General features: G+C 41.8%; 3 protein-coding genes across 7 annotated transcripts in view; 1 reads left to right on the forward strand and 2 right to left on the reverse strand.

Annotated features, from left to right (window-relative positions):
• PPP1R3C (protein phosphatase 1 regulatory subunit 3C) overlaps positions 1-5219 on the reverse strand; it is a 6483-nt gene extending 1264 nt beyond the window's left edge. Inside the window, exons 1-2 of the mRNA XM_084632942.1 lie at positions 5060-5219; positions 1-2967 (exon numbers count right to left, since the gene is read on the reverse strand). The exon at positions 1-2967 is cut by the window's left edge and continues 1264 nt beyond it. Of these exons, the coding sequence (XP_084489068.1) occupies positions 2019-2967; positions 5060-5073 (963 nt within the window). The 5' untranslated portion in view covers positions 5074-5219 and the 3' untranslated portion in view covers positions 1-2018. The remainder of the gene's footprint in view (positions 2968-5059) is intronic.
• A 37325-nt stretch (positions 5220-42544) lies between these two features.
• TNKS2 (tankyrase 2) lies at positions 42545-112890 on the forward strand. Of its 5 annotated transcripts, XM_084635028.1 has the most exons (27): positions 42553-42824; positions 53745-53969; positions 54540-54635; positions 54989-55025; positions 55475-55550; positions 57014-57108; positions 59768-59834; positions 66941-67127; positions 67893-68014; positions 72415-72506; positions 72592-72670; positions 77198-77369; positions 78025-78104; positions 78604-78749; positions 80885-81050; positions 81432-81651; positions 90685-90794; positions 91789-91977; positions 92784-93036; positions 93753-93835; positions 94572-94692; positions 99207-99304; positions 100717-100791; positions 103054-103159; positions 107715-107901; positions 110005-110161; positions 110479-112890. In XM_084635028.1, exons 1-27 carry the CDS (start codon positions 42623-42625, stop codon positions 110539-110541), a joined length of 3504 nt encoding a protein of 1167 aa, XP_084491154.1. In that variant the 5' UTR covers positions 42553-42622; the 3' UTR covers positions 110542-112890. The 5 variants fall into 5 exon arrangements, with proteins under 5 accessions (XP_084491156.1, XP_084491153.1, XP_084491155.1 ...); XM_084635030.1 differs by lacking the exon at positions 110005-110161 and having other exon boundaries at positions 42545-42824; XM_084635027.1 differs by lacking the exon at positions 110479-112890 and having other exon boundaries at positions 42547-42824; positions 110005-110445.
• A 27112-nt stretch (positions 112891-140002) lies between these two features.
• Positions 140003-141947, reverse strand: FGFBP3 (fibroblast growth factor binding protein 3). The gene is made up of 2 exons (XM_084635224.1): positions 141846-141947; positions 140003-140896 (listed from the first exon to the last, which is right to left on the reverse strand). The coding sequence occupies exon 2, from the start codon at positions 140791-140793 to the stop codon at positions 140026-140028; it is 768 nt and encodes a 255-aa protein (XP_084491350.1). The 5' UTR covers positions 140794-140896; positions 141846-141947; the 3' UTR covers positions 140003-140025.
• Between the last annotated feature and the right edge of the window lie 2232 nt (positions 141948-144179).

Consider the following 144179-nt stretch of genomic DNA (forward strand, 5'->3'; position numbering starts at 1 on the left):
GAATATTACTGAAATATTTTAGGCCTTTCATTCACAATTAACTTTTTCGTTTAAATTCAGGTTGAAAATTGAAGTTTTCCATGGGATAAATGTTAATTTTTGACCAACTCTAGCAGTGCTCCCTTGCAGACCATAATGCTGATCCAGGTCTTCCTACCATTCACTCTCAATTGCCCTCTTAATCACATAAAGCAGGACAATGGGTCGTGAAAGAGGGTTTTGTTTTTGAAATCCCTCAGGAAAACAGTTTGATATATCAAAATATGTTTTATTCTTAAAATGGACCAGTTTACACAGTACAGTGATAGTTACAGTAGAAAAATATTTGGGTGGGAATGGAAGAGGCTAATTTCACCTTAAACGTTTACCTTTTTATTACAAAAATGCTCAGTATCTGAGTGAGTAATATGATTTGCATTTTCATGTCAACATCAGCTCAGTATACCAGACAAGTGAACACAGGTGTGTGTATTGTATATATTTAGAGTTGCTACATCCCATACATTCTTAGTATCTCCCACTTCATTCTCACAGGAAAAAGATTATCTTTACACTTTGATAGCTCAGGATGTGAAGCACAAAGTGCAAAAATACACTGGGTTTGCTGAAATACGTAAAATAAAAAAAAAAATACCAAACATTTTGACTTCACAGAAAATGACTGAGGTCTGAGACGAAGCATAGAAAACTGCTCCTATTTATGTGCAAGATATTTAACTATGACAAGTATTCTTTCTAGAGAAAACCAGTGGCAACCCTGCTCTTTTTAACAGATTAGCTTTCAAAAAGTGCAGTTATCTCAGCACCTTCAATATGAAGGACCTCAGTTGCCTAAGTTTACTTTACTGCTTTGGAAAACTATTTTTGAGGGGAAGTGTTACTGACTGCAATAGGGAACAAGATACCATAAGAGCCACGACAAACATTCATAAGAAAGATCAGATCAGCAGATGAGCCAACACATTTAACTCCTCACCTATAAATTAGGGCATTTTATAAGTTACATGATCTGTCTTCTAAATAATTTTTTCCAAGATAGGATTTTTGGCATCTTAGGGATTTTTAAAAGGCACATGGCTTCTTAAATGTACATAGAGCCAAATTCTGCCTGTGAAGTCAGTGGGGTTGCATGGGTATAAGTGAAGGCAGAACTTTGAGCTTATGGTACAAGATAGGCACCTCCCACAAGATTAAATATACATAAGCATATTTACAGAGTTCACCCCTCCCATCTATCATTACTCTGTCACTTATTTTCACATATGAAGTAGTTAGAACAAAAAGGCTGCAGTTTAAGCTAATTGCACTTTCTTTATTGATTAATTCATTGTTACCCCTTAAAAATTTCCCATGTGATTTTTGGAAGACCAGCTTCCAAAAGTTTTTGCGCTTTCCTAAAATATACAGGGCATCTTACCTCTTCCCCTTCTCTCACTTTTCTGTTATCCACCCAAAAAGATACTCCTTATTCATACCACAGAATCATAACCTTGCATTTTGTTTCCATGAGGATGTAGAGGGTTAAGACAAACCTCTGTCTCAGCAGCAATATCCCATCTCTACTACATACTGTGCCATGCACAAAATGAATTGTGGCTCTGTTCACTTAACGTCCCCCCACACAATTATCACAGCTTCCCAAAACTCCACCACACAATTGTACTTCCTCACAAGTGTCTCTTAACCCATGATTAAGGCTAGTGAATAGCAAAGAAAGTCATGTATACTTAACACAGACATGCTATTTCTACAGTAGGTAACCGACTGAGGGACTTGTTTTTCCATTTTGAAATGGACCCCTTTTTCTCCAAGGGTAAGATGTGGCTGAGAAGTTTAGAAGTTCTCAGATGGTCAATTGCTTTAACTCAACAAGTCCCAAAGTGCTAGTAAATTTGGATTTGTAAGAAGAGTCAGCAAAACTTTCTAGCAGGTTTTGGTGTACTGTACATGAAGCAGAGGCTGAAGACTAACACTGTTTAGTTATTGAAAGCAGGAATGCTCATGGGCTAGTAGTTCATTCACCAATATGGGGCTGAGTTTTCAATCCTACCCCAGCTTTGCCACTCAGGAAAGAAGCCATTTGACAGCCTCGGACTGCCAAGCTGCTCATACTCTGTTTCATGTATCTTCCTTGGAATCTTATGAACTGTGCAGTCTCTTTGAGTAGATGCTGGTGCTTGGACGCCATCAGGTTTCCATTCTGCATGGACAATCTTGTAGTTCTGACCCTCATTATTGTCCCAGAAGATGTGCTCACCACTTTGGTAAGAAATGCAGAACTCAATCTTCTTTTGAGTGGGAATGGCTGGAGGCAGCTCAATGGCAAATGAGAAAGTGTCACTGTCAGAGTCGCCATACACATTGTTCATATATATACAGTCAACATCAGTGTAGGTTTTCCACGTATCAAACGTAATTCGAACCTGAACCTTCTTCTCATAGCTCATGTTTTTCACTTTCACAGTCCCTGCCACAGCCCTTTCTTGGAGGGTGCAATTCTCAAGACAGATAAAGTTCTTCTGCAAGCGATTCCGGAAATCTAAGTAATCAGCTGAAGGCTGAGAGAAACCCAAAATCAAATTTTTCTCTTCATGTAGTTTTAAACCAGCAGTTATATCTTGAAGGTCTAACAAGTCAAACTGAAGATCCCACACTGGATGCTCCTGGATTTCAGAGAAAACATGGATTGCAGTCAGAGATAGCCCCTTTGAATCCGCAAACACAACTCGCTTCTTGGCTCGGCTTGGGGAGTGGTTCCATTCATTATTTCGACACTCAGAATCACGTTTCACGTTGAGACATGGTCTGAGAGGCTTGAATCTGTTAACAAAGTTTCTTCTTTGATAGTCATCAAGAGGGCTGAGAATTCTCTTCAGAGGTGGCGAATGGGCTAAGCAAATTCTCATGGCCACATCAACAGGCATCATGGAGCTGGGCAAAGGCCTTGGGTCCAAGATCTGTATCATTCTGAAATGTGATCAGGAAGATGGTAAGTTATAAGGTGTTTGCTCCATCAAATACACACTGGAAGAGAGTCTTCTGAAAAGCTGTGCACACTTGATTTCATTCATCATCTTAATTATTCATGGCTTGCTCTTTGCATACTCTTAAATAATGCAACCTAAATTACGATTATGACTTTCAATTACGGAAGCTGAGGAATAGCATGAAAAGTTATTCAACCATATTCGTAAATTCTGAATTGTTTTGATTCAGCCACATTCTCACCCAGCTGTTTGCTTTTCCATGAACACCTGTGCAAACAGGTTTTTATTCACACAAATCTTAGGGAAAGGTCTCATCTTCTTGCAAATGTACATGTGGCAATATGGATGAAGATTTTCATAAGGCAGCACAGGTATTAGCTATTCCTAGTGGAAGCGCTCATCTCATTTCAGAGACAAAGTGGGCGATGTAATCTCTTCTATTGGACCAACTTCTGTTGCTGAGAATGAAGCTTTTGAACCCCACTGAGCCCTTCTTCAGGTTTGAAAAGGGAACTCCCAGAGTCACAGCATAATGCAAAGTGGAACAGATTTTCCAGACCTGAAGAAGGGCTCTGCATGGTTTGAAAGCTTCTCTCTCTCACCAACAGAAATTGGTTCAATAAAAGATATTACCTCACCCATCTTTGTCTCTAATATCCTGGGACTTGACACAGCTACAACTACAGTGCACGCATCTCATTTCAGTCATACAGGCTCCAAGCCAAGACCCATAGATTCCTGCAAGTTCTCTCAATCAGGGAGCAGAGATAACACTGCATGAACTCATCATCACATAGTGCCAAATAAGTAAAAATGGATACGTTCACAGTGTTTGTTGAACACTTATAAAATGAATAATTTGTAACGTCAGTTAGTGGATAATTCAGACAAGAATGGTCAAACTACTAGATAAAAATTGTTCTCCAAGAGTAATTCACCCAGCTGCAGGTGTTAGAGGCATACCAATATCATGATTTTGGCTGCTTAATTTATGCAACAAGAACATGCTTCACCCCATCTGATTTCATTGTAGTAATCTAGTACAGTAGCCCTTAATAAAGGTATACTTTCCTAAAAGCATCTCTAAATCCATGTGTAAGTCTACTACAGGTCTGCATAAAAGCTACATGGCGTCTATTCATTTTTTTTTTAAATAAATCACCTTTCTACTGATGAAAGATTATTCACAATTACAGTATAAAAAGACATGGCTAGTTCAAACAAACTGTGTGTATATTATATATTTGTGGATTAGGGTTTCAAATGTAATACATCTGTGAAGACTGGCGTAGTTTGAATGAAGATAAAATTCTGTTGAGTCACAGGAAACAAATATTTGCTTTATCACTTTAAGAAAGGTTTCTACTTCTAAGTGCTCTCACTGGTATTGCAGAGCAGTACCAAAATATAGTGGGGGAAAAACCTTTTATGCAGACTCTGAGTCTCTTAATTCTGCCTGTTAAGGCAAGTGCAGGGGCAAGGGGGGGAATAAAAAGAGCCCTATTAGTCACTGAAGCCAAAGCAACATAAATTCAGCTTTTTCAACAGAACCAAAATAACACACACTGAAGTTTCAAAAACAACTTTCACTTATGGCTATTTTGAGAGAAACTCCTTGTGCTAGTTGTGCTTCTTTGAACTTTAGAGCACACTTACAGGGCATTAACAAACAGGCATGAGAACTAGGAAACTGACAAAAATCAGAAAGTCAGAAGTTAAGACCATTCTGGAGACATTAAATGTTAGCATTACAGATGCATGTTGACATTTTAAGTAATACAAAACAAGGGTAATGATATAAATCTTAATGTCTCAGATCCCTCCCAAAAAGCAAAATTCTGAGAAAATGGCTGATTTCACACACAGATGCATGCACTAGTTTAGGTAGTTCATAGACTCAAAAGTCAATTTAAGTACTATGTTAATCTGCACTAGTACACTAGCAAACACCCATATAATCCTTCTGCACTTGTAAGAGGGGCTTGTTATGCTCCACAGAAACTCCTAAAAATGCATTTTTTAGTATGAGGAGGAGTCCCTATCAGCAACGTTAACTCTTACAGAAGGCTTACCTGGTACAATGCATTAAATAGAGCAAACTAAGCCAGAAGAGAACAGCATGGAGAAGAAGCGGTGAAGGTTAATGAGATGCTTCTGGCTTGATTAAACCTTTGCACAATCTCCTCCCTTTCTTTCCTCCCCTCTGCACTAGCTGCTCTTTGCAGACTACCAGAGAACATAGTCTGCTGCCTGCTCCGACACCCAACCCTTTTCACGTAAAAGCCTCTGAGCAGCCAATCCCTTAGCAGCTAGCTCCTGCCAAGCCATCAGGGCAGTTACATGCTCATGTTACTGCATTTGTAAACTCGATAGACGTGTTGGCTGGAGACTGCCTTCTAGCGAAGGAAAAGTAAAGCATGAAACTATGATTTCAGAATCAGCTGGTTTTAGTGATAGAAACTAATATATTTTTAAGGTATCAGTCATGATAAGGAGATGTCTCTGCGTCCCTGATCTGTCACCTTAAGATCAGCACTGCAGAGAGAAAGTAACTTTCCATTCTAATAATTTTAATGAGAAAAATTTATTTTAAACTTAGTTTCATCTCCTTGGCAGGAAAAAATTGACTAAAGTCAACCCCTTGGATATTCAGTTATATAAAAGATATTAGATATTCAGATTCAAGATATTCAGTTATATAAAACAGTATAGTCCAGAGTATAGTAGCATAATTTATAAGTATTGTTGACTTTACAAGATTTCAACAAGTATTCTAACTTTGCCCAGGGGGGAAATGGAGGATCCGGGGTAGTTGTATGCATCTAAGCAAAGTCCTAGTCCTGCAATGGCATCTGAATAGGCAGACATGCACAGAGCCCCATTGAAATCAGTGGAGGGGTCTGCCCACATGAATGTCTTGCAGGATTGGACACAAATTTATTCACAAGAAGCTGTCTCATTGACCTCAGACATGAGTGCAGGACTGGGGCCATAATCTTTGTATCCCTGGAGGGAGAAGGTGTGTCAGAAAATCTAGGGCACTGTATTTATTTATTTTCTCCCAACAGCTGTTTTCTCCCAACATGTAAAAACCAGGTTCTCAATTAGGTTTACTTTTCTTTGGTTTCTAAAATATATCTAATTTACAGAGAAGAGAAAACAGCTGCTCTCCAAGCAACAAACCAGGCAAATATCAAGTCCATTCATTCCATGCTAATAGAAAATGCAAACTATGAGGCATATATTTTCATGTATATATCTATATCTATCTCTATATAATTTAACTTTGGGGTTTGCAAATACTGTCTAGTACTGTAGGATTGGGTGGGGGGCCTAATTATAAAATATGGAGACAAACTGACAAATTTTGCACATAAGAAGCACTTAATGATATTTTTGGTTACAAATATCCCTTGTCTCTTGTTTTGGCACAGTGCTGAGAGATTCCCATTTTGATGTTAGTTCACTGAGGCTGCATTAAAGTATAAACCTGAATCATTACTGAAGTGGCCACATAATTATAGGACTAAAATATACCTCTCTCCTTTTTCCCTTCGTGCCCCCTGCTGAGTGCAGAACTTCATCAACTCTCTGTTTCCTGAACTGTAATAGTTGATATAACTTATTGGTAAAGGTCTTTGCCCCTCCTCCCACTGCGCTTTCAGTTCACACTTAAATCTTTTTATTTAGCTGTGAGAAGAAAGTTTCAACTGATTGGTTCAGTGCAGAAGCTGAGCAGAGCACTCCTTGATTAGTGACAGTCACACCTGAAGTTTCTCTGCTCAAGGAGAGCCTTATTGTGAATACCTGGGGACTAACAAACTTGGAGAAGCCTGTTTGCCAATATTCTAAGTCTAAACTCTGGTTTAGCATCTCATTGTAATTCGGGGAGCAAAGAAAGGGATAGCAGCAGGGTTACAGCCTCAGTGGAATGGATTTTCAAACTGAAAGGCTTTCAGGTAAGGGGGTTAAAATGGATTTTTCAAATGGCCTGTGTTTCCAAGCAGCAGGGAAGGGAAGCATGCTGCGTTTGTAATATGGGTTTTCAAAATGAAATAGATATTGTTTAATCATGACTATTTTTTCAGTCACTGTTGGCATGATCTTACATACTTAGAACAAAAATAATACGCAACCTAAACTATAAAAAGTCAACTTTTGCACTAGCTGTCACCCATGATTTGTTGCAGGAGACAAATCTATATGTAGCTGAACATATATATCCCCATACACAATGTAAGACTCTCTACACCTCTTTGCCAGTTAGAAAAAGTACTTCTGCACTTTAAACAATTCTGTAATTTAATTAGTTTTTATTTTCACACACAGTTCTATGTTCTGTCTGTGTGCTATAGGACCTATAAAGCTGCTTGAGTTACATTTATTACATAGGGGTCAGAAGTGTCCTTTCTTTATGCTAGAAAAAGGTGGAAAAGGGGGCAAAAAAATTCTCCATTATGTACACATTGCGGGGAAGGGAGTCACTCCACTAATACATGCTCTTCTTGCTGGCACCAACGATTTAGGCCAAGGTCAGCAGGATTATATAAGAGCAGCCAGACTGAGTCAGACTAAAGGTCTATCTAGCCCAGTATCCTGCCCTCCAACAGTGGCCAATGCCAGGTGCACCAGAGGGAATGAACAGAACAGGTAATCATCAAGTGCCATGCAAGAGTCTACATCTAGTGTGCAATAGTTACAAAGCTGTTAACAGGCTGCAGCATGCTGCCATCTGCAGAGTACAGATTTCCCAAAGGCAATTCATATGGGAGTTACTACTTCTTGTGGGCTAGGTTGTGGTTTTCACAGGTCAGTGTAGGTGTTCCAGCTGTCCATTGATTTCACTAGCCATGTTCATGCTGGCTCAGTCTCTCCACAAGATGACTCTCACTGCACCAGAGGATGTGACTTGAAGTCTGTGAACTGTAAATGGTGGTAGTTTAGGGTTCCCAATTTTGGTTAGATGTATTCCTGGAGGTTTCATCACATGATATAATATTTAATTAAAGATTAATCTTTAATTCCTGGGGACTCCAGGACAATCCTGGAGGGTTGGCAACCCTAGGGGGTACTTGGGGGCGTATGTTTTACCCTTGCATAGATTTATCCACAGATAGGTAGCATGTGGCCCTACTTCTTACATAAAACCAAGTGGGCCTAAGATGATGAATCAGTAGATTTTACAAGCCTTTTGGTCCAACCACATTAGTTGATTGTTTTTTGTTTGTGATCTAGCAGAATGAAAGGCATTAACGGAGTGTATATAAGAGCTTGTAAAATAGTAATGCATAAGAGTGTGACAGTATGTGAAGGGGAGGTGTAAAAATGGATTCTCTGTTTTGGACACAAGCCATCTAAAAGTAGAGAGAAGCTAAATTAAAGGGGAGAGGAGGGAAGCCTTGCTTTTTTTTGGAATTATTTTGATCTACTTGACTTTCTGTTGAGATGTTGCACGCAACGATCAATACTGTGTTTTTGTACATTTCAGAATTCATGTGCCAATAAGATTTGGATTTCTGAGCTAAGGTCCTTCGTGAATGACATGCTTGTTCATGCCAGTACTTGAAGGTATCTGTCACACAGGCAAGGATATTGTGAAGCACTAATCTATGATACAAATTAGGCTTTTCGGAATGGAGTCTGTTTTTCACTAGAGCCATAGGTATTCAAGGAGACCTTCTCCCAAGTATATTACTTTCCAACCTCCTTCCCTTTTTTGCTCTCTTTCTCTCTCACTTACTTTTCCATGTGACTGAAGCAGCTGCCCAGCTCCTACTCAAGTACAGATGATGGTTCTCCAAGTTGCCATTGAAAGTACTCGAGAACAATGCAGAATTCACATGAAGTTGAGAACTTTTGGGTGCAAAATATTTCTCATTCTTTTGAGTAACAGCCTGAAGATCCTTCAGCCCTAACCTCTTTCATGATAGCATTAACCAAGCCACAGGATTCTCTGAATGTGATTAAACAGAATCAGGAATTATGTTGGCACTTAACAACTGTCATGCATTTACACATGAAATAAATTCGTATCTCAGATCAGTATCCCATGGATAAATGTCTGTTGCTGCCCACTGGCAGTCTCAGTAAAGTGAATCTGTATGGAATTTGAGTTATTCTTTCACCCCTACAAGAAGGCTCTTCAGGTTGCAGTATGGCAAACTAATAGGGTGTGTAAAGTAGCCAGGCAGATTGCACTGCCAGTGTTCATGTTCTGTTTTATAAATAGAGAACTCTAGTTTCCTGTGGTTTCCATTTGGCATCTTTCACTTTAAAGAGACATCATCAACTTAAAAAATTCTGTTTGAATTTTTTTACCTAATACCACTGTAGCTGAAAGACTAGCGAGAAAATATTTTTTTAAAAAAATTTTTGTATGTGACAGTACTTTGTACATGGTCAGTTAGTTTTCCATTTGGTTGTGTGGGTCTTCCACACAAGAAGATGGGAGAGAAAAACAGTTCTATAGAAATAGACAAATGTGACTGTAAACCCCTACCCGCCCCCCAAATTGTCAGGTGTTGTACCTGAAACTAATTATTACCTTTTAAAGAAAACTGACCAGATTTCACTTTCTCTTCCCCTTAAAAACACACACACAATATATATGGCAGGTTTCAGAGTAGCAGCCGTGTTAGTGTGTATTCTCAAAAAGAAAAGGAGTACTTGTGGCACCTTAGAAACTAACAAATTTATTTGAGCATAAGCTTTCATGAGCTACAGCTCGCTTCATCGGATGCATTCAGTGGAAAATACAGTGGGGAGATTTATATACATAGAGAACATGAACCCCCACTGTTCCTCAGATGTTCTTGTCAACTGCTGGAAATGGCCCACCTTGATTATCACTACAAAAAGTTAGTGTGTCCCCCCCCCCGTGCCCCCTCCCCCCCCCCCCCCCACCGGCTCTCCTGCTGGTAATAGCTCACCTTAAGTGATCACTCTCTTTACAGTGTGTATAGTAACACCCATTGTTTCATGTTGTTTTAAGAAAAGGAGTACTTGTGGCACCTTAGAGACTAACCAATTTATTTGAGCATAAGCTTTCGTGAGCTACAGCTCACTTCTTCGGATGCATTCAGTGGAAAATACAGTGAGGAGATTTATATACACACAGAACATGAAAAAATGGGTGTTATCATACACACTGTAAGGAGAGTGATCACTTAAGATGAGCTATTACCAGCAGGAGAGCGGGGAGAGGAGGGGGGGAGAAAATCAAGGTGGGTCATTTCCAGCAGTTAACAGGAACGTCTGAGGAGCAGTGGGGGGTGGGAAATAAACGTAGGGAAATAGTTTTACTTTGTGTAATGACACATCCACTCCCAGTCTCTATTCAAGCCTAAGTTAATTGTATCCTGAAGGACGACCCATCACCCTCACAAATCTTGGGAGACAGGCCAGTCCTTGCCTACAGACAGCCCCCCCAACTTGAAGCAACCACACAACAGAACCACTAACCCAGGAATCTATCCTTGCAACAAAGCTCGTTGCCAACTGTGTCCACATATCTATTCAGGGGACACCATCATAGGGCCTAATCACATCAGCCACACTATCAGAGGCTCGTTCACCTGCACATCTACCAATGTGATATATGCCATCATGTGCCAGCAATGCCCCTCTGCCATGTACATAGGTCAAACTGGACAGTCTCTCCATAAAAGAATAAATGGACACAAATCAGATGTCAAGAATTATAACATTCATAAACCAGTCAGAGAACACTTCAATCTCTCTGGTCACTCGATCTCAGACCTAAAGGTCGCAATATTAAAACAGGTTTCAGAGTAGCAGCCGTGTTAGTCTGTATTCGCAAAAAGAAAAGGAGTACTTGTGGCACCTTAGAGACTAACCAATTTATTTGAGCATAAGCTTTCGTGAGCTACAGCTTACTTCATCGGCTGTAGCTCACGAAAGCTTATGCTTAGGTAAATTGGTTAGTCTCTAATATTAAAACAAAAAGACTTCAAAAACAGACTCCAACAAGAGACTGCTGAACTGGAATTAATTTGCAAACTGGATACAATTAACTTAAGCTTGAATAGAGACTGGGAGTGGATGTGTCATTACACAAAGTAAAACTATTTCCCCACGTTTATTTCCCCCTCCCCCCACCTCCCACTGCTCCTCCAACGTTCCTGTTAACTGCTGAAAATGGCCCACCTTGATTATCACTATAAAGGTTTTCTTCTCCCCCCCCCCACCCCGCTCTCCTGCTGGTAATAGCTCATCTTAAGTGATCACTCTCCTTACAGTGTGTATGGTAACACCCATTGTTTCATGTTCTCTGTGTATATAAATCTCCCCACTGTATTTTCCACTGAATGCATCCGATGAAGTGAGCTGTAGCTCACGAAAGCTTATGCTCAAATAAATTGGTTAGTTTCTAAGGTGCCACAAGTACTCTTTTTCTTTTTACAATATATATATTATGCTGAGGTTGTGATTATAGTTACAGTTGACCTGCAGTACATGATAAATTTTCTTACAGTTTCCAGCCTAGATTCTCCATAAGCATGCAGGACATGGATTAATTTTTCAGTGAGTTTATAAAGCATGCTTTGTCACAAGTCTCCAAATCACCTTTGGGCTCCTCTGGACAAAGACAAAATTATATCGTTCTAACTCCACAAAGAATCCTTTTATAGGCAGGTAACACCACGGGTCTTGCTGTCTCCAGCCTTTCAAAACTAACCAACTCTTTTTTTAAACAGCAGTATTTGAAGCAGATTATAAATGTTAGCATTTTTCAGGTCAGCTAATAGACACCTAATGGTTTGTTTGTTTGTTTCTGTCTCCAGTAATTTTGCTGCAGGGGTAGAATGAAAGAGCTACTTTCTTTAACCTGTGTTTCTAGACTAAAGTAATTCACAAGCTTTCAGGGTTCTTTATTTGGCTTTATTGCTTTTAGATTGTTGCTGCAAGGCATGCTTCTCTGTCCCTATAGCTATAGGATGAGGGAAGGGAGATGTGTTGAGAGTACTGAGACGCCTCTGACAGCTAATCAGAGTCATTTGAGCAAAGATAAGCCATCCATTTTCTCAGAACAAATTCAAGCCACAACCACCTTATAGTTGGGGGTTGGGGGAGGGGTAAGAAAAATTGTAAATCCCCAACTTGCTTCCCATTCACTGAAAGCACTGCTGCTGTTTGCACAATGGGAGATTAATATAGTGCATGTTGGAGTAATAGCTATTAATTAACAGGAAAAGTCCAAACTTCCCAAAGCACACTCCGCTACCCCAGGCCCCAAAATCAGGCCTAGCTTCCTCTAGATCCTTTTGGAGCAAAAGGGTCTTTTCTGCCAGAGTTAACCAAAGGGATTTGTCAATGAATTATGACCCCATACTCAGTGAACGGTCAATTTGTTCTTATGCAAGTCTTACAAAATATGCTACAATATTCTATGGCATTAGTCCCAGAACTACTGCTCACAGTATAGGGTGGTTACTGTAGAATCTAAAAGCATTTTTGTTAGAGCTAGTCAGGAGTTTTCTGCTGAAATATTTTCCTTGTAAAATTCTCATTTTTCTAAACGGTCTATGGAAAAAGCTTGGTTTGATGAATCTCCTGATTTGGACTTTTTTTAAAAAAAATAAAAGTTTCAAAATTGTCAAAGCATCTCATTTCAACTCTTTTTAAACAAATAGTTTTGGAATTTTCATTGTTGAGGGTTTTTTTTACTTTTTGTTTTGAAATTTTGGTTTAATTTATATTTAGGATTTACAAAATTTAAAGGTCAAAATCAAAATTAAACATTTCAAAAGCACTTTTACTGTATCTGAAATTTTTTTTTCAGATTATTGGTTTGCAGAAATCATTGAAATTCCAACATTTGTCTCTCTTTGGGATGGGGAAAAAATTCAAAATCTCAAAAACAATTTCCTGCTCCACTCTAATTTCTTTGTGAGAATCGGCCCAATCAGACTGCAACAACTGAATACTCTCATTCCTCAAGAGAATCTGGAAATGCCAAGCTAAGCGTTCAGTGATTCCCACTGATTCCCAAACATGGTATCAGTGGGCTACTGTGATTCCAGAACTGTGAATATAATGCTTCCTATTCATAGATTCTGAGGCCAGAAGGGACCATTGTGATCATCCAGTCTGACCTGTATAACACAGGCCACAGAACTCCCCCAGAATAGTTCTTATCCTATAATAACCCATGTGAAAACAGTACGCCTGAACCACCTGAAATATAGAATGCTAGACTCTAAGCAGCGACAAACTAGGGGCCCAATCCTGCTTCCACTGAAGTCAGTGGCAAAAGTTACATTGACTGCAAGTCGCGCAAGTTAAAGGCCCTAACACTACATAGAATGTAATTTAAATTGTGTAAGCAAGAAATTGATTAAAGAATATTTAATCAGACTGGTGTGTGGTAGATCAGCCAATGTTTGTACAATGCTTTGGAAATGTAAAAGGCAAGATAAGTGTTTAGGTTTTAGTGCTTATTTTTTAACTTTTTTATTAAAAGTCTATGACAAAGAAGAAAAAATAAAGATCATATGAAAAAATTGGAAAGTATGTGTTATGCACTCAAAGTTTATGCAATGTGATTATATTAAATCCAGAGTATTTTGAGCAAGAGTCCCTTAAACAACTTTTATACAAGACATGTCTTTTTTTTAAATGTTATGTCACTAGTTTGGTTCTATGTAGTACAATCACTGGCAGGGGCAAAAAGAAAAATACAGTTACAAAAATAAACCATCAATGTAGCTTATACATAGTTGCTACTTGGATGATGGAGGAGAAAGGAAAATAGAGTAAGATAAGAAAGAACAAGAGTGTATGTATTCACTGTTACATTAGCCTGGACTATAAAGGAATGGTTCACAAAAGCACAGAAGACAAGACCTGCATGGGCTTGCGTATATCGGTCAGTTTGCTGAGAGGCAGATATGGCCCTCAGGGGCATTGGAAGGATTGAGGTGTTTCAATTTCTTAGGATACTAGAGGGGTTTGGTTTTTTGTGGGGAGGGGTTGGATCCGCCCCCCCAATGTTCACAAAAGTTGAACCATGAGGCTATGTAGCCCACATAATTGTCCCCAAGGCAAACAATTCATGCAATCAGATATGATTGTATTGCCATATTTATACAATCCATTTCTATCACCTCGCTTCTTACTCTACACCAGTAACAACAGGGAGGAAAAAAATCTGACGATAGCTTGCCCTGTAGTTACTCTAAGAGAAACAGTCATAGTTCTCCTTTTGTGTAGTTTTGGTAAGATTAAGTATGTATACAAATGATTATTTGCCAGCAGAGTAATGTTGGCTTAGTGGACACTCCCACCACCTATGTGTAAAGGGTTCTAATTCTTTGCAATCTGTCTGCCAAAAGGGTGACGTCTTTATTTATATGGGAACAGTTCCTGACAGCCTTGCAAGAATGGTGCAGTTTTGTCAAGATGATGTAGCATTCGCACAAGGCTCATGTCTGAGTACTGCTATGTTGACTGAGCATTTGGGTGAATATTTCTGTATCTGATCACAGCCTGAGCCATTCAGGTCTGCACTGATCTCAGTATTCCATGTAATGTGACTGCTCACCCCGGCAGAGTTTTAAGAGGCCTTCCTAGAGTCTGAATAATGCTCCTTTTCTTATTCCATCACCAAACATACACAGTCCATTACTATATTTTAGGTTCTCTTACAAGGTCCTTTTTGTTTTGTGTATCATAGAGGAAGGATTTGAGCTCGGAAGTAGTACAGTGGAATTCTCTGTCCACATTTCTTTCCTGGATTTGCTACATTGCAAAGAAAGCTCCCCTACGGGATAGATCTAAGATGAACGAACCCCTTCTCCTCCAGATTTAGTCTAGTTTCTAATAGCTTGAACCTTAAAATAGGGGTTTACTAGACCTTGGTATGTTTACACTTTAGTTTCCTGCATATGTGTCTCTCCCCCATCAAAATTCTCTAGGGTCATGATTGCTATATAGCATAGCTTTCAGATTTGCTAGTAAGAATGAAGCTTCTCTTAAGTCCTAGTCCTATAACAGAAGCATTCTTGTTTTACCAAGTGGCAGAAAGGGAGCTAGAGAGGGCGTCTGAGCATAGGAAAGTTGCTCCTAGGGCTATTGCCTGAGTAACACATTTGTAATGGTTTGGTTTCTCAGTTATCCTTGGGTGTCGCTTCCCAAAGAGTAGAGCGATCATTGTCAGAGTTTGCCCCTCATATTTAATAAAAGCAACACTATGGTACTGACTAATGCAAACGTCCTCTGCCTGACCTTCTAGACTTTTGCCTTAGTATCTGCTCCCCATGTCTGCCTTACCTCCCCCACACACTCCCTTTCAATCCTCCAAAATGCTGCTGCAAAAATAACTTTATTTTGCCTGTTGCTTCTGTGATATGCAGCCTCCCTTTGCCTTCCACACTACACTTTAAGAGCCCTGTTCTTTTCTGGAAGGCCTTGTGTCTTCTGCACAGCCTAGCTCCTGCCTACTTCACTGCTTTCATCTCTTTCTACTATCCTTTTTGGTTTGCTCAAGCTACATGACTGCTCATCCCCTTCAATTCTCATCTCTGTGCCTTCTTCCATGAAGTCCTGTGACTGGATGCCCTTCCCGGAGCTGGTCCACCATGCCCTCACCTTCTCTTCTTAAGGCCATCCTTAAACCTCAATTTACCCACAAAGCCTATTACCTTATTAATCTCTGCTAAAACCACCAGGACTTTTTATTACTGCTCTACATCTAAATCACTTTGTTAGGGAGAAGTGTGCATCCAAACTGGCAATTTCACCTTCACGCTGTGTAACCCTTCTGCCCGTCAGAGTTGGCAGCAACAAGGGCCGGGTTCAATATCTAGGGGATCCATTCCAATAGCACAATGCAAACCGGCTCGAGCCCCCGCCCAGTGACCTGGGACAAATATATACCACTCCCACTGGGTGCCTCCAAGAGGCAGTACTTCCCCTCTCGCAAGCACATAGTCTGAGTGTAACAAAAAGCCTTTTAATAATAGAGAGAAACAATGTGGCATTATGTGGGGAAACACCACCAACAGGATTCATAACACAACCCATGAGCAAAAAACCCACCCCAAGCAAATTGGGGCATACCCTTTCCCTTTGGTTCTTGAGTCCAGCAACCCCAAATCACCCAAAGTCCCAAAAGTCCAATGACCCAAAAGTCTCTGTCCCTGGTCAGGGCAGCCCCAGAGTTCAAAAGTTTATCTACAGAGCTTTTACCTCCCAACCTGGGTGGAGATAGGGGCAGAGGTAAGAGGCACCTTACATGATCTGAAGCTGACCGCCCCACAGCTCCATAGGCCTTCGCTCGGCTCCGCCAGCCGCCCCACAAACTGCTTCGCTCAGCTCCACGGCCCACACGCAGCTCCCGCCGTCCCACGAACTGCTCCGCGTCCCACCAGCCGCTCCTGCTGTCTTATGAACTGCTCCACCAGCCTGTCCACAAGGCACTCCAGCCATCCCGCAAACTGCTCCACAATATATCTTCAGGCTCCCCCACTACTTAATACAACGCTCAGTGATTTCAGCTCTTAGTCAGTTCAGCTCTTTGGTGAATTCAGCTTGTAATAGGGGAGCCTCAGTGCTATTAGCCCAAAGTGAGCTCAGCAGCCTGTAACTAGATTTCTAATGAAATCAAAATTAGCTCTGATATTCCACAGTGGAGAGAGGAGGAAGTGCAATTAACATGTAAGGCCCTCACCAAGGGGCCCATGCCACCAAGTATCAATACTTGTCCCCAGCCTCTCTCAATTCAGAGTTTTGGAACCCATGACCCTTGCCTAGCGAGTGTTACTTAGTTGACGGCGAGTCCCTTCATCATAACAAAAGGCCAAGTACAGTTCCAAGCACAGTTCCCATAATCAGGGTAATAACAATTTATTCGTCCTGCCCCAATAACAGAGACACTGGGGATCCCACAGCAGTCAAAGTGACCACTTGGGCAGCTTCGGCCTCATTCTAGGCGGGGTGGGTGTGCCTATGCAAATGAGATCGTCCCCTGAAGTTCTTTTCCACAACTTGCCACATCTCACCACCAGATGTCAGGGTGGAGCTCATCCTGACACTGCTTACAACTGTTAGAAGAGCTCAATTTAAAATCCATTAAAAATGGAATTTGAAAGAAAAAATGGCAGCTGCCCTTTAGCCATGCTGCCCTAATACCACAGCAGCAAAAACTTTATTCAAACTAGTTATGATTGTGTAAGTGCCAAACTCACCCACATAGATTCCTTACTATCCACATATCACAGTAACCCAGTGGTAAAGATGGTTCCCTTAAACTGTCATCTCTTTGCTTTTAAGGATCTATCTGACAGACTGTGCACCTCCAACATATAAAGAAACACAGTACATTCACCAAATTCATCTGACACACCCCGACACAAAACCCTCATTTTGATCTCGGTAACACTGATTGATATTTACAATAAACCTATGTGCCCTGCTTAAGTGTATGATGAGTTTTTGTTTGCAGAGAAAGCATGAGACTGGAGTTATGTGTTTTGAGTTAGTGTGAGTTAGATGAAGAGGATGGTACTGAATACACTGGAAGTGGAAGAGACCTCCAGTCTTATTCCCAGGTAAGAAAAAGAACAGCTTATCTCAGACTACTCATAGTGATACTGCATAGGAAAAGGAATGAATTCTAGATGTATTAGTAGTCAGCACTATATAAACAATGTTTCCATTATGTGCTGCACAAAGATTCATTTGGTTTCTTTCTATTGTAGTAATATTAATAATTAATTCATAATCGTCCTCTGAATATCCCACATTTAACTTCTGCTAAAGTTGCATTAGAATGCACCAGTAGCTAAATGTCTCCGGTCTCATTAAGGGCAAAGGAATCAAGGAGGAAATTCTTCAACCTGGGGTTAAACTTTTTGTCTCTATGTGACAAAATTCTATGTGAGCCTGACTGGAACAAGTACAAGACTGCAGAGCTTCTCTTTAGGGTCATGCCAACTATAACTTAGTAGGAGAAAACTGACAGAACTACACAGTTTAGAGACCTGGGGAATCTTCCAAGAGGTGAGGGGAAATGGGTATCCTCTGAGCTCTTTTGTGACCTGAGGCCCCCTCTCTTTATCTCCCAAGTCACTCCTGACTACCTTCAGTCACGTGTTCTCCCATTATTCCAGCACAGGAAGGCTGGACAAGACCCTCCCCTCCCTTATACTGTTTCACTAGAAAGCCTCTGCAGTAGTCCCTGATCCCCTGCCAACCAGGAGCAAGCAAGACTCAAGGCACTGTGCTTCAAAAAAAATTTTATGCAAAACTTCCCTTTCTCCAAGCACTCACTTCCCTTTTTATTATTTGCTGTCTTTTGCCTGGCCCACACTTTTTCTAGTGGCCTATTTTTATTTTTTTGTGTTCTTAGTATATATTAGTTTGTAATCTCCTTGGAGCACTGGCCATGTCATTTTATTCACCTGTAGAGCACCAGACACATCGACTGAATAGTGTTAAATAAGTAATAAAATATGAGACCTTGATCCTCATCTGGCATAGCTCCGGTGACCTCAGTAGAACCATGATGATTTATACCAGCTGAGAATCTGGTCTAAAGTGTATCTGGTTTCCACAACTGCAAGATTTTCAGCTTTGTCCGACTTGCATTTTTTTCTCCAGTACAGCTATTATATGTATGTGTTTAACTGAATCCATCTGTAAGGTCCCACTGGCACTATAAACTCTAGCCTAATCAGAAACCCACTTCAGGTCTGTTCTATCTTGCAGCGAGGATGAGACTGAATCACATTTTAAACATGAACCTGAGTCAGACTATAGCCCTGGGAAGGTCCAGGAATTAGCATGATTTGGAAACACATTTAAAACATGGTTTGCTCCACTTTACACTGCTTTTCCCTCATCCACAGAGCCAGTTATCTCGTCATAGAAGGCAAGTAGATTAGTCAGTCATGACTTGCCCTTGGTGAATCCATGCTGACTGTTCCTGATCACTTTCCTCTCCTCTAAGTGCTTCAGAATTGATTCCTTGAGGACCTGCTCCATGATTTTTCCAGGGATTGAGGTGAAGCTGACTGGCCTGTAGTTCCCAGGATCCTCCTTCTTCCCTTTTTTAAAGATTGGCACTACATTAGCCTTTTTCCAGTCATCCGGGACTTGCCCCGTTCGCCACGAGTTTTCAAAGATAATGGCCAATGGCTCTGCAATCACAGCCACCAGTTCCTTTAGCACTCTCGGATGCAACTCATCCGGCCCCATGGACTTGTGCACGTCCAGCTTTTCTAAATAGTCCTGAACCACTTCTTTCTCCACAGAGGGCTGGTCACCTCCTCCCAATGTTGTGCTGCCCAGTGCAGTAGCCTGGGAGCTGACCTTGTTCGTGAAGACAGAGGCAAAAAAAGCATTGAGTACATTAGCTTTTTCCACATCCTCCGTCACTAGGTTGCCTCCCTCATTCAGTAAGGGGCCCACACTTTCCTTGACTTTCTTCTTGTTGCTAACATACATGAAGAAACCATTCTTGTTACTCTTAACATCTCTTGCTAGCTGCAACTCCAAGTGTGATTGGGCCTTCCTGATTTCACTCCTGCATGCCTGAGCATTATTTTTATACTCGTCCTTGGTCATTTGTCCAACCTTCCACTTCTCGTAAGCTGCTTTTTTGTGTTTAAGATCAGCAAGGATTTCACTGTTAAACCAAGCTGGTCGCCTGCCATATTTACTATTCTTTCTACACATCGGGATGGTTTGTTCCTGTAACCTCAATAAAGATTCTTTAAAATACAGCCAGCTCTCCTGGACTCCTTTTCCCCTCATGTTGTTCTCCCAGGGGATCCTGCCCATCAGTTCCCTGAGGGAGTCAAAAGAAAAGGAGTACTTGTGGCACCTTAGAGACTAACCAGTTTATTTGAGCATAAGCTTTCGTGAGCTACAGCTCACTTCATCGGTGAGCTGTAGCTCACGAAAGCTTATGCTCAAATAAACTGGTTAGTCTCTAAGGTGCCACAAGTACTCCTTTTCTTTTTGTGAATACAGACTAACACGGCTGTTACTCTGAAACCTGAGGGAGTCAAAGTCTGCTTTTCTGAAGTCCAGGGTCTGTATTCTGCTGCTCTCCTTTCTTCCTTGTGTCAGGATCCTGAACTCGTCCATCTCATGGTCACTGCCTCCCAGGTTCCCCTCCACTTTTGCTTCCCCTACTAATTCTTCCCGGTTTGTGAGCAGCAGGTCAAGAAGAGCTCTGCCCCTAGTTTACCAGGGTATCTTTCATTTGGCATTTTTTAAAAGCATGTTCTTTCCCATGAGCATAGCAACACAATTCTCTCTAAGAAGCAAGCCCAGTATGGCTAGCAGCCATATATCCAACAAAATATTCCCTTCATCATTGCAATTCCATGAAAACTGTCAGACACTCACAGATTTTTTTTATTTAGAGTTGCTAAGAGTTCAAGTGCTAATATTAAGTATTTGTTCAAGTCCCTTGCAAAAAATCACAGCACAAAGTAGAATCTGCATGTAGTAATATGAGGTAGTTTCTTGGCTGCATTTTTAATGTCAGCTGTTATAAAAATTTAGACATCATGTTCTCTGAGCATCAAGGTCTCTTGCTGTTTTAAGCTGTTGGAAATAGTAGCACATGTTGACACAACGTGTACAGTGTGTTTGTGCTATCTTCTGGTTAGTCAACATCAGTTTTTCTCTCACTGATTTGTGAGTAGAAGGCTGGGTTTACAGCCGGATTGTGTTTTAAGATATGAACAGATTTCCTGGCACCAGTGGGGGGAAAAAAAAATACGGTTTGGCAATACTCACAAGTAACCATGTTCCTGGATTCTTTACATAAATCCCCTCCTATATAGCTGTGTACAAGTTACTATCAGGCTACTACAGAATGGAAGCATGGGCATTCTGTCTGGGAAATATGAAGTCGCCCAAGCATGTATGCTAGTACTGAGGTCAGTTAGTTCCAGAAGCATAAATTTAAATTAGGACAGAATTTGAACCACTGTGGAATTTTGCCTAAAGAAAAATAACCAGTAATTAAACTATCTTTGAAGTGATCTTGAAAGTATCTAAACAAAGTATGTTGGCAAGCTAACTAAAAGGCACCAGGCAATTTCAAATAATAAACAAACACAAAGTGGGATTCATTGCTGGTTTCTCTAAAACAGTGGCTCTCAAACTTTTGTACTGGTGACCCCTTTCGTACAAAAAGCCTCTGAGTGCGACCCCTCCTTATAAATTGAAAACACTTTTTACATATTTAACACCATTATAAATGCTGGAGGCAAAGCGGTGTTTGGGGTGAAGGCTGACAGCTCACGCCCACCCATGTAAGAACCTTGTAACCCCCTGAGGGGTCCCAACCCCTAATTTGAGAACCCCTGCTCTAAAAGCTATTTCTACGCTAAATAAAACTTTCTTATTTCAAATATCCATGTGGGTCTTAGGGCTTGTCTTCACTGCTGTGTTAGCTCATGGTTTAACTCAAGTGTTACCCCTAACCTAACTCCTGTCCACACACAAAAATCTCTACCTTGAGTGTGGTGGTGCTTTAAACTTGAAATAGCTGGCCTGTCAGGGATTATGGGTTAACGCTCAAGCGCTGCTGATGCTCAAGCTAGTAAGTACAGCTGTAGCTCAAGTGTTACTTATCAGTGTGGCTGCTTTCCCTTGAGCTAGGCTAATTCAAAAGGAGATAACTAGCCAGTAGAAAACTCAAGTCAACTCTGCAGTGTGACTACCTAGCCTTCATGACATACTTTCCTATTGCTGTTGTCAGCTCTATAAATAGCATCAATATTTTGAAAGAGCTGGTTGGGTCCACTTTTATGTTTCTTTTCTTACTGTTTTGAAGTGTGAAATCTTGCTGCCATGGAGGAATAAGCAGTTCCTCTATACAGAAGCTTAAATATGCCTTTGATGTGTTCTATGAGCTCAGCATCAAAGTACATTTTAGACTGAAATATAAGTAAAATAATACTGAGTGATTATTAGTTAAAGGGAATCTGTAATGACATTTGTTTCTTTACTCCTCCATGATTTCTGCCAAGGCAAAACTATCTCTGATAGCAGTAAATCTGCCTGAAAAAGGAGCACAGCAGTCAAGCCAAATGTAATCTCATGTCCTTAGGGACCCACAGCTGGCTGCCACAGCCAGCTAAGGGCCTGACCCAGCAGAGCACTTAAGCACCTGGCTGTTCTTTAAGGACACAAGTAGCTCCCTTGTCTTCACTATGGCTACTCATGTGCTAAAGTGCTTTGCTGGCAATTCAGTACCTTGTTAGAGAGCTTATTCCTTCACTCTCCGACTTTCCTGGTCCTTCTCACATGAACAGATAGCAACAATTCCCAGAGTCCAAAGGTGCAAACAATTCAATGTTTATTGGGGTGAACTTCCAGCAAGCTTAAATCCAAGTTCCTTTTTCCTTATTTTTAAATCCCAATTTACTTCCTGTTTTCTCCTAATTTATATAGTAATATTCTCAGCTATACCTTAACCAATCATTTTACTGAAATATACCTAACCAATCCTAACATATTGTAACAGGATTAGCTAACCAATTATATCCCACCACCTTAATTTTTATATCCTTAATTTTTATATTTTTAACCAATTATATCCCACCACCTTAGTTTACACCCAGCAAAATTAATTATACAGCAGACAGAAATAATCACAGAACCAGACAGAGACCATGCAAATAAACAATAACAAAGTGAAGGAGTACTTGTGGCACCTTAGAGACTAACAAATTTATTTGAGCATAAGCTTTCGTGAGCTAAAGCTCACTTCATCGGATGCATGCAGTAGAAAATACAGTGGGGAGATTTTATATACACAGAGAACATGAAACAATGGGTGTTACCATATACACTGTAACGAGAGTGATCACTTAAGGTGAGCTATTACCAGCAGGAGAGCAGGGAGGGGGAACCTTTTGTAGTGATAATCAAGGTGGGCCATTTCCAGCAGTTGACAAGAATGTCTGAGGAACAGTGGGGGGCGGAATAAACAAGGGGAAATAATTTTACTTGGTGTAATGACCCATCCACTCCCAGTCTCTATTCAAGCCTAAGTTAATTGTATCCAGTTTGCAAATTAATTCCAATTCAGCAGGTTGGAGTTTGGAGTCTGTTTTTGAAGTTTTTCTGTTGAAGAATTGCAACTTTTAGGTCTGTAATCAAGTGACCAAAGAGATTGAAGTGTTCTCCGACTGGTTTTTGAATGTTATAATTCTTGATGTCTGATTTGTGTCCATTTATTCTTTTACGTAAACTACAGTAGTTTGGAATGTGAGGATGTGACCATACGTTTCCCAGCTTATGGCTGCTCCCACTGCTTAGCCAAAGGCCTTAGCTTAAGAACAGGGCCTCACACTGTTACAGTGAGAGAGGGCCGTTACACAAGCAAACAGTTATTTTGATTCTTTCTTTTATACCTCTATAACCAGCTAAATGATAAACATAAACCTACATTCTTAAAGTATAGGCCTTTACAGACAGACCTGAATATCTATATCCTAACACACATCTCCTAGCTAGACTATGCCATAAAATAAAGCAGCTTTCCCCTGGTGGGAGCTTGGGTATTGCCACTTGCCCTCACCTGGAGTTAATGTCATTGCTCTCACAGGTGCTGAGAGCTGCAATTTGCACCACCTGAGCAAAAGGAGGTGACTCTGACTCCTAGTTTATGAGACTGCTGCCCCGCTGTAATGCTTGAGTAGCTGCTGAGCATTAGGAGAGTATAGAACAATTTTACTTTAGTTCCAAGTTTCTCTTGCTCAGAGATATTTTGACAATTTTACATAAATTAGAAATTCTTAGGAGCTTCTGATGTTTTTCTGCATACTCTTCTGTGATCATTGCTTCCCAGATAAAAATGAAAATTGCATGGGGAGAGTTCCCTCTGCTACACAAAGCTTGACGTTTGCGCAATTCAACAGCTGCTGAAGTCAATGGAATTCTTTAGAATCACTTCATTAAATTGTAAAGTGGGTAAAATGCCAATTTGTATAAAATTTAGGGCTGTCGATGAATTAGTTAACTCATGCAATTAACTCACAAAAAGTAATTGTGATTAATCGTAGTTTTAATCTCACTGTTAAACAATAGAATACCAATTGAAAATTATTAAATATTTTGGATATTTTTCTACATTTTCATATATATTGTGTTGTAATTGAAATCAAATTGTATATTTTTCCTCTGTAAAAATGATAAACAAAAAAAATAGTATTTTTCAATTCACCTCATACAAGTACTGTAGTGCAATCTTTTTGTTGTGAAAGTGAAACTTACAAATGTAGATTTTTTTTTGTTACATAACTGCACTCAAAAACAAAACAATGTAAAACTTCAGAGCCAACAAGGCCACTCAGTCCTTCTTTATGTTCAGCCAATCGCTAAGACAAACAAGTTTGTTTACATTTACAGGAGATAATGCTGCCCTCTTCTTATTTATAGTGTCACCCAAGTGAGAAGAGGCATTTGCTTGGCACTTCTGTAGCTGGCATTGCAAGATATTTATGTGTCATATATGCTAAACATTTGTATGCCCCTGCATGCATCAGCCACCATTCCAGAGGTTAATTAAATTTGTGACTGAACCCCTTGTGGGGAAAATTGTATGTCACCTGCTGTGTTTTACCCACATTCCGCCATATATTTCATGTTATAGAACTCTCGGATGATGACCCAGTACATGTTCATTTTAAGAACACTTTCACTGCAGATTTCACAAAATGCAAAGAAGGTATCAATGTGAGATTTCTAAAGATAGCTACAGCGCTTGACCCAAGGTTTAAGAATCGGAAGCGCCTTCCAAAATCTGAGAGGGATGAGGTGTGGAGCATGCTTTCAGAAGACTTAAAAGAGCAACACTCCAATGTAGAACTACAAAACCCAAACCACCAAAAAAGAAAATCATCCTTCTGCTGGTGGCATCTGACTCAGATCATATAAATGAACATGCGTTGGTCTGCACTGCTTTGGATTGTTATTGAGCAGAAGCCGTCAGCAGCATGGACGCATGTCCTGTGGAATGGTGGTTGAAGCATGAAGGGACATATGAATCTTTAGCACATCTGGCAAGTAAATATCTTGCGATGCCAGCTACAACAGTGCCATGAGAACGCCTGTTCTCAATTTCAGGTGACATTGTAAACCAGAAGCGGGCAGCATTATCTCCTGCAAATGTAAACAAACTTGTTTATCTGAGCGATTGGTTGAACAAGAAGTAGGACTGATTGGAGTTGCAGACTCTAAAATTGTACATTGTTTTATTTTTGAATGCAGGTTTTTTTGAATGTAATTCTACATTCGTAAGTTCAACTTTCATGATAAAGAGATTGCACTACAGTACTTGTATGAGGTGAATTGAAAAACACAATTTCTTTTGTTTTTTTTACAGTGCAAATACTTGTAATAAAAAATAAATATAAAGTGAGCACTGTACACTTTGTATTCTGTGTTGTAATTGAAATCAATATATTTGAAAATGTAGAAAACATCCAAAATATTTAAATAAATTGTATTATTGTTCATAGATTCATAGATATTTAGGTCAGAAGGGACCATTATGATCACCTAGTCTGACCTCCTGCACAACGCAGGCCACAGAATTTCACTCACCACTCCAAAATCACAATTTTTTAAATCGCTTGACAGTCCTAAAATTATTACTGAATATAATTAAAATGAGATATTACTAAAGGAAAAGGAAGTCCCCATCTTGTCTGTGTGCTACTATAGTTTGATCATAAAGTGTTTTGTGCCACTGAATTAATGAATTAGGTAGGGACTTTCCCAGTTGTTCCAAGGTAAATTCAATCATTTATTACAAAAATGTTTTTGATTATATAAAATTAGTTTCATTAATAGCAATGTTAATGTGCTTTTCCACATCATTATTTTCCAGTAATGGAATTTACCTTGGAATAAATATGAATGTCTCCAACAATTGTCATGTACTAGTCTGCTGATTAGAAATTCTTGATAGGGTGACCAGATAGCAAGTGTGAAAAATCGGGACGGTGCAGGGAATCATAGGCACCTATATTAGACAAAGACCCAAAATCTGTGGACTGTCTCTATAAAATCGGGACATCTGGTCACCCTACTTCTTGATCGCAAACTATGTGTCACATGCTGCTTGCCTCCTAGTACATGTTGTAGAGAGTATTCTAACGTACCCAAAAAGCCCTTGCACCTGGGTGGTGCAGAAAGCAGCAACTCCATTGAATTTTCCCTCTAGACAATGTGGAAAGTATGACCAATAAAATTACTCATGAATTACAGTAACCAGCACTAGACTGCACAGAGTCAATCAGGACAAAAGATGTTCTGGTGTTACAAACTTTGTGGGGAGGTGTCAATCTCTCTCTCTCTCGCTCTCTTTTTGGACTTGAAGATATCAGCGTGGTATTGTCAGTTATATAAACTGTTGGTATAATCTGGCAGAGAGTGACAAAATGGCTCTCAATTTTAACTCTTGGGGTTTTGTAGAAGAATATCCTCTCCTCCCATGGTTTACCTGAACCCTCCCCCCCCCCCTTTTTTTTTTTACTCTTGTCAGATTCTAAAAGAATTATAGTTTATTGTATTTGAAATCCTGCCCCTTTTTTCTGTGTACTACTTGGGTTTCTTTTAATTTTCCTGTGGTGTCAAGGCCAGGTCTGGCTTATGGCTTATACACTAGTGAAATCACAAGCATTTTCTCAGGAAATTAAATGGAGTTTGTAAAAGGAATATGTTGGCTCTCTACGACTAATTCTTATAATAATTTATAATTCTTATAATTCTCTATATATTCTGATTAGAATTGACTGAACCGGTTTACCCATCCCGCCCCACATCTCCTGTCTACAGCTCCTCCTCATTCATACTCATGACCTCCAGTTAGTTCCTTCCAGGGTGAATTTTGAATTTGAATTTAGTTAAACATTCGAGTTTTTTAAAATTAGGTTTGTTTTTGTTAAAAATTTTTTTTAACTAAAATAGTTAAATGAAATATTTAAAAAAAAATTAAATAGACTATGTCAGCCAGGTCACCATGAGAAACTTAAAATATTGGCTTTTGCAGCTAACTCAGTCGTCTTAATCTTCATTTTCCTGTTTGTTCATAATCTGGGAAAGAAAAACAAGCTTTCTTGCTTTTTCAGGTCCCAAACAATTTCTCAATTTGGAATGAATTAGTCCAAATGAAGAAAATATTCTTTCTACATCGGCAGAAGAAGCTACTGCTGTTAAAAGTGAGATTATCACTTCAACAGTCTCTGAATCCAAGTGCTTAAGTGACTTCCACCAGTTCACTGGTGTGACTTTCTTTAAAACATCATCAGCAAACATATATTTCTTGAATGGTTCACCCTCAAGAAAGACCTCAAGACTTCTGGAATATGCTGCTCAAACAGTTTGACTTTTGTTTCTACTGCCTGTCCCTACCTTCTCACATTTATCTCCAGACTTTTTGTTTGTCCAGATCTATTCCGTCCCCACAATCTTCTATTCATTGAACTTTTTGAAACTTTGCACTTCTAGCGAGAGGTAAGGGATTGACTCTGTGTACACAAATTTGCAGAGGGACAATAGGGTTGAAGTCTGTTATTTCTCAACTCTATATATTTATTTATTTTAAAACATTTTTGCTGTTAACAAGCATGTTATCTCTGGAGACACAAATCCACAGTTTGAGAACCGCAAAACGAAGCATCTCTGGTGGTATCTTCTAAACTGAGCACTGAGTCCCATTGGGTAGATAGAAAGATTAACCTAAATAATCTATACAGCAGCCCCTGAACCATAAGATTGGGTCCCTAATCCATGAACTATTGAAACTCATTTACAAATATTTTCTTAAACATTACATGAATATGTTGTCTCATAGTATAGAATTAGAATTTATAATCCCTATTCCATTATGAGATATCTTTGAGCTATAATGTATCTTAATTAAAACTATCTTTAGATAGGTTTTTTTCCTCAAAAAGAATTTTATCAAAAAAATCTGATTTTTTTTATTGTTTTAAAAAGAATCATTGATTTTATCCACCCGGGTTCCTTCCCTCCCTATGTCTTCTAATAAACTATCCAGGCCTCTCCCTTTCTGTGATAACTCTCTGACAAGCAGGTACTCCTACCTTTGATCCATCCCATTGTGTAAGATGCAATAATACTGGCACTGGTTTTGCTGGGCCCCTCCATTAAGATCTTATAGAACTGTAGAATATTAGAGTTGGAAGAGACCTCAGAAGGTCATCTAGTCCAATCCCCTACTCAAAGCAGGACCAACACCAAGTAAATAGTCCCAGCCAGGGCTTTGTCAAGCCGGGCCTTAAAAACCTCTGAGGATGGAGATTCTACCACCTCCTTAGGTAACCCATTCCAGTGCTTCACCACCCTCCTACTGAAAGAGTGTTTCCTAATATTCAGCCTAGACCTCCCGCACTGCACCTTGAGACGATTGCTTCTTGTTCTGTCATCTGCCACCACTACGGTGACCAGATGTCCCAATTTTGTAGGGACAGTCACGATTTGGGGGTCTTTTTCTTATATAGGCTCCTATTACCCCCCCGTCCCAGTTTTTCACATTTGCTATCTGGTCACCCTAGCCATCACTGAGAATAGCCTAGCTCCATCCTCTTTGGAACCTCCCTTCAGGTAGTTGAAGGCTGCTATCAAACCCCATCCCTCTTCTCTTCTGCAGACTAAATAAGCCCAGTTCCCTCAGCCTCTCCTCGTAGGTCATGTGCCCCAGTCCCCTTATCATTTTCATTGCCCTCCGCTGGACTCTCTCCAATTTGTCCACATCCCTTCTGAAGTAGGGGACCAAAACTGGATGCAATACTCCAGTCGTGGCTTCACCAGTGCCGAATAGAAGAGAATAATCACTTCCCTCGATCTGCTGGCAATGCTCTTACTAATACAGCCCAATATGCCGTTGGCCTTCTTGGCAACAAGGGCACACTGCTGACTCATATCCAGCTTCTTGTCCACTGTAATCCCCAGTTCCTTTTCTGCAGAACTGCTGCTTAGCCAGTCGGTCCCCAGCCTGTAGCAGTGCATGGGATTCTTCCTTGCTAAGTGCAGGACTCTGCACTTGTCCTTGTTGAACCTAATTAGATTTCTTTTGGCCCAATCCTCCAATATGTCGGGTCACTCTGGATCCCATCCCTACCCTCCAGCATATCTACCTTTCCCCCGCAGCTTAGTGTCATCTGCAAACTTGCTGAGAGTGCAATTCATCCCATCATCCAGATCATTAATAAAGATGTTGAAAAAAACCGGCCCCAGGACTGACCACAGGGGCACTCCACTTGATATCGCCTGCCAACTAGACATTGAGCCATTGATCACTACCCAATGAGCCCAACAATCTAGTCAGCTTTCTATCAATCTTATAGTCCATTCATCCAATCCATACTTCTTTAATGTTGGCAAGAATACTGTGGGAGACCATATCAAAAGCTTTGCTAATGTCAAGATATATCACATCCACCGCTTTCCCTGTATCCACAGAGCCAGTTATCTCATCATAGAAGGCAATGAGGTTAGTCAGGCATGACTTGCCCCTGGTGAATCCATACTGACTGTTCCTGATCACCTTTCTCTCCTCCAAGTGCTTCAAAATGGATCCTTGAGAACCTGTTCCATGATTTTGCCAGGGACTGAAGTGAGGCTGACCGATCTGTAGTTCCCCGAGTTGTCTTTCTTCGCTTTTTTAAATATGAGCAGTGTATTTGCCTTTTTCCAATCGTCCGGGACCTCCCCCGATCGCCACGAGTTTTCAAAGATAATGGCCAATGGCTCTGCAATCACATCAGCCAACTCCCTCAGAACCCTTAGATGCATTAGATCTGGACCCATGGACTTGCGCATGTCCAGATTTTCTAAATAGAATCATAAAATCATAGAATATCAGGGTTGGAAGGGACCTCAGGACCTCATCTAGTCCAACCCCCTGCTCAAAGTAGGACTAATCCCCAACTAAATCATCCCAGCCAGGGCTTTGTCAAGCCTGACCTTAAAAACTTCTATGGAAGGAAATTCCACCACCTCCCTAGGTAACGCATTCCAGTGTTTCACCACCCTCCTAGTGAAAAAGTTTTTCCTAATGTCCAACCTAAACCTCCCCCACTGCAACTTGAGACCATTACTCCTCGTTCTGTCATCTGCTACCACTGAGAACAGTCTAGATCCATCCTCTTTGGAACGCCCTTTCAGGTAGTTGAAAGCAGCTATCAAATCCCCCCTCATTCTTCTCCTCTGCGGACTAAACAACCCCAGTTCCCTCAGCCTCTCCTCATAGGTCATGTGTTCCAGTCCCCTAATCATTTTTGTTGCCCTCCGCTGGACTCTCTCCAATTTTTCCACATCCTTCTTGTAGTGTGGGGCCCAAAACTGGACAAGGTACTCCAGATCAGGCCTCACCAATGTTGAATAGAGGGGAACGATCACGTCCCTCGATCTGCTGGCAATGCCCCTACTTATACATCCCAAAATGCCATTGGCCTTCTTAGCAACAAGGGCACACTGTTGACTCATATCCAGCTTCTCATCCACTGTCACCCCTAGGTCCTTTTCTGCAGAACTGCTGCCTAGCCATTCGGTCCCTAGTCTGTAGCGGTGCATTGGATTCTTCCATCTTAAGGGCAGGACTCTGCACTTGTCCTTGTTGAACCTCATCAGATTTCTTTTGGCCCAATCCTCTAATTTGTCTATGTCCCTCTGTATCCTAACCCTAGCCTCCAGCGTATCTACCTCTCCTCCCAGTTTAGTGTCATCTGCAAACTTGCTGAGGGTGCAATCCACACCATCCTCCAGATCATTAATGAAGATATTGAACAAAACCGGCCCGAAGACCGATCCCTGGGGCACTCCACTTGATACCGACTGCCAGCTAGACATGGAGCCATTGATCACTACCTGTTGAGCCTGACAATCTAGCCAGCTTTCTATCCACCTTATAGTCCATTCATCCAGCCCATTCTTCTTGAACTTGCTGGCAAGAATATTGTGGGAGACTGTGTCAAGATCTTTGTTGAAGTCAAGGAACAACACGTCCACTGCTTTCCCCTCATCCGTAGAGCCAGTTATCTCGTCATAGAAGGCAAGTAGATTAGTCAGGCATGACTTGCCCTTGGTGAATCCATGCTGACTGTTCCTGATCACTTTCCTCTCCTCTAAGTGCTTCAGAATTTATTCCTTGAGGACTTGCTCCATGATTTTTCCAGGGACTGAGGTGAGGCTGACTGGCCTGTAGTTCCCAGGATCCTCCTTCTTCCCTTTTTTTAAAGATGGGCACTACATAGTCCTTAACCTGTTCTTTCACCACTGAGGGCTGCTCACCTCCTCCCCATACTGTGTTGCCCAGTGCAGCAGTTTGGGAGTTGATCTTTTCTGTGAAGACCGAGGCAAAAAAAGCATTGAGTATTTCAGCTTTTTCCACATCATCTGTCATTATTGCCTCCCCCATTCAGTAAGGGTCCCACACTTTCCCTGACCACCTTCTTGTTGCTAACATACCTGTAGAAACCCTTCGTTACCCTTCACATCCCTTGCTAGCTGCAACTCCAATTGTGCCTTGGCCTTTCTGATTACATCCCTGCATGCTCTAGCAATATTTTTATACTCCTTCCTAGTCATCTGTCCAAATTTCCACTTCTTGTAAGCTTCCTTTTTGAGTTTAAGCTCACCAAAGATTTCACTGTTAAGGCAAGCTGGTTGCCTGCCATATTTGCTATTCTTTCTGCACATCGGGATGGTTTGTTCCTGTGCAATCAATAAGGCTTCTTTAAAATACAGCCAGCTCTCCTGGACTCCTTTCCCCCTGATATTAGCCTCGTCTACCTCATCCTTCTGATCCGGTGGTCTATAGCACACGGCCACCACAACATCACCCTTGTTGCTCTCACCTCTAAACTTAACCCAACGATTCTCAACAGGCTTTTCTCCAGTTTCATACTGGAGCTCTGAGCAGTCATACCGCTCTCTTACATACAATGCAACTTCTCTACCTTTCTTCCCCGACCTGTCCTTCCTGAACAGTTTATACCCATTCATGACAGTTCTGCAGTCATGTGAACTGCCCCACCAAGTTTCTGTTATTCTAATCACATCATAGTTCCTTGATTGTGCAAGGACTTCCAATTCTTCCTGCGTTTCCCAGGCTTCTTGCATTCATGTACATGCACCTAAGATAACTAGCCGATTGCCCTACTTTCTCAGTATGAATCAGGAGGCTTCCCATCTTGTACCCTCCACCTTGTATTTCCTCCGAGTATCTCAATTCCCCACTTACCTCTGGGCTTAGGTCACCATCCCCCGGTAAACCTAGTTTAAAGTCCTCCTCACTAGGTTAGCAATCCTGCCTGTAAAGATGCTCTTCCCTCTCTTCGTTGGGTGGATCCCATCTCTTCCTAGCAATCCTTCTTCCTGGAACAACATCATTCCTAATACATTTCTAGGGCTTTCCTGGCCAGATTATGTCACAAGTCTTTGAAAAGGGAAATCCCAATGTGTGAAATTTAAATGGAGGAGCTGGTTTAATGCCCAGCGGATATAACAACAGATCTATGGGATTCTGTTACAGGAAGGACCAACAAAAGGGCCTATCAAGAAGAGGGTTAAAGCAGGTACCCATAGTACCAGAACTCCACCCCACTGTAAAGGTTTGGTATTCAGTTCAAAGAAGACCTGAAGAGGTGTTTGTTCAACCTATTCTTAAAACCCTCCAATGATGGGAATTCCACCACCTCCTTTCGTAACCTATCCCAGTACTTTGCTATCCTTATAGTTAGAAAGTTTTTCCTAATACCTCACCAAAATCTCCCTTGCTGCAGATTAAGCTGATTACTTCTTGTCCTACTTCTGGTGGAAATGGAGAACAATTGATCGGCATCCTCTTTATAACAGCGCTTACCATATTTGACGACTATTATCAGGTGGCCCCTCAGTATCCATAATCATGTGCTATGTTTGCTTTTTATTATTTTTCTTTTTTTAAAGAATTTCATTTGTCACAGATCCACAGGATCAGTGCTCCACCCCCAGCTTTGGTACAGTCTCTTCCAGGAACCTCTTCAATGTGCCAGGCCCTCAAGGGGTCTTACTCTTCCTTCAGGGAAGGACACATGGCCTCCCTGCTTCCTGAGAGTGAACCTCTGGGGCCATTAGCACTCTTGCTTCACACCATGATCTCTGTTCAGTGAGTCCAACTGAGACAGACTTTTGGCAGAGACTTGTACACTCTTCTGGAATTAATGCACGTAAACAAGTATTTACTGTGACACTTAAACAGCATTTTCAAAACAGTAGGGTTTTAGTCAACTGGAACATAGCACAGGAAGGCCTTAGGTTACACAGAAAAATAAAGGTTAAAGCATAGTCCATTCTGGTCAGTCCAGAGCCGCCCCTGCTCCCCCTCCCCCCACCCCAGCCAAGCTGCAGTGAACTCCATTTTCAGGCTCTATGTGTCTCTCTGAGACTGATCTCCTTAGTCAGTTTCCAGGTGAGAGAGCTCTCAGCTTCCTCCAGAAGCCAACACTTATCCCCCACCCAGCTCTTTGTTCTTGAGCTGGGGTCTCAGCTTGGCTTTCCTGCTGGGAGTGTGGATCCATGAGTCACTGGAGCTTCCATAATCTTGCTGGACCCCTGGTTGATCCGGGGCGCTTTCATCCAGTTCCTTAATGACTCTCTTAATTCCACCCAGACGGGGAGGTGAAACACACACACACACACTTTAATTGATTTGTCTCGTTAACATTGGTAAGGCAACCCCCATCTTTTCATGTGCTCTGTGTGTGTGTGTGTGTGTGTGTATATCTCTCTCTCTGCCTACTGTATTTTCCACTACATGCATCTGATGAAGTGGGTTTTAGCCCATGAAAGTTTATGCCCAAATAAATTTTTGTCTCTAAGGTGCCACAAGTACTCCTCGTTCTTTTTACATACATCTATGTCTCTTAGCTTTTCCTGAGAGCAAACTTTAATCCTTTCCCCCCGCTGCAACATCTAAGAAAAAGTGAGGCACACATAAGAGTCATAAAAATATTACAAATCAGTACATCATTTATCTGTTTTAAATGTGTTGCATTTCTATTTCACTGAAAGTCCCCTTGTTCTGGTATTGTAATAAATTGTAATTTGAACATCTGATTTACTGTCTTTATACCATTCATTAGTCTATATGCATCGTGTCCCACCCCTTTATTTGTCTTTGTTTTTTATACAGGTGTTATAGCATCCTCATCACTGTAGTACCTGAGCATCTTCCAGAAGTGAATAAAGTAACATGAATAACATCTGTCATGTGTGGCTCATTCTTTCAGTATAACTGAGACCAGGTCATTGTCTGCCAGGATGGGAAGGAGTTTCCTAGCCAACCAGAGATGTAGAAAGCTTTCATCACAGACACTGCTATGTGAGAGCTAGGTGTCAGTGAGGAATCCAGGAGCACTCCTAAACAGACCTAATTTCCTCTCTAAACAGACCTGATCTTTTCAATCTCTCCTGGTACTGAAGTTTTTCTGTGTCTCTAATAATTTTTGTCATCTGTCTCTAGACTCTTATTTTTGCTATATGAAAGCAGAACTGTATTCCACATGATGGTGCACCCTTTGTTTACGCAATGGCATTATAATATTTTCAGTATTATTTTCTAGCCTATTTGAACAACCTAAATAATTTTGAGTTATCTGCAGATTGGACACCTGCTCATCCCCTTTTCCAAGTAACTCATAAATATTTTAAACAATACTAACACTTAACAACACTAGCATATTAACCCCACTGATAACCTTTTTCCATGTTGAAAATTGACCATTTATTCTGACTCTTTGTTTTCTATCTTAGTCAATTTCTATTGGCTTCAGAGAGACCGGACTTCCATGTTCTGAAGGATTCCTGTTTGATTCCAGTAATCTCTTGAACCTTGCTTCTTGCTTTCTTTTTGTTTTGGGGTTTGCATACCTTTTGTCACTCACTTATGGTAAGAGTTCGGAATGAAATTTTTGAAACTTTTTTTACTGAAAAATGAGATTCAGGTTGACTGAAACGTTTTGCAAATTCATGTTGATTTTAGTGAATTGTTTCTGTTGAAACAAAAAAGAAAAATGGAAAAACTTTGGAACTGTGTGATGCATTCTTTCTCTCTTGAATAGTCATTGGGCCAGAAAAGAAGAGTGAGAATTACTATATAGCCCAGGGTTTGGGGCTGTCATCTGGAAGAGGGACACCCAGGTTCCAGTCCCTAGTCCAATGAGTATTTTATTTATTTATTTATTTATACAAAATGAAACAGCTTCAGCAGGAGAGATCAAGGGCATATCTACATGGCAGCTGGGAGTATGTTTCCCAGCAGGAGAAGAGAGAGAGGGCTTGTCTACACTACCAAGTTTTGTTGACAAAACTTATGTCCACACCTAGAAGTCAACAAAACAAAAATTGCCAAAGGGTGTTCACACTTGCTCCCTCTGTCAACAGATCATGTCAACATTGGGGACACCATCATCGACAGGGTGAGCAATGCACCATGGGTATGTATCCCACAGTGCAGTGTTGTGGGAAGGAAGAGCTGATCGCTGCGCATCTTGGGATTCTCTCCGAGTTCTCCCACAGCCCCCTCAGCTGCTGAGAGTAGCATCATGAGTAGCTATGTGAGCTCTCCATGCTGAGGAATGGCAAAGCAGCACAACTGCCTTTGTCCCAAAAGGCAGTTTTTGGCAACAAAATTTGGTAGTGTAGACAAGGCCAGAGACGCGATAGCTCTGCTCAAGCTAACATGCTAAAAATAACAGTTTGGCTCTGGCCTCCCAAGGTCAGATGGGTTTGTACTCAGATGACTAGCTTGAGCCACCATGGCCACAGAACTACTTTTAGCATGTGTCTGGGAAGCACGCTCCCAGTTGCAGTGTAGACATATGCTGAGAGACATTGGCCCAGAATAGCCAATAGCCTGGTGCATAGGGCACTTGCCTGGGAGCTGGGAAAGCCCTGGATTCAAGTATCTGCTCCAAAGCAAATATTCAAACCTGTGTTTTACACATGCCAAGTAAGCCTCCTAAACACTGGGCTACTGGTTGTAAGGGGCCGCAACCTCCTCCTTCAGTTTATTAATCTAAGCCTTCATTTCCTTTGCTTTGGTAAAAAATGCCCAAAATGAAAATATTTAGTTTCAGGTCGAACAAAACATTTTTGTTCAACCCAACCCATTTTTTTAATATATATTTCAGAACTGCCAACAACCAAATATAGCCTCCAGCATGTTGAGTATATGGATTTTAGCATGTTTTTGCTTTTGATTTTAAGACTTTTTTGACTAGTATCCTTTAGTCTTCTTTTTCCCCTTTTTATCAAGATCAGCCTTTCTAAAATTTAGTGTCCAGTGCTAATTTTGGGTCTGGTCCCTCTCCCAAGGATGTTGAACTTCATTATATTGGTTCACTATTACTTGGTACCAACACTATAGTTACTACTTTAGCCAACTCTTGTGTGTTACCTCAGAACTAAATCAAGAACCATCTCCCTCTTTGTGTGATTTAGAACGAGCTGTTCCAAGAAGCCATCATTTAAATTATTGAGAAATTGCCTTTCTAAACTTTGTCCCAAATTGACACTTAGCCAGTTTATGCATGAGTAAATGAAGTTACATGTTACTACTATTTTTATTAGACAATAGTTGCCTCTCTGATCTTCCCTGACACTGGGTAATCAGTGTCCCTTTCCTGATCAGGAGGTTAATAGTAAAATTCTTCTAAAATATTGGTACTCATATAACTTTATGAATCCATTCAGATTGTCTCTATAGCCCTCTCTCCTCAGACTTTTTCTCTCACTAGATTCCATGGAATCCTTTAAGCATAGCGCTACTCTCACATCTCTATGATCTGTTCTGTATAATTTATAAGCCAAGTACCCAACTGATTTATTTTTTCATTCCTACGTGTTTCAGAAATGCCTCTTATGCCAAGCTTCTCTTCCATTGTAGGCATTCTAGTTTGCTGTTTTTGCTTTCTGTCTTCTTGCACCGGTTTACCAATATCTACAATTTTGGGGCCAGGTTCTCTTTTTTTCATTCTGATCCCTTTATGCTGCTGAAGGCACAAAAGTGGTGAAATCTGATCAACTGAGAGTTTTGCTGGTACTCGGCATAGAACCTGCACTGCTGACCTAAAGCGGGCATAGCTCTGATGCCACCTTTCCTCCCTGTCCTGGCTCCAGTTTAGGGGGAATGCAAGGACACGAAGGGGCATGGACAGAGCACTGCTGTATTCTAGCTATTCTCAGTTGCACAGGCTGTTCTGAACTGTCCTGTGACATGGGCCAAAGAATCCAGGACCTGTAAATGGCCCCTGTGCCAAGTAGTTCTCAGCCAAGATTCTGGCCCTTTATTTTTAGCTTGGGCTTATTTTTATTTTACTCTTTTTCCTTAACTCTGGCTCTGGCACCCTTTTACTCTTCAGGAATGTAGGTCTTTGATCTCAATCTGTCCCTCCTCCCATCCTATTGAGTACTGGATACAGAATTCTGTTTTATCACTAACATTTCTAGCAGATGTCTTTGCTTGACTTTAAACAATCCTCAGCAACTCTTGGCTTTCTGTCAGTGAATAGTTTGGATAATTCTCCAAACTCTTGCCAATTTTCAGTACCAGTAGTCTGTGTTTCCGGTGTGGCTTAAGTGGAGCTCACGTCTTTGATAAAAGCTCTCCCTTCTCCAGAAAGTTCTGCAGTACCTAAAAACACCTTTCTCTTTACCCCCATGCTTTGAATCCCTGAAGCTTCCCCTGTCCATTTGGCCCTGTGTGTAGAACTGGAATAATTTCAGAGAAAGCTATCACACAGAGGCCCTGGACCTAAAGCTTTTTTTTAGTAATCTCAATTTATCTTTCATGACCAGTCTTTTGCCTTTCTGTATCATTAGTGTCATAGCCACAGGCTCCTCCCATCTCTGCCTAGAAGTTTATCTAGATGTATTATATGATCTCTCACCTGTATATCTGAGAGGTAAATCACTTAATGGTTTTCATGGTCACCACATATATAGCTATCAATATTCTAACTATTTGAATTTCCTGTCACCATAGCTTCTCTACCTCTCACAACTATATCCCTTCTGGAATAACCACCTTCGTATACAACTGGTCCAAACTCCCTTGTGCTCACTCTTAGTGCTTAACTCTGTCTGTCAGGTTTCTGAGCTCTAAATATTCTATAATTTCTTCATTACTCCACAGCCTCTGGTACTAATGTTGTTCCATTACACCCCCATCTGCTGATCACACAAAGATAGCAAATAAAAAACAAATATCAACTAGATAAAAGTGGTTGGCAGGAATTAAGAAGAAGGGAACAACTGGCTGCCTGTATGAGATTATCAGATGTCCTCTTTGATGTATCAAATGATCTGATTAAAAAACCCCTGAAGCTTTAAAAATATCTATGTTTGTACGCTCACGTTAACATACAATCTGTACTGCCCTTCTCTCTCATTGATAGTCAGCCTCTCCTACAACTTATGGGAAAAAAATAACTCAGACTGTCAATGACTCTGTTTTATAATAAATAGTTAACTAAAAGTCTACTCCCTTAGTTTTCCTTATAAGTACTTTTGTTTGTTTTATGGGCTAGATTCTCCATGCTCTGCTCCAGCACAGTAGTCAGAAATGTTAACTTTGAATTTTTGACTGGAAAGCACATTTCACAATGTCCAGATCTTGAGTACCAACCAAGAGAGTTGCTCTTCTGAGTCTTACCATAGGAAATCCTAAAGCAAGTGCATTTTAATAATTATTCTTTTGAAATGAAAAATACTGGTTGACACTTTGAGATTTTTAATAGCAACATTACAGCTGTCACTGCTTCTACCAGCACTACAAGTCATTATGGGGACTAATTGGAAAGATTTGGGAAATTCATTGGGAATTAAAAGGGATAATAGTTGAAAACCCTCAAGCTAACTGACTGCCAAGCAGATTGACATTAAAGATATCCCTGCATATGAATTCCCACATGCACAACCTTTATTTTCACAAGGAAATAGGAAATGTATTGTTTTCCCTTTTATAAATCAGGCTTGCACAAGCAGTTTTCATCTTGTATTTTTCTGCCCTCTAGTGACAAACCAAACTTTTTTTTTTTTAAATCTATAGACACTTTAAAGATGTCACTGTATTTTCTGAGGCTATCTCAAGCCACTAACTTTACTTACTAATATGCTACAGTGTGTATTAGTTGCTATTTTATAGTTTGTGATGTAACTAATAAATGGTGACCAGAAATGTGGCTCCATTTTTTCTGAATTCAGCTGCCCTACAATATACTGGAGAAAATTACTGAACTTTAAAGAAAAGGAGTACTTGGGGCACCTTAGAGACTAACAAATTTATTTGAGCATAAGCTTGAAGTGAGCTGTAGCTCACGGAAGCTTATGCTCAAATAAATGTGTTAATCTCTAAGGTGCCCCAAGTACTCCTTTTCCTTTTGCGGATACAGTCTAACATGGCTGCTACTCTGAAACCTGAACTTTAAAGATGACCTTCACATAAAATATACTAATGAATAAACTGAAGGTATTCTGATGTGGTGTAATGCCCCCAACAGCAAGATTGAGGGAGCTATTAAAGGACTGATCCACCTTCAACTCTCACTGACCTCAGAAGGAGCTGAGGATGTGCAGCACCTTGCCGGAATGCTTAGCACTTTGAAGAATCAAGTTCTTAGCACAAAAACATTTTAACCATTTTCCCCCCCTTTCCAGTTCAGGCCCTGCAAGTCCACAGGGTCCTGTGAGCCATAGGTCAGTTCCATGATCTAGCTGAAATTAAAGTGGGCTCTTAGCTGCCCTATGCAGTGTTTCTCAAATGCGGCCACGGGCTTTCTTGCGGCCACATCTTCATGGTGGTGATTTGTGGGGGGAGAGAGGAGGCAAAGCAGTGACCCTTCCCCTGGGATCGCCAGCAGGGGTTGGTCCCTGCCCCCTTCTGGAGCCACAAACACTATAGGAGCAGGTGACCAGTGTGAGTTCCCCACCTTCCTGGGGGCGGTGGGGCTTGTGCATAGGTGCTGGAACTAAGGGTGCTCCCACACCCCTTGGCTTGAAGTGGTTTCCATTATATCCAGGGTTTAAAGTTTGATTCAATGGCTCTCAGCGCCCCCACTATAAAAATTGTTCCAGCACGCTTGGGCTATGGGCTTCAGCTCTTGGGTGGTGGGCAGCAGGCTCTAGCCATGCAGTGGCAGGCTCCATCCCCGAGCCTCAGGGCTTTCAGCTCTGGGTTCACCCCCCATTGTCCCTGGCCCCTGCTGCCTCCTCCAGACCCCAGTCTTGCAGCAGGACTCCAGGCTACAGCCCTGGACTCACGTTGCCCGCATTGCCCTGACCCACGCTGCCTCCTCCCCCTCCCTCCATCGCCCCTAGCCCTCCTGCCTCCTTACCAACCTCCACATCCAGGGTTTAATTTGTCCCTCTGCTTGCTGGGCACAAGTAAGTCTGCCGTGAAAAGTAATATTAACAAATATACAAATATCACTTTTTCACAGTAGCAGACTTGCTAGCTAGCAAGTCTTTAAAAAAAAAAGTACTTTATTTGTTTCAGAGTAGCAGCCGTGTTAGTCTGTATTCGCGAAAAGGAGTACTTGTGGCACCTTAGAGACTAACCAATTTATCTGAGCATAAACTTTCGTGAGCTACAGCTCACTTCATCGGATGAAGTGAGCTGTAGCTCACGAAAGCTTATGCTCAAATAAATTGGTTAGTCTCTCTAAGGTGCCACAATTACTCCTTTTCTTTTTACTTTATTTGTGTTTCTATTCTGTTTATCTCCCGTAAAGAAAAGAGACAACTGTACATTATTTTTGCTCTTGAGTCTGCAAAAAAACAACCCCTACATAAATAAATTACAATGATTTGGACATATATATATGCATATTTATTTGTTTTTCCTAAAGTTAATTACGTATTTTAGGAAAGATTGTCAGTGGCCACACTCTGAGACCACCAAAAAAATTTTGCTGTGAGAACACCTGCCTCGTAGTTAAGACTGCAGCAAACTTTCTATTTAAGAGCCACCTTTATAAAATGCTGTGAAATACACATGCCTCTGAAGAGTGCCATGGAAACTGGTAGGCCACCTCAAGTATAGGCATATAATATCTGATGTAAAATCAGGGTAATTTGACAAAAGATATAGGTCCTCCAAAAACAGGCCTGATTTTTAAAATTACTCTTCTGATGCTTTTTTGCCCACAAATTCCAAGAGAATGGAGGACTGCAGACTGTGCACGTGACAATCTGACCTGAAACTCCTGTTTAAATTTCAGCAATTTTGGTTAAATAAAGCTTATTCTTCAAGAAAGCAAAGCCTCGTTCCTGAATATGAGCAGCTCACAGTTGTTTAAGAAGAATTCAGTGAGTGATAGACTGATGGACTGACCTGCCAACAGAGGGCTTGTCACTAATGCATGTGAGCTATTCCAGGTAAACAGTGAAGGCTCTTTAGTTTTACCAAGCTATAAACTCCAAGCAAACAGTGAAGACAAGTCTAGACTCAGCTGGTGCCTTAGAGAGAGATAGATGGTAGTATACAAGCCCCAAGCCCATGAGTTTGACTTCACTTCTTACTTGACTCCACACACATCCAGCTCTCTCTGATTAAAGGAGCCATTTTGCCAAGTGGTATACAGTCAGTTTGTGATTACTTTTATGGCCTATGGTCTCTTTGGACCTACCAGAAAACTATGGGCAGCATCCACCTAAAAATTATATACCTGGGCTGCCCTTGACCTCATCTAACCTATGCCTTGGTCCTCTGTGTATAGAATCACTAGGGGCCCTGGAGATTTAAGAAGAAAGAGGATGTAGTGATTTAGGCAGTAAAATGCAACTAGAATCCTGACCCGCACTTTACTCATCTCAGGGCTTGTACACAACCACTTCTGTTGCTCGGGGTGTGAATAAGCCACCCCCTGAGTGAGGTAAGTTACCACGACCTAAGCACAGTGTGGACAGCGCTATATCCGGGGGAGAGCGTCTCCTGGAGACATAGCTACCCCCTCTGCTGAAGATGGTTTTATTATGTCCACAGGAGCGCTCCGGGCTGCCTTGGAGCAGCAGGCACGCGGCCGCATGGCACCACGGGCAGACTGCCTTATCCTGAGCCATGACACCGGTGCGCCACCACAGCCCCGCCGGATGGTGCTGCGGGCCCCACAAGGGCCATCGCTATATCGTCAGAAGCAAAGGCCCGCCCACCACCTGCCCTGAGGTGCCGAGGCACTAGTGCGCCGGGAGGGGCCCCTCACCTCACCACTGGGCTCTCACACTGAATCGGCCCCGCCCCTGCCTATATCACCGCCGACTCCGAGCCTCGCCTCGCGCACGCGCACACAGCAATACTCATGCTCTGGCGTTTAGTCTGGTGGCGGCCGTCCTTTCTGCGCGTGCTCTATGTGCCGCGCACCTAGCCCCTCCCCCAAGGCGGGCGCACGCACGCACGCGCGCGCGCGCGGCGTGCCTGGTTGAGGCCGCTGGAACTGGGGGGGGGGAGTCTGGCCGGGGTTGACCTGGGTTTGCTTCCACCTATAGCGACGCGTGTCGGGGGCCGGGGCCATGGCGGGGGGCGGCCTGTGACAGACACTCGAACCGCCGCCGCTGCTGCTGGGAGGGGGAGCGCCATGGCCGGGCGGCGGGGCGCGGGCGGGGCGGCCCCCTTGGCGGAGGCGCCGGGCTGCGGGCCCGCGACGGAGCCGGCCCGGGAGCTGTTCGAGGCCTGCAGGAACGGGGACGTGGAGCGGGTTAAGCGGCTGGTGCGGTCCGAGAACGTGAACGGCAGGGACACGGCGGGCAGGAAGTCCAGCCCCCTGCACTTCGCCGCAGGTATCGGGCGCACGTCTGCTCTGGCGGGGCCGGCGCCTCCCGCCCGGGCCTGTGTGGGAGCCAGCCCGCGCCCGGCTGTGCCACGCACCCGGCCCGAGCCGCCTGGTGACTGGCCAAAGCGCGAATCCGGGAGCCTGGCCCTGTCGGCTCCGCTCGCGGCCGGCGCTGGGGGCTCGTGGCTCTGCACAGCGTATCTCCGCGAAAGGGGCTGTGTCCGTGCTTCAGCGACGCGCGTTGAGGGGGGTTGCCCACCCCCACCCCGTTGTGCACACGCCAGCCTGGCGATCCGCCCTGCTTGCTGGGCGCCAGACACCCAGTTGGTGATGGTGAGAGTCCCAAGCGCCACAGAGGTTGGGGCCTGCCCAGCTGAGCGGAAGACGGTGGCCGCTGACTGGTATGGCCTTCTGGCTAAGGTGCTGGATCAGGCCTCAGGCGATCTGAGGTCAGAGGTTGGCTGTGTTTCCAAACTTCCTGTTTGTAAAGTCCTTTGACTCTCAGGAACTGCGTTGGTTCCCCTCTGGAAAATTGGAGTATTAATGCTTTCTGCTCTACAGAAATGTTAGGAGATACTTTATGTCCTACTGTGAGTAGGGTATTTAAGTATCTGGACTGAGAGTTGAGGAGAACTAGCTTAGCTCATGTTGATTTTAAAACTGCCCTCTATTACTAGGACCTGTCAGACAGTGTAAGTCCCACACTTTTTTTGTTGTTGTTAAAAGAAAAGGAGTACTTGTGGCACCTTAGAGACTAACAAATTTATTTGAGCATAAGCTTTCGTGAGCTACAGCTCACTTCATCAGATGATGTTGGTGTCGCTTGGATTCAGTGCTTTTGGATGCCTAAATAACCATGACATCACAAAGTAGTCATTGCAACTGGCAAGGAGATTGTGCCCTATCGCTTCAGGCACAAATCTAATTGTAGCTAACATAAGTCTAACACTTATGTGGACTCTTTAGGCTTGTATATTGCAACTCATTTCTAGGGATAAATACTCACGGTGGAAATAGTACAAAATCAGTAGCCTATTGTTTGCCAAACATAGGTCATTATGAACATGTAGCCTTGCTGCTCCACTCTGCTTGGATTCCCCATTGAAGAGAGTCCTGCGGAAGGTGTGACTTTTCATATTCAAAGGCCTTCATGGGATTAGCCCTAATTACCTGAAAGCCTCTTGCAAGATAGCTGTGTTCCACTGAAACTGTGAAATAGTTTACCATTAAAGGGAAGCTTATGAACACTTAAGACAACTTTAATAAACTATGGAACTCCTCGTGCTTTCAAAACCTAAGTACCAAACTCATTTCTTTCAATAAGATCTTTACACACAGCACACCTTCAGTTGATTCATAAACTCAAATTCTTTTGCTAGCCAGTTAAGCTATTTCTACTACAGGCTTGGGAGTTAGAAGGTAATCTATTTTTAATTACTGAAGGGATGCTCCCAGTATAGTCTCTGTAAGTGCCTAGATAAGAATAACCCTGCTTAGTTTTGTCCAGTGGAACTTTAAAGACTCTGAATAACCTTAAATAAATCACACTTAGATAGGTGATGTATGCCACTAGGTAGCAGAGATGTTGGGAGAGGCCATGTGTTCCATATTCCTCCCTTTGGTTCCTGAACACAGGAGGATTACAAGGCTGTTACTGATGTCTTCCCTCCCAGAACTGCAGGATCTTTCTGGTGGAGAGACCTACCTGTCAGTCTCTCTTGGGAAGATATACTTATAGCCATGTTTCTCAAACTATTATACTGGTGATCTCTTTCACATAGCAGGCCTCTGAATGTGACCCCTCTTATAAATTAAAAATACTTGTTTATATATTTAACACCATTATAAATGCTGGCGGCAAAGCAAGGTTTGCGGTGGAGGCTGACCGCTTGCGACCCCCCCACCCACATGTAATAACCTCGTGATCCCCTGTGGGGTCCTGACCCCCAGTTTGAGAACCCCGGACTTATAGCCTTCCATTGGATGGAACTTTTCGACTGTGAACCTAACTCTAGTAAATGAAAAAGAGTAATGTGATTGGTAGCAAACTCGTGTTTGGGGTTTTTTTGTTCCGTCATTCAGAGTGTGAATAATAAGGGCTGCTCTCTCTGTCTTCTGTCTCTGGAGAATTACTGGACTACTTAAGATAGAAGTAACATACCAGGAAGTGGTAACAAAGGCTCTGCTGTAGTTTTGCACAGCAGAACCTCTGTTAATGAGGCTAGGTGTGCACACTTTTGTATTAATGCATGTGCTAGGCAACCTTTTTTATTTGGTTTAGTTCAGTTCGGGAGAAGTGTACTTATCCTGTAGGTTGTTGCTTTGCAACAGAGATGATGGCACTATACCAGGGAATGTGTGTTTCTTTTTCTCTTGTATTGTCACTCTGGCTTAGACTTTAAAAAGATGCAGCCTCTCTCTCCCATTCCTTAAATAATGGATTTCTGTTCTTCTTCCTGGTCTAACTGAAAAGGATTGAGAGAACTTGCTGTTCTCATGCATGTGCTGCTATCTGGAAACAATGAAGCAGGGGATCTTGGTGGAGATTAATCTTGATGTTTCTTAACTCCATTGCACACGTAAGATGAACCTAGGGCAGTTAAGTTGTATTGAAGCTTAAGTCAAGAGTGTCACTGTCTGCACAAAGTAGGCATGTAATCAAGTCCAATTAGCAAAAGTTAGGGGCATGTGTAAGGCTAGGTCTATGCTACAAAAGCACAGCTATGGCCATAGTGTAGACACTCATTAAGTTGATGAAAGGGTTTTTCTGTCACTCTAGTTAATCCACTTGTCTAAGAGGAGGTGGCGCGTCTCAGGAGGTATGAATTTTTCATTCCCCTGAGCATTGACAGCCTAAATTCTAGGTGTAGACTGGTCTGAGGATGATGATCTGCAGGCAGGCAACCCTTTGTCATGGAGCTTGACAACTAGAAAATGCCACAGATTCAAGGGATTTGTAGTAGCCAGAATGCCCTTCCTAGGAGCTAAACATTCAGTTTTAAAAACAAAACAAAACCCCCGGAAGATATGAGGAACAGATATATTTAGTTTGTAAACTCTTTGGAGCAGGGATTGTCCCTCACGTCTGTGTTGTACAGCAACTAGTAAGTGGGGTCCTGGTCCCTGACTACAGCTCCTAGGCAATAAAGTATACAAATAACTTGCAGGGAAATTAACCCAATGCCAAGAGGACACAGGAGCCTCTCCTAGTGACTATACATAAATACTGTTAGAATTGATGAGAAGCAAGAGAATACGGATATAAATCAGTTTCAAATCTGAGGAAAGTCCAGGAAGTCAGTCAAGTAAAAGTCTGAATAAGACCTATCACAGAAGTAGACAGAGGAAGATCCTCAGCTGTCATCAGTAACTGCATGATTGCTTGAATAAATATATAGATGTGTACCTCTCCTAGGCAGCGGAAAGATGTACTTGATTTGGTATAAAGGCTCTATTTAGTTGTAAATCAGCATGCTTTAATGCAGTGGTTCTCAAACTTTTATACTGGTGACCTCTTTCACATAGCAAGCTTCTCAGTGCGGACCCCCACCCCTTATAAATTAAAAACACTTTAAAGTATATTTAACACCATTATAAATGCTGGCGGCAAAATGGGGTTTGGGGTGGAGGCTGACAGCTTGTGACACACCCCCATGTAATTACCTTGTGACCCCCAGTTTGAGAACCCCTGCTTTAATGGTTATATCAACCAATGATAATGCACCTCTCTAGAAAATAAAGGAAGTACAAATTGGAAAGTTGATTTAATTTTAAGTTTTTCCACTTGGTGATTTAAATCATCATTTAAAAATCAATCTACACTGCTCACTAAGGTTTTTGGTTTCTCCAGGAAAAAAAAAACTTGTGCCTCTTCTGTAGAGATAAAGGTGATTCTGAAGTGCCTCAAGGACCTTCATAGGCATCAATCACATCCTGTAAGATTTAGTTCTATGACTAGGATATACATGAGCAAGTGCCCTAAGTCATCCTAGCCTCTTGAAAAGAGAGAGCCGTCAAAACTTCAAAAAATGGACGAGATTTGCAGTGCTGGTGCATTTTCAATTAGAGAAATAGTTAAGTTAATAGTTAATAGTTAAGATGTAGCCAGCATTGGACTAACACCATTACAAAACTGCTTTATATAAATTTAGGCTTGTGTTAGTGCAAGATCACATTAAACCAGGCTTGCATAATTGTCACATGCCAGCCTAGGCATAATTTGCTTGTCCACTCCATGGTGGACAAAAATTGATATTTTACTTAAAAATATTACTTGCCCCACATGAGCAGACAAGTAGAATTTTGCAGTGCTTTGTTAAATTGGCTACATTTTTTGCTTGCCAGCAACTTAATCGGAATGTAAAGCCTCACTTGTTAATTAAAAAAAAATAAAAATCTGTTCATGCTTCACTTTTGTTCAGATATGTATAATTGTATTAGGGATCACTGAATATAGAAGTGGTGAACTTCCTGAAATTGTAGCTGTGCAAAGTCACTAAATTTTCCCCCACTGTACAATTTCAGAATTAAACCACATTTATTTTATAAGTGGGGGACATTCAGTTTGTTTTGAGCCAATGAATGGGGAGACAGTGAAAACTTTAAATTGGTAAGAAATCTACTTGCGTTCAATCAGGATCTTCCGTATGTAATGTTGACCTTTACAGACTTGAATAAGTTGTCTGTTGGGAGGTTTTTGGTAGATGGAAGATTTACGTTCTCTCACCCCCACCGGATGGTCAGTAATAAAAGCTTGTGGTTGGTTCTTTTTCTCTGCTTGGAAAAAGGACTGACTAGAGAAATGAGACATTGGCTCTTCAAGAGACCTATATTCTATATCTTTAAAACAAAATGAAAACCAAACCAAAAACCCAAGTTTTTGCTGCAGCAAAATTTGGTCAGTGAATTAGAATACAGAACCCAGTTTACTTCCAAACCAAGAAAGTTCAAGTAAAAGTATGTTAAAAATAGGCTAAGTGCCAGCATATTCATAACTAATTTTTCTATTTGTTTAATGTTTATACACAATTTAGTTTAACATTTTTTCCTATGAAACTTAAATATAGGTACTCTACAGTAAAAAAAAAAAAAAAACAAAAATCTAGCCTCTATCCAACATAGATGTTTTTTGAAGGAAGCTGCTGTTGTTGAGGTTTTAAGTTTCCTTCCAGAAACTTTATCCTTCCATTATCACTTTTTTAAAATAGTTGTGTATTACATGTTGCAGTGTGGCCATCCGTTCCCCCCACTTGTGGCTGGACTACAAGGACATTTTTGCTTCGCAGCCTTTAAGCTAACTGGATCTTTTCCTCAGAAATCGAGAGGCTCATGGTTTTAGATTCAGAGATCCCAGGTTTAAACACTGCTGCTGACATGTTCAGAGGTGTTGCAGTATACTTGGAAGCTCATAAGAATTTTCATACCAAATCAGAGTAATAGTTAAGTACTCTGGTATCCTATTTCTTCCTTATTCCAGGAAGTTAAGACTTGACTAAACACAAAAGTTGTACTTCATTAACTACACTGGTATAGTGAAAATTGGTACAACAAGCCCCCCCTTCCCCCCCCCAAAAATACCCCTAACCAAAATAGTTATACCATTATAAAAGCTAATGTGTACACCCTGCTTTAATGGATGGATTATGCTTTTAAGGATGCGGTTTTGACTTGGCAAGCCAGTCAGTTGGCCACCTGTTATTTGACCAGTCAAACATGGTCAGTTATTTCAGCAGGAACGCTCTAATGTAGGCAGCAGCCTGGGCCTACCTTTTTGATTGCATCATAGTGCCATCGGTTAGCAAGCCTACTTAAGTGTCAATCATTCATTTTATTTCATGCTAATGCTATTGGTTGGGGAAAGGTGAATTAATAGAAAGATGAGCATTTTGATTATCTGGAATCTTCAAGGAAAACATTGTGTGAAGATCTTTATTTGTATATTAAGGCACTGGAGTACATGGTGGTTTGCAAAGCACATTAAACAAGACAAAAGATATGGTCCCTGCCCCAAATATCTTACAATCTAAATTTACTAGACAAACATACAGAAGTTAACTCAGAAAGGACTGAGGTAGGTATAGGACTGTTCAGTTATTAAACCTCCTCCCCCAACACAAGGAGCAAAGAGGCACAGCCATTAAGGGCGTGTCTACAGTGGCAATTTACAGCTCTGCAACTTCCATTCTCCGGGGTATGAAAAACACACGCCCCTGAGCTCAGCAAGTTTCAGTGCTGTAAAGTGCCAGTGTAGACAGTGCACTAGCACTGGGAGCCACGCCCCTTGCAGAGGTAGTTTGGTTTTTTTTTTTAGAGTGCAGGGAGACTTCTCTTGTTAAAGTGCTGCCATGGCAGTGCTTTAGCATTGCCAGTGTAGACTAGCCCTAAGCCTCTCTTAACAAAAATCAGTTTAAAGAAAACCCCCAACACCTTTCTGATCTTCAGCAAAGCTAAACAATGTACATTAAAAGCTCAAGTAAATAAGCACTCATTCCTCCCCCTCAACAAAAAGCCTCTTCACATACCCCCAGCTATGCCATGTTGATCTATGAAAAAATTCTTTGCTGAAGGAGATGTGACATTGCATTTCTGTAGAGGCTACTACTCCCTTCCTGTTCTGTTTCTCCTGCCTTTTGAGTCCATTGTGTTTGCTGCAGGGAGAAGGGGCTGCCCTCCCTCTGAGAATCTGTAAGTATATGTCAGTGGGACTTGTGTTGGAGGGTCTCACACTAGTGTGTTAAAAATAATTGTTGATGTTGCAGTACCAGCAAAGACTTGGGCTAGCTACCCCAGCTTTAGCCTACCCTATCCTCCGGGTCTGAGCCCAGGTGTCTAGCCCAAGTCCCAGCTAGTGCTGCAGTGTTCATACACCTGACTAGCACAATCCCCATTAGCATAAGTCAGTCTACCAGCATGCCTTCACCTTAAGGGTCTTTGTAGGGAGGGGGCGGCATGCCTGAAGACATTGTTATTGTCTTAAGTATTCTGGAACAGCAGTAGTTAGAAATAGAACTGAATGGGTACTGTTTGATTTAAGTACAAGAGATATTTTTTTAATCGAGAGAGCATTTTAGAAATAGTGATGCATTTATAATTGTAACGACAGGGTCAGGGAAAGCCAAAATCATTTTTATGAACTTTTTTTACGAGAGGTGAACATGAAAAAAATTGTTAAAGTTGAGTGCAAGTTTTGTTGTTCTGAGTATGTAACATGTAGACAGAATACAGAAACACTTCTTGAATTCTTGTGATGTGTCCAGCCACTGTTAGAGAGATTATTGCAGTCACTTTTGGGAGGGCGGGGAGGAGAAATTTTTCTCCTGTGCATTCTCTTTCTACATAGTCTTCAACAGCAGCATTATGAAGCATGGAGCCTTTTGATGAAGAGATATGAGTGACAGTGAAAGTGAAGCTGATTTCATTTCTTCACCTTCTAATAAGAATTTTTCTACTTTATCAGCTTCAGAACTCCTACTCCTGGAAAGTCTTCAGATATTCATCAAATTGATAAAGAGGTTTTTGGATAGAACTAATAATGACCAGAAAATGACTTTGATTGTGTGTTTGGATGTATTTATGTCATGAGGACACCATTTCATGTAGTTGAAAATCCTCATATGCTAGAATTTTTTTTATAGGTTGCATCCAATTTACAAAGTACCAAATATTTGCAGGACGTTTTTTGAATGACAAAGAAGGCAACTTGAAAAAGAGTTGTTCATATTGTGCAAGCTCCTCACATGTGTCTCGTGTATGATGGAGTAATATTTGCAATGAGTGAGTCATCAACTTCGTAGTGACAAGTCAGCAGCCAGTGTTTTACTGAGCATCTGATCATCACCACATTGCCCAACATTATTGCTGACCAGTTTAAAAAAAAAAAAAAGCAATGCATTGGGTCCACAAAAAGTTATTTTGGTTGTGACCAACAGCGTGGGTAATATGAGAGCTGCTTGGGCTTTGTTGAAAAATTAATATCCACACCATCTGTGTTACATATGTGCTGCCCATATGATGCAGCTTTTCACTGGTGATGTTGAAAATTATGTCAGCTTTCTCATCATACGCCAAAAGAGAAAAGCATCATCAGATTTTTCAAAATCAAATGCCCAGCAGCCATTTTATAGCGTAATTTATTACAGCTCTCAGTTTCATCTGAGTATGACAAGGCTTACTCAGTACAATGGACATCTTCTGTTAAATGTCTGTGTTCTTCAAATAAGCAAGAAGGCTCCTCAAACAGCTGCTGTTGAAGGAGTAGAAGAGTAATCCTTACTGACATTCTTGACAATATATTTTTGGATGCAAAACTCAAAATTTATTTCACTGCTTTAAGCCATAGCCACTCAAAATATGGAAAATGATAGTTCTGCATTGTCTGATGCCAAGAAAAAGTACCTGAACATTAACTTATTTGTGAGAATACTGAATACAGTCCACTTACAAAAGCTCAAGAGAAAACAAATATACGAAATATCGCTGAAAAAAATCAAGTGATCACTTCCACCCATAATGCTGCCTGCCTTCTTGAGCCACAGTTCCTGGGCCAGGACTTTGCTGATGATGAATTTGATTAATCTCGTGACCTCATAGTGTCTGTTGCAAATTTCAAAGGATATATAAACAGTTTGGATGGAGGTAGAAAATTATAAAGCAAGACACATCCAGTTCAGTCCTAAAACAATGGAGTACCATCCCAGCAGTTGAATACAGAACAGGTTGCTCCTTCGTCATGGTGGTAAGGGTTGCGTCATCCTTGCACTCTAGCTACAGTGGCAGAAATTCTTTTAGTGCTTCTTTGTACTACTACATGTGTGGAATAAAATGGATAGGTTTGAGGAGAAATTTTCAAAAACAAGAAATAGACTGAAGACTTCCAGTGGGAAGCTAGTGAGCATGTATCACAGTTCAAGATTGGAGAAGAAAATGGCAGATGAAGAGTTGATTCAGTAATTATCAGACGAAGGCAATGCTGCTGTGTTTTGGCAGATATAGATGAAGCAGATGATGCAAGCAAGAGGTTTGAGGAGTTGGCCTGCTACCTAGCTAGCATAGGTGCATTTAAAAATGACTCTCCTTTTATAGTTTTATTTCTAATTTCATATTTCTTTTGTAACCGTTGAGTCTGGAATAACATACGCATCTAATTGCTAAAAGGTAGTAATTCTCATTTTTTTTAGAGCTTCATTTGATTGTGTGTTTGCATTTTTCTGAGTTAAAATAACTCAGTAAAGTAACTTTTTTTGTAATTAGGCATAAGTATGACTCTAAGGCAGTGGTCACCAACCTGTAGATCGTAATCAACTGGTCGATCCTGGAGCCTCTGCCAGTATCACAATCTCTGGCCACTAAAAGTCCGGCCGTGCAGTGGGGCTAAGGCAGGCTCCCTGCCTGCTCTGGCCCTGCGCTGCTCCCGGAAGCAGCCAGCATGCCCTTGAGGCCCCGGGGGAGGGGAAAGGAGGGGAAGGGCTGGGCAGGGGTCTCCATGTGCTGCTCTTGCCTGTAAACACAGCCCCCGCAGCTCCCATTGGCTGGGAATGGGAAACTGCAGCCAATGGGAGCTGCGGGGGCAGTGCTTGCAGAGAGGGGCAGCACGTGGAGCCACGTGGCCCCACCCTAACGGGGCGTGATGGTCGGTTCCAGGAGTGGCATGGGGCCAGGGCGGACAGGCAGGCAGTCTACCTTAGCCCTGCTGCGCCACCACCCGATGTAAGTGCTGCCCAGCAGGAGCCCGCACCTCTCCTGCACCCAAACTCCCTCCCAGAGCTTGTACCCTTCACCCCCTCTCACACCCCAACCCCCTCCCCCAGTGAAAGTGAGTGAGAGTGGGGAAGAGCAAGCAAGCAATGGTGGGTGGATGGATGGAGTGGGCAGGGCCTCAGGGAAGGGGAGGGGTAGATCCTGGGTTGCATTTAAATTTAAAAAGTGATCTTGTGCATGAAAAGATTGGAGACCACTGATCTAAGGCTATGCCTAGTGGAGACCATAACGTTATATTCTTTTTTGTTACTATTCTATTAAATTAGTTCTTTAAAATATAACCATATTTTACATCATTTGGCAATGTTTGGCTGGTCAGCTGAGTAGTTATTTCTTGACCAGTCAAAGGCCCAACCCTAATGGGTGTATATATTCTTTATATATTTCTGATTCTCTGGTGACTATGAATGTTCTTATAATTCATTGGCCAAGTGAAGCAAGGTCTAATATGCAGCTCAATAGTGTGTGTGTAAATTGAAACACCAGAAAAGCGTGAATCACTGGAAAACCATGGCACCCAGACTGTCTGGTGCTGCACACAGAGGAAATCGCTCTGCTTCCCCCTGATGCTGCTTGCACCTCTCAGAGGTAGCAGCTTAACTAACTTGTTGCATGGAGATCATGGTCTGTAGTCTGGGCTCTACCAAGAATGAGAGCCTTAGAGTATTTTTAGGGGGGAAGCAGGGACTGGAGTGGAGAGACCACACCGGGGCTTGCAATGATATAATTGTAGTTGTGTGTATAAACAAGGTCTTAGTGACTTGCTCACGCTCACAGAGGAAATCTGTAGTAGAGCAGAGAATTTAACCTAGTTTTCTGGAGTGCTTGGGGCACCTTAAGCATTCAACCATCTTTCTTCCCTATGCTTGTCGATGTCCTGCACTGATATTTTCAGGTTACTACTGTTTATTCTAGCCTTTCTGACCAAGATAGCTGTAGTTAGACTATATACACGTAGGTGTAGTATCAGTATACTCTTTAGCATTAGATGTAGGGTTTTTAATTTTAATACGTTGGTTTCAATAAAAGTACTGCTGTAGCAGAGAACTCAGTTGTGGTTTCTTCTATAGCAGTTTCCCTATTTAAGTGTCTTGCTTTTCTAATTTTAATCTTGGACTTTCTGATTCTTTCAATGCCTAGTGGTTTATACAGAGTCATCTTCTTGTTTTAGGTTTTGGTCGGAAGGATGTAGTTGAATATTTGCTTCAGAGTGGTGCCAATGTCCATGCACGAGATGATGGTGGCCTCATTCCTCTTCATAATGCCTGCTCTTTCGGTCACGCTGAAGTTGTCAATCTTCTTTTGCGTCATGGTGCAGATCCTAATGCTCGAGATAATTGGAACTATACTCCTCTTCATGAAGCTGCCATTAAGGGCAAGATTGATGTCTGCATAGGTAACTTTATCAAATTTCCCCCTCAACTGACTTGTGTGAGATTAAAACCTTGCAAAGCCCAATTCTTTAATAAAAAAAAACAAAACAAAACAAAACACCAATCTCTGCCCATCACTAAATTCTGGTTTGTCAGGTTCATGCTCACAGAAACAAAAAATTTACTGTGAGCGGAAACTTGACATATAAAAATCTGTTGACACATACTACATGTTACAGAAATGCAAAAATCCCCCTGCTGCCTTATATGGTTCTCTCTCAGGTGGAGAGAATTACATGGTGGGGGCAGGGGAAAAGTAGTCATGTAAAGTGGATTTATTTTAGGAGTAGTATTTTGACTACTAAGTGGTCTTTCTCTCTTCCCACACTCTGTCTTAGACCCATCTATCCTGCCCTGCTGCTGGTCCCCATAACACATGGAAGCAACAGAAACTTTAACATAATGACTTAGGTCTTTTGTGCCTCCCCAACTGGGCCATTCTGTTGATGGATCTTGGTGGGATGACAAGCCATATTTCAAAAGCCCAGTTTCTATCAGAGTTGTTTCACATAAAAGACTTTGCTATTTTATAGTACTGCTGCAGCATGGTGCTGAACCAGCCATCCGTAATACAGATGGAAGGACAGCTTTGGATTTAGCAGACCCATCTGCCAAAGTAGTGCTGACTGGTAAGTGGTGTCTTTTTAAATTTGTAACTGATAGATTATGGCTACCAGTGCTCCTATTTCAAAAGTAATATGCTTTTATGCTTCAATATGCTTCAAAAGTAATACGTTGGATTTTTCTTAAATACTAGTTTAATTTCTATTTATTTGTGGCCAGACCCCAAGTATAGGTGACAGAACCTATCAGAATTTCAAGAGCACAAAGTGCTAATTGTTTTAAAGAGGGGAAACAGCTGGAGACTGCTCTCTAAATACTGAAAGAGGAGGATAAGCAGAAAACTTTAGATCATAAAAGCTTTTTTCCATGGATTTTATGCTTTCGATAGGTAAGGAAAACATTTTCTCTTCACTTTCAGGTGAATACAAGAAGGATGAACTCTTAGAAAGTGCCAGGTATGTATTAAATGTAGAAAACAATTTGCATATGGCATTATTTTCAGAATAACCCACTTTTTAATAACACATACAAATTAATTTTAAGTTTGCTTTCTGAGTACATACTAGGCCTTGGGCAGTCATTTTTGGGTGAAATTAATAAAACAATTATGGCACCCTTACCTCAGGACCTTGTCCTAATGGAGTCCCAGCATATAGCTCAGGGCTATATATGATGTGATGCACAGTAGCTACTGGCTTGTAATATGTCAATGTTCATATTGTATAATTTGAAATCCTTTGTAGAAGTTGTTTTTAGTAGGTTTGAAGCAGAACCAACAAAACAGCTATTTGGGATGTTATTTGTGCAACACTGTAAATAGTGAAAGCAACTAAAGTTGTTTTTATATGCAGTATCAATTGGCCAAAATGTCCCATGTTTGTTTAAACAATCTTTTTTTTCCTAGGGGTGGTAATGAAGAAAAGATGATGGCTCTTCTTACACCATTAAATGTCAACTGTCATGCAAGTGATGGCAGAAAGGTATTTTAGCTCAAAGCCACATTTAAAGACATTTTGTTTTGAAATGTTAACATTTAGATTTAATTCTTTACATTTAAAACTACCATTTGAGTCAGATTTTTGGTATGTCATATTCAACTTGTACTTAAAAAATTGTGTTTGAAGACAGTGGCAACTGTCAGATACTTTTCTTCTTTGCTTAAAAAGAACTATATCCACCACTTTTTGCATTTGTCTTCTGGATCAAGGAGTAGTGGCAGAACAACTTTCTTTTGCTGACTGACCTTCTCTGCAGCTGTGCTGATGTCAAAGTTACAACAAAAGCTTTCCCTCTTTGATCCTAATAGTTGCCAAGTGAGTTGAAGAGTTGTATCCATGCTCCTCTTTTGCACCACCTCCATCCTGTGTCCCCAAGACTTGGCACTGGCTCTGACGTTACTCTTCTTACAGTAGAGTTTACGCTACATTTACAGGGTCTGGACTTATTCCTGGCAGGATAAGGGTATCTTGGCTAAAAATGCCAAAATTCCCATCCAAAATTTTTTTGAAATTTCATTAGTTTGAACCCATAGCTTTCCTGAAGGTTTAAGTCGCTATCTATAGCCCTGTCATGGTTCCCATTTAGATATTTGTATGGGCTCATTCCCTTAAGTTTCTGTGTTTTCCCCAAGCCAGTTTCTTACATGTTACACCTTGCAGTTGGATATTTGAAGCTCTCCAAAGCTTTTAAGTGTCTGAGCATCAATACTACTACTTCCCCCTCCCTGTGGAGCATGAATCTGGTCCAACTGTGCAATCCCCTCAAGTTGATGAACCTATCCACAGCCTGAATGAAGAAAACATCTCTGTGCAAATCCTGTTGCTTCAGGCCTTTTGCTCGGTACTCCTTACTAAACACTCCCATGCCTACTGACTGGACAGATCATAGAGCAGTCGTCTGCCTAGGGAGTTCAGATGGAAGATAAGGTGAAGTTTTTCTGTTTGTTCTGCATATAATCACAGTCTTCTCTCCAGCACAGTTAACTGTCACTGTGGCTTATTTTTAAAATTAACTTCTTACTTGGTAAAGAGAACTGTTTATAATCTGGCACTATATGCTGGTAACAGCCAAGTCACAGAGGGAGCCTCAGGGGGAGGGCTTTGGCACATCTGTGGAAGGACTAACCTGGGAGGAAGTGGGAGCTGACTGCAGAGCCCAAAAATCTGTCACTGTAGTTGTTGTTTGCCTGAATGTATTAGTGGTGAGTAAAGCCTTGCAATGTGTATTGATGGTAACTAAATCACGGGGGGGGAGTGAGCAGGTAGGGAAAAAATGTCCTTTACACAAATACTTATTAAATAACTGTTCAAACATTCTCTCTCTGCTGATGGTACAAATATTTTGAGGACTCAGATAACTTAATTAGTTGTATTCCTTTTACATTTCACAATGTTTGATTAGTTAATAATTGAACTTATAATTTGGATTCATTCTCTCTCTCCAGTCAACTCCATTACACTTAGCAGCTGGGTATAACCGGGTTAAGATTGTGCAGCTGTTACTACAGCATGGAGCTGATGTACATGCCAAGGATAAAGGGTGAGTTTTCTTTCACTTGTGTTTAGAATGTATCAATAATGTACTTTTACGTGTAATAAAGAATTCTAATGTTAAAAAAAAAATTGACCTGGAACAAATACCAGAAAACTCAAAGTTGAGGCAGATGTACCATCTCTAACTTTATAATTGTGACATTCTAATTTTTGGTCACAACCTTATGAGAAACCTGCCAAGCAATAAAACTAATACTGAATCATCCATAAAACATATTCATTCTAAGAGAGGAACTGCCAGCCTGTGTATGTCCAAAAGACTTTAAAAGGCTTACATTTTTAAAAAAATGCTTTCATACCATACCTATCAAAATTCAGTACACATGTGTGGTTAGTTCAGTTTTCATTTTCCTTTGAAGACCCCTTTCACTTTGAAAATGGTTTTCTGATTGGATTCCCATGATTTCTCATTTTAAAAGGTTATACTCAAAAGAATAAACATTATTTTTGTTTCCCAAACACTGAATTTGATAATATATTACTCCTGAGAGCATTCTGCACCAAAAAATAAAAAATTCTATACACAGTATTTTAAAAATCTGCAAAATTCTGTGTGTTTTATTTGTCAATAAATAAATGCAGAGGCTCCAGCATGGCAGTGGGAAGCACAGCCACTGGCTGCACAAAGGTGGAAGATCACCCTGCAGCACTCCTACCCCCAGAACATGGACAAAGCGGTGAGGCTGCACCTGACACAGCACAAGAGGCCTGGGCCTGCCCCAGAAATACCCTAGGGCCATGCCCCTCTGCGTCAGGTCCACCAGGTGTGGGGCAGATGGGCTCAACCAGGCAGGATCCAAGTGTGGGGAGATCCACATGTGGGGTGAGAGGATTCTGTGTGGGACAATCTGGGTGCAGGCAGCGCAGTGGGGGGTCTAGGTGTGGGGGGGATCTGGATGCACAGAGGCTCATTTTGAGGGGGTTCCAGGTGCAGGGGCAATGGGACTCTGCAGGGGCTTCCAGGTGAAGGTTGTTGGGGCTCCGTGGAGGGGTCTGGGTGTGGGGATCTCAACGAGGGGGGTCTTGGTGCTGGTGGAGTGGAGCTTGGTGGGGTGGGGGTCAGAGTGCAGCTAATTGTTGGTTAGTGGTGTGGGGGTCTGGATGTGGGGGCTCAGGTTGGTACAGAGATTGGGGCATCAGGGTGGGAGTATGAGTCCAGAGAGCTCAGTGGGCAGTGGTCTGGGAGCAGGGATGGGGGTCTGGAAGCAGGGGGTCTGGGTGCAGACGGCTCCAGATGCAGGGGTTGAGGTTCAGTGGGGTGGGGTTCGGGTATGGAGGGCTAGGGGGCTTTCTGGATATACCAGGTAAGGCTTGGCAGGGGTGTCTGGGTATGGGAGGTCCGGATGCACAGGAGTTGGGTGGATGGGGGAGCAGCTTCCTGTACAGTGACCCCCTCCCCCCACAACTGAGAAGTGATGGGGGCAGGAAGCAGGGGAGGATGCTGACCTTCCTGCAGCTAGCGGAAGTTTCTGGGGGTGGGTCTGACACAGCCCCAGCCACTCCTTGTAGGGGAAGAGGAAGTCCTGTCCTCTCCTGTCTCCAGCCCAGCCAAGACTAGCAGCTGATCTCCATCCCCCAGTGATTTACCTCTCCTCCAGATGCCTGAAACTTGTACCTGCGCTGCTAGGGAGTGGTGCTCTTGCAGCTTCCCCTTGCTTCCCTGTCAGAAAGTCATTTTTCTGCAGGGAAGCAAAGAAATCTGTGGGGGACATGAATTCCGCCCACACACAGTGGCACAGAATTCCTGTAGGAGTAATATATTTCTAAGCATTCACTTAGCATATAAGGAACTTTTGCTATTGCTAAGTATAGAAATGCTAATTGAAACATGGTAAATTCATACAAATTTACAGAAAATATTTAGTCTCTAGAAACCTTTTTTAAACATCATGAATAAATAGGCTGAAATTATAGAAAATAGAATCTTAAGTCTTTATTCCCAACATATCACTTCAGGATGGATAGAACAGCTGCCAGATCAAAGGGTTGCAAGGCCCTTGTAAACTTGAAACCTTTGTCAGTCCATTGCTACCCTTGCAATGATAGAGTTTCCTGGCTGTCTAAATTACATTACGTGCTTCTCCAGCTACCAGAACAGGATCAGGAGGGAGCAGAGGTGGCTTAAACCATCTTAGTTTTCCCTCCCTGTGGAGGCAAGGTCTATACTGTGTTCTTAGATGTATAGTACAGAACCTTGCTCAGTGATATTAACACTAAACCAGTCAGACTTCTTTAGCATGCTAAAGAAAAGAGATTGTGCAACAAAACTTTTTAGGGATAAAGGAAAAATTACTGTCTTCCTTGAAATAAGTTCTCCCAATACAGTGCTTTCCACGTAGTGTAATTACTGTTTAATTTCATAAAATCTCTGGAACCAAGTCACTTACAACAAATACAATGCAATTTCCATGTGATTATGGAATTCATTGTGCAATTTATTGTATGTTAAACAGACATTGATTTCAATAACTTTGGAGGTTATTGTCTCATATCTCTGTTTTCCCATCACTTTTCAGTGGGATAGCTGGGTTTTTTAATTTTTAGAATTGATAGAAAGCTACATATTGTTGTTTGTAATTTACTGAGTTTACATACTTGTAACCCAAGCGCATATAACATGTTTCTCCCTCCCCCCAACTGCTTAGAGATTTGGTGCCACTTCACAATGCCTGTTCCTATGGTCATTATGAAGTAACAGAACTTCTAGTAAAGGTTGGTATTTAATTTCATTCCTCTTTCAAACTGGGTGAAATTCTTCTATTGTGAATTTTTTCTGTTTTTTGAGTGTCACTTATCTTCTTGTATTTAAAATCATTTAAAAAAGACAGGCAGAGTTGGTAGGTTAATTTGATATATGTACACTCACTTCACTCTCCTGCCCAGAATAAGTTAAAGCATGCCCTGTAAAGCTTGTTATAGAAATGCACTGCCACTTTAAAACTTGAACTGTTCGTATCAAGATGGAGTTGCAGTGGAAGTCAGCATTTGGAAATACACTTTACTTTTAAGTTATGGAGGTGTCATGATGGCTTGTAAGATTAGTGTAGGGCTAGAATTGTTAGGGTTTTAAAATATTGTAGAAATACCGACCCAATAGTTCTAGCACTCTAGATGTAAACAAAGATTTAGCAAAGCTTTTTAAAAAGTTGTTGTCTAAAGAGATAATTTGTAAGCCTTATTCCAGCCCTGTACAAATTAAGGCACCAATCCTGAAACTGTTTGCATGCAGGCACAACAATGCATATCTGTGGAGTCCCATTGAAGCCACAGGGGCTCTGCATTGACACAGCAATGTGCTCACACAAATTTGCAGAATTGGGTCTTGAAAAGAGTGACATTCATCCGTCTCAGACATATTTATTGTTTATAATAAATCAGAAATATTTATTGTTTATAATAGTCTCTGAGCCTGGAAAATATTCCCTCAGAGCCTACAGCTAGATTTGTTACAGTAATTATCAATCAGATGGAGATAAAGGAAAGAAAAAGAAAAAAATACATAGGAAAAATGATTAACCTTAACTACTTGTGTTTATATATTCTGTATATACTCCAGACATAACATTTAAACAATTAGCAATCTTTACAAATTTTATTGTATCTAGAGAATATAAAAATTAGTGAACTAAAATGTTGAGAGATGGCTCTATATTTGCACCAGTTCTGACATTTTGAACTTTTTTCTTAACTTCAGCCACTGATTAGTTTGCAGGGTTATTAAAAACATCCTTTTGGTCTCCAGTTCAGTGGTGCAGCGTTGGGGCCTAACTACAGAATCCTTACTACCCCTTGTGTATTATCTGCTTGCATGGAAACTCTATCCTTACAAACACACTTTCCTTCCCTGCTATCCTCTTTTGTACCCTATATTGAATGTTTATAGGCACTTCCTGTTTCTTCAATAAAATGTGAGAAGAGCGTCCTAGAAGTGCTGGCAAGACACTTCTGCGCACACTCACACAAACCCTCTCTCTTACAGGAGAAAGCAGAGCATGAAGGGCCCATGAAAAAATTCAAGTTATATTTGAGATTGCAAATATTCATTTAATGTTGAACCGCTGAAAAAGTCATCAGTCTCATGTGGAAATGAACAGTACTGCCTTCACTCTGACCCTGTGTCATTGCTCACAAACCTCTCTGCCCCACTCCCACCTCCCCAACTAGGAGAGAAGTGTATCTAGTTTCATTGCATGAGTGACTCAGAATATCAGGGGTGGCATGGTATTTACCAGAGGTGGTTTTTACCAGTAAAATTGTGGTTTTTTACACCCCTGGGAAAAACTAATTAGTCCCAGTTTAAGGCATTTTCTGTTTTAAAAACTGCTTCATAATTGCACGCAATTTTAGCTAAGTTTTGGTTAATAAGGTAGGGTTGTACAAATAAAAAGTAAATTGCAGTAGGTGTCATGTAATTATAATACTGAACATGGGAATGTCTGTCTACATTTTGGTGTGGTATTTTCTCAAGAAAGTTATACATGTCATGATTCATATTTCAGTTTTTAATGTTATATAAATATTGAAAACATTTGATTATATGAAACGATAGTCGTGCAGAGTTGTAGGCTTGAAGCATTAAGCAATCAGAAGAATGCAGAATTGCAGACTACCAATTCAGGTCCATTTGATCATGCTGCATTCTGTAGCAGAAGACCTACTTTGATACAGTGGATAGATGGAACCTAATCCTCAATTTTGAATGGATGTACCCAAAGTTTGAAAAAATTTGTTCTGTGCTTGGTGAAACTTGCTGGATGCTGATGCAATTATTTTTCTCAGTTTCCCAGTTTAAACTAAGTTTTAGATAGTATTTACCAGTGCCCTGTCCTAAACAATTTTTTCCCAGGAAATAGTCAGCCTTGCTAAAACTTGAAGTAGTTTAACTGGATTATTTTACTCTTGTTGTTGGTCTTATCATCATAAATTGTAAACTGAAACATCTAAACTGCATTCAGTAGTTCAAAATACACTTATGCAGGTGTGCACCTGTGTTTACATTATAGCACTTCTTTCTTGCCTTCTTTAAGAATGTAATTAGACCACTATGAAAAGATAGGTTTCCACAGCTTTTCCAGAATACACCATTTGGTGTATCAAATGTCATGTTGTATTCTGAGACTTAACATGGATGCTTATATCTGGGCGTACAAACCTTTTAAGAACCAAACCAATACTTAGGGTCATACCAGATGGTGGTGGTAATGCTTACATAATACAGTAGAACCTCAGCGTATCAAACACCAGAGTTATGAACTGACCAGTCAACCACACACCTCATTTGGAACTGAAAGTACTCAATCAGGCATCAGCAGAGACTTAAAAAAAGCAAATACAGTCTAGTAATGTGTTAAATGTAAACTACTAAAAATAATAAAGGGAAAGCAGCATTTTTCTTCATACTGAAGTTTCAAAGCTATATGAAGTCAATGTTCAGTTGTAAACTTTTGAAAGAACAAGCATAACGTTTTATTCAGAGTTACAAACATTTCAGAGTTACAAACAACCTCCATTCTCTAGGCATTTGTAACTGAGGTTCTACTGTATATACATGTTAAAAAAATGGAAATTTCAAAAATTCCTTGACTTCACAAGCAAGCAATATAAAGAGGATTTTTGAAGTGTTCTTATAAAAAATTACATTGAAATGTCTCTATCTTAGACACAGATGTTACAGTTCTCCATAATGGAAGGCATAGGCATGGCATCAGACTTAAGGCTTATTGGATGACTAAAACTGCATTTGCATGTTTAAGATTTTTAGGTTTAACCTTAACTTGGCACTTACAGGATTTTATTAAAACAATATTTTAAATATTTTTCTCCTTAAGTAACTGCTAACTATTTAAAACCTTAATTTAGCTTAGATTTTTACCTGGAGTTTATTTTATAGTGTAAAATTTCAGGTAAGTATAGAAGTATGTACAGAATGACTAAATTTTTAGGAGAAAAATATGTAACTCAAGTAGATACAAAATACAGACTCTTTTGTCCTGGGCATGTCACAACTTTATTTCTAATCCGAAACTACTACATTTTGATGATTTGTGGGGGAATGAATCTACAACTCGTTTTTAAATGTGTATTTTAAAACTAGTTAAAAGTTCAAACTATTGAATAAGTATTTTCTTGCTGTGTTAGCAGATTTATGTTGACTGACAATTTGTAACAAAGGAAGTGCTTCTCAGCATTTGAAGGCAAGTGACAGGATGAGGATTAGTGTTGCAATAGACTTTGTTAACCTTTTTTGTTACATAACAAAATACTAATGTCTAAAAAATGTGACTCTTAGTAAATATAAGTTGCCTTAAAGCAACTGAGTTTCTAAACATTTTCTTGTGTTCACAGACTGATTTATCATTTTGTCAAAAACTGTCAACTTCCTCTTGGGAAATGGTAGCTGTTACTTAGGCTAAAGAACCATTCAGTTATGTAGACAATAATGATGGAAGGATGATAATATAGTGGTGATCATAGTGAGAGGAAAGATGATTCAGTGGCTAGAGCTAGCCTAGAGTTTGGGAGACCTAGGCTCAATTCTTTGCTCCAGCTCTGGCTTTCTTTGTGACCTTGTGCCCGTCACTTAGGGCTTGTGTACCCTTAAAATGCTACAGCGGCATAGTTGCACCACTGCAGCGCTTCAGTGTACACCAGCGGTTGGCAACCTTTGGTATGCGGCCCATCAGGGTAATCTGCTGGCGGGCTGTGAGACGTGTTTAGGTTGACCGTCCGCAGGCACGGCCCCCCACAGCTCCTAGTGGCCAAGGTTCCCCATTCCAAGCCACTGGGAGCTGTGGGGTGCTGTGCCTGTGGACAGTCAACCTAAACACAATGTCTTGCGGCAGGCCAGCAGATTATTCTGATGGGGCGCATGCCGAAGTTTGTCGACCTCTGGTGTAGACACTACCTATGCCAAATGGAGGGGTTCTGTTGTCATAGGTAATTCACCTCCCCAAGAGGTAGGATTCTTCTGTCGACCTTAACTTGCTGACAAGGATACTGTGGGAGACCGTGTCAAAAGCTTTGCTAAAGTCAAGATACAATACATCCACTGCTTTCCCTTCATTCACAGAACCAGTAATCTCATCATAGAAGGCAATTAGATTAGTCAGGCATGACCTTCCCTTGGTGAATCCATGCTGACTGTTCCTGATCACTTTCCTCTCATGTAAGTGCTTCAGGATTGATTCTTTGAGGACCTGCTCCATGATTTTTCCGGGGACTGAAGTGAGGCTTACTGACCTGTAGTTCCCAGGATCCTCCTTCTTCCCTTTTTTAAAGATTGGCACTACATTAGCCTTTTTCCAGTCATCCGGGACTTCCCCCGTTCGCCACGAGTTTTCAAAGATAATGGCCAATGGTTCTGCAATCACAGCCACCAGTTCCTTTAGCACTCTCGGATGCAACTCATCCGGCCCCATGGACTTGTGCACGTCCAGTTTTTCTAAATAGTCCCTAACCACCTCTTTCTCCACAGAGGGCTGGCCATCTATTCCCCATGTTGTGATGCCCAGCACAGCAGTCTGGGAGCTGACCTTGTTCGTGAAGACAGAGGCAAAAAAAGCATTGAGTACATTAGCTTTTTCCACATCCTCCGTCACTAGGTTGCCTCCCTCATTCATTAAGGGGCCCACACTTTCCTTGGCTTTCTTTTTGTTGCCAACATACCTGAAGAAACCCTTCTTGTTACTCTTAACATCTCTCGCTAGCTGCAGCTCCAGGTGCGATTTGGCCCTCCTAATTTCTTTCCTACATGCCCGAGCAATATTTTTATACTCTTCCCTGGTCATATGTCCAACCTCCCACTTCTTGTAAGCTTCTTTTTTATGCTTAAGATCTGCTAGGATTTCACCGTTAAGCCAAGCTGGTTGCCTGCCATACTTACTATTCTTTCGACACATCGGGATGTTCTGTCCCTGTAACCTCAACAGGGATTTCTTGAAATACAGCCAGCTCTCCTGGACTCCTTTCCCCTTCATGTTAGTCCCCCAGGGGATCCTACCCATCCGTTCCCTGAGGGAGTCGAAGTCTGCTTTCCTGAAGTCCAGGGTCCGTATCCTGCTGCTTACCTTTCTTCCCTGTGTCAGGATCCTGAACTCAACCAACTCATGGTCACTACCTCCCAGATTCCCATCCACTTTTGCTTCCCCTACTAATTCTTCCCGGTTTGTGAGCAGCAGGTTAAGAAAAGCTCCCCCCCAGTTGGCTCCTCTAGCACTTGCACCAGGAAATTGTCCCCTACGCTTTCCAAAAACTTCCTGGATTGTCTATGCAAAGCATAGCTATGCTTTAGCAAAGCTTTTGACACGGTCTCCCACAGTATCCTTGTCAGCAAGTTAAGGAAGTATGGGCTGGATGAATGCACTATAAGGTGGGTAGAAAGTTGGCTAGATTGTCGGGCTCAACGGGTAGTGATCAATGGCTCCATGTCTAGTTGGCAGCCGGTGTCAAGTGGAGTGCCCCAAGGGTCGGTCCTGGGGCCGGTTTTGTTCAATATCTTCATAAATGATCTGGAGGATGGTGTGGATTGCACTCTCAGCAAATTTGCGGATGATACTAAACTGGGAGGAGTGGTAGATACGCTGGAGGGCAGGGATAGGATACAGAGGGACCTAGACAAATTGGAGGATTGGGCCAAAAGAAATCTGATGAGGTTCAATAAGGATAAGTGCAGGGTCCTGCACTTAGGACGGAAGAACCCAATGCACAGCTACAGACTAGGGACCGAATGGCTAGGCAGCAGTTCTGCGGAAAAGGACCTAGGGGTGACAGTGGACGAGAAGCTGGATATGAGCCAGCAGTGTGCCCTGCAATGGCATTTTGGGATGTATAAGTAGGGGCATAGCGAGCAGATCGAGGGACGTGATCGTTCCCCTCTATTCGACATTGGTGAGGCCTCATCTGGAGTACTGTGTCCAGTTTTGGGCCCCACACTACAAGAAGGATGTGGATAAATTGGAGAGAGTCCAGCGGAGGGCAACAAAAATGATTAGGGGTCTGGAACACATGAGTTATGAGGAGAGGCTGAGGGAACTGGGATTGTTTAGTCTGCAAAAGAGAAGAATGAGGGGGGATTTGATAGCTGCTTTCAACTACCTGAGAGGCAGTTCCAGAGAGGATGGTTCTAGACTATTCTCAGTGGTGGAAGAGGACAGGACAAGGAGTAATGGTCTCAAGTTGCAGTGGGGGAGATTTAGGTTGGATATTAGGAAAAACTTTTTCACTAGGAGGGTGGTGAAACACTGGAATGTGTTGCCTAGGGAGGTGGTGGAATCTCCTTCCTTAGAAGTTTTTAAGGTCAGGCTTGACAAAGCCCTGGCTGGGATGATTTAATTGGGTATTGGTCCTGCTTTTGAGCAGGGGGTTGGACTAGATGACCTCCTGAGGTCCCTTCCAACCCTGATATTCTATGATTCTATGACCTATCGCTGTCTGCACTGGGATTTAGGTCATCCTAACTGCGCCACTCAGGTTTGGATTTTTCACACCCCTGAGTGATGTCATTATGCTGACCTAATTTTCTAGTGTAGACTAGGCCTTTAGTTTCTTTGTACCTCACTTCCCCATCTATAAAATGGGGATATTAATACTGCCCTACGTCACAGGTGTGTTGTAAGGATAAATTCATTAAATATTATGAGGCACTCTGATAGTATGGTAATGGGGACTGTAAAAGGACTTACAATAGATATTTCTGAAAAAAATATCTTGGAAACTGTGTGCATGTATATAGTTATATATTTATCTTGCTGTCTGCTTTGTGGCAATTAATAATTGCAATTTTTCTTTAATAGTCTCCTTTGTTTTTGTAACTTTCCCAGCATGGAGCATGTGTAAATGCTATGGATCTGTGGCAGTTCACTCCTCTGCATGAAGCAGCTTCTAAGAACAGGGTGGAAGTGTGTTCTCTCTTGTTAAGTTATGGTGCTGATCCAACACTGTTGAACTGTCACAATAAAAGCACCATTGATTTAGCCCCAACACCTCAATTAAAAGAACGATTGGCATGTGAGTATAAAGTGAATGTGAAAATGAATAGGATAGATGGCATTTCATAGCTCATCTACAATTGATTAGTTTTTCTTTGTAATGAGTGCCTTAAGTTTCATAAACAGTATCACACTGATATTAAGTTGGGAAGAAAGTGTTTACATTTTGAAAACAATTGTGTAATGCCTGCCTGAAGATTGTATTATCCTAAAACATGAAATAGTCTCAAATATATACAACTAACGGGCCCTTTTGAACATAGGTTTAAAAACTGATTTTAGTTACTATTCAGCAGTCTTGTGGCTGTAATGGCTTGTGTAGATTTTTCTTTCCTAGAATCCTGTTTTCTTCCTGCTGCTTCCCCACTTCTCCCTATGATCTTTCAAAAAACGTATTCCCAGCAATATCATTTTTCTCTTCAGCAAAGGTCATTTGAACAAAAAAATCCACCAGCATAATTACTTAGAACTATGAATACATTTGTTTTGAAGATGAAATGCTATCACTTTCTCTCAACTTCTGAATTGGAGAATTGGGACATGAGTTCTGTCTGGCATAGCTAAGGAATCCTCATGCTCAGCCTGTGCATGGACAAAGTAGCAATTTTCTGGAGTATATAGAGTGCTGGGCTACATCATATAATGAACCTGTGTACAGTAAATTACTAGAAATGGCTTTCTAAAGTCTCTACCATGCACTGAGAGCAGGATTTCCCCTACTAGAAGCGAACAATCCCTTTAATACTTTCCAGACCAGATTAAGAATATAATCTTTCTTTTCTAGATGAATTCAAAGGTCACTCCTTGCTACAGGCGGCACGAGAATCAGATGTAGCTCGCATCAAAAAATATCTATCTTTGGAAACAGTGAATTTCAAGCATCCTCAAACTCATGAAACAGCATTGGTAATATTTCAGATATATTAGTGATTTAAGATGTTAAGATGCTAAACTAAATATGTTGGGCAATGCTTTAAAACACACAAATTCCATTTTCTGAGAACCTGACATTGTAAAGACTGGCAAGTCAACTGTAGTGTATAATAAGTTAAGATAACACATCTAGAGTGTCCTTTGTAATTTAAACTTTTCACATTCCTGTCAAGTCTTGCAGGATAATTCTCTGCTACTATATCAGTGAAAGGTTGTAACGAATTTGTCTATTTTCTCTAGGTTATCTATACCACTGTCATTTGTCTCAATCCACTGAATACTTGAGTTTCTAAGTTTTCTTCTACATATATTAGCTTGCAATTTTTTCAGGTTGAACCACACTTACTGTATGCTCCTATTTCTAATCTCTTCAAATGGCTTTTGTAGTTCTATCCTTGTATGTGTTCGTTTCACTTTTCAGTGTAATTTCATATGAATGTTTCATCAGTGAGTTGAAAGAATAAAGATAAGCTAAGTCTAATGCCAACTGCTGCAGCACTGCAGTAGGCAGCTTTCTCTCTGCCTGTATTCCTGACACAGCCATTTATCCTAATTTTGTTTTGCTTAGAATCCAACCAGTTTTCAATCCATATGAAAAGTGTTTGGCACCTTCATCTAGTAATTTTAGTAATTGTTAAAATAAATCAGATTTGTGTGGCTTGATCATTACAAACTCATGCTTGATTCCCACTCTTGCTCTTGATTACTTTATTCTGATAGTTATTATACGTTGAGGGAGACAGAGAGGAAATGGCAAACAAAGTAAAAGGAAAGGGAGATGAGGAAAGAGAACAGAAAATGGTATTGTGTAATATCCTTTATATGGCCCATGGTACAAAATTCACGGCCATGAAAAATGTGTCATGGATCATGAAACTGGTCTTTTGAGTGCTTTTACCCTATATTATACAGATTTCACAGGGGAGGCTAATGTTTCTCAAAGGGGTCCTGACCTAAAAAGGGGTTGCAAGGCGGGGTGAGTCACAAGGTTATTTTAGGGGGGGTCTTGGTATTGCCACCCTTACTTCTGCGCTGCCTTTAGAGCTTGGTGGCTGTTGGCCAGGCACCCAGCTCTGAAGGCAGCGCAGAAGTAAGGGTGGCAATACCATACGATGCCAGCCTTACTTCTGCACTGTTGCCTTCAGAGATGGGCGGCCGGAGAGTGTGGCTGCTGAGGGCCTAGCTCTGCAGGCAGCAGCACAGAAGTAAGGGTGGCAATACGGTACCATGCCATCCTTGCTTCTGCACTGCTGCTGGCAGTGGCTCTGCTTTCAGAGCTGGGCTCCTGCAGTGCCGCTGCCAGCAGAAGTAAGGGTAGCAGTAACGCAAACACCGTACGATAACCTTGTGACCCCCCCCCACCTCCTTTTTGGGTCAGGACACTTACAATTACGACATTATGAAATTTCAGATATAAATATCTGAAATCAAGAAATTGACAATTTTTTAAATTGTATGACCTTGAAATTTAGTAGGGTCCTAGGTATGACCTAGTTACAGTTCCTGAAAAGAGTTGTTTCCAGAAATACTGGATTACATGGTCCAGATTCAACTAATGTAATTCCCTTGCCCTTTTTCTTGTACCAGGGATGAATTTAGTCTAGTAAATCTTTGCAAATATTAAGAGCCTGAAACTAGATTTCCTAATATAGTTATATAAATAATAATTAAATACATTTTGTTGCTAGCTATTTGAGTAATTTTATAAGTTCAACCTTCAAATCTAAATCTCACTATACTGATTCTCAAATCAAAGAAATAAAATGGGTAAAATCCTGGCTCCATTGAAGTCAATGGTAAAACTCTCATTGATTTCACTGAGGCCAGGATTTCATCCAATATGTACAAATTATTGATCCATCTTTGTAATTAACATAGATTTCAAGATTCTCAAAGTCCTTCTCAAAGGTCAGGGGTCTCAAACATGCGGCCCACAAGGTTCTTTTGTGCGGCCTACTAAGCTCCCTGCGCACCCCCTCCCACGTGCACCTCTGCGTACCCCGTGGCACCGCGAACCCCGCACCGTTCCCTGAAGCAGCCGGAACCATGCCCCTGTGGCTCTGGGATGGGGCAGGGGGCTCAGTGTGTTACTCTCGCTTCCAGGCAAAAACACGCTGCTCCTCCCCCCCAGCCCCCCCCAGCAGCTCCCATTGGCCGGGAACAGGGAACCGCAGCCAGTGGGAGCTTCAGGGGAGGTACCTGGAGGAGCAGCAAGAGCAGCACACAGAGCTGTGTGCCGCAGCGCAGGCCCTTCCCCCGGCGGGACGTGGTTCCGGCTGCTTCCTGGACTGGAGCAGAGCAGAGAGGTGCGGGGCCAGGGCGGGCAGGCAGCAAGCCTGCCCTGGCCCCGGTGCGCACGGGAGCTGCTCTAGATAAGTGGCGCGGGGCCGGAGCCCGCACCCCTCCTGCACCGCACACCCCAACTCCCTGCCCTGAGCCTCCTGCCGCACCCCGCACTCCTGCGCCCCTGCCTGCAGCGCCCTGCACCCCTCACCCCTCCTGCACCTCACATCCCAACTCCCTGCCCTAAGCCTCCTGCTGCACCCTGCACACCTCCTGCACTCCCTGCCCTGAGCCCCTTGCCGTGCCATGCACACCTCCTGCACCTCAACTCCCTGCCCTGAGCCCCCACCACACCCTGCACCCCTCCTGCTCCCCCTGGGGACAGGGAGGGGGGCGGGGTTGGGGTGGAGACTTCGGGGAAGGGATTGGAATGGGGGCAAGGAAGAGGTGGGGCAGGGCCTCATGGAAGAGGTGGAGTGGGGGTGGAGCCAGGGGCAGCAAGGGTGGGGTGTTAATGATGTGGCCCTTGGGCCAATGCATTAGTACTCATGTGGTCATTTGAGTTTGAGACACCTGTCCTAGGCACTGTTATACCAAACTTTGTCCACCTCAATTAAGTGGGCTATACTGAGAATCTTCTCCCATACACTAATATTAGAGTTTTTAGTTGATTTTTCTTTTGGCTTGGTATCAGTCTTGGTATTTTTTTTATAGGTTATCAATCAGACATACAAACATAACTCTTCGATAGTTATAGACCACACACATCTCAACTCCGGGTTGCTAGTTATAATTTTCTATTCTGGAACTGTTAAGATGGAGACAGACCAGCTTGTGGTTAATTGTTGGGGTGTAGGAGTACAGGTGATCTAAAGGTAAGGTGGGAAGTCCAGAAATTTTTGTTCTGTTCCCTCTGGTCCAGATGCCCATGTGACATTAAGCAAGTCACTTAATCACTCTCTGCCTGTTTCCTGATCTGTAAAATGGAGATATTTGCTTTACTATAAATATTGAGACTAAGGCCCAGATATTTAGACATTGCTGCGCTCAGCGTTGCAGCACCTAAGTCTCCTGTTCAAAAGGGATTTAGTCACTTAGGAGCCAAAAACTCTTTGGCCATCAATGGGATTTTGGCTCCTAAATCTCTTTTGAACATGAGACTTAGGCTCATAGATCTGTTAGGTGTTGCAACTCTGAGCACAGCAACACCTGAATACCTTTAAAAATGGGCCTAAATTCCTTGTTTTAAAGCACTTTGAATCAGTTTCATCAAAGTGCTCATATACCTTTCATGTATTTATGTGCCATTTCTAGAACCTATGCCTCTGATTATTAATATATTAATTACTAAATCCCTCAGGAGTAAGATACTATGTAAGCTTAAAAGTATTGAAGGCTGCTCTGTGATTGAAGTAATCAGTAGGACTGTTCTCCAAGCTAATCTAAACATAGAAGGACAATCATATATACTAATTGTTCTATTATTGCAGTAACATCCCTGAGGTACAGTGACAGTCTTCATCAGCCGTTTAGTTGGACAGAAATCATGGCATTGTAATAGGATATTGTTACAGGATAATGTCTCCCACTTTAAAAGTGTTGCTCCCAAACTCATGTATCAACAATAGATCTGCAGTATCACGTTTTCCACTGGTGAGAGAGGACTCTATCCTTAAGATATTTTCTCTTCTCAAATGTAACTTCTTGTTACCCAGTTTGTCTAATTGCAGTTATATTAAGCTAATAAAGGAAATATAGAACATGTTATCTGCCTGTTTTTCAATTTACTGGTTCTGTGTTCATTAATTTCCCCAACATTATTATATTATACCGAGGTCAGAATAGATAGACCTTCTAGCCTTAGAATCTCTGACTTAGTGTTAGAAATTTAGTTAAATGTTGTGTTGGAAAGCTATGGTGCAAATCCCTGAACCCATATGTAGGTCCCATTGAAATTAATAATACTCTGCATGGGTCTGTTCTAGCAATTCCTGATACAGGATCTTGCTTTAGTTTGCCAGTCATTAGCAACTAATAAAATGCTATATATAACGAGATCATTATTAATGCTGCAATTTTGAAATATTTAGCACTGTGCTGCTGCATCTCTGTATCCCAAGAGAAAGCAAGTCTGTGAATTACTTCTGAGAAAAGGAGCCAACATCAATGAAAAGACAAAAGAGTGAGTGCTACTGATGGATGCTATTAATTGTTCAGGATAATTTTATAGCATACAACTTAACTGTAATTTTTATTTTTTAATAAAGCTTCTTGACACCTCTCCATGTGGCATCAGAAAAAGCTCATAATGATGTTGTTGAAGTTGTTGTGAAGCATGAAGCTAAGGTACGAATTACTTCCTGTATTTCTTTGGCTAGAATTATCTATAAGATGTAACACTGTAGCACAAAGTTGACAGACTGCAGTTGTAAATTCAGCATTGTGCATAGAATTAGTTTTGTAAGTATACATGTTTACATATGCAAGACAGAGAGATGATATACACACTCGTATAGAACTATGTTTATCGACTTCATACATTTTGTCAAGTTTTAAAAGAGAAAACAGTATAGTTTTACTAATTTCTACTACTTTCACTAAGTACAGAAAAAAGATGTATTTGGTGCTTAATTACAAGCAGTAGAATTGTGAACGTGTTTTACAAAAACACAACAAGAGAGGAGGTAGCAGATAAACTAATTAGAAAAATAGTATGTAAGAGATCTGGGACTTAAATTTGAAAAGATAAAATGGAGAAAAATTTAAATGATGTCACTGGCAATAATTAAGATCAAGTCATAATGTTGCACAGCTGCTATAATGCACTGCATTTTGGTCAAGTTTTCACATAGAGGAAGTATGGAAATAGGGCGTGCCACTTAATGTAATCACATTGAACAAGACTGCTAAAATAAAGACTCAGGATTCTGATTTTTGGAACTTGATTACAGGCTGACTGCTATATGGCTTCTGACATGGCTATTGAGAGAAACAGAGAAGTCTAGAGAATAGAAAGCTACTTGTTGTAGGGTTGAGTTAGTGAATGACTTAGTTATTAGAGGTTTCAGAGTAGCAGCCATGTTAGTTTGTATTCGCAAAAAGAAAAGGAGTACTTGTGGCACCTTAGAGACTAACAAATTTATTTGAGCATAAGCTTTCCTGAGCTACAGCTCACTTCATCCGATGCCGATGAAGTGAGCTGTAGCTCACGAAAGCTTATGCTCAAATGAATTTGTTAGTCTCTAAGGTGCCACAAGTACTCCTTTTCTTTTTAGTTATTAGAAAAATCCAGAGGTTCTCAAGTCAGAATGGCCAATATTAGCTGATATAGACAAAGCCTCTTGTTTAGTAGTTAAACAGTGACATGAGGAGGGTGGGGATAATGTATGAGACCCAGGCTCCTCCCACCTCAAGCTCTGACTGTAACTCTCACAAGCAGTAGGTTTAACTGTCATAGTTAATTATTTGTCACAAATGTCTTTTGAAATTGGCTTTTGGTTCCTCAGTAAAAGTAGTTTAAAAGTGTAACTAACTTTCAAAATTCATAGAATCATAGAAGATTAGTGTTGGAAGAAACTTCAGGAGGTCATCCAGTCCAAATCCCTGCTCAAAGCAGGACCAACCCCAACTAAATCATCCCAGCCAGGGCTTTGTTAAGCTAGGCCTTGAAAACCTCTTAAGGATGGAGATTCCACCGCCTCCCTAGGTAACCCATTTCAGTGTTTCACCACCCCCTTAGTGAAATAGTTTTTCCTAACATCCAACCTAGACCTCCCCCCACTGCAACTTGAGACCACTGCTCCTTGTTCTGTCATCTGCCACCACTGAGAACAACCTAGCTCCATCCTCTTTTGGAACTCCCCTTCAGGTAGTTGAAGGCTGCTATCAAATCTCCCCTCACTCTTCTCTTCTGCAGACTAAATAAGCCCTCTTCATAAGTCTTGTGCCCCAGCCCCCTACTCATTTTCATTGCCTGCTGCTGGACTCTCTCCAGTTTGTCCACATCCTTTCTGTAGTGGGGCGCCCAAAACTGGATAGAGGGGAATAATCACTTCCTTCAGTCTGCTGGCAATGCTCCTACTAATGCAGCGTAATATGCCGTTAAATTCCTTAAACTTCAGTAACATACTGAATATGTCCCTATATGCAGAGTAATAGGAATGAACGTTTGTCTCACGCAGTATTACTGCAGTTGAGAATTTTCACAGTTCCCTTTTCTAATGCATTCTAGGCCATGTTTTAGTGGTCTAACGTACCTTCAGCCTCACTGGACGTGTATTAATAAAGCAGTAAGATTTTCCTTTTGAACCTGTGGTACTTGCCAAGACCTGTTGTTAAATGCTGAACTTCAAAGAAAAATGCATCCTCTTCCAGCCTAGATGCTGTGTTCAAGAGCAGACTAGATATTTTGTGTTCCTTTTTTAACTCTTAGTTCATTTAACTGAGAATGGTAATGCTATTTGCCATGTGGAGTGGGAATGGCTACTCTAAGCCATTTTCCCTAATAACTCTCAACCCACCGTGTTTATTCCTCCCTAGCATGTCACAGAGCACTCTCTAGGTGGCTCCCCTACCTAGAAGCAGTGTGTCATATTGAGGCTTCTAGCTATGGGGCAAACAGGTGAAGAGTGGGTCCCCCTTTGTGGTGGGCAGGGTAGTCATTCAGGGAATGTGTGTCTTGTGTATCTTTAGGATGTCTAGTCTACTTTGGCTGATATGGAAGGGAAGGAAAACAGGCTTCCCTTGCATGATGTTGGTTGAAGCAGAACTCCTGCTACTGGCTCTTTAAACTCCATGTTGAAGCTAAGGGTATGTCTACATAGCAATGTAATCCTATGGTTAGTGGGACTAGAGTCAGCTGACCCATGTCAGAGAACCCTGACTTGAGTGTTAATACTGTATTTTAACCCTAGGCTTAGAATTTTCTGACCTGTGCTCAAACCTAGGGCTCTGGCATCCACACTGCAGTGCACAGATCTGAGTCAAAGTAATCCTATTCCAGAGTGCCTAGCGCCCCACTCCCTAGTGTTGACACTAGCCCCACGAATGTGTTACACTGTGGGAAACACTACTGCCCACCCTGTTTCCTAACTGTAGTGGTGCCATTGATGGAACTCAGGTGCCCATAAGGAGCACATGAGTACATAAACTTCATAACTAGCTCCTTTGGTGGCTGTCTCAGGAGAATGACTGTAGTTTGAGAAGGCTTTATACTGAACTATCATCTAACCTGAGAATTGGGCTTTCTACCTCTAGGCTGAGTCACATTGGCAGGAAAATGCCCATTTGCACCTGTTCTCAGGATCATTAGGACATCACTGCCCAGGTCTTTCAAAATGAAACTTTGAAATTCTTAATTTTTAAAATTGGATGTTCAACAAAGGTGGTTTTGTTTGGTTGGTTTTCTGTTTGTTTTTGTCTGTTTTGATATTTGACCTAAGAAGGTTTCAGAGGAAAAATACGCACACATCAGAGCCTGACCGCTGCCAACTGCAAAGCGGTGAAGTGCATCGCCAGGGCTAGTGTGCAGTGTGCTCCAGCAGTCCCCTGAGATCCCTTATCCCTGCCCCTGCCACACTCTGGGAGGCAGGAAAAAAGGATCCCTGGGTGGGTGGGGGGGAGTTTTGAGGCTGGCTTCCATTCACTCCCCTCACAGCGCACACTTCTCGGGCACCCTTGCCAGAGAGTGGAGCCAGGACTGCCCTACAGGGAGGCAGAGCAGCAGATCTGGTTAAGCATGGCCACAGGCCAGGGGAGGGATGACCCCCAACAGCCAGGAGCCTCCTCCCGCCTGTCAGCTTTGCTTTCTGCTCCAAGGCTCTTCCACGCAACAGCAAGGAGGAGTTGGAGCAGGAAGTGGGAATGCAGTTGGCCAGGTAGTAATAGCTCTTCTGCCACCAGGAACTCTGGGATACATCTGGAGGACTTACAGGGCCCAAGTTAAGCCAGGGTCACATGCACGCAGGAAAGCAATAGGGCTTGGACCCTCCAGCCCTGCAGGGTCCTGGGACCCTAGATCCGAATCCTAGTTTAGCACAATTGGTGAGTGGACACAAGGGTAGTCAGGCTTGAGCTCAGGCCTGGGCTTACATTGCTGTGTAGACATACCCTGAGAGGACTGGCAGGTTGCAGTAGCTGTGCAGTGGCAGATTGATCAATCATCCTTTTGTGCTACTGGAGTGGTTGGTGGGGAGAAACATATGGAGACTGCGTAGTTTGTTCTCCACATGCCTCTGGCAGTACTGGTGTAAGATGAAGGAGGGGAGTTCCTCTTACAGCAGCTGCTGTGGCAATGGGAGCCACACCCTTAGCAGAGCAGCTGCCTGGGTTAGCAGCAGTACCAACTTAAGTGAGGGCTAAAATTGTTAAGCAAAGCTGCCCTTAAGATTTGGTAAATGGTCAGCAATATAACTTGTGCCAACACCTCTAGCTACCAATTATTCGTGTCCATCTTTATCTGACTGCTTTGCACAGGCACTGCCTAAGGATTTTGGAGAGGGTTAGTGAAATAATTTTCTGGGTAAAACCCCAACTTTACTGATTCATTTTAAATAAATGTACTGGAAGTTAAGGGCTGCAGGATCCTTAGGTCCCTGCTACCCTTTTGCTGTAAAATAAAAGCCCAGCTGCTTGTTGTATTCATCATTAGTGACGGGCTTACATTTTTCATATTTTCTAGGTTACCTTTGCATGGAAATGAGTTAAACTTTTTTTTTAAAGTGAAAATCAAGATTCTCCTTCACGGTTCCAGGGGTCAGATCTGTTGACCTAAGTGCTCATTGTGAACTTCTGCCTGGTCATTTGTGAAAATAAGGTCCCTGATGTTCTTAAATCCTGTAAAACTACATTCTTAAGATTCTATGTTCTCTTTAGGTTAATGCATTGGACAATCTTGGTCAGACTTCTCTGCATAGAGCTGCACATTGTGGCCATCTGCAGACATGCAGATTGTTGTTGAGCTCTGGATGTGATCCCTCAATTGTGTCACTGCAGGGTTTCACAGCTTTACAAATGGGGAATGAAAATGTACAACAATTACTACAAGGTACTATGTTTGTTTGTTTTAGGATATAAGTTCATTTAAAAAATGGTGTCATATTTTGTTTCATTTGCTGCATCGTCAGCCATTAAGGAATAGCACTGAGCTCAAGCAAAAAAATATTTTATATGCTTGTCATCTGCTGACTGCTCCTGCATATTTAGTAGACCTGCCACTTCCAGTCAGTTTGGAGAGTCACTGAAAAGAAATCTCTTAGGCTAAAAGTGAGGATCAATATTAGCTATTTTTGTTTTGCCTTTGTGGCCAGATGTAAGAAAGTATATACATAGCTTGAAGATTTTTTTTCAGTGAAAAAAAACATGAATAATAAATTTATAAGCTTAAATATATAAGCGTTTTAGAATAATTGAAATTCAGAGACTGAATAGGGAAGTTTGACTGGTTCTGCAATTTTCCAAAGTTGAGGACAATGCAAGGGGCAAATTAACACAATTTTGGAAACCTGTGAATTCAAGGGTATAACCACAAGTTAAATTTTGGGGATTATATGAAAAGACATACATTGACTAGAATTTCCTGATTTATTTAAGAGTAGCCCTTGAAGTACTATATAGTAGTCTGATCTTAAATGTTTCTCTAGTTAAATAAACTCTAAAAATACAAACAATTACTTTCTTTATAGCCCTATTTTCTTTTGTAGAAGGCATCCCATTAAGTAATTCAGATGCAGATCGACAGTTGCTGGAAGCTGCAAAGGCAGGAGATGTGGATACCGTAAAAGTAAGAACACGCAGTTTTAATATTTACTTGGGTGCATATTTTGTCAAACTATATTTATGTTGCTTAAAAAGAGGGAGAGCCTTTCTCAGTCTGAGTGCTGTAGATTCATGATCCTGGTCCTGATTCCCCCGTACTGTGCAAAAATCCCCTGGTTAGATTTAAAGAGTAATATTGGCCCATTTTTCTGAAGAGTCCTATTCAGTTCTTCATTGAAAAGAAATAGTTCTGACAATAGTTACAAGTTTAAAGAGAGGGAAACAGGTGATTCTCTTTGCGCTGTCAGGGATACAGGATCCCTGAAAAGTAAAGCCTTTATGTAAAAACTCATTGGCAAAATAAATGTCATGTACAGATTATAATGAGTATTATTAAATCTTCTGGTTATGGTAAATAGAAGTAATTTTTCAAATCAGATATGCAGAACAGTATTTTATGACCAGTGTCTACATGCTTGTATTTTGTTACATGTATAGTAATGTATGTTTTGTCTGTTTCACAGAAGTTATGTACAATTCAGAGTGTGAACTGCAGAGATATTGAAGGGCGTCAGTCCACACCACTTCACTTTGCAGCAGGATATAACAGAGTGTCTGTGGTTGAGTATCTTCTTCAGCATGGAGCTGATGTTCATGCAAAAGATAAAGGGTAAGTACTCAAAAGATGTTGTCTGTGTTTTGTGATAGTTCTGAGCCCTTGAATTTTGCTGACTGGTTCGTGTTTTGTCTTATTTGAGATACTTTATATTTCTTTGGAAAATCCTTCCTATATAATGCTATAAGAAATTCTCACTCTCTCTATTGCTATAGGACTTTAAAATATACCCACTATATAGTCTACAAGACCTGAATCATGTAATTTAGGCCAGTCAAAACACACAAGTGAGAAATAGTGATGTGTGTATATATAGTACAGAATTTGCATTTTAAACATCAGCAGAAGTATCACACTATAGCAAAGCTATAGTAAAGAACAGAAATATCAGACACTTAGATGAACACAATTTGTTGGTGAAGAATCAACATGGTTTTTGTAAAGGGAAATCATGCCTCACCAATCTACTAGAATTCTTTGAGGGCAAGGGTGAGCCAGTGTACCTAGATTTTCAGAAAGCCTTTGACAAGGCCCTCACCTAAGGCTCTTAAGCAAAGTAAGCTGTTATGGGGAAAAAGAGAAGGTCCTCCCCTGGGTCAGTAACTGGTTAAAAGAGAGGAAACAAGGGGTAGGAATACATGGTCAGTTTTCAGAATAGAAAGAGGTAAATAGTGGTGTCCCCCAGGGATCAGTACTGGGACCAGTACTGTTCAACTTATTCATAAATTATCTGGAAAAAGGTGTAAACAGTGAGGTGGCAAAATTTGCAGATGATACGAAACTACTCAAGATAGTTAAGTCCCAGGCAGACTGCAAAGAGTTACAAAGGGATCTCACAATACTGGGTGACTGGGCAAGATCATTGTTGATGCAAAGTAAAGCACATTGGAAAACATAATCCCAACTATACATATAAAATGATGGGGTCTAAATTAGCTGTTACCACTCAAAAAAGAGATCTTGGAGTCACTGTGGATAGTTGTCTGAAAACATCCACTCAATGTGCAATGGCAGTCAAAAAAGCTATCCCTTTCCTAATGATTCCCAACATTGTTAGATAATAAGACAGAAAATATCATATTTCCTCTATATAAATCCATGGTACGCCCACATCTTGAATACTGCATGCTGATCTGGTCGTCCCATCCAAAAAAAATACACTGGAATCGGAAAAGGTGCCGAAAAGGGAAACGAAAATTATTAGGGCTATGGAACAGCTTCCATATGAGACAGATAATAAGATGGGTTTCAGAGTAGCAGCCGTGTTGGTCTGTATTTGCAAAAAGAAAAGGAGTACTTGTGGCACCTTAGAGACTAACCAATTTATTTGAGCATAAGCTTTCGTGAGCTACAGCTCACTTCATCAGACTCTTCAGCTTGGAAAAGAGATGACCGGGGGGGGGGGATATGATAGAGACCTATAAAATTATGATGGGTGTGAAGAAAGTAAATAAGGAAGTGTTATTTATTCTTGTAACACACGAACTAGGGGTCAGCAAATGAAATTAATAGGCAGTAGGTTTAAAACAAACAAAAGGAAGTGTTTCTTTACACAAAGCACAAATCAACGTGTGGAACTCTTTGCCAGAGGATGTTGTGAAGGCCAAGACTATAACAAGGTTAAAAAAAGAACTAGATAAGTTCATGGAGGATAGATCCATCAATAGCTGTTAGCCAGGATGGGCAGGGATGCAAAACCATGCTCTGAAGTGTCCCTAGCCTCTGTTTGCCAGAAGCTGGGAATGGGCAACAGGGCATGGATCACTTGATGATTACCTGTTCTGTTCATTCCCTCTGAAGTACCTGGCATTGGCCACTGTCAGAAGACAGGATACTGAGCTACATGGACCATTGGTCTGATCTAGTATGGCCTTTCTTATGTTCATATGTTCACAGTTATCCTCACTGATAAAATTAAGGCCACTTTAGTTGACAAAAGAAGTAATGAGCATTTTTTAGCATTGGATTGTTAAAGATTTAAAGCCATTGGAAGACAAATATGCGTTCACAAGGGAAACCAGTACACAATGGCGAAAATAAATATTAGTCAGAAATTCAGAACATCTGATTGTTTTCAGAAAAGTTGTAGAATATTCATGGTGTAATAAAGTTAGAGCTGTTTTTGACAGAATGATGTAAACCTAAAATGTAGCATGTATTAAGAGAAGTTTGCTTAATCTTGTTTTCAGAGGTCTTGTCCCTTTGCACAATGCTTGTTCCTATGGTCACTATGAAGTAGCAGAACTGCTTGTTAAACACGGTGCGGTTGTAAATGTAGCTGATTTGTGGAAATTCACTCCCTTACATGAAGCTGCAGCAAAAGGAAAATACGAGATCTGCAAACTTCTATTGCAGGTACTCTACAGGTTGATAGAGAGGAGGTTAATTGATGGAAATAAGTGTGTTGTGTTTAATCCGAAGTGTTGGGTAGGGCTCTATAAGAAATTGGATTTTATTCGGGTCGGGTTTCCAGTCAATGGTTATTAAATTAAGAAATACGCTTTAAGGGTACACGCTTTAAGGGTACCTTCCTCTCACTATTGTGTGGACTTTTTTATTCTTTGGAATACATGATAGCTTTTCTCTACACAAGTTGAATGTGAATGGAAATAAATTACCAATGGGGTATATAAGCTATCTAAGATCTACAAGTACTTATTCTGATTATTTCCATTTTTGACAATAGTTAAAGTGAGATGAGTACTTAATATCTTCCTGGCCTTTTATATGCTACAGCATGGTGCTGACTCCACAAAGAAGAACAGAGATGGAAATACTGCTTTGGATCTAGTTAAAGATGGTGATACTGATATTCAAGACCTACTTAGAGGAGATGCAGCTTTGCTAGATGCTGCCAAGAAGGGTTGTTTGGCCCGAGTAAAGAAGCTTTGTTCGCCTGACAACGTAAATTGTCGTGACACACAAGGAAGACATTCAACGCCACTACATTTAGCAGGTTAGTGCTGTTAAATACTAAACAATTAGTACATACTTAGATCTTACCTAATTATGTCAATGTACACACTACAACCTTGCTGCCACCAATGTAAGTGCCCCACTACACCGACATAATAACTTCATCACCATGAGAGGTGTAGGGCTTATGTCTGTGTAGTTAGGGTGATGCAATGTCCATTAGACACTGGGTTATTTACATCGGCTGTTGGGAATTCCACGGCTCCATGCTGGAGCCATGAAATCAACAAGACAGCTTGGGCTGTCACCCTCGGGTGGGGGGGGCCTCCAGCGAGAGCCCAGCTGACCTCAGGGTCCTGAGCTCTGGGTGCAGAGCTCCCCCACTGGGAGCCGGAGGTAACTGCCTTGCTCCCTGTGAGGAGTGGGGGCAGCCAGGCTCACAGCAGGGAGCTCAGAGCCTTGGGGAGCAGCTAAACCCCCAGTCCCCCACACTGCCCCTCTTCGGTCGGTGGAAGAGCTGCTGGTGAGGTGTAGTGTGGACATGAGCCACCATAATTAATATGATGGCCGTAAATTGACCTAACACATAGCCTGACTTAAGTTTTTAGTGTAGATGTGCCCTAAGTTGACTTGAAAAAAGAAAAGAAGTACTTGTGGCACCTTAAAGACTAGCCAATTTATTTGAGCATAAGCTTTCATGAGCTACAGCTCACTTCATCGGATGCATACTGTGGAAAGTGTAGAAGATCTTTTTATATACAAGGCATGAAAAAATACCTCCCCCCAGCCCACTCTCCTGCTGGTAATAGCTTATCTAAAGTGATCACTCTCCTTACAATGTGTATGATAATCAAGGTGGGCCATTTCCAGCACAAATCCAGGGTTTAACAAGAACGTGGGGGGGGGGGTAGGAAAAAACAAGGGGAAATAGGCTACCTTGCATAATGATTTAGCCACTCCCAGTCTCTATTCAAGCCTAAGTTAATTGTATCCAATTTGCAAATGAATTCCAATTCAGGAGTCTCTCGCTGGAGTCTGGATTTGAAGTTTTTTTGTTGTAATATCGCAACTTTCATGTCTGTAATCGCGTGACCAGAGAGATTGAAGTGTTCTCCGACTGGTTTATGAATGTTATAATTTCTGACATCTGATTTGTGTCCATTTATTCTTTTACGTAGAGACTGTCCAGTTTGACCAATGTACATGGCAGAGGGGCATTGCTGGCACATGATGGCATATATCACATTGGTAGATGTGCAGGTGAACGAGCCTCTGATAGTGTGGCTGATGTTATTAGGCCCTGTGGTGGTGTCCCCTGAATAGATATGTGGGCACAGTTGGCAACGGGCTTTGTTGCAAGGATAGCTTCCTGGGTTAGTGGTTCTGTTGTGTGGTATGTGGTTGCTGGTGAGTATTTGCTTCAGGTTGCGGGGCTGTCTGTAGGCAAGGACTGGCCTTTCTCCCAAGATTTGTGAGTGTGTTGGGTTATCCTTCAGGATAGGTTGTAGCTCCTTAATAATGTGTTGGAGGGGTTTTAGTTGGGGGCTGAAGGTGACAGCTAGTGGCGTTCTGTTGTTTTCTTTGTTAGGCCTGTCCTGTAGTAGGTGACTTCTGGGAACTCTTCTGGCTCTATCAATCTGTTTCTTCACTTCCGCAGGTGGGTATTGTAGTTGTAAGAATGCTTAATAGAGACCTTGTAGGTGTTTGTCTCTGTCTGAGGGGTTGGAGCAAATGCGGTTGTATCGCAGAGCTTGGCTGTAGACAATGGATCATGTGGTGTGGTCAGGGTGAAAGCTGGAGGCATGTAGGTAGGAATAGCGGTAGTAGGTTTCCGGTATAGGGTGGTGTTTATGTGACCATCGTTTATTAGCACTGTAGTGTCCAGGAAGTGGATCTCTTGTGTGGACTGGACCAGGCTGAGGTTGATGGTGGGATGGAAATTGATGAAATCATGGTGGAATTCCTCAAGGGCTTCTTTTCCATGGGTCCAGATGATGAAGATGTCATCAATATAGCGCAAGTAGAGTAGGGGCGTTAGGAGACGAGAGCTGAGGAAGCGTTGTTCTAAGTCAGCCATAAAAATGTTGGCATACTGTGGGGCCATGCGGGTACCCATAGCAGTGCCGCTGATTTGAAGGTATACATTGTCCCCAAATGTAAAATAGTTATGGGTAAGGACAAAGTCACAAAGTTCAGCCACCAGGTTAGCCGTGACATTATCGGGGATAGTGTTCTTGACGGCTTGTAGTCCATCTTTGTGTGGAATGTTGGTGTAGAGGGCTTCTACATTCATAGTGGCCAGGATGGTGTTATCAGGAAGATCACCGATGGATTGTAGTTTCCTCAGGAAGTCAGTGGTGTCTCGAAGGTAGCTGGGAGTGCTGGTAGCGTAGGGCTTGAGGAGGGAGTCTACATAGCCAGACAGTCCTGCTGTCAGGGTGCCAATGCCTGAGATGATGGGGTGCCCAGGATTTCCAGGTTTATGGATCTTGGGTAGTAAATAGAATATCCCAGGTTGGGGTTCCAGGGGTGTGTCTGTGCGGATTTGATCTTGTGCTTTTTCAGGGAGTTTCTTGAGCAAATGCTGTAGTTTCTTTTGGTAAATCTCAGTGGAATCAGAGGGTAATGGCTTGTAGAAAGTGGTGTTGGAGAGCTGCCGAGCAGCCTCTTGTTCATATTCCAACCTATTCATGATGACAATAGCACCTCCTTTGTCAGCCTTTTTGATTATGATGTCAGAGTTGTTTCTGAGGCTGTGGATGGCATTGTGTTCCACACGGCTGAGGTTATGGGGCAAGTGATGCTGCTTTTCCACAATTTCAGCCCGTGCACGTCGGCGGAAGCACTCTGTGTAGAAGTCCAGTCTGCTGTCTCGACCTTCAGGAGGAGTCCACCTAGAATCCTTCTTTTTGTAGTGTTGGTAGGGAGGTCTCTGTGGATTAGTATGTTGTTCAGAGGTATGTTGGAAATATTCCTTGAGTCGGAGACGTCGAAAATAGGATTCTAGGTCACCACAGAACTGTATCATGTTCGTGGGGGTGGAGGGGCAGAAGGAGAGGCCCCGAGATAGGACAGCTGCTTCTGCTGGGCTAAGAGTATAGTTGGATAGGTTAACAATATTGCTGGGTGGTTGAGGGAACCATTGCTATGGCCCCTTGTGGCATGTAGTAGTTTAGAAAGTTTAGTGTCCTTTTTCTTTTGTAGAGAAACAAAGTGTGTGTTGTAAATGGCTTGTCTAGTTTTAGTAAAGTCCAGCCACGAGGAAGTTTGTGTGGAAGGTTGTTTTTTTATGAGAGTATCCATTTTTGAGAGCTCATTCTTTATCTTTCCCTGTTTGCTGTAGAGGATGTTGATCAGGTGGTTCCGCAGTTTCTTTGAGAGCTTGTGGCACAAGCTGTCAGCATAGTCTGCGTGGTATGTAGATTGTAATGGATATTTTACCTTCAGTCCTTTTGGTACGATGTCCATCTGTTTGCATTTGGAAAGGAAGATGATGTCTGTCTGTATCTGTACAAGTTTTTTCATGCAGTTGATAGATTTCCACTCCATACAGCTAAATGCAGTGCCTTGCATAATGACAGGTTTCAGAGTAACAGCCGTGTTAGTCTGTATTCGCAAAAAGAAAAGGAGTACTTGTGGCACCTTAGAGTCTAACCAATTTATTTGAGCATAAGCTTTTGTGAGCTACAGCTCACTTCATTGGATGCATACTGTGGAAAATGTAGAAGATCTTTTTATACACACAAAGCATGAAAAAATACCCCCCCTCCCCCCAGACTTTCTTGTTAAGCCCTGGATTTGTGCTGGAAATGGCCCACCTTGATTATCATACACATTGTAAGGAGAGTGATCACTTTAGATAAGCTATTACCAGCAGGAGAGTGGGGTGCGGGGAGGTATTTTTTCATGCTTTGTGTGTATAAAAAGATCTTCTACGCTTTCCACAGTATGCATCCAATGAAGTGAGCTGTAGCTCACGAAAGCTTATGCTCAAAGAAATTGGTTAGTCTCTAAGGTGCCACAAGTACTCCTTTTCTTTTTGCAAATACAGACTAACACGGCTGTTACTCTGTACATTGACTTGGGCCTTGTCTACAGTACCAAGTTTTGTCACCAAAAACTGCCTTTTGGTGACAAAACAGCAAGAGCGTACATACTACGATAGGACTTTTGTCACGAAAAATGCCCAGGTTTGGCGACAAAAAACTTCCACCCCTACAAGAGACTTTTGTCTTTTCTCCTCCCTTTATTGTCGATGAAGAGCCAGCGTAGACACTCTTGATGGTTTTGTTCACAGAACTGTCTTCCACCAGTATCCCACAACACTTGCCCTGATTGCTCTGCTCAGTGTTTTGATCTCTGCTGCCTTGCACCCCTCCCCTTTCAAAGCTTGGGGAAGTATCTGTGTGCTGCTCCATTTGGGGAACAAAGAGAGCAAATAATTGGAATGCTCCCGTTCTGCCGCTTCAGGAAGAGGGGGGCAGACTGATGTGCTGCTTTGCCATTCCTCATCATGGAGAGCTCACATAGCTACTCATGATGCTGCTCTCAGCTGCTGAGGGGGCTGTGGGAGAACTTGGAGAGAATCAGCTCTTCCTTCCCACAACACTGCACTGTGGGATACATACCCACGGTGCATTGCTCATCCTGTCGATGATGATGTCCCCAATGTGGACATGATCCCTCAACAGAGGGAGCAAGTGTGAACACCCTTTGGCGATTTTTGTTTATGTCGACAGCCAAAAGTCGTCATAAGTTTTGTCAACTAAACTTGGTAGTGTAGACAAGCCCTTGGTTAGATTTATTAGAGAGGAAATGTACTACTGTGACAGGATAATCCTGAAAGCCTAGGAGACTCTGAGAGGTGTGAAGTGACCTATTCATCTCAATGTGATGGTCTCAACTGAATGAGAATACCTTATGGAGATGAATAAAGTGTTGAGATGTATGAACTGCTCCATTCATGTTCTTGGATGTTCCCATTTCCCCCTCCCTTGACCCCTAGTGTTGGAGAGCCTTTGATATGCAGTGTGTTCTTGATGCATGCTCCTGGTATGCCTATTCTCAGCTTCTCACCCAGATGCTTGCAGGGAGAAGTCTTTGGCACCTCCCGCTCCCCCCTACTCCCCATCCCGACAAGGTCCCCCAGATCCCAGCTTTCATGAGGCAGCTAGAGAGAGAAATTCTGGCACCCCAGAGGGGCTGGAGCCCCCAGATCGCATAAAGGGTGGTAGGCAGAGGGACTCAGACACTCCTAGAAAGATAAGCCTCACCACCTTATCCCGGCTCACATGAGGGGAGGCCAGACCCCCACGGATGGGCAGTGGCCTCCCTATTTCTGGCACACATGTGCAGGTAAGGAGAAAGACTCAGACCTCCAAGGAGAAATAGCCCTTCCAGACTATGGTGCACACATTGGGAAGCAAGAATGTGGGACTGGCAGGTGCCCTTGCTGCTCTTCCCCAGTCCCTTGCCACTCATCTCCATGTCTCCCTTCCCAGTGCCCCTCCCCTCCCATCTACTGCAACTCCCAACCCTTCCCCCAGCCCCTTTCTCCTCCTTACCACTCATCCCTATTTATCTCCTTCCTCATAATTCGTCCTCTACTCGCGGCAGCCCTAAGCCCCTTTCATTTGCATGTCTAATCTTTTTTCAAAAAATACTTTAATTACATTCCCCCAAAATAAAAGAATATACTGACAGGCAAATTTTAGCAACGTGTCTTGGAACCTTTTCCACATTTCTGCCCTAGGGTGGGACTGGAACTAACACTGGCTAGGTAGGTGTTTTTCATTATTCTCAGGGGAATTAAAACTATAGGTTGCCATCAGTTAAGATAGTCACCATTTCTATACAGCCTGGTCATGAGGAAATTTAGGCTGCTCTTTGCAAAGATAGTGAAAACTAGCTGCCCTCGGGGAAGATGGTGGCACTGTGTTCTACCAAAGAAGCAGAGAAGAGCGCTGTGAGGAGCAAGTGAATATGGGAGGGAAGACAGAGAAGACAAGAAGAGTAAGTTGGGAGAAGTATAAGGAAATAGAGGCAGGAAGGAGAATGTGAGGAACAGGAAACTGAGGAGATAGGGAGAGCAAATATTAAGGGAGCAGATGGAAGACATAAGACTGTAGGTAGCACGGAGGAAGAATGTGAGTGGGACAGGAGGGAGAAGCAGGATAATGATGGGGAGAAGGACAGAGTGGCACCTGGATAAGTGGAGTCTTCTCCAAGCAGCCAGAGGAGTGGTTGGCACTTTTGTCCCTTTAAAATTGACCTTTGAATCCAAAATGATCATACCCAATTTGGGGGTGGGTGACTTATATCTAAAGGCTCAAAAATCAGTAGGCAAACAAAAATGCAATTTGTTTCTAAATTGTATTATATTTAAGCCAGTCTCATTATTTTTGAAAGCTTTTATTTGACAGTGTTGTTTCTGTCACCCTCCCTAAAGCCCCCCCACAGCAATCTCCATTTGTCCTCTTCTCAATGTCACAGCCCCTAAACTCTACAGGGTGAGGCAAAACTGTTAGGCAAACTCCTGATGTGCTAAGCTCCAAGCTTTCTTACTGAGCCAGCCTCTGCATCCGATAAGCTTCTCATGGTTTACCTCAGGAGGATCTCCTGTGACAAGTCCATTGGCCCAAGACTGTTACAGGCTGCCATTCCAAGGGGCCATGGGGTGAATAGAATCATAGAATATCAGGGTTGGAAGAGACCTGAGGAGGTCATCTAGTCCAACCCCCTGCTCAAAGCAGGACCAATCCCCAACTAAATCATCCCAGCCAGGGCTTTGTCAAGCCTGACCTTAAAAATCTCTAAAGAAGGAGATTCCACCGTCTCCCTAGGTAACCCATTCCAGTGCTTCACCACTCTCCTAGTGAAAAAGTTTTTCCTAATATCCAACCTAAGCCTCCCCCACTGCAACTTGAGACCATTACTCCTTGTTCTATCATCTGGTATCACTGAGAACAGTCTAGATCAGTGGTTCTTAACCTTTACTGCAGCCTGCACCCCTTGGTTCTCAAAATATCTTCTCACACCCCTTATAAAAAATCAAAATATGTTCTTCCACCCCTTATCAAAAATCGTTGAAGTAGGTCAGTTCTTTAAACCTAGATATATTTTTTGATTGTATATTACAGTAATTGTTAAAAAATGTCTAATGTTGTTAAATACATAGGTTTGATGAAACAAAGTAGTTGTACTTATGTGCCTGTGCTTAATTTGTGTTTTCAATTATTTACCTTTTAAAAAAATCTGGCATGTCTCGCACTCCCAGGGATGCGTGCATCCCAGGTTAAGAACCACTGGTCTAGATGCATCCTCTTTGGAACCCCCTTTCAGGTAGTTGAAAGCAGCTATCAAATCCCCCCTCATTCTTCTCTTCTGCAGACTAAATAATCCCAGTTCCCTCAGCCTCTCCTCATAAATCATGTGCTCCAGCCTCCTAATAATTTTTGTTGCCCTCCTCTGGACTCTTTCCAATTTTCCACATCCTTCTTGTAGTTTGGGGCCCAAAACTGGGCACAGTACTCCAGATGAGGCCTCATCAATGTCGAATAGAGGGGAATGTTCACATCCCTCGATCTGCTGGCAATGCTCCTACTTATACAGCCCAAAATGCCATTAGCTTTCTTGACAACAAGGGCACACTGTTGACTCATATCCAGCTTCTCGTTCACTGTAATCCCTAGGTCCTTTTCTGCAGAACTGCTGCGTAGCTACTCCAGTCCCTAGTCTGTAGCAGTGCATAGGATTCTTCTATCCTAAGGGCAGGACTCTGCACTTGTCCTTGTTGAACCTCATCAGATTTCTTTTGGCCCAATCCTCTAATTTGTCTAGGTCCCTCTGTATCCTATCCCTACCCTCCAGCGTATCTACTTCTCCTCCCAGTTTAGTGTCATCTGCAAACTTGCTGAGGGTGCAATCCACGCCATCCTCCAGATCATTAATGAAGATATTGAACAAAACAGGGCTTGTGTGGATTTGCATGGGGATGTTACAGCTAATGCTTAAACATTCCTATTTTTAAAAAACTAGTAAGTTAATGCACAAATGTTATTAGATAGTTGTTTGTTATATGCAACGCAAAAGGAAGGTGTAAAAACGTATGCTGCTTAACTATCTGTTGGTAAAGGAATAGAGGGTATTTTGTTAGGTGGCTTAACTTTTCTTTATATTGCTTTTTTGGTTTGGTGTCAGGTATGTTATCTGTAGTAACCTGAACTATTAAGCTGATCTTGTCAAATCTAGTGAGTTTTTAGTGAGACACACCAAATCAGGATTCTCATCTGTAATGATGAATTTCTGTCCTTATTGACAAGTACCCTTCCTGCTTACCTTGCCTCCCCAATTTCTCCTTAAAACCAGGCACCAGCAAGGAGAGACATAATGTAGCTGATACCCTTCCAGTACAGTGACTGTGCTAATTTGGGGCCACCAGAACTGGCAGATTGCAAGGGGTTGACAGCTCAGAGGGATTCAGCAGAAGAGGTGAAGGAAGGTGGAAGAAAACTTGCTGGAGAACAGAGACAGAGAAGGGTGGGGCGAAAGTGGGCTGTTTCTGTCAGGAATGGAAGCAGAATTTTCTTGTCCATCAGAATGAAGATGCTTACCTGAAGTTTTCTAATGCTCACTCTATTAGAAATATAACTCTTGGTAAAAGGACAATTTAGATTTTCCAACATCAGTGCTGATTTGAAATCCATTAATTTTTATTTTGGAAAATCTTAATACTCAATGCTAAATGTCTAGGTGCAGACAGTTAACACATTTATTTTCAAGTAAAGATGTTGAATTTGAGTATGTGCTTGCTTAAATATTTGAACTATTAAAAAAACATAGCACTGGAGTACTCTTTGCAAATTGATTAAGTGACACTTATTGTGGAATTGAATACACAAGATTAATTTGTTCCATAGCTGTAGTAAATGGTTTCACACAACATAACACAATTTGGCGATTTATTTGCAGACTTTTTCCCCTCAGATGTGATTTAAAAATAAAAAAGTTGTATTTAATCGTAATTATTCTGGTGACGATTTTTCTCTTCCTTCCTCCCTTAACTGCCTGTTAGCTGGTTACAACAATTTGGAGGTTGCAGAGTACCTGTTACAGCATGGAGCTGATGTGAATGCACAGGATAAAGGAGGGTTAATTCCTCTACATAATGCAGCATCTTATGGGGTAAGAATCTCTAACTTACTATCTTTTTTGGAACAGTTTGAAACTTTTGTAAAAAGTTGTGATATGATGCTTTTATTGACAGGTTTCAGAGTAACAGCCGTGTTAGTCTGTATTCGCAAAAAGAAAAGGTGTACTTGTGGCACCTTAGAGACTAACCAATTTATTTGAGCATGAGCTTTCGTGAGCTACAGCTCACTTCATCGGATGCATCACTTCATCGGATGCATTCGATGAAGTGAGCTGTAGCTCACGAAAGCTCATGCTCAAATAAATTGGTTAGTCTCTAAGGTGCCACAAGTACTCCTTTTCTTGATGCTTTTATTGGCATTAATTATGTAGCCTGACAATCTCTAAAAAGCTTTTGTCATTGTGTTATAATATCACCTCATTTGGAATTAGTTAATTATAACTGCAGCTCAAATTCAACTGTCTTCACTTCTGCAATAGTTTTTAAATTTGTAAAATCACTGTTGGAAATTATGTTGAGAAAGGTAATTCAAAAACTATTGTAAAAACAAGCAGCCTAAAAGATGTCCCGTAAAACTGCTTTTCACATGTGAATACTAGTAGAATTTCACTAGTAAAGATTTCACTTACATTTCTGTGGGTGATCTGGTGAGATTTCAGACATCTGTGAACCCAAAGCAGGAAATAAGGCCCTTTTGTGTTTGGATGCAGCCTGGGCTGCTTTCAGATTCAGGGATTTGAATTCAAGCCCCCTCTGGCACTCCTTCAATTTAAAGGAGTTTGTATTTGGTATTCTGGTTTGATCTATTTCAGTTTTATGGAAGAAAATGACTTAATTATACACAGGTACATTATAGTTCAGAATAGTCTCTTCGGTTTTGTTAGTGTTTATTTCTGACCTTATTGTAATTTAGATCAATTCTAGGAAAATCCAGAATGAGTTACAAAAAGGGTTGTTTAATAATTCTGAGAGTTTCAGTATATTAAACTACCATCTCAGAATATAACAGGATATTTTATTTTCCAGCACGTAGATGTAGCAGCTTTACTTATAAAGTATAATGCGTGTGTGAATGCTACGGACAAATGGGCTTTCACACCTTTGCATGAAGCAGCCCAGAAAGGAAGGACACAGCTTTGTGCCTTGTTATTGGCACATGGAGCTGATCCTACTCTGAAAAATCAGGAAGGACAAACACCATTAGACCTGGTCACCGTAAGTGATGGGATCTTTTGAGAAATCTGTGCTTAGCTGCAGCTAGCGGTTGCTCACCTGGTTTATATAAGATGCTTTTAGTCATTTTTATTCAAAGTACAAATTTGGAGTTAGTGCACAATTTATAAACTCTGGTTTCTTGGGTGTTTATGCAAGCGAGTACACCCGCATACATCTTCTTTCTCTGTTCTCTTGCACAAAATTGCTGCAAAGTTCTTCTGACTGCCTGATGGAGAAAGAAAACAAACACTGATTTGTTCCAGAATTGACATTTATCTATTTTTAATTTTACTTTGGGTACTTGATCTACCTATTTTACTGGCTAATATAATATTTTGCCACAAAAAACTGCATTAGAGGTGAAATTTAGTCTAACTTTATTAAAACCTTCTCATTTTATAAAACTTAAGCAGGCTGTTTAAGGTTTTGTTTTAGATTATTATAATACAATCAAAAGCTTCACATTTTCAAAGTAATGCTGAATGGATCGTCTTGCTTCAAATTGGGATTTCTTGTTTTTAAAGTAAACTAGTAATGAGTTTTGTTTGACCTTGTGTTTATCTGGAAAAAAGTTTCAAATATCAAAACATTCATGTATTGCACTTTTAATTTAGAACAAGTTTTTTTAAAATCTTGTTTAAGTGAAAGATTGCTTTTTAGTTGGTTGAAATGTTTGCATTACTTACACATTTATTCGCTATGGCTTTGGGCTTAATTTTTCTCAAGTATTTAATTACCTTTATTCCAGAAAATAACTTTGCATGGAAGGCTTCCTTCATTTTAATAAACTGTCTTTTGATATTTAGGCAGATGATGTTAATACGCTGTTGACAGCTGCTATGCCTCCTTCTGCGTTGCCATCTTGTTACAAACCTCAGGTTATAAATGTATCTCAAACCACCGGATCCACTGCTGATTGCCTGTCTTCCGTTCCATCCAGCCCATCCAGTCTGTCTGCTGCCAGTAGCCTTGACAACTTATCTGGTAGCTTTTCTGAACTCCCTTCAGTTGTTGGTACAAACAGTGCAGAGGGAGCAACCGTTCTAGAGAAAAAGGAAGGTGAGGTTTTCTTTTGTTCTAATTGTAGATGTGAATTAATGACTCTTAAGCAGTTTATATAAATTTAAATAAAGCATGATTTTGTTGATTTTTTTTTTCTTTTTCAGTATTTTTATCTAATGAGTTTTGTGGGTACTTTTCAGCTCTTACTAGAATTTTCAATTTATCCATTAACTACCTTTGCCTTCTGTTATTATCTCTGTTTCCAACTGTGGCTTGATAAGGAACGGATAGCCAAAAGAACAAAAAAAAAAAAACTCTTGCACAGGGGTCTTCAGGCATTTTGTCCGGATAGACTCTTACTGATAAATCAGATTTTAAATAGAAATTAAATAAATACTTATTGGAATGGTCTTATACACAATGAAATGGTATCATAGGTTCTAATGTATTTGCAAGACTGATGATTTATGGACAAGGTTGCTTTAATAACTTCTGTTCATTGCTTAAATATGCAGTACTAGTAGCTAAACACTTACTTGTTTTGGAAGCCAGGATCATGTATTTTTATTTTTATAAAGAACCTAGTGTGTTCTAGGTGCCACCAGAAACAGTAATATATAATCTTATTAGTAACTTAAATATTTTTCTTAATGTTACCAAGTCTCTTAAAAATTCTTGTATTTCCCCTTATTGCAGAAGCATAAGTATGGAATATACTGTGTTGTAGATAATATGAATGTGAAAGTAACTTATATATTCTTCTTTATATTCAGTTCCAGGTGTAGATTTTAGCATAAATCAGTTTGTGAGGAATCTTGGACTTGAACATCTGATTGACGTATTTGAGAGAGAACAAGTGAGTAGCTGTGTACAAATATTGGGTTAGAAAACTTTACCAGTGTGTTCCTTTTTTGAAGTGGGAGGAGTGATAGCGCTTGCAATTTAAGACCTACAGGTTAAGTTTTTGTTTCTGTTATGTTAGCACAGGTGATGAGGTCAATAGGAAGTGAATATCATGAAATTATGTGTAGTAATTACGAAGGTGTAGACTATTCTGTTAGCTTGGTAATATATCCTGAAAGTGAAATTTCCCAGTCAGGGAAATGATTCTTGCAGTACCACTGGCCTACCTTTTTAGGTAGAGTCATGCAAAGTGTTGAACAAAAAAATGGGGAAGATGACAGCAATTCTACTATGACTTGTAGCGTGTTTTATGCTATTCAAAAGCAAAATTTCATGCTAGGGAAGACAGTAGATGCAAAGCCAAGGATGAACTGTTACATTAAAACATTCAGAATGTGACTCTAGTCTAATTTTAATTTAATATACTTATAAAATATCTTCTCTTGTTTTATAGCTTGCTTCATAACTATGGCTTGTTTTAAAACTTCCCTAATTTGACTTCTGCTGCACAATATACAGGTCTCCAGGGGTTGCATATCTACACACTACTCTTTTTTATAACCTAACTAAATTATCATAAATTTTATTTCTGAGGTTATAATTGATCCTTTCTAATGAAATATTTGTCATGAAATTTTTTTTAAAATGTATACAGCAATCTAAACAAATTATATTGTGCTTTGCTCTAGATAACACTGGATGTATTGGTTGAAATGGGCCACAAAGAGTTAAAGGAAATTGGTATCAATGCATATGGACATAGGCATAAAATCATTAAAGGAGTTGAGAGATTGATCTCTGGACAGCAAGGTATATTTTTATTGAATTAATGAAGTGATACTGCTTTAATATAGAGTTCATTTTTATAAACTTTACCAGTTTTGTTCCAAATCATCTCTTGGTAGAAAGAGCTGATAATGCAGTTCTTTATACAACAAAATGTAAAATTGTGCTACACTGTCTTTCAATCTGAAGCTTGTGTGAGAAGCTTTCACTAGTGGTACAAATTATCATGAACACCAGCATTCAATTGTCTTTAATATTTGACTCCTTTATAATGGTCACTGTCCACGTTTACTTTCATTAGTTGGATTGTAGATTTAGAGAACTTTGATTGTAAATGTTTTGGGACAGGGACCATTTCTTTGTTCTGTTTATACAGCACCTAGCACAATGGCATTCTGGTCAGTGACTGGGGTTTTTATGAGCTACCACAATACAGATAGTAAATAATAATTCACTTTTCAGAGTGACACAGGCTGTCCCCTTTTTCCCAAAAAGATAATTGAAGTTTTTAAATATTTTTCTTTTAAAAAATAGTTGGTGTCTTTCCAGTGGAGCTGAAATAAGCATAGCTGCTTTGTTTGACAACTTCAACTTGCATTGAGTTTTATGCTAAAATCTCTTTATTTTGCAGCATTGTTGATGACAGCACAATCATAGGAATAAAATGTTTTGCTGGACTACAGCTGAAGAAAAAAATAAAGAGCACAGTGTATTGATTCTGTCATATTGAAACATTGGCTACTGTTGTCTCACTACATTTCATAGAAATGGAATAAAATTAGTTAGAATTGGTAGGATTTTTTTCTCTAGACACCATCTGTGGATTCTCGCTCCCAAATCTGGACTCTAGTATAAAACAAGCAGAACTCCCCATACTCTAAAGGATTTTTTGGCCGTTAAGGGAAGCAGTAGTAGTCAAGGCCACAAGACAACCACTTCACCATGTTCAGGTATCTCCCTAGAGCTTCAATAGCTGTCCCTTGAACAGTCAGTTGCTTCTTGATTGCTGTCAGTGAAGGTCTTCTGTGTGGGAGCTATCTCTTCAGCGGCCAATCTGTTCCTGTGCCAGTGTAGTTTTACACTGCTACAAGTATCCTTTTAGAAAGTGTCCTTGCTTTCCAATTGGGTCTCATCTATTGTCTTTGAATTTGCAGTCAAACACTCTAGCCAAAGAACATCAACTGGTCCCTGGAGCCTTGGTCTTGCAGTTTGCACAGGTTCTTTAGAAATTTTCAGCTCTTTTGTCTTAAAAGGCCTTAGCATTGTCATCTCTAGATGTTCAACTCCTTACCTGAATATTTTAGAGCTTTGCCTTGAAGCCTCATTTGACTTGATACTCAAGCTGTGGAACTTTCCTCAGGTCTCTGTACTTTGCCTCAGTGACCTGGTGCTTTAGCACATTTCCATCAGTGTTTTAGCACCCTTCCCTGGAGATAGTAGTATTGTTTCGTGGTTAACTAGAACTTTCTTTTGGAGCTTCATTTTGATGCTTTTCTTGTTAAGTCAAAGTGTCTTGCCTCCAGGCACTTTTATATAACTTGCTAGGTTCCAGCCACAAACCAGTCAGCATAGACTCCCAGCAGAGAGTTCCAGAGGGAAACTCCTAGTCAAGTGTTTGCTGACTGTTCAAACATCATGGGCTCCTGGCCAAAAGCACTGCTGGGAGGCCCAGTGTTGAGCTGCAGTCAGTTGTGGATGTACCTGCATCTAGCTGCCCAGAGCAGTGATGAGGAACCCAGTATCTTGCTGCAGCTACCTGCTCATGTATCCTGGGCAGGCCACAGCATAAGAACTTCTGGTGCAGAGCACCTATCTGGGTTCTTAAATCCAATAAATGATTGCCAGTTACTTGCCAACTCATTCAGAATTCTTGTCATTATCAGAAGTGATGGTGGTCTCCATATCAAGCTGCAGTTGTTTGTTGGTGTATTTGGAACTTTCAATGGAGATAGTCAGCATTGGACTTTTGGCTTCCTGGGTTTGGGGACTGCTTTAAAGTTCTCTTACTGCTCTGCAGCATAATCTGAGCTAGAAACACTTGCAGGTGAAGGTGGTAAATACTGTAAATAACCCAAAGTAGATCTCAGCACAGTTAGAGATTTCTTGTGCAGAGGTCAGAGCTTATGCTTTGAGAGTTAGCTCTCTCCTGTGTGTGAAGCCCTGATCTCATCACCAGCAGTTTTTGGTGCCTTCTGCACATAGTCTGGTTGCAACTATTGTTTCAGTCCTTAGATTTCATGCTGAACTACCTTGTCTCATCCTGACCCCATAGATAACTAGATTCTGTGGCAACTGCACCAGAAATACATCAACCTTGTGGCTTAGGATGTTTGTGGAACACAAGGATATGCTAGAGCGAGGACATGCTCTCATGCCCACATCTGTATTTGTAGTTTCCAAAGCATATGAATTGGGCACATGCAATTCAGCAGAGACCATTGGGTCAGTATGTTCTAAACATTTCTGCATACTTTCTTCCTAGAGAATGATGGATCAGGTCCCCTTCTCAAAGGAGAAATGGGAGGTCTGAGGAAGAAGGAACTGCTTGTGACAGCCAGAACAGGCCAAATTAGCAGGGGATGTCTTATCTACTGTATATAATCGTTCATAAACCAAATTTTTTTAGTAAAAAAGGGAAGCATCAGAGAAGGGGGTCAGATTATGAACAGGTATAGAGAGGGGAGAGGTGGGACACAGCCCTTCCCCCCAACAGAGGGAGCAAGCAGAGGCAGCACAGCCAGCAGAGCCAGAAGGGAAGAGGCGGGGCCAGTGTCTCTGCTTCTGGCCAGGCTGCTCTCCCCCAGCCTCCAAAGCAGCTGCAGCTCTGGGGCTGGCAGGCTGCAGCTGTGACGCTTAGCCCCGCCCCCCAGAGCAGGCTGTGGCCGTGCTGCCCGGCCTGCTGGAGCATGCTGCAGCCGTGCTGCCCAGCCTGCCAGAGCAGCTCCAGCAAGGCCAGAGACATCCTTCCCTGGCCCTCCCCAGATAAGATGGGAAGGGATGGGATGGGGAGAGAGTGGGGGTCCCGGGCTAGGGATGGGGTCATGTGGGGGATGGTCACAGGGGTTACTCCCCTGACCCCCAGCTTCTCCCCATCCCTTCCCACCATCTTCTCTCTCTCCCCCCCACCCCCCCAAAAAAAGAATTTTCCCCACCAGTTGCTGTCCTGGCCCGTCAGGGTAAGCAGCTGGAACACCGGGACACTTTATTTACTTAGGTTTACCTCCGTGCCTGCAGACTCTCGAGGTAAACAAACCATCTTGGCCAGCCAGCAGCTTATCCTGATGGTCCGGGAGCCAAAGTTTGCTGACCCTTGAATTATAGGGGTTGGCTTATGAATGCGTCATAAAAATTTTCCATTTTTATTTGTCCATCTTGGGGGGGTCGGCTTATAAATGAACCGGCTTATGATCGAGTATATACGGTACTTCAGAGGTGCTCTGATATGTCTAGATCAGTGGTTCCCATACTTGTTCCACCGCTTGTGCAGGGAAAGCCCCTGGTGGGCCAGGCCGGTTTGTTTACCTGCTGCGTCCGCAGGTTCGGCCGATCGCGGCTCCCAGTGGCCGTGGTTTGCTGCTCCAGGCCAACGGGAGCCGCTGGAAGCGGTGGCCAATACGTCCCTCGGCCCACGCAGCTTCCAGCAGCTCCCGACGCAGCAGGTAAACAAACCGGCCCGGCCCGCCAGGGGCTTTCCCTGCACAAGCGGCGGAACGTGTTTGGGAACTTCTAGTCTAGATACTAGTTCTTGTAGTAACAGGGGCCCTGACAAAGGTACACCTTATTCTATCCCATTTTAAGGACCCTCTCTCTGATGATGTGACTTCTGAGAGAGAAGAGTGCCACTTGCCTGATGTATTTGAGCAGATGCTCTAATGCTCAATGTGAGAAATCTTATTGATAGATGGGAAAAGAAGTCTTGCAGCAGTCACACATACTTGCCCCCCCCCCTTCTCCCCTCAGAGTTTGGATGGGCTTCTGTTTAGGTCACAGTTACCTGTACTTTAAGTCTTTCTGCTTCTGTGGTATGATTTTTCTGTAAAATGTTAGGTGACTGGCCTGTTACTTTAGGGATCCTTTACTTGGTACTCAGCTAGGAACTGACTGACTGGAATGTTTCAGGGTTGGCAGAGGTCTCAGGTGGTGCACAATCATTTGTGGGGATGAGGGGTTGGCTTATGCCCCTGGCCACCACTACTACCATTAAGAACCTATAGGTTCTGTCTGTGTTTAGCTAGGAAGCTGAGGCCACGAAATGAGAATCCTGCATGATATCTTCAGAAGAGCAGAATTACAAAGGCAAATCAAAACATGTTTTAAAAAACTAAAACTTTAAACTACTTAAGATCCCAAAACCATGGCAGAAATGAGACTTAAACTGAAAGTTAATATAACTTTAAAATCACAAATGTTCCCCTTTTTCTTGACCTTTGTCTCTATATGGCATCTTCCATGTTTTCGTTCCTGAGAAATTGAGCTATGCCTGTGTTTTTAATTTTTGTTCTCTGCGTCTGAAATATGTGTGTTCATTGTCTTTATAGGTCTTAACCCATACCTGACTTTGAATACTTCTGGTAGTGGAACAATTCTCATAGATCTCTCTCCTGATGATAAGGAATTTCAGTCAGTGGAAGAGGAGGTATGTTCTGCTCCCTAGCATCTCAAATTCTTTTTGGCGTTGTCACTTATGGATAGACGCATGAGTTCCAGTAGATTATTAATATAAGACTCAAATATTGGATTAAAGCTTACATAATGGATTAAAGCTTACATCAAGACACTTATTCCATTTCTCTTTGTCAGTGCTGTCCCATTGTTATGATCCATGCTTGACATTTCCACAATTTAGCATACAGTAGAACCTCAGAGTTATGGATACCTTGGGAATGGAGGTTGTCCGTAACTCTGAAATGTTCATAACTCTGAACAAAATGCAGCTCTGACTCCAGCAGTTCACACTTCAGGCCAGGTTCACACTTCAGGACAGGTTCCAGAGGCAGCTAGACAGCTTCCTTGCAGGCAGCTTCTTCCCTGCAAGCTTGTCCCCCTCTGGACCAGGGTGGGAGCAGGGGGAGATGGGGGGCAGCATGACCCGTTCTCAGCAGCAGGTGTGTGTGGGGGGGGGGGGAACACCCCCCTGGCCGGGAGAGGCAGGCTGAAAAGAGTACCCACAGAAATGCTGCTCCAGCTGTCTTGGGTTGGCGGCGGGGGCTCACAGCTTTGCCTGCGAATCTTAGCATCTTCAACTCCTAGCTGTAAGTGGGTGCCCTGCGTGTGGGGGTGAAGTTAGGGGTGGGGACAGGCAGCCCAGATGTGTCTACCTTTAAGATGCAATACAAGCACAGTACGGTATTTGCTTTTATTTTTATTATTATTTTTGTGTCTGCTGCTGCCTGATTGGTTACTTCCGGTTTCACATGGTGTTCAGTTGACCGGTCAGTCCATAACTCTGGAGTTCGTATCTTTGAGGTGCTACTGTATGTCTACACTTCAAGCTGGAGGTGTAATTTCCAGCTTGAGGAGACATACCCGCACTACCTCTAATTGAACTGGCATATTAAAAATGTAAGTGTAGCTGCTGCAACAGGCTGTGTATCGATCCAAGGCATTAGGTATGTACTCAGGCAGCTAGCCCCTTCCGTTGCTCTTACTGCTGTTGTTGCATGTCTGTTTTTAGTACATTAACTCAATGAGAATTACCACATTTTGTGTCTTCTTGAGCTAGACATTACTACTCCAGCCCAAAGTGTAAGTGAAGAGACCCTTTATCTCTCTTCATGTCACTCCTTCTAGTAACATACTTGAGAGGTCCCCATCTGAAGTAAAATTATTTCTGCAGCATGGAAATCTTCACCACGGTCATTTCCCTGTATACCAGACCCAGCTTCTAATCAATTCTTTCTCTACTTTCTGCCCAGTATTTGAATAATTGCACAGCACGTGATTCTAAGTAGATGTGATAAGGTAAATAGTGTAAATTAAGAACTAGAATAATTAAGAATATTGGAGTATTTGTCCAAAACATACAGCCATAAAACTCTTATTCTTCAGATGCAGAGTACAGTCCGAGAGCACAGAGATGGTGGGCATGCTGGTGGAGTGTTCAACAAATACAATTTTCTGAAGGTACCGTCACATTTTTGTAGTTCTTAAATGATAGCTATGCTCTCAACCCTTTGATTGAAAGTAATTTTGTTACAATCAAGTACTTTTTGTAGTTTTATTTATTGAGCACCTTAAATGTACATTGTACATTACAAAACACATAAAAAGAAGAGGACCTGCCATAGAGAAATCTAAGAGATATATAGGAAAACAGATTAGGTGCCAAAAGGCATTAAGAAGTGGTTTGAGAAGTTCACGTACAGGCTTCACAGAGAAAGGCAGAAAAGTTTGAAGCAAAAGGCAGAGTGCTTAATACACAGAAATTGAGAGGTGGTTGCACATTAAGGGTGTGACAGGAGAAAAAAGCATAAAGCAAAAAGTGAGAGAATGAGGCTGAGGAATCATATGGGAAGGCTTGGAGTGAGGGAGACTCAGGGTTGTGATTTAAATCAGATTTAAATCAGAAAGTAATAAACTTTGATTTAAATAATCTATTTTAATCTTTTTTTGCGTTTGTACTTTTTAGTTACTTTCCAAAAGAGAGGTTCATTTTCATTGGTTGGTATGACTATTAAAATATGTTGACTTGCTGCTAATTATAGACTTTACATTAATGTTGGTGCTTTTTTTTGCTAACCAGGAGGATACACACTGTCTACACATTTATTTAAGCAATTATATAGCTCAATGTACGTTTGTTCTGATTTTTAATGTTTATATTTTATTATGTTAGAAAATGATCATTTTCTTATTTTCTCGATGATAATTTTATACTTGAGACATCTGTCAAGCTGCATTTGGATGGAAATTGGAAATCTATTAAAATGCATAAAAACTCCATTTAAAAATGTTATTAAATAAAGTTACCTTTAAATATGTTGTATAGATAAGATAAAGTAAGCTTATTAAAACATGTTTTGCTTCTAAAAATAAAGTTATTAAACAAAGGAAGTATTAACTGTAATTAGTGAATTGACGGATTGTTTCCGATCACCATGCATCAGATTTTCAAAAGGATTTTGGCAATTAAAGATGCAAATAGGCACCTTGTGGAATTTTCAGAAGTGACTATGAAGGTTAGGTGCCTGACTCCTATTGAAATCATTGGAGTAGAAATCAGTGGGTGTTAGGCACCTAATCTATTTAAGTGCTTTTGAAAACCCCATAAGGTGCCTATCTGCATTTTTAGGTGTTTAAAATCTGATCCCTTGTCCTGCAGGATTTTAGAATTAGTAGATCTTCTCCTCTCCCGCCTGCTTTTTATTCATATAGGTTGGAAGAGGAAAATATGCTTTCTGCAGCATAGCCTCTCTCATATACGGGATAGTCATTTCCTGTCTTCAGTTTCTGGGAGCAATTCAGCCCTGTAACACAGCCCTTGTAATGACTGAAAATAATATAGCTATGGAATGCAGAACGTGGCCATTGTGATATATTTAGAAAACTTCAGAAAGATGTTTTCCCCCTGATTTAAAAAGCATCATCCTTTAACTCATTAAGATTTGAGGAGGGCTCATTGATACATCGTATTACTTTTTTATTTATATAAATAGTTGTAATTTGTTATAGTAAGGTAAGGCCTTAATATAGGCTGTAATTATTTAAAATTTAATTTTAAATCTGTTTTTATTTTTAAAAGAAAAATGTATTTAATTTAAAGTTTAAAAAATCAAATTTGTTTTGAAAAATAATCAGTTTTTATCCACCGGGACTGGAGGGGCAGGAGTTAGAATGAGACTGAGAACAGAGATGGACATGGTTCAGTTCCGTAAAGGTGGTAATAAGCAGCTTGAATTAATATGGAAAGTGAGGAAGCCAGTAAAGAAATCTAAAGAAGGGGTTTAGCAGTTCTTTGAATGGAAGGAGAGAATTATTTTATCAAAGTTTGGATGGATTGGGGGTTGCAATCTGAAAAATCCCTTTTATCTAGTTTGTTTAAACTTTCCAAAAAATGCTTAAGTTGTGAGTAAGCCTGATAAATGTCAGTCTAAAACTTTAGAGAGATCACTGAACAGTGGTTTAGAACAGAATGGCTTTTAACTTAGGTTGATGATGATGATGATTTTACTCACTATATCATGCTAGAAGACGAATTGGATTCCTTAGAATCTGAGGGAGATGATCTTATTTCTTCTCTAGAAATTTGACTACATGTTCCCAGTTTTGGAGTGGACCTATTGTGATATAGCCATTGTTCATCAAAATGTCTGTAAAATGATAAAGCAAAAAATTGGAAGGTCTTCTCTTCAAATTAGAATTTGAATTCTGATTTAATTATTTCAGATTCAAAAAGTGTGTAACAAAAAACTCTGGGAAAGATACACTCACAGAAGGAAAGAAGTTTCTGAAGAAAACCATAACCATGCAAATGAAAGGATGCTGTTTCATGGTAAGATCTTTGAAATTTTAATTTTCTTCCATTATCAGTGCTGTTAACCTTTAGGGGGAATATTTTTTGTTGGTGCCAAAAATTTAGGTAAATATGCTATATAATTAACAACTGGAAATAAAAATGTAAATCAGTTAAGTTTTTCATAATTTTGATAAATCCTGTTATCAATATTGCATGTTATGCAGAGGTGACAACTATAGCTGTATCTATTCTAATTCCCATTTTCAGTTGCCTTGTAACTTCGAATCTTTTGCTCTTTTTGCTGAAATTTTCCTGCCTTTGCCCAAGAAAAGTGTGGATTTTGGGGGGGGTGTGTTTAGTTTGATCAAAAATAGAAAAACAGGTCAGCAGATTCAGTTTGAAGGGGGTAGGAGTAAGGAAGGTTTCTTGCAATTTGTTTTACTAACTCTCTGACCAAGATGGCTTTTACATTCGGCATATTAGCCCTTGTTCAAAAATGTTGTCTTGAGCTCCAGTGAAGTTAAGTTTTGATTTGACAGTTATAACCAATTGAAAATTGTCCCCTGCATATGCACAGTGACTCACTAAATAGCTAAGTTACCTGCATAGTAAGAAACTCAGCTGCACGTTCACTGAAGTAAAATCTGCACAGCTCCCTCCTGCAGAGCTTATAATTTGGTGTGATATGGTGGTCCAGTGGTGTCCGTTGTAAGCACCTTGGATTTTTTTATTTGGAAAAAAATAGTTCAGACTAATTTCAGAATGTGAATTAAGATTGCATGTCCAACCTTAATTCTGCCCCTTGTGGATATGCATTACAATAGTTACATGATTGCAAACCTTCTCCAATACAATTTAACATTTTCTTCTATAACCACAGATATACATGTTTGTGTGGTAGCTTATATATTTTCATTCTTATAAACTTACACTATTTTTATAATAATAATGGTCTTCCATATTTCTGACAGATTTTTTTTTACATAGTTATCTTCTCTGAGGAATTGTCAGCAGCCATGTAGTTTGCAATTTTTTCCAAATTAGTAGCACAGTCTGCCTTAGCTATAACTTGGGATCGGAATGAAACTATACTACCTTGGTGACAGACTTGCGATTTATATACACCAACAAACCTTTGCTATCATTCTTGTTATACTCACCTGTAGTGTGTTGTGTAAGAATAGTTTGTCATATAAAATCATTTATGTATATGCCAGAATTCATTAAAAGATGCCAACCATGTATATCTAAAGCTGTAGAAAAATGTGACATAGCTGACAAATAGTATGTGATCTTGTAATTAAAGATCATAGTCTTGCTTACATACAAAGGGGTCAGCTGCTGCAACTTTGTCATTTCCCAGCTGAGTGCTTAACAGTGTAACTTTAATGTTTCTTTCATACAGGCTTTTGATGGGCATAAGAATAACAGAAATTATCATACCAGATCAGACTAGTGGTTTGGTATTCTCTCTCTGATAATAGCCAGTATCAGCCCAGAGGAAGGCGCAGGCAACGCTTTAATGGTATAACCCATCTATAGGGGAAGTTCTTCCTAACCTGGTCAAATAGTGGTTGGATTATGTCCTGAAGCATGAGCACTTATATCCCTTATAAATTCTGTATCTATCTAAAGTGATAATGGATGTTTACATATGTGTTCCCCTTTTTTAATCCTGCCAACCTCTTAACTTCAGTGATATCTTATGATGGTTCTACAAGTTAATGAGTCTGTGTATTTTAAAAATAAAAGCTATTACTTTTCATTTTCTATTTCTATTTCACGTCTCCTTGTTTTATTACACAGAAGGTAAATAAGAGTTTTTGATTTACTTTCAGTATAACATTTCTTATTTTACGTAAGTCTCAATTCTGTCATGCCGCCTCTTGTTCATCTCCTCTGAAAAAATCAGTCCTAATAATACTATAACTACCTTTATATTTACATGTAATTTTAAAAACCTTTTTAGTAAAAAGGTGCATCTTTGTGAAACTGAATTCATCAGGTCTCTCTAGAGATAAGTGCTGCAGTGCAAACAACGCACCTTCAAATCTGAATGGGTAACTTAAGACTAAATTTTATGATCAATACCCAGCTCAAATAACTAAACATTGCTTTGCAGAGGAAGATGTGGTAAAAAAATATTTACCATAAATTAGATCATAGGTACTGGAACACTGCCATAGTCCCGGACTTTAAGTGGTTTCCATCATATACAGAGTTTACAGTTTAGTTCACATTGTTCCTGAACCTCTGAATTAGATGTATTCAAGTCAGTGGGGCCTGATGAAACTCATCCTAGGTACTTAAGGAACTAGCTGAAGTAGTCTTGGAATGATTAGCAATTATCTTCGAGAATTCATGGAGGACTCCAGAGGACTGGAGAAGGGCATACGTACTAGTACCGATCTTTAAAAAGGGGACAAAGAGGACTTGGGGAATCAGACTAGTGAGCCTAACTTCAATACTTAGGAAGGTACAGGAACAAATTATTAAATAGTCAGTTTGTAAGCACTAGAGGATAATAGGGTGATAAGGAATAGTGAGCATGAATTTGTCAAGAAGAAAAAAACAATCTGATGTCTTTTCTTGACAGAGTTACTGGCTTAGTGGATGGGGAGAAGCAGTAAACATGATATATCTTGATTTTTAGTAAGGCTCTTGACACCGTTCCACATGACATTCTCATAAGCAAACTAAGGAAATGTGGTCTAGATGAAATTACAAGTAGGTGGGTGCACAACTGGCTGAAAGATAGTACTTAAAGTAGTTATTGATGGTTTGTTGTCAAACTGGGAAGCTGTATCTATCTAGTGGCGTCCCAAGGGTCAGTCCTATGTCCAGTACTGTTCAGTATTTTCAATAATGACTTGGATAATGGAGTGGAGGGTATGCTTGTAAAATTTGCAAATTGTACCAAGTTAGGATGGGCTGCAAGGACTTTGGAGGATCGGATTGGAATTCAAAACAACCTTGACAAATTAGAGAATTAGTCTGAAATCAGCAAGATGAAAGTAGACAAGTAGAAAATACTTCACTTAGCAAGGAAAAGTCAAATGCACAACGACAAAATGGGAATGACTGGCTAGGTGGTGGTATTGCTGAAAAGCATCAGGAGGTTATAATCACAAACTGAAATAAGAGTCAACAATATGATACAGTCGCAAAAAGGGCTAATATCAGTCTGGAATGTATTAAAAGGTGTGTTATACATAAGACATGAAAAGTAATTGTCACTAGTGAAGCCTCAAATGGAGTATTGGGTGCCACACTTTAGGAAAGTTGTGGCCAAATAAGTCCAGAGTAGAGTAACAGAAATGATAAAAGGTTTAGAAAACCTGACCTGCGAGGAAAGGTTAAAAAACTTTGGTATGTTTTAGTCTTGAGAAAAGAAGCCTGAGAAGGGACTTGAGATGTCTTCAAATATGTTAAGAGCTGTTGCAGAGAGAATGGTGATCAGTTCTCCATATCCACTAAAGGTAGGACAAGAAGTATTGGACTTAATCTGCAGCAAGGGAGATTTAGGTTAGAGATTAGGAAAAACTTTCTAAGTATAAGGGCCGATAGGTTCTGGAATAGGCTTCCAGGAGAGGTTGAGGAATCACTATTGGTGTTTTTTAAGAACAAGTTGGACAGATACCTATCAGGGACGGACTAGGTTAATTTGGTCCTGCCTCAGCACAGGGGGCTAGACTGGATGACTTCTCGAGGTACTTTCCAGCCATACATTTCTATACTTTTAAGAATCCCTCTCCTTACCCTCAGTTGTTGAATGTGAGCAGAGCTGCTGTGCAGCTACTACAGCCTTAGGGTTGAAGGAAGCTCTGCAGCTCTAGTGAATCTCAGAGTTGTAAAGAAATGGAATCTGTGAGCTTCTCTACGTTGCCCCGCAGGCTGGACCACAGTGGTGTGAATAGCAGTTCACACCAAAGTGTTGCACTGTAAGTCCCCTGAGTAGTTTACATTAATGCAAACTAGGAACCTTTTAGTTTGTGCCCACAGTATCCATATGGTAGTGTTATGGTGCAGCACTTCAGTACACACTGCTCGTATGAATAGCAGTGCACACCAAAGTGCTGCACCATAATTCACACTCGGATTGCCAATCCTCCAGGATTGTCCTGGAGTCTCCAGGAATTCAAGATTAATATTTAATTAAAGATTATGTCATGCGATGAAGTCTCCAGGAATATGTCCAACCAAAACCCCCATAAACCGACTTGTCCAGGGAGACTTGTAGAACTAAGCTCTACAGAAAGGGTGTCGAGCACCTATGCAGCTTTCTCTGTAAAGACAGGTCAGGAATTGTCCCTAGGTGTCTAATGTTTTGTGAATGTAACAGCGTACACTGCTGTAATACAGTGGATATTAAATGCTTGCTGTGGCAGACTGATACTGCATCACATAGTTGCTCTGACTTGCTGAAAATTTATCTATTTCAACAAAAGGTAACTTTACTGGTAAATCTTAGGGGTTTTTGACAAGGAGGATATAACAATCAACAGGCTTTTGAAATGATTTAATAATTAATGATTACATAAAAACTGTAGGTGATTAATTTAAATGTTTTTCCTTATTAATTTACTTCTAGGTTCCCCTTTTGTGAATGCAATCATTCATAAAGGTTTTGATGAGAGACATGCATACATAGGTGGAATGTTTGGAGCTGGGATATATTTTGCTGAAAACTCTTCCAAAAGCAATCAGTATGTATATGGAATTGGAGGTGGCACTGGATGCCCAGTTCACAAAGATAGATCTTGTTATGCTTGCCACAGGTAAGTTACAATACTTTGTACCAGAATCATTCATACCAAGAAATCTGATTTTTCAAGTACAGCTTGTGTTAGAGGCAATCAAGTCCCCAGCAGAGTCTCTGAAGAAAGACTGTAGCTCAGTAGAGATGTCTGCCTATGCAGTAACAGTTAAAACAGATAGTACTGCTATATGAGTTTTTGATTGCCACCCTTTAAAACTGCAGTGCAAACTTAAGAGCCAGGGAGGGGCAATGGAGATAGTTAAAGACATTGCAAGACTTACCTCCTTTCAGATCCCAAAACCCAGAATTGTGTAGCCTGGAAATGAAGAGAGGATTTGGTAGAGATTTTTAAAAGTATGAAAGGTACAGTAAAAATTGATCAATAAATATTTTTCTGCCAGACGGTATACAAACAAGGCAACTTCTAGAAGAGCACAGTACTTGCATATTATGTGGTTCACGGTGAGGGAGGTGTCCGCTAGATGACTTGAGATTATGATCATCCTGTATTTCTTTCAAGATGAGTTCAGTAATGTTTGACCCCACCTTGTAGGTTCAGACCTTGATCCTTAGTGCTCTGAGGAAGAGCAAGGTAGAACTTCCCTTCCCACCAGTTTCTGGGTTCCTAAAAGCATTCTTCTTGTGTGTCTCTGGTTACCCTTTGGAACCTAAATCTAATGCTTCAGAAACTTAGCACCTCCTTTTGAAACCTCTCCACTCAGCAGACTTAAGCTTTCTCACTGTGCCGTGTTCCTGTTGGCTGTCACTTTAACCAGAAATGGTGATGAAATTGCAGCTTTGTCCTACCATTGTCCCACTGGCTTCCAAAGAGAGAGAAAGTGGTAGTTGGGACTTGCTTCAGTTTCCTTCCTAAGACTTGTGTCCCTTCTCATTTGAAGCAAAGCAAGACTCTCCAAGCTTCTTTGGTAGCCCAGCCGAAGAAGAGAAAGGTATGGCACTCGTTAGATTTGAGGAGGACTCAGGATTCCCTTCAGCAGATCAGATAAGAGGGACTTACTGCTTGCTCTATATGAAGGGTTTGAAAAGGGGCAAGACATGTCTTGAATGAGCACAGCCCAGCATATTGGCTCCAGTATTTAGTTGACCTACAAAGCTGCTGAGACGCCTTTCCCGGACTTACTTCGCTTGGGCAGTTGCTGCTTCCTGGACAGAACAAAGAGAAATGTCATTCGAGCTATATGAGCTACCACCTTGACCAGCCAATTTGTCATCTGGTCAGCAAATGCATTTTTGTTTAGAGTGTATGAAGAGCTGTGCTGCCATAAGAGCCACCTTCCTTTGGGGAGGAAACAGGAAATTTAGTCTTCCTGTTCTCTGGTCCTCTCTGTTGCCCACACTCTCTTTCCAGGCTAGCTGTAGGTCTCTTGACCATCCCTTCCAGGAGCATGTGGGACACTGGTTGTTCCTCTTTTATAGTGTGTACTGTTGCTGGTTGTGCCACGGAAAGCAAATGTCCAAGAAAGTAGAAATCAAGCATACGAACTTCAGTGGTGTGTAAAGCATAATTACATTTCTTATCCAAGTATTTAGATAACCAGTTGGAGATACACAAGGAAATATGTGTCCTTGTATCCCTTTTTATAAAACAGAAAAAAAGCAACCACATCTAATATACTGACAAATTCTAATACATAGTGGGTTTAATTTGAGCCAGGGTTTATAGTAGACCTGTTTGTAGTTGGCCCTGATGATAGTTTGAATCTGGCTTCCTTCTCTGAGATAGATACACAAATTTTAGTGTCAGGAACTACTGCATATTTTTATGTAGACTTCATCTGTTTGAGTGACATATACTGTGCCAAAAAATAAAGAACTAAGGTGGCAGTTTTTGAGTTCACTATTAAACATTCTGTTTCCACAAACTATTAATATAACATGCATTGTGTGTGGTCAGAAAAATCTCTGGAGGTTGGGGAAAGGAACCAGGACTTAAAAAGGGGAACATAATACTATGGATAAAACTTCAGAATTTGTGGAATATGAAAAATGACTAAAGTGGTTTAAAGTTACAGCTCTCCCTGAATAAAGCTTTTGAATGACCAAGAAATGTTTTTCCTATTTTCCAAACATTTTTGGTTGTAAAAGTTTTTCTTTACTATAGGCAGTTGCTGTTTTGCCGTGTAACATTGGGCAAGTCTTTCCTGCAGTTTAGTGCAATGAAAATGGCTCATTCTCCTCCAGGACATCATTCAGTTACTGGTCGACCTAGTGTAAATGGACTAGCTTTAGCAGAATACGTCATTTACAGAGGAGAACAGGTAGTGGGTTTTTTTTCTTGTCAAAATATACTTAATTTTAAGAAGCCCAAATGCCATTTTTCACTGGTATGCCGTTGACACTGAGCCTCTTTTCTGGATTTATTGGGCTTTCTTTTTCAATGCATATAAATAAAACCTAAGCTTTTAAAGTTGAGAACCAGAGGTCCTTATTTACTGAAAACTTCTGGCAGATATTTTGCTCTCCTTTCTTCCTGACATAAATGTTGCATCTTTTCCTCAGATGGCAAGAAATCCTGTAAAATGTGTGTTCTGAATTTGCTGAGAAAATTAACCTTACTGAATCATTTGCTTTTCAGGCTTATCCAGAATATTTGATTACTTACCAGATTATGAAACCTGAAGCCACCATGGAAGCTTGAGGCAAATTGCTTTTGGAAATCAACAGATCTGAACATGAAGATACCAATACCTAACATCTTCTAAATTACACTGAATTGATGAAAAATTTTTATCCACAGGCATTGTGGTAGAAAATGTGAAAAAAATTAACATTTTGACTTGATAAAGCTTTAATAATGTACAGTGTGTTTTCTAAAATTTCAAAAACTTCCTCTTTTTCAGCACTTTAACAGTTACCATTCCAGGTAAACTGGGTTTGTCTGTATTAAATTATAAGCATAAATTAACTTGAACTATGCTTTTTATATAATACTACATTGAAATCGAGCAGAAACTATAATATTCCACACAGGAATTCATTTTACTTATACTGTGTTCTTTAAAACACTGCATTTACACTGAATACAATTTCATTTGTAAAATTGTAAATAAGAGCTTTTGTACTAGCATGGTATTTATTTACATTGCTTTGTAATATAAGTGTTTTAGAACTGCAACCTTGTACAAAGTATTTTTTTCCAAACATTGCATTGTTCATCTATGTTTCATCATACACCATAAATAGGAGAAGTCTTTGATTCCAGGGTTTGTCTGTTGGGAGGGTGGAGAATATAAATTTGATTTTAATTAACCATTTTAGAATTATACAATGCTTCAACAGTTTTTCAAAAGATACTCCTATAATTTTATTTACGAAATATGCATTCCAGAGAACCATGGCCTATGAAAGTAGGACACTCCATTTGATTACTGAAGTATTTTCTCACCTGTTTACCAGTATTTCACATTTCATGATCATTAAATTGTCTTCTAGAATTTGTATTGGACTAGATCTGTAGTTAATCAGTAGTCTTATTTCAAGGCTATTAGATCCTGTGAATTATGGCTAATAAATGATTTTCCTTGAATGTAGGTGGAAACTTTACTTCAAGGAGGTCTTTCTAGATAAGTCCCTAATACTTTAAATTAACACAAGGAAGCTGAATACATAATGTCTAGTGAGAATGAATAAATTGATTTATTTTCTGGCACATCATGGTTAGCCCGTATAACTTGTGGGTGCACACACAATATAAACATTATGGGGTGGATGGACATCTTTAGACCATCCCTGTCTTTCTGTTTATGCTTCCTCCTTGTTTATGCTCAGGCTGGTAGCTTCAGCAGTAATAGAAGCTTGCTGCTGCAGTGCTTTGTGCTGAGTGAAATAGATAGGATTGTAGGATCCTAGTTTCTTGCATTCAGCTTGATGGATAAAACACTTGTGCATGAGCAGAAAGAGCTACTCTTCTACGCAGTTATTGGCTACAGTTATCACATGACTATGTCTTGGGGGAGAAGGGAGCAAAGGAGATAAACCACCTGATCAAGGCACATTACAGATAAATGAATGCACTGCCCTCTTGTTCACCCCATCATAGTTTATCTGCATTCTCTATTTTTACTACATCTGCAATTTTTACCTACATATTTAAAAATATGTAAATAAAATGCAGACAATTATAGTTGATACCATGGGCTGAATTTTAAACTGAATAAGCATATTTTAATTGGTTATATTTCTACATCTAGGACTCTGTCCCATAAGTTAATTTGTTTGCAGGTCATATAACCTTAACATGGTTTTAAATGTAATAATTAGTCAAGACTACTAAATCGTCTTGCTGATATGGTGATGATGTAATTATTCTGTCCATGAGTAAGTGTACTGAAAAGTACAAAATTATGTGAAGAATCTGAGTAATAAATAAGATCATGAAATCTAACTCTCGCAGAAAGCAATATTGACAGTGAATAAAAGGTGCTTTAATTTAAGGTATTTTTTCCCAGGATGTTGACCACTTCTTGGTTTAGTGTAATGCTGGAACTGGTGGTCATGCAAAATCTGGTAAATATGATTAAAATGTTGATATTTTAGTTTCATTGCTAAAATATTTCATTATGGATGATTACTTCATATCTTGTAAAATATTGGGGTAAGATAGCATTTAAGTGGCACCACAATGTTGTTTTTGTCTGTTTTAGTTTTTGCATGATATACCTTGCATTCTGAAGGTGGAAATTGTAATGGTTTGATAGTCTTGACTTTTGAGGTGAAACTTTTATCTCTTGTGCAATTAGGTCTGCTTTACTCATCTTGAAGTGTGTTACGTGTACTGTACCACATTCCATACCCATTTAACACTAAATAAATTTAAATTCACTGGTTTTCTGGTAGCATGATAGTAATTACAGGCATAATGTAAGTAAATCAATCAACCTTTCTGAGTACAAGAATTCATATTACAATAAACTGATTACAGTAGAACATAATGTAGTTCTGAATATGGAAAAGTTCTTAACAGAGATTAAAAGAGTGGAGTATTGGAGTAATTTGCAGCTTGGTATTGATGTTGATCAGAAATTTTTCTTCTTTTGGTATAAGAGAAGAATTAAACTAAGATTTTACTTTTAGAGTTCTGCACTTAAAACACTATCAGCTGGTCCAAAAAATGGTCAAGGTTGAAAAGGGATAATTGGCCTGAATGTGTGAGGCAGTTTTGTAAAACCTGTAATAATCTCCAAATCCAGGAATTCAAAACAATTGCCTATCCTTTACTGTACAGGTGTTTCAGAGTACATTTTATCTAAATGAGTAAAGGCAGAGCATTGCTTAGATCAGTTAGTGTAACACTGAAAATATATTTTTATTCCCATAGCAGACACCAATGTGGTAGGTGCTTTCCAAACACAAAGAAGGTTTATTCTTATCTGGTGGTGTAGAACAGTTATGGCCACTAGAGGGCAGGAATGTAAATCTTTACTAAGACAGTAATGTGGAATTTTCAAAAGTGACTGAAGAGCATGAGTTCCATTCGCTTTAATTGGGACTTGTGCTCTTCAAAAACTTAGGTGGGATTTTCAAAAGCACCGAACATGTCTAGGTTTTTAATAAATATATAAAACAACTCTATCCTGTGACTCTGTTTACATATAACAATTTTTAAATAAGTAATTGTATAGCAACCTACCTGCAGTTAATGAAATAATATAGCAGAGTTTTTCTGAAAGCTTTACAAATAATTTAAAGTTTAATTCTTACTTGAAGTTAGAACAATTCAGGAAAATGTTCTCTGCGGTATATAGCTCTGACTAAGGTTAACCATACAAACCATCATTAATATTAGGTACATTAGAGCTAATTTCAGATAGGGTCAGTGTTGGCTGCTGAGAAAAATGGAAAGAACAGTGGTTTAAAGTAAATCGAAGTAGGAGTGGGACCCTCACCATTTGTCAGGAAAGCTTGGGGACAAGAGCCAGTCAATCCTGCTGTTCTCACTTCAAATTCTCCAGAATCTTCATTTCTGTAGATCATGAAGAGGCAGAAAGAGCAAGGAATGACCTCTGTAAGAGGTGGGGAGCTTCCATAGAGTTCTTAGTTTGATTCGTTGCTGAGGAGCTCCAGATTGTTGTGCTGATGTCAAGTCACAAGCCTCTGTAGCTACTAACTCAACAACTTGATATTGCTGCCTGATGGAAACGCCCTTCATGACGTTACTAGCTAAGTACCTTTCTGTGATGATGTCAAGACATGGACTTCTTTGAGGTTCCTGACTCAGCACCTGAAGATTTGCTAAGCAAATGCCAAGCTATCAAGACACACTGTGGTTACTGGCTCAACGCCTCTACTCTGTTGGGCTGACTTCAAAGCACAAGTTTCTTTGAAGTCTCTTGTTCAGAATCTTGCTCTGGTGCTGATGTCAAGGCACAGGTTTCTGAAGATTACGGGCAGAACAGCAGTAGTTTGCTGGGTTGATCTCAAGGATAAGTCCTCTGTGAGGTCAATAGCTCTAACTTGTCTGGATATTCTCACTATCTCTCTGCAAGCTAGAGGTGTTGAGCCAATGTCAGACATAGGCCCTTGTGAGGTTATGTTTATAGTTCCAGTAGCTGCTGGGGCTGATGTCAGTCCTCTTCCTTGACACTATTAATGCAGTGTCTCTAGCTTGCTTGTATGACTGTCAAGACAGAGTATTTGTTGCACAGTCAGTGGCTCAATATGTCTAACTCACTAGACTGATTTCATGGTGCAGAGTTTTGTGAAGTTCAGCACCTCCAGCTCACTGAGTTTTGGTCAAGGCAGTGGGCTGCCTTGAGCTCACTTGCTCATCAGCTTTAGCATAGTGGTCCTATATTTTTTAATCCAAGCTTGTTTGGCTCTAGATGCTGCTATATACAGAAAACTAAATTAAAAAGGGGGATTGGAATCCTTCATTTAAGTGTTCCAGTATTGTAAAAATTTAGGGTATTTTTTAAGCTGTTAATTGGAACAGTCCAATCAACTTCTCAATCAAGTGTGCTGTCTCATTCTACGGGGGAAAACTCCCCAACTACTAATGCTGAAATACTGTTCTCCGACATCTGCAGCTTTACCACTTCAGACAATGGGTTGTCTCTATTTCTATCAGCTACCAAATTCATGGTCATGAAAAATGCGTCACAGACCGTGAAATCTGGTCTTTTGTGTGCTTTTACCCTATATTATACAGATTGCATTAGAAGACCAGAGTTTCTCAAATTGGGGATCCTGACCCAAAAGGGAGTTGCAGGGTAGTCACAGTATTGCCACCCTTACTTCTGCGTTGCCTTCAGAGCTGGGCGGCCAGAGAACGGCGACTTTTGGCCAGGTACCCAGCTCTGAAGGCAGCGCCCCACCAGCAGCAGCACAGAAGTTAGGGAGGCAATACCATACCATGTCATTCTTACTTCAGCGCTACTGCTGGCGGTGGTTCTGCCCTCAGTGCTGGGCTCCCGGCCAGCAGCCATTGCTCTCCACCTGCCCAGCTCTGAAGGCAGCACCGCTCCCAGCAGCAACCCCCCCCCTACAAAAGCCTTCTGACCCCCTCTCCCCCCCACAACTCCTTTTTGGGTCAGGATCCCTACAGTTATGACACTGTGAAATTTCACATGTAAATAGCTGAAATCATGAAATTTACTATTTTTTAAATCCTATGACCGTGAAATTGGTAGGGCCCTACCTATGAGACAGGACCAGACCTGTTAGTCAAGGAAAGGCCCTGTCTCAGGCAAATTCACAGATCATATGCTTTAATTTGTAAACCTGTTTTGTTTTTCTTTCCCCTCCTTGGTGTTTGATGTGGTGGGATATTTAATTTCTGTGTTGCCTAACAGGTTTGGTCTGCAGCTGGCAGCTGTCCCTCACCCAAAACAGGTCAAGATGGCACTTTAAAATGAAGCAGTACACTAAATGCCTTTCACCAGTAATTTCTTGCCCGAGTGTATTTTTTGTTTTTTGCTTCTCCTGAGGAGGTGACGGCGACTAACTTAGGAGGGTGCTCCAAAAGGGTAGCTGATCCTGTTCCTCTTACCTCTGGTTGCTCCCTTTGCCCCCAACGGTGTTGGGCCCAGACAGCAGTTTCTTCACCATTGCTGTAGCTATCTCCAGGAAACCTGACTGAGTTAAACAGCACTGATCCTACAGTAATAGTGCCTGGATCCACTTCCAGGGCAGACATCTCCGTTTAAGCCCTCGTCTCTTTCTCTCTGGCCCTTCCACCACAATTAGTGACCTGAGAGAGCCTGTTATAAACACCGGTGTTTGGACAGTTCCTTGGTCTTTTTGCTTTCCTATTCATTCTAACAAAATGGTATCTTCTGAGATCCCATCTCCTGAGTATGTTAGCCATAGGAGACATTATTCTTATCCTTGCAATGCTCCATCCTCCCCCTCTACTCCTTGCTGAGAAAGAGATTGAACCCTATTCCAGGAGGAGAGGAACTTCACGCCCCATCCTACTGGAATTACTCCCTTCAAAGGAGTAACACCCTGCTTGAACTCAGTCCATCCCTCCTACCATGACATGTGGGTCCCTCCAAAGGATTGTTCATCCTCTCAGAAAGGATCCCCAGAATTGAGTGTGCTGTGCAAAGCTTAGGTTCTCCACTGCTTTGTCCAGAACCGAACAGAAGAGGAAGTGGGAGAGAGCCCACTTTCTTCACATCCTTTAGAGTCTAGATCGCTCCTTCAAAAGAAGGAAAGACCAAACACAGCAGACCAAAACTACAAAAGCTCAAGAAAATTGTTATTTAAAAATACCTGTTTACCTCCCTTACAAGAGGTAATTTCTGAAAATCTAGTATGGGTTTAATCTTCCTCTTCTGAGGATGAAGACCTCTCGGATCCCAAATTGAGACCATGGAAGAAACAAGTATCTAAGCAGATCGCTTTGAATTAGTAATGCTACTCAGAATGATTTCTCTTGATATCAAAGCTGATGAGGTTCCACCATTGCAGAACAGTTGTGATGTGAAAGAAAGTGAGACTACCAAAAATAACTCCTCAAATAAGAGTGGGAATAGCCTAATAAATATGAAAGTCTTTCAAGTCAGGTGCAGAAGTTTTACACAATACCTACCACTAAAACAGACTGCCAATTTGCCTCAGATGCCTGCAGTAATGCCTCCCTGAATAATGGCTCAAGGAAGCAGTACTGCATCCACCTTAGGCACAGCCATTTTACCTTGGGGATGGCACTTTTCCTGAGTGAACCAAGATGAAAAGGACAGCCTGTGGGAGAAAGTACAGAGCTTCTTCCACTGCACTTCATATTTCAGCTGTATCCAACAGTTTACAAAGAAAAAGTTCAAAGAACCACTGAATCCGATGAAGTGAGCTGTAGCTCACGAAAGCTCATGCTCAAATAAATTGGTTAGTCTCTAAGGTGCCACAAATACTCCTTTTTGTGAATGGGAACTGCTTGCTAGATGAAGGGGAGCGTTCCAGCACAGTCACTGGCAGTAAGAAGGGAAGGAGAGAGGGAGCTGGCAGCGTCCCTTATACCAGTGCATACGCGGGCCACTCTAGAGGGTGCCAGAGCTGGTCCCCTATGGATACCACTGAGGAAAAACTTCCGGCACCATTGCATATGGTGAGCACACATACCTAGAATGTAATGGACATGAGCAAGCACTCAATCAAGAAGAATTTCCATGACACAGCTGGAGGTAGGCTTCCCTGACATATGTAGATAAGACCCTCTTGGAAATTACTGCTAACATAGATGGCAGATTCTCTACTGGGAATTTTATCCTCTTGCCAGATTTGTTCCAATATTTTAGATCCAGTATTTCCAGCTGAGCATTTGGAAATTGGGAAGAATGTAAAATAGATTTATCATTGCTCCACTTTAGGTACACATTTTATGGCTCTAATTGCTAGTAAGTAGGAAATAACTTATTTAAAAGAATTGGAAGAAATTGTGTTGGAAAAATATCTAGGATGAGTGGTTCTCTAGAATTTGATACCATAGTCTGACAAAACCACTTTCATCACCTTTTGGGCAGAGGAAGAGACTGACTATCACAAAGAGAAATTTATCCTTCTTCTCCTATGCCTCCTGAGGAGACCTGGCTCTGGATTATCTTGGAATCATGGATCAGTCTTGTATTCTTGGCTTGATTCCGTCAACCCTTCTCTTCTTCAAAATCAGTTTTTGAAGAGGAAAAGGTGAAATGGCAAAAGAGTTGCTTGCTCTTTTTAAGACTGTCTGAAGTCCCTCACTTGGTGGTTCAAGGAGAGGAAGGACTAATTTTCCTTAACCTCAATCACAGTTTAAGTAATTCTTAATTTTCCTCCAGCATAGCTGAATGATGCCGTGGAGACAAAGAAGAAATTTTTCACATGGTAGATTTAAAATCCTTGGAAGTAAGATTTTCAAACATGGTGTAGGCCCAAATTAGGGCTGCCTGTGCATACTTCAGCTGTATCCAACTGCTTTGAAGTGCAATGGAAGCTCTATACTTTCTCCCATGGGCTGTCCTTTCATCTTAGGTACCAGCCAAAAGACCTAAAAAAAACACATGGGAAGGGGGCGCTCCCCGGATACCCATAAGGACAAGGCACAGGTGGAACCCAGATGGACTCAGGCTATCTGAGGACAGGACAAGAGGACAGGACAAGGAGTAATGGTCTCAAGTTGCAGTGGGGGAGGTTTAGGTTGGATATTAGGAAAAACTTTTTCACTAGGAGGGTGGTGAAACACTGGAATGCGTTGCCTAGGGAGGTGGTGGAATCTCCTTCCTTAGAAGTTTTTAAGGTCAGGCTTGAAAAAGCCCTGGCTGGGATGATTTAATTGGGGATGGGCCCTGCTTTTGAGCAGGGGGTTGGACTAGATGACCTCCTGAGGTCCCTTCCAACCCTGATATTCTATGATTCTATCTCACTGTCCCTGGAACCCAGCCAGGTGACAGCCTCACTGATGGGACCTACTCCACCCCACAAGCTGCCTCCCACTCCTGAGAGTGCTAGAGGCACGCAGTACCTCACAGTGCCATCCACCCAGAAGCCTTGATAGCAAGAGATATTTTCTCCCTCCTGGTGCCGCCAACTCCGCAGGAAGAACGGCCCATGGACCCCTCCCTCCCACCTGTTTCAAGAGGAAAGCCTTCAATGGTACCCCTGCACAAGTCATCCCTGAGGCAACATACCCTGGCCCCATCCCACTCCCTAGAGCCATGCCAACAACCTCTGGAGCTGCATCCCAGAACACAGGCCCACAACCAGGCATCGAGTTCCCAACACAGATGACCGAAGTCAAGGCACCGATCCCTGGGAATCCCGACACCAGTCACTGGACCCACGGTACTGGGCCACAGAAGCACACCATCAGTCCTCGGAGCCCTGGAGATCTCTTCTTAGTGTCCAAACACTGCTCGCCAGAGCCCCCTTGATGCTCTCAGGGGTCTTGGCACCGCTCCTCAGAGCCTCGCCAGATCCACGACACTGGTTACCAGAACCTTGTCACCAGAGCCCCATCACCAATCACCACTGCGTGACGGATGGTCCCCTCACTCCTGGGCATCGGAACTGACACACTATGCTCAAAACAGGTGGCATCACTCCCCAGATTATTGCAGGGCCTATGCACATCACCAATGATCGCCGGATACGTGGCATGGTTTTGTGGATTCCCAGTACCGCTCCCCGAAGGGCAGGTTCAAGGCCGCCAGATATAGTGGGGAAGCCTACCCTATGGTGACTCCGACATGGTCACCAGAGGAAGATTATTGCTCCTCTATCTCTGACAGCGAGGATTTGATGGCCCCCAGAGACCTACCACCACCTGCGCAGCCAGCGGGCGAGTCTACAAGTGCATGGCCACAAGGTCAGTGGCCATGGACCTGGCAGGAATATAACCCGTGGGCATGTTCCCAAGCTGGAGGACCTCAGACTGTACTATCAGTCTCAGGGGTGTCGGAAGACCTTCAGCATCAGTGTCTCGCCCTGTCCCAGGCTCAGAGGTTGGGTCGGGCCAAGGGGCCCAGGAACCATTCCCTCCAGGACATGTGGCTCCCCAGGCAGGTGGGACGCATAACCCACCCTTCCCCCTGGGCTGGCTGCCGCCGCCTCCTCCTCCTCCTGATGAGGCAGTAGCAGGCCCCTCACAGGCGGTGCCCCAGGATGTTGTCAAATCCCACCAGGAGCTGCATAGACAGGTCGCAGCGAACCTGGGATTAAAGGCTGAGGAAATGTCCAAAGCAGAGGCCTTCCTGTTTGATGTGCTGGCTGCAGTGGTGCAGAGCGTAAGTACTACATCCCTGCAAAAGGGTTCGAGTACCTGTATACGCACTACTCCCCCCGGTCGCTAGTAGTCACAGCGGCCAATGAGAATGACAGGCATGATCAACGGAGCTCGACCCCCAAAAATAAAGACGCCAAGCAACTCGATCTATACAGCAGGAAAATTTATTGTACAGCCAGCCTACAGCTTTGCATAGCAAACCACCAGGCCCTGCTCGGCAGATGTCATTTTAATGTATGACAATCCACAGCCAAGTTTGCTGACTCAATCCTGCAGGACGTTAAGCAGGAGTTCAGTGCCATGCTGGGTGAGGGTAGGGCGATTGCAAGGGTTTCCTTCCAGGCCGCCTCAGACACAGCAGATTCCAGAGCCATGGTATCGGCGGTGTCAATGAGATGGGCATCATGGCTGTAGTCATTTGGCCTCTCAGCAGAAGACCAACAATTGATCCAGGACCTCCCGTTCAGTGGCTCGGCCCTGTTTTCTGAACAAATGGACAGCAGATTACACAGCCTGAAAGACTCTAGGGCCACACTTTGCTCGCTGAGCCTGTACACCTTGACCCACGCTAGGAAGCAATTTAAGCCTCAACACGCTTAGAGGTTTATGAGTGAGGCCAGAGCGGAACCATACCACAAAAAGAACAAGGATTTATAGGCACCGCCAAGGTCAGCTGTCAGCAGTGGGGGCTCATTCGGGCCCCTCCTAAGAACAGGCAGTCATTTTGAAGGGACGCTCGAGGGCAACCTCCCAGCCTCGAACCAGGATCTGTCTCACCCCTTATTTTCCCACCATTTGTTGCCTTACCTTTTCGCTTGGACCGCCATAGCTATGGACTGCTGGACCTCAATACTGTGGCAGCAGGATATACTCTCCAATTTTGTTCTATCCCCTGCTTCCAACCTCACTTCCCTGTCCCTCTTCAGGGACCCTTCTCACAAGCAATTGCTCGCCAGGAGGTACAAGCCCTCCTGTGGCTGGGAGCCGTGCAGGAAGTTCCCGTAAAATGAAGAGGGAAAGATTTTTACTCCCAGTACTTTCTCATTCCAAAGGCCAAAGGGAGCCTATGCCCTATCCTGGACCTGTGAGACCTCAACAAATATCTCCAAAAGTTGAAGTTCCATATGGTCTCCCTGGCCTCCATCATCCCCTTCCTGGAGACTGGTATGCAGCCGTTGACCTAAAAGACGCTTACTTTCACATCTTAATATTTCCCAGCCACAAAAGATTTCTATGGTTTTTGGTCAGACACATTATCAGTTCGCAGCGTTCCCATTTGACCTAGCGACAGCACCAAGAGTATTTACAAAGTGCAAGGCAGTAGTCACAGCTTACCTCATGAATCAGGGGGTCCAGATCTAGCCCTATCTGGACAACTGGCTCATCAAGGGTCACTCCAAAGGGCAGGTTCAGAGCAGTATTGAGGTGCTCTGAGTCACTTGTCGCACCCTAGGCCCGTTGGTAAACGAACATTGGTTAGTGTTCAGAGGACAGAGTTCATCGGAGCAGTCCTCAACTCTACCCAAGCCACAGCATTCTTATCACAAGCCAGATTCAGAGTAATGTCAGTTCTGAGTGCCCAAGTCACCACACACCCGCTCACTACAGCTCAGGTCTGTCTCAGACTCCTAGGGCACGTGGCTGCATGCACCTATGTAGTCCAGCACACAAGGCTGCGGCTGAGGCCCCTTCAAATGCGGCTGTCATCGGTCTATTCCCCAGTCAGACACCCCTTGGAAAGACTCCTCATGGTCCCGCCCCGGTTACTCGTCTTCCCTCCCATGATGGTGCAGTCCAAATCCAGTGATGGAAGGGGTTCCATTTGTGCCTCCACGGCCCACAGTGTCCCTGGTGTCGGATGCATCTGACCTCAGCTGAGAAGTGCACCTTAGTGCCCTCAAACTCAAGGACTATGGTCGCAGGAGGAGTTGTCGTGTCACATAAATGTCAGAGAGCTCAAGGCCATCCGCCTGGCATGCGAGGTGTTCCTTCCTCCTCTATCTGGTGAGTGGTGCACATACTGACAGACAACATGGCCTCCATGTTCTACATCAACAGACAAGAGGGAGCCTGTTTCTCAGTCCTGTGTCAGGAAGCTCTTCCTATCTGAGACTTCTGCAACCAGTATGCTACCCACATAGAAGCCTCTCGTCTCCCCGGGGTTCAGAACACGCTGGCGGATTGCCTCAGCTGGTCCTTCTATCACCACGAGTGGTCCCTCCACTTGGAGGTTGCCCGGATGTTCTTCCAAAGGTGAGGAGCTCCCCAAGTGGACCTGTTCGCCACCAGACAGAACAGAAAATGCCATCAATTCTGCTTGTTATAAGGTCTCAATGGTGGCTCTGTCAGATGCCTTCCTTTTGTCGTGGTCAGAGATCTCATGTATGCCTTTCTGCCAGTCCTGCTGATCATCAGGGTCCTTTTCAAGATCAAGAAGGACAAGGCACGAGTCATTATGATCACCATGGCCTGGCCTCACCAGCATTGGTTCGGCACTCTCATGGACTTGGCAGTGGCAGCCCCATGAACTCTTCCCAGCTGTCTGGACTTGCTGTCTCAGGATCACGGACATTTGCTGAACCTGAACCTCGCGCCTCTCTCCACCTCACAGGGTGAATGCTGCCTGGCTAAGTCCCAAGGAGCAGGCCTGCTCCGCACAGGTCAAGCAGGTTCTGCTGGAAAGCAGAAAATTCCTCCACTAAAGCTACCTACCTCACAAATTGGAAGTGCTTCTCCTGCTGGGCTTCAGAGCCTCTTTACAAAATCACTTTAGTGCCTCTTTACAATTCATCCTAGACTACCTCCTGCATTTAAAGCTCCAAGGCCTTGCCTTTTCATTGGTCAAGGTGCACTTGGCGGCTTTATCAGCCTTTCATTCGCATGTCCAGGGGAGATCAGTATTCTCACATAAGATGACGATCAGGTTCCTCAAGGGCCTCAAGAGGCTGTTTCCTCCGATCTGGGATCCAGTTCCCCAATGGAATCTCAATGTACGGTTTTCCAGGTTTACTGGTCCTCCTTTCAAGCCGCTCGCTCTCTCTTGGCGAGGCAAGTCTCCAAGATTAAAGCTCTTACATCGGAGCCCCATACAGGGTGTTTTACCAGGATTAGGTCCAGCTGTGTCCCCTCTCTGCCAAAGGTGGTGCTGCAGTTCCATGTCAACCAGGACATCTTCCTTCTGGTGTTCTGTCCAAAGCCGCACGCGTCTAACGAAGATAGACTTCTGGACACCCTAGACATCAGGCATGCCCTTGCTTTCTACCTGGAGTGTACTAAGCCTTTCCACAGATCAACTCAACTCTTCACTGTGGTGACTGACAGAATGAAGGACCTCCCAGTGTCATCCCAAAGGATCTCTTCCTGCATCACTACCTGCATCCGTACCTGCTACGAATTGGTGCAGGTGACACCTCCGCCAATAGTAACTGCTCACTCCAGAAGAGCTCAGGTGTCGTCAGCCACTTTCCTGGCTCACGTCCCCATCCAGGACATTTGCAGAGCCGTGATGTGGTCGTCGATACACACCTTCACAATGCATTACGCCATTACCCAGCAAACTAGGGATGATGCTGGATTTGGCAGAGCTGTGTTGCAATCGACACATCCATGAACTCCTACCCGCCTCCAGAGGTACTGCTTGGGAGTCACCTACAATGGAATGGACATGAGCAAGCCCTTGAAGGGAAAAAAAATGGTTACTCACCTTTCGTAACTGTTCTTTGAGATGTTGCTCATGTCCATTCCATGACCCACCCTCCTTCCCCTCAGTAGGAGTTCCGGCAAGAAGATACTGAGGGTGCAGAAGGGTTGGCAGCGCCCCTTACACTGGCGCATATGCGCACCACTCCAGAGGGCGCCAGAGCCAGCGCCGGTGCATGTGGAATGGACGTGAGCAACGCATCTCGAAGAAAACAATTACAAAAGGTAAGTAACCGTTTTTTCCTCTGATTCTTCTAGGGCCAGGTCTATTTCAATATCAAATATGGCCCTTTGGCTTGGTTTCTTCCTGTGAACTACCACCAAAGTGGTGGTAGTTCTGTGTGGTGGTTTTGTGATGTGAACAAATGTCCAGTGGGAACCGTTGAAAAACTCCTTTCACTGTAGATCAAAGTCAGATTTGAACCCCGTTATGCAAAGGTGAAAGCCTGGTGCGAACAACCTTTGTCATTTCACCCTCTTTAATTGGGTTCTTGAAAAGCCACTCTGTAAAAGTATGTTTTAAAGGCACAGAGCTCAAGAATGGATGTTTCCTGGTTCAAACTCAAAATCCTAGACTGCTAGACACAGAGTTTAAAATGACACTGTGAATGGTAGAAGTGATGCATGTTTCAGAGGAAAATGTAAATTACTCTGCTTTAAAACAGGATAATTTCCAGTCTAAACACTGAATGAAATAAAATAATTAAATCACACCATAACAGAAACAGTTTGGTATATATTTGAGTTTTAAATATAAAAGGATTGTCTGCTTAACATAAAAGGAACTATGCTAAATTTGTATTTATAGTTGAGGATTAAATAAACTAATCCTCCAGTAGTTTATATTATTAATTGTTAGGAAGTAAGATAGATTCATCTGCATATTAACAGTTTGAAATGTATAGCTCAGTATGGCGAAGACAGCACAAGAGAGACCACCAGTTCTGACAATCAGTCATTCACATTTCCCACTGTTTTGCTCTATTGTAGCAAAATGTGAGAAGCTGCTCTCAAGTCCACACAGACAAAGCTCTTTATTAGTCTTTACTGAGGCATGATCCAGGCATCTATGCTGAAGCCGCTAGCCTGAAAGAAGTGCTACTTGATGGCATCTGGCAGCTTGGCTTTGCAGTGGATAGATTTATGAGCTGTGAAAGATGGTCAAATTAACATCCTAGGCATTCTTGATAGGATTAGAGTTTCTGGGACATGCAGTTATTTGCATATTGCCCTGACTTACCACATTAGTATTGTGTCTTTGTGGCTCATTTTAATACATGATTTCTGTATTTCCTCCCTCCCTGTACATCCGACTGTTTTTAGTTACTCCTTGCTTTCTTACAGAGATCCCAGCTCCCCTAGTATTCCAAGTAGAAATACTGATTTTTTAGCCTGACATTTTCTAATTAAAACATTAATGTAAATAGAGAGCACTAGTTATAGTTCGTGAACTCTATCCTTATGCAGGGATGGATGCTCTTCAATAGCTGCATGATCCAGAAAAGTTTAATGTAAAACTGCATTAACCATGCTTACTAGAGTTGGGAAGGGATACCTGCTGACAGTGTGAATTAACTTTTCCCCCCAAGAATGGGGGGGGGGGGCAGATTAAATGCAAGGTATCTTTCTACATTACATAAAAATATTTCAAGTAATTACCAAAGTTTTCAAAAAGTTTAATTTCACCACTTAAAGAAGTCTAAAGAAAAATGCTTCCCATCCTCAAAAAGTACACAGCATTTCCCCAAAAGCTAGGTTGTGTATGACTACACAAGCTACAGTCACATCTTATCCTTGCAGTCCAGATATACCCTGTGATGTACTTCAACTTTGATAGTCAAATGATTTTGCAATACAGTAACTCCTCACTTAATGTTGTAGTTATGTTCCTGAAAAATGTGACTTCAAGCGAAACAATGTTAAGCGAATCCAATTTCCCCAAAAGAATTAATATAATTAGGGGGGGTTAGGTTCCATGGAATTTTTTTTCACCAGATAAAAGACTATACATAATATATGTTTTAAACCATTTAAAACTGTACACAGCAATGATTGTAAAGCTTGGATGAGGTGGTGGAGTCAGAGGGTGGAAGGGGGTGGGATATTTCCCAGGGAATGCCTTACTGCTAAATGATGAACTAGCACTTGGCTGAGGCCTCAAGGGTTAACACGTTGTTAATGTAGCCTCACACTCTACAAGGCAGCAGGAATGGAGGGAGGGAAGACAGAGATACATACCCTGTGTGTGTGTGTGTGTGTCTGAGAGAAAGAGAGATGCACATTGCCCCTTTATGTATGCTGACCACACTCAAAGTATATTGCCTTTTTAAGTAGATCAGCAAGTTGAGACAGTAGCTGCTGCCAGCAAGTTGCCTCATCCTGAGTCTTGTCGTGTCCCCTCCCGCTCTATGGAGATGGGGTAAGCGGGGGGCAGGAGCAGGGGGAGAGGGGGACACCCTGACATTAGTCCCCCTCTTCTCCCCTCCCCTGCACAGCAAGCAGGAGGCCTCCAGGAGCAGCTCCAAGGCAGAGGGCAGGAGCAGCACAGGGCAGTGGGGCGAGGGACAGCTGAACTGCTGGCAATTGATAACCTGCTGGGCGGTCTGCCGCACAGGGAACTTAGGGGAGCAGGGAGCTGATTAGGGGGGCTGCCAGTCCACCCTGGTTCCAAGCCCCGACCAGCTAGCGCCAACGGGCTGCTCTCCCTGCAAGTAGTGGACAAAGCAGGCGGCTGCCCAACAACGTTATAAGGGAGCATTGCGGAAGTTTAAATGAGCATGTTCCCTAACTGATCAGCAACATAACAAAACAACGTTAACCGGGACGACTTTAAGTGAGGAGTTACTGTACCTACATGTAGAACAGAACAAGCCTGTGGTAATAGTGATATTCCAGCATGAGTGAAAAGGAAAGTGTTAAACAACAAAGTTGAAAACCTACTGATAAAGATATATACAACATTTTCTTAGAGTTAAATACCTTAGAACTGAAAAAACATTGGTTAGATATTCTCCCCTAGTAATCCGTATATGGCAAGTTTGCCCACACTCCCCTTCCAGTCCCCTCTGGCCCATTTCTGTAGCCTCACCTCCATTAGGAGTGAAACTTAGGTGGAGTCTTTCCTCTCTTTTCAGCCAATCTCTTTTCAGTTCCAATATAAAAGCAAAGAAAACCTCCTTATCAGAAGTCCTAGCTCTGTGGCTGCAGCAACAAGGTTATCTCTCTATGTTCCTAATGAAGGCTTGATATCTTAGCTAGAAGAAACGTTACTACAGGTAAGAGATTCTTAATAAGTTGTTTAGGCATGGTTACTTCTTGAAGGCTGTTTGCAACAGTAGAGTGTTAAAAATACATAAGTTGTATCCAGCTGATGGGGTAGAAACCGTTTTCCAAAAAAAACAAAACAAAAAAAACCCACAAGTTCCTTATAAAATGTGTTAAGCTTTGCATGACTAGTCTCCCTAAAGGCCTACCTGTTCATAGCCTCATCACAGCCAAGAGGAGGCTCCATTCCAAATAAGCAGGTGATCCAGGCAGCTCAAAGTGAGTGGTGGTCCCATGACACTTATTGTGACACATCTCACTCCTCATAATTCACTTAGTGAACAAGTACAAGCTCACAGACAGAGAAAGGTGTATCATGAAGTGTGTGTGGCTGCAGCAGAGAAAGGGACTTGCCAAGGTTTCAGGCTTTCAATTTATGGAGTTATTGGAGGAAAATCAAGGGGTAATATTAGTAACGGCGCACGCGTTAATCCACTAGAAAGAATAGCAATCTATACACACAAGTTACTATTTGTAACTGCTTTTAAAATAACTCTGTCGGTGTTTTGGGCTTTTTGATTTCAGGTTTTCATTACACAGAGAAGAGTTGGGGTTTTCATTCTACTGAGATGCCTTAATTGAAAAACTAATGTCTGGGTTTGGGCCACAATGTCAAAAATTAGATGGTGTGGTGAGGGGCGTTATAGAAATGTCTGAAGTAGAAGAGATTTTGAACATCTTCAGAGTTCAGAGGTGTTAAGATTTCTAATAATTGTTTGGCTTGTTATATGGAGAGGCCCCTAGGCTTAGGGGCAGTCAGTTGGCTCCATGTGCTGCTCCTGTATGAAGGCACCCCCCCCCCCAGCTCCCATTGGCCGTGGTTCCTGGGCAATGGGAGCTGCAGAGCCGGGGCTAATTTAGCTACAACTAATCAGGAGAAAGATCTTTGATAGTTCTCTGAAGACATCCATGCAGTGTGCAGCAGCAATCAAAAAAGCAAAGGGGGTGTTAGGAATCATTAAAGGGATAGAGAATAAGATGGAGAATATCTTATTGCCCTTCTATAAATCCATAGTACGCTCACATCTTGAATACTCCGTACAGATGTGGTCCCCTCATCTCAAAAAAGATATACTGGCATGAGAAAAGGTTCAGAAAAGGGCAACTAAAATGATTAGGAGTTTGGAATGGGTCCCATATAAGGAGAGATTAAAGAGGCTAGGACTTTTCATCTTGGAAAAGAGGAGACTAAAGGGGGGATATGATAGAGGTATATAAAATCATGAGTGGTGTGGAGAAAGTGAAAAGGAAAAGTTATTTACTTGTTCCCAAAATATAAGAACTAGGGGACACCAAATGAAATTAATGGGTAGCAGGTTTAAAACAAATAAAAGGAAGTTCTTCTTCACTCAGCACACAGCCAACCTGTGGAACTCCTTGCCTGAGGAGGTTGTGAAGGAGGTTTAAACAGGGTTTAAAAGAGAACTGGATAAATTCATGGAGGTTAAGTCCATTAATGGCTATTAGCCAGGATGGGTAAGGAATGGTGTCCCTAGCCTCTGTTTGTCAGAAGGTGGAGATGGATGGCAGGAGGGAGATCACTTGATCATTACCTGTAGGGTTCACTCCCTCTGGGGCACCTGGCATTGGCCACTGTAGGTAGACTGGATACTGGGCTGGATGGACCTTTGGTCTGACCCAGTATGGCCATTCTTATGTTCTTATGACCTCTGCCCTAAAAGTATGTCTACACTGCAGTTAAACACCCATGGCTGGCCTGCGTCACTTGACTCGGGCTTGTAGGGCTGGGGCTGTAAAATTGCAGTGTAGATGTTCAGGTTCAGGCCAGCCGCCGGTGTTTAACTGCAGTGTAGACATACCGTTAGAGTGTTGGCAGCCAGCGTAAGCGTGATCAGCCTTGGACTGCTCTTACAGACCAATGTGGCACATAGCTGGCTTGGGTCTTAGGAGGGCCTGGTTATGAAGGGAACTCTGAGTTGTACTGTCCACTCCAAAGACAGACACGAGGATTCGTGCTTTCATTTTTTTTTAATTGGAACCAAACAAATCTTCTGAAGTGCAAAGAGAGATATTTGCTGATATTTAATGTTCCCGTGTGACTCCTGCACCATGAAAACTTAGCAAAGGTAAATTTAAAAAATAACAAAAAAACAATGGAATAAAGCCCTTAAGGTTCCTTTACTATTTACAGTCAACTCACAGAGGTTTACAATGCTTCTATAAGCTGTTAAAATACAGTCAATATGTACATTTCTCCTTGTGATGGTCGAAAAGAGAGTCCTTATTGGCCCCTCTATGGGTGGCATGACATTGTGCCCTGTATTCAATAGGTTCTTCAGATTGCCTAACTGTCTGCTGAGGGCTGCTGGAGAATAGAACTGAAAAGGAAAAAAATGTTCACGCTATGTGGTCTCGGATCCAATGAAAATGCAGATTGCTTCAGCTGGAGATAAAAGAACTTTTTAAAAAAAAGTGCTTGTAGTCTTGGAGCTACTATTAAAAGGGGAGATGAATCACGAGAGACCATTTCATGCCAAGGTACATTAGAGAGTAGAATCTCAAAGAGCTATTAACCCTCAGTAAGTGTTGTGTGGAAGTCCTTTGCTGTCAGGACAGAAGCATGCATATAAATTTAATACTGTTTGTCCTTGGGCAGAGACAAAAGATTACTTCTATATCCTTAACATCTTGTCTCTACTAACATGAAATGATATTCCACTGTGTTGCCACCGCCTCAATCCTCTCCTGTCAACAGAATAGCAATGATAGATGTATAATTTTGAAAGGTTTTGCTGTGAAAAAAAAAAATGGTCTGCAATCAGTGTGCATGTTTTATGTACATTTCTTTTAGGTCTTGTCTGCTTCATTGCAAATCATTATGCTGGTCAAGGCAGGTCTTTTGGGAAGTGTATTATAGTTTTATAATTCTTTAAAAAAAAAAAAAAAAAAAAAGCTTTTGAAAAATTCCTGCATTGGATCTCCCTTTCCAAAGTCTCTCTAGATTAGCTGAGGTTTGATTTTGATGTATTTAATATAATTGTAGTTCCAAAGCTGAATGTGATTTACAGTAAATGCTACTAGAAAAGCATAACTGTGCAAGATTCTGTGATCTTTTAAACTCAGACCTCATATTCTACAGACACTTTTGTGGCCCAGTTCTTACTCATGTAAGTAAACCCATTGAGTTCACTGTGACTACTCATATGAATAAGGAATATTTATGTGAGTATGATTTGCAGGATCAAATCCTTTAAGAGTTTTCCAGTAAATTAACAACTATTCTGCATAAATCTTAAGTAAAACATTGCACTTTAAGATTTGGATCTTTTTTTATAGACTCCAATCTTTTTTACTTGTTTTCTTTGATAAATTCAGTATAATCTGTGTGTGTGTGTGTTTATATTTATATATTACAAAAAGTTATTTACCATAGTTATGTTCATAAAAATTCTTTCATTAAATGTCTTCTGATTTTGAGAAGTCTTAAAATGGAAAATCTAGCCAAAATAGAAATCTGAAATTAAAATCAGGTTTAATCCTAAAGAGTTTTATTTTAAAAGGTTCTAGATTTCATCTGAGAGTTAATGATAGAATATATATAGGTGATCTAACTAAAATCTAAAAGTAACATTTAAATGTTCATTATGGTTTGTACATCATAAAAATATTATGTACATTGTGCTCCACAAAAAAGGCGCATTGTATGAATGCAATAGCCTTACAGTGTTACATATGTTTTTCATTACAGCCAATTGAAATATACTTCTGCCAAAGTGAAGTCAATACAGTCTAACAGCAAGACAAGTACAGCAAGCCAGCATCATGCAACATCCCCTTCATAAGGTACACATTAATATCGAGCATAAACATGTATACAATTTCAGATTATAAGGGTTAATAAAGAACACTTCCAGATTACAGGGTGTAACCTTGTCCTTGTTGTTATGAAGCTGAAGTTATTTTTGCTGTATTTGTGCATTTTCTTAATTTTCTAAGACCATGAGAATTTTCAGTGTTTCTCTTTGTAATCATTCAAGACTGTGTTTGGGTTAAGTGGAATGTAATGTGACTGCGAGGCACGTGGTGCTCCAGGAGAAGGCGGGAGGGACCTGTTCTGTGGGAAGGCTGCATTTTGATGAGTAAAAATCACACCATAGCGATCAGGCCATTTCTTCTATTCAGAAAGCTGGAATGTGGGCTGAGTTAAGGATGGTGCAGCCTTCCCTCTCACGCCCTTTCCCCCCCTCCAAGGCACATGCATCATTAACCTTCTGAATGCTTGAAATAAATAGAACAAAATATTTTCCTTACACTGAGGGTAACAGAGACTGTACAAATCTAACAAAGCAAGGCACATACCAAACCACATTAAGCCCTACGAGCCTGAATTATTTCTAAAGCTGTATAATATCTTCTACATGATTGTACTTGATAGATCCCCTCCCTTAGTGAAACACTGTGGTGACGGGGAAAATTAATCTAAACTCTATAATACCTTCTGTTTAAAAACTTCCCAAATGTAATTATGTTTATGGATTGAGCATGAAATCCTTAAATCCAAATTATTAATGGAGTAAGGTTGTAGTGAAAATTGGAAAGTCTGCTGCGGAAATGCCTGTTGTATTGTTTGATTTTTCTGTGAGTTTCAGTAAAAGGCTCACGGAGCAAAGTAGGGCAATATTATATTAGAGTTATTTAAAGAGAAGTCACTAAAGACTTAAGATTCAGTAACCCAACTTGCTTTCATTTAAATTGTTGCTGTCCAGTGCCCCTGTCTTATTGTTCTGTTAAGGGCTTGATTCTGGCGCACTGCTCCACAATGCAAATGTATGAAAAAAAGTTTAAAATTTTGAGGATACACATTCAAACCATTGGATCTTGAACCCATGCAGAAAACATTAATTACAACTAATTAGATGTGAAATAATTTACATATGTACTGTTGTATAGGGATGTAGCCAATAGGAATCTATCTGAATAGAGATCATTTGACAAGACTCTGGCTCCTCACTTGTCACAGAATCATAGACTTTAAGGTCAGAAGGGACCATTACGATCGTCTAGTCTGTCCCAAGTTGTAAGTGTACAAATGGATTTGTAAAGGTAATGATGAGACTGAAATTCAAAACAAGCTCTCATCTCCCCGCGTGCTGCTGGAAAACAATTAAAATCACAGCTTATATCTGTTTTCAGAATCCTGACAACTAACCTCTCTGTTCTCCACAGTTTACCTTAGTCTCTCAGCATCCCACATGTAGTTACACTTTCCAAGCGGTAGAATGATGTTCAGCTTGGATGTGCATAACAAGAAGACACTGACCACCAGTTGAACCATATTACTGTAGAATCTTCTCCCTAGGTAAGTACTGGTAACAAGTTTATGCACTGAGCTGTGTTAGGTCTAATGAGGAAATTACTAAGGATTCCATCAGGACAAATGGAGTCATATTGCAGGGGAAAAGACTCATTCAAGCCAATACAAGCTAAACATAGATCATGTTATCGAGAAATATGAATCTGATTTCCCTTTCCTCAAACCAGTTTCTCACACAGAGATCTGTGAAAATTAAAGAACTTTGCTGTCCTGATTAAGGCCCCAGTTCAACCAAGTATTGAAATGCATACTTAATTTTAACTTTAAGCCAATGGGACTTAAACACATGCTTCAGCGTTTTGCTGAATGGGAGCCCAACTGCTAGTACTTTCAGTTCCATCATTGTGAAAATCCTTATGTATAACCTTAGACTGAAAGGCGGAGGTCAGAAACTGAGCACAACTCCAGATGTTAAGTACAGGTTAACCCTCTGCACAGATTTCAGTTTCAAAATGAGAGTGAGCGAGCAGTTGAAATGTTTCAGTGGGAGTTGCAGAAAAGGGTCCTAGAAAGCGCTTGCTTGTATAGATACCAGTATTTTCTATTTTATATAAAAGTCATGAGTAGTTCACATATAGGGCAGGACCCATAATGTATTGAAACAATCTACATGTAACAGTGGGCACATACTGTATAAAGTGTATTGATTGAAATGGCTGCAATTTCATATGGAGGAGATTCATCTGATCTATGGCTTTTGCTCTTTCACGATAATGTACAGCTCTACTATTCTGTTAGTTGTAATTGACAATTAAAGACTCAGTGGCCTTATTTTAATGTGAGTTTTTCACTCAATCTCTTCCATGTAAGTTGAAGGGAGTATTCAGGTTTAATGCTTAAGTGACCCTCTCAGGGAGAGCACTTCCAAGCAGACTAGGGATTGCTCACTAGACTTCATTACACCAGTTCTTTGCACTAAGAATGGATCCACAACATTTTAGTGCCAGTGAGTATGAACAATGTGGTAGATGAAGTCAGAAACTGGTCTCTTCTGGCAAAGCTAAACAAATCTCCCAGGCAGACCTGACAGTGAGCAGAACGAGGAAGACACACAGGAAGCATCATGGCAATTACAGTAAACATTTAGTTTCTGAGACACTTAATAGGAACTACATTTTTAGATTGTTCAACAAATAAATAGTGGCATCTTGCCCAGGCATTCTTCCCCAACACTTCCTTCCCCCTTTTCAATTTAAATGCCTAAGCTAGGCAGAAGCTAGGAAAAGAATAATTCCCATTGTGGTCATTGTGCACAAAAACAAAAGAACCTACTGATCAAAGATTTGGGATCTGCAGCCCAAACTTTGTCATGTGACCAGCCAGCTCTGTTTCCAGCTGTCAAACTACAAACTGGTCTGGAACTGCTTCACCATTTATTTGGAGCACTAGTTGCGTAGCAACAGCTTCAGGCCATCATTTACATTGTTTTACATTTCATGGCCACTGAAGTTTCTTGGGGAAACTTTCTGTAGTTTAGCCATATCAAGATTTTTTTTCCCAGTTGACTTCCACAGAATCCTTTCCCTAGCAATATAATCTTGCACTGACATAGAAGTTATAATTTCTTAAAGCATCATCTTTTGTCCTTCCCTATTAAAATATCAAATGTCATGCCCTTTCAGTGCTTTGTTTCCATCCAGATACATATCTTGAAATGCATTGAAATGAAGTGAGCCTAGTTCAAGCAAAAGACCATGTTAGATATGAAGGTTTGGGCAAGTTTCTCAAACTCTGAAGGAGAAAGATGTAATAGGGATGGGAGATGGGGAAAGTCCAGTGAAACAAATTTTGCCAAGTTATTATTAAAAAGATATAGTGACCTTAGGCATGTGAGTTTCTTTTGTATGTTACACCACAATAAACTTTGTAGCCCCTGAGAACATTCAGGGTGCCAGTGTCCAGCAAATTACTCATAAATTTAGCTAGTAAATGATTAAAATATTTTTATGCACACAATATAATAAAATTCTGTATTTGATAAAATGATGGTAGCTGTGGCTTCTTAAATTGTGTAGCTAAAATAACTCACTGCCTACCCACAATTAAATAATCTAATTTATGCAGTTCATTTTTGTAGGGTTAGAGGGTTCTTCATAAGAAGAAATGAGCCTTCATACACTGGATGTAAGAAGAGCTCTTGCATTTTACCTAGACAGGACTAGGTTCTTTAGGGCTTCACCTAAAGAACCTAGGTTCTTTATATGTCAATTGCAGAATGAATTAAAGGACAGGCAATCTCCACTCAAAGATTGTCCAGATGGGCTGCCAGATGCATCTTAACCTGTTACAAAGCCTCAGGGGTTTTCCCCTCTCTGAGAGTTATTGCTTACTCCTCTGTTGCCCTGCTGAGCAACATACCTATCCCAGACATCTGCAAAGCAGCCACCAGGTCTTTGTTACACTCATTCTTCCAGCACTATGCTCTTGTGATTGCTTCCAGAGCTGATGTGGCTGTTCTACAATTTGCACTAAATCCACCTCATCAGCACCCTCCTCCATCATGGTGGTACTGCTCAGGAGTCTCCTGATGGGGAACACCCCAGCAACACTACTCGGAGGAGGAACAGTTACTCACCTTGTACGGTAACTGGAGTTCTTCGAGATGTGTTTCTCTGTAGGTGATCCACAACCTAACCTCCTTCCCCTCTGCCTTGGAGTCTCTTATTGGACTTTCATAATTGAGAAGGAACTGGAGTGTTAGTGGTGGGTCCGCCCTGCCCTGTATGGCATTGTAGGAGAGCTTGAGGGTGCCTAGGGCACAGTTGCATACCCACAGTCACTGCTGAAGAAAAATCTCTGATCCGGAGAGCACAGGTGTGCACACATGACATGGAGCAGCCACAGGGGGACACATCTCAAAGAATGTTGCTATTCAAGGTAAGTAACCTTTACTTTTCAGAAGCATTTGAATCTTTTAGAATCTGTTCTGTTTCTATATCAAGTCTTTTTTATCCTGTGACAAAATGAATGTTAAGGAAATCCTGCAATCCTTCCTCATGTCCTTATCTAGAGTGATTTACACACTTTCATTTTTGGAAAATTTTCAAAGTTCATTGTGTGCAGATGTAAATCACTCCTTGGAACCAAAAATACCTTCCCTTTAAAGCTGCCTCTGCCTCCTTTTTTTGGCCTGCAAAAACTGAACTGTCTAGTTTGGCAGAGAAAAATATAGGCCTGTTAAAAAATGTTATTTAAGTAGACACGTAAAAAGAAGAAATTTACACATTTTGGTACATGTTTTCAGTAAGTAAATTCTTTAATTTCCATGTGGTCTGACTTGGGAAGGAAGTGCACAAATTGAGGATGGTATTCAACAGAATATTAAGGTGCCAAAATCTTTCATCTTTTAAACCTATTCAGTGGAGATTTGGCCATTCTGTTGAACGAGGTTTTATCTGGATCCACAGATAGTTCCTGTGGAAACCCCTTAAGGAATGAATATTCCATGTAATAGGCTCCCTTCATATTTCTCCCTCTCCCCAATCCTGATTTTAATGGAGGCTTCAGAGCAACTATATTTCAGTAGCTTAGCAGCTGGAGATCACAAGTGAAAACATTAGAGATGTTTACAACTTATAGCATTGCATGCCAAATACAGTTTATTGTTTTGTTGCTCAGGTATATTTAATGTTGTATTCTAATTTCTTATCTTCTATATTGTGGGATGGTCTAATTGCTGCACTCTGGGGTACTGTTTCAAGAACACACACGGATTTTTTCCCCATTGCTTTCAACATAAGAATCTCCATACCAGATCAAACCAATGGTCCATATAGTCCAGTATGCTGGCTGACAGTAGCCAGTATAAGATGCTTTGGAGGAAAGTGCAAGAAACTACATGGGGGACAGTTATGGATTAATCTGCCCATTAAGAAAAGTTTCTTACTGAGCCCTGTCCCCTTGTCATTGATTATGTCCTGAAAGTATGAGGATTTATATCAAGACACAATAAATTACCCTGTCTACAGTAACTGAATGTTCTCATTATCCAAATAACACCCACTTCTTTTTTAATCCTGCTAAACTCTTGGCCTTAATATTTTGTGGCAATAAGTTCCACATGCAATTTATTTCAAGTATTTCCTTTCATCAGTTTTAAACTGTTTTGCTTTTCAGTTTCATTGGCCATCCCCTTATTCTTCTATTGAGTGCTCCTTTTTACCCTCTCATAACTTTACCTTCTCTGATCCATTCATTATTTTGTATCATTCTATCATGTGGCTCTTAATAGTTTCTCCTCTAAACTGACCAATTCCATTTTTACAATTTCACTTCATAACTGTGTCTATGCATTGTGATAGACCCAGGCCAGTTGGGTACAACAAGTAGTCCTATTGGAATCCAAAACGTGGGAGGGCGGAAGCTAAAGGATTCTTCCCCCCCTCCCCCGCCCCAGCCTAAGAGGGGGATCCACAGGACCTGGAAACCAAATGTGAGTACAGGGGACAACTAATGAAATACCAGGGTCAGGAGTGTGGTCAAAGGGTCAAACAAAGGGAACTGGACAGGGACACCGAGCAGAGAACCCCGGACAGCACCCAATGTTCCTCAAAGGCGTCAAGGGTGTCAGTGGATGCCGCACAGAGGAACTCTGCCCAGATACATGAATGGACAGAGGATCGGAAATAGGCCCCACAGTCACAGCAGGCTCCATCGGCCAACCTCCTCACCCTGGTTTTATAGATGGCCATTTTAGCCAGGGCTGGGAGGAGGTTGACCAGGAGCTCCCATGACTTTGTGGGGCCACGGATAGGGAGTGCATAAAAAAGAAGGTGAGGAGGAAAGTGCAACCAAAACTGTAACAAGTGATTTGTGTGTGTGTGGGGGGGTTAGCTTGTTTTATTTCATAAACTTAACTCTGTAGTCCAGCTAAAGTTCAAGGTAGGGGAAATGAAACCCAATAGAAATGCAGCAGTAAATCAGGAACACAAGGATTACAGGGGGCTAAATCACACCATGGTATGTTAGCCCCAGCTAATATATTAGTCCCAGATTAAGTAGATCCCTTTCCCCTGGATAAGATGGCAGGGGCAGTTCCAGAACAAGCAGGAACTTGCTGGAACCAGTTAAGGGAGGCAGGCTACTTGGGACACCTGGAGCCAATTAAGAAGCTGCTAGAATCAATTAGGACAGGCTGGCTAATCAGGGCACCTGGGTTTAAAAAGGACCTCACTTCAGTTAGGGAGAAGCATGTAAGGAGCTGGGAATGAGAGGATGTGCTGCTGGAGGACTGAGTACAAGTGTTATCAGAGACCAGGAGGAAGGAAGATCCTGTGGTGAGGATAAAGTAAGTGTTGGGAGGAGGCCTTGGGGAAGTAGCCCAAGGAGTTGTAGCTGTCACGCAGCTGTTCCAGGAGGCACTCTAGACAGTTACAATCCACAGGGCCCTGGGCTGAAACCTGGAGTAGAGGGTGGGCCTGGGTTCCCTCCAAACCTCCCAACTCCTGATCATACACAGGAGGAGTTGAACTGGACTGTGGGTTCCACCTGGGGGGAAGGTCTTTGGGCTGTTCCCTGACCCACATGGTGGATCAGCAGAGACTGCCTGGGTTGTTCTTCTCCTTTTCCCCTTGCTGGCCAGTGATGGGGTTATCTGAGTGAACAGCTGATTTGAGCCATGAAAGTGTCCAAACTGAGGGCTTTTGTGAATCTGAGGCAAGCAAATCCCCCAATAAGCTCAGGACCTACCAAGGTAGAGGAGGAACTTTGTCACAGTATGTAGCAATTCTGGTTTTCCACTGATGGTTTCTATAATAAGATCAACATTTTGTTTATATTGCTGCTCTTTTTGATGATCCTATTCAAGCCAAAACATAGCACTTTGCTATTATAAGTACAGGTCTTTGATTAAAAAAAAAAATTGCCACACCTTTTGAAATGAGAAGAGAGGCAATTAATATGGATTAAAACTACATCTGTAAACACTTATGTACATGAGTAACTTTCAATTCAGTGGGATCATTCATGTGCATAAGCAGCTGTAGGCTTGGGCCCTACATTTATATTTACAAAATTCAGCATAACTAGTGTGTGGACCTGACTCAACAACCCCTCTCTTTTTTTCTTCTTCTTCTTGCAAGCAGTCCCTTTAAGGTACTGAGGAAAGGCTAGTTACATGGTTGAGGATTTCCATGGCTGGGCATACAATCACACACAGTAGGAAATAATATGAATATGAGACTAAATATAAGTGAAGCCATAAGTAAGTAAAGTGTAATAACTGACACTTTCCTGAGGAAAAGCAGGTGCAGGCTGGATCAACAGAGACAACTGTTTCACTTTATTTTCTGAAAACTGATGCAAATGGTGCTGCAGAAGTGCTATGAAAAGGTGAGAGTGAAGGGGGGGGGATGTCACCTTGAAAAGAATACCAGCCAGATAAAGAGAGTTAAATGATAAGCTAAGAAAAAAGTACCTAAATTGTCAAGTATCAGGAGGGTAGCCATATTAGTCTGTATTCACAAAAATAATAAAGAGTCCGGTGGCACCTTAAAGCCTAACAAACAGATTTATCTGGGTAGATAAATCTATGACTCTTTAAGGTGCCACCGGACTCCTTGTTGTTTTTACCTAAATTGTGACTCAATAGTATATTTTAATGTATATTAATTGAAAAATGTTTTATTTGCATGGGTGGAGGAAAAGAGAGAGCATATTCCCAGGGCACCTAGAGAAAGTAGGTCCTCTTCAGTGTTTCTCAGCAGCTCCAGAATCCAAGGAACAGAGAAAGCAATAGCTTCTGGTGACAGCTATTTAGCCACATAAATATTGACTGTTGTTTCTCTGGAGCTTTTCACAATAGACTAGAAAATAAACTAAGTCTTGTATGAATGGCTGGTTTCAGTAGGATGAAAGGTTCGCACAATATACTCAAAGGGGTATAATTTCACTGTTGCCCCAGTGCTGTGTAGGGGTCCTGCCACCTCGGGAAGTCTTTCAGGATCTCCTGGCCCTTATCCACCTTCAGGCAATCCTGTTAACTGTCAGTTAAGGTAAGGCACTGCTTCCTCAACTCCTTGGTTGGGCTCCCTTGTAGCATCACAGCCACAAGCAGGTTCTGGCAAGTCAGGGGTCACACACACACACTGCTGTACAAGAGTTGCACCTTTATTAATGTTGCATACATCATCTTCTGCAATACAACTCCCTAGCACATGTTTGCTCCTGGTGAACAAGGGGAAGCCCTTTCCCAGCGAGTAAACGTGACAATACCCAAAATCTCCGAGGGGTTTAACAACACCTCACCCCTAGAGCAGAAATCGCTGAAATAGAGCGCAGACTACACACGGCTTGGTGCCTGTTTAGTATGGAAGGAGGGACTGATCAGTCATGTTAGCCAATAACCCGCAGTGCAAAGGCCTGGCCACAGCTTCCCCCCCCGCCCGGGGGCGAGCAGCGGCTGCAGGGTTAGTACCAATGAGTAAGTTATACCTTTCCCCCCCCACCCGGGTGTCCCACGGCTGCACGCTCCTACCCCCAGCTCTCCCCCCCCCCCACCCGCCTGCCCGCCTGGGTGCGACCCTTCCCCCCACCCCGCCCGTCTCCCCCGCCACCGCCCTGCGCCCTCAGCCGTTCCAGAAGTTCAGGAAGAAGCTGCAGAGCGAGTGCCACTGCTCCGCACAGTAGGTCTCGGCCAGGTCCTCGCTCAGCTCCGTGGGCGGCTCCGGGTTCCCCCCAGCCGTGGGCTGCCGCTGCTCGGGGGGCACCGGGGAGCCGGGACCCCCTTTCCTCTTGCTCGCCTTGCCCCGCTTCTCCAGGGCACCAGCGTGTGCCCCGCTGCTCATCGCCTTGGCGCTGGGGGCCCCCGGCTGCTGCAGCGTAGCCGCCTCCTGGGCGCTGCCCTGGCCCTTGGCTCGGCCTCTGGCGGGGCCCCCGGCGGCCGCAGGCGCTGCAGGGCTGGGGCTGGGGGGTGCCAGGCGCAGGTGCGCCTCGGGCGGCCCCTTCTTGCTGCTGCAGAGCCGGGCTTTGAGCGGGCTGCTGTCCTGGCAGGGGTGGCGCTTCCGGCGCAGCTTGCCCAGGATCTGCTTCCAGTACTGGCGGCTCTTGGCGCTGTAGGCGGCGCAGCGCTCCGGCTGGCCCCGGTACACGCACCGGAGCCCCTCGCTGCCGCCCTCTCCAGGCGCCTGGCAACTCAGCTGCAGCTCGGTGGCCTCCTCCACTCGGACCAGCTGCCAGCTGCACACACGCTGCTCCCGGGTAGAGAACTGCCCGGACTGCGCCCAGGGCGCGGGGCGCTCCGCTTTCTCACCGGCCCCTCGGGCCTGCCCGCTGGCGGCGCCCCCTAGGCAGCCCAGGAGCAGGAGGCTCAGTGGAACGGCCCGGGAGACCCTCATCTCATTAGGTCAGTGGAGCTGCTGGCTGCCTTTTGTCCTGCAAGTGCAGCAGGGATGGAGAGTCCCGGCGAAGGAGCGAGGGGCCCTCGGCATCCCCAGAGCCCTAGAGAGACAGACAGGGCGCACACTTAGCAGGGGGCATGCAGCACAGCGACACAGCCACAGGCGTGGCTAATTGGTATTAATATGCATCTCTCATCAAGCACACGCACATCAGCATTGGGCATGCCCCGCTAGATCAGTCATTCATAACTATTTGTTTGGTCGTTGTTATTACCTCTGAAGCATTTATATCGCCTTTATAAAGCGTATCTGAAAGGTTGCTGAGGCAGCGCCTTCGGTAATAATAGACATTAATACTTGTCATGAATGTAGCTGTTTACTTCAAATCTCTCTGCGAACATTAATTCATTAGTGCTCCCTAAATCCTAATCAAATATAAGACCCAGGGATGTGCTGCTCTTAGTCTTATTCAGAAATTGGCACTGTTAATTACAGAAGGCACCGCATCTCTGCACTCTCCACAGATGTGTGGTTTTAGGACAAACAGTTTCTGTTCCTGAGGTATTCACTTGTGGTTTTATTACACAAACTGGAAATCGATATACTGAAGATAGACAATGCCATCATTTGCAGTAACAAAACTCTGCTTTGTGTTTGCTTTGACAGATTATGCTATGCAGATTGGTTCTTAGAACACCATCAATGGTAGACAAAGGTTTTTCTCTACAATATTGTTTTCAAGTTTTATGATCTCTCATTTTCTTACATGGCTAAAGCAACTTAACAACCTCTTCACTGCATTCTAAGCTTCTCTTTGCTGTATTCCCCAGTGCAAAATAAATTCTCTAAATTAGTTAAGTGTCGAAGTCTTAACAGAAAGATGTTTGTAAATATGGATACAAGGCCACTGGCAACATGATGGGAAAACAAATCTTTCTAATTACAGCATCAGAGAGAATGTGTGGCCAGAATTCACTAACAAACACATCTCAAAACAAAACTATTCCTCACAAAATCAGATCCCGTTTTCCTTCTTTGGTTAAACTTACCGTACACTGTGTGAGGTGGAGTAGTCTACTAGAAAAGTGTGTGAGTCTGCATGTAGGATTAGTCTCTGTTAGACGGGTGTATGGAGCATGAATGTATTATCAATAGCATAGGAGTGGCTACCCCAGGCTATGCCCCTCCCTAGCCTGGTGCATGCAAACATACACATACACCCACCCACCAAGAGGGAGTCCTTGAACAGAACAGAACAACAGAACTTCTTTGACATAATGTTTACACTATTCCATTCAATGATAAACCTATATGCTGCATTGTTTATAAGGCAATGTGTTTAATTAATCAAATGTTATTCACTTGTTTGGTATGGTAGTGTGCTATTGACTCTTGTTTTATTTGCTTTGATGAAACTGCAAAATAATGTTAAAGAAATCATTCTTAGGACTTGTTTACACTTGGAAATTTACTGATATAGCTATTTCAGAATTAATACTCTGGAATAATTTCTCATGTGGACACTTATTTTAGAATAAGCATTTGGTGACTGAAAGTGGACTTTGAAAGTGGATTAAGCTAAATCTGAAGAAGGCAATTCTATTCCAGAATAAGAGTGTATTCACACACGAAAGCTTATGCTCCACTATGTCTGTTAGTCTATAAGGTGCCACAGGACTCTTTGCTGCTTTTACAGATCCAGACTAACACGGCTACCCCTCTGATACTTGACACATAGGGAGTTATTCTGGTACAACTGTTATTGAGCTCTATCTACATCAGGGTGAATCTTGCCCATTTTAATTAAACTCATATCTTTTATGAACACTCATTTATTTAATTTGCCTGAAAGTGTCTGTCCGTCAAGATTTAAGTACTGGGACAGAATGTAAAATATGTATCCTGTGCAAAACCACTATAATGACAATGCTGGTCTAAGCCAGCCTGGATCTATATAACAAATCAATCCCCAACCAGACAATCGCATTTGAACAAAAAATACTCCACCCTTTCCAGAAGCAAGAGCAACCCCATTCCTCTCAATCCTCCGTGTATGCCTGAGAGAGCAGAAGGGCTACTAGAATTTACATCAGCAACAATTTCTGTATTCTCTAGACGTTGGATACTTTTTGAAACTTGAACATTTGATGGGTGAACGTAATTTTCTCAGAATAAAATAATATGTAAAAAGATATCTCGGAATGCTTCTCCTATATGTGCGTTTGCTATTTCTTTAATTTTGGACTGTGACAGGGTGCTGTGAGCAGTTATAAATAGAGTTCCTTTTGGGAGCCAGCACCCTGGTCACTTAGAACACACAGGACACTGGGTGTAGTTAGAGTAGGAAGGTATTAAGTAGTGTGATTGAGTTGGGAAGGTCAGATCTACATAGGGTTCAAAACAAAACTGATTAGCCCAGGTCAGCTGATTCAATCTCATGGGGCTCAAACTCCAGGGTTGAAAAATTGGGTTCAGACAGGACCCTGAGCTCTGGGACCCTGTAAAGATGGAGGGTCCCAGAGCTTGGGGTCCCACCTGAGCCCAGACATCTACACTGCAATGAGTCTGAGTCAGCTGATCTAACCCAGCCTGGCCCACAGGTCTTTTATCCCTGTGTAGACGTACCCTTAGAGGGGATCACTTGCACTTGTGGGGACTATAATGAGCTAATTAGCTCACTTGCTGGATAGGCTGCAGAAGAAAACAAGCTAAATAAAAGACTGAGCCAGGGAGCAGGAAGGATCCCTGTCACCATGCTGCATTGTACCTGGAACTTAAGGTAAGAAATAATAATAGTAAAGATACTTGGCAAAGGTACTGTGTATGAGTGTGCTGTACAATCACCAAAAGGGGCTTTCCCATCAGGGTTTCTAGGGCTGGAGGGAAAGTCTGCCTAAATGCTCATAGAGTGTGTGTGTGTGTGTGTGTATTGTGGTAGCACCTGGAAGCCCCAGTAATGGACCTGTCCTCCATAGTGCTGGAACTTTACAAACAGAACAAAAAGATCCTTCCCCAAAATACTTTACATAAATAATAATAATAATCTAATATCTGTTCTTCCAGCTGGTATTTTCTTCTTTATTAGTACTTCTAGAAGAAGTATCAAGAGCTGCCATGGCTGAAAATGTAATTTATGGTCCTGTTCCTGTATTTTTTTGTGCATTCAAAATTCTGGTTAACTTCAGCTGGAAGTCCTGTTGATTGCCCTGGGAATTCCAGATATGCAAGCAAGGTAGTGTGACAGAGTTGGGCCAGATGGCTACAGGAGAGTAATAGAAGGCAGATATATTAGCCCCAGGTTAAGTAGGTCCCTTTTCCCTGGGTAAGGTAACAGGGAAGGTTCCAGAACAATCAGGATCCTTCTGGAGACAAGACAGACAGGT

Source organism: Lepidochelys olivacea (genome assembly GCF_965140295.1).
Source record: "Lepidochelys olivacea isolate rLepOli2 genome assembly, chromosome: 7".
Classification (NCBI taxonomy): Eukaryota; Metazoa; Chordata; order Testudines; family Cheloniidae; genus Lepidochelys; species Lepidochelys olivacea.

Bases quoted from the DNA above. Each gene is read 5' to 3' on its own strand.
- TNKS2 (XM_084635027.1), top strand. From the start codon at position 42,623: ATGGCCGGGCGGCGGGGCGCGGGCGGGGCGGCCCCCTTGGCGGAGGCG. The intron at 42,825-53,744 runs GTATCGGGCGCA...TTCTTGTTTTAG, and splicing joins CCCCCTGCACTTCGCCGCAG to GTTTTGGTCGGAAGGATGTA. The intron at 68,015-72,414 runs GTAATATTTCAG...TGAAATATTTAG, and splicing joins AAACTCATGAAACAGCATTG to CACTGTGCTGCTGCATCTCT.
- FGFBP3 (XM_084635224.1), bottom strand. From the start codon at position 140,793: ATGAGGGTCTCCCGGGCCGTTCCACTGAGCCTCCTGCTCCTGGGCTGC.